The sequence below is a fragment of the Carcharhinus amblyrhynchos genome, chromosome 19 (assembly GCF_965287045.1).
Source record: "Carcharhinus amblyrhynchos chromosome 19, sCarAmb.v2.hapA, whole genome shotgun sequence".
In the NCBI taxonomy this organism is placed as follows: Eukaryota; Metazoa; Chordata; class Chondrichthyes; order Carcharhiniformes; family Carcharhinidae; genus Carcharhinus; species Carcharhinus amblyrhynchos.
Window position 1 is genome coordinate 19,176,506 of NC_137342.1, and position 144,179 is coordinate 19,320,684.

General features: G+C 41.8%; 1 protein-coding gene across 6 annotated transcripts; it reads left to right on the forward strand.

The window, feature by feature from the left end:
* Positions 1 to 521: 521 nt before the first annotated feature.
* slc26a4 (solute carrier family 26 member 4) lies at positions 522 to 64,117 on the forward strand. Of its 6 annotated transcripts, XM_080207340.1 has the most exons (22): positions 522 to 697; positions 979 to 1,055; positions 11,679 to 11,862; positions 17,746 to 17,885; positions 22,619 to 22,729; positions 23,417 to 23,598; positions 23,962 to 24,126; positions 28,825 to 28,977; positions 32,958 to 33,040; positions 33,192 to 33,339; positions 38,626 to 38,739; positions 40,491 to 40,568; positions 42,196 to 42,291; positions 43,142 to 43,248; positions 43,348 to 43,417; positions 43,515 to 43,607; positions 44,756 to 44,851; positions 46,858 to 47,088; positions 49,640 to 49,694; positions 55,592 to 55,737; positions 57,855 to 57,938; positions 62,187 to 64,117. In XM_080207340.1, the coding sequence occupies exons 2-22, from the start codon at positions 1,004 to 1,006 to the stop codon at positions 62,208 to 62,210; spliced, it is 2,412 nt and encodes an 803-aa protein (XP_080063466.1). In that variant the 5' UTR covers positions 522 to 697; positions 979 to 1,003; the 3' UTR covers positions 62,211 to 64,117. The 6 variants fall into 6 exon arrangements, with proteins under 6 accessions (XP_080063466.1, XP_080063469.1, XP_080063472.1 ...); XM_080207343.1 differs by lacking the exons at positions 522 to 697; positions 979 to 1,055 and adding an exon at positions 5,876 to 6,058; XM_080207346.1 differs by lacking the exons at positions 522 to 697; positions 979 to 1,055 and adding an exon at positions 6,653 to 6,683.
* Positions 64,118 to 144,179: the final 80,062 nt, after the last annotated feature.

The following is a 144,179-nucleotide window of genomic DNA, read 5'->3' on the forward strand; positions in this document are numbered from 1 at the left end:
CAGATTGATCCTTGATTACCAGAATCGGGAAACAAGGAGGGATACTTAACTTGGGATGTGTCAACCAGAAAGGCAATGATTTTGAGGCTAATATACTCTCTTCTATTAAAGAAGAAATAATTCAAGATTTTCATACTTGGTTAAATATGTTTTAAAGAAATTAGTCTGCTTAGACTGGATATTAGAAACAGTCTTTGAAAACTTGTGGGTTTTGTCCAAAAGAAATGGGCAACTCAGCCTTAACTCTTATTTCTGGAACTCAGAAATCCATTCTTCTTATTCATCACCAATAGCAAGCACAATCCATTGAATAGATTTGTCATCTATGTTGTTATCCAAAATTGCCTTCTCACAAGCTACTTTTATCCATCCACACATTTTGGTGAGAGACAAAAGGAGGTTCTCATACTTGTGGAAGAGTTAATGGCCCAAAGAGGTTCAAGCCAAAGAATGTTGCTGAACCAGTTTAGGATATAGTGACTGCACCACTGGAATTCCTAAAAATAGATCCACCCCTTCTTGAAAAAGTAAGATTCTGTTGTCTTCCTCAACTTTACAAAGATATGGTGTTACAAGCTCCTTATTCTTCTGACTTGGCTTACTAAAGAAAGAGTTGGAGTAGATGAAGCACCAAGGTATCTGTATGTTACGTCAACCCCGGAACAACTGAATTCAGCAAGTCTAACATCAGTTTAAGGTACAATATTCTATCCTTTTGTAACTCTGTTCCCTCCCCTCTACTTCCATGGTTGACTGAAGAGCATCACTAAGCATCAAAACTGAAATTTGAGGACAGCGTTTGTGTGTATATATATTACACATATTTGGAGGTCACATAATAATGTGTTATTTTTCAAGACTCTCTTGCACTCCTGATTTGCAGTGATGTAGGTTATGAGTGGAAACTACCTGTGTGCTGCAAATCAACAGACCCTGTGTTTGTTTTTGCTAAATTTTATTCTATTCATTTGATTTCAGAGCAAATAAATACTCTGAAATTTATATGGACCAGACAGTCGTTGCATTACATTACGGTGACTCCACAGACAGTCAAGGTACAGTCATGTTATTTATACGGTTTGATAACGGGGTTTGTGCTTTTATTGTCACTTTACCTGCCATGTCAGCAACTGAAATAAAACTGACCACTACTCTTGGATTATCTAAATATTGTGCTGAAAATTAATTTAATGTAAACAAGATAGATAATTTTGAAATTATTTGCTATTATTTATTGTGCCCTGTTTTAAAAAAAGCACATTAAAGATAATACACATGTATAGACATATGCTCGTCAATTGTTTTGATACTTTACTTGCACAGATACACATAATGCTGTAAAGTGAGAAATTGAGAATATTTGATGCTCTAAATTAAGAATGTTTTAATGTTTTGTATTGAAGGGTGAATTGTTAAGACAATACATCATGTCCCTCCATCTGTAAGACAAAAACATGATTTTTTAAAACTTTGGTTTTCCAAACTTCTTCTTTCTACTGGAGCTGCTAATTCTAGGTTAAATAACTTCCAATGTGTCACCGCAGCTATTTGAGTTTAGGCAATAAATTTGACAGGCAAATTCTGAGATCCTCTTTTCACCTGACAACTACACGGCTCAGTAAAGGTTACTGAATTGCAATCAGGATTGGGAAGTTGCCGGTTAACTTTCTTCTCTTCCCTGGTCTTTTGTCGCTGCATGAAGCAACTTGTTTTGAATCAACTGCTGCCCTTGCCTGCTGAAATCATTAAATGCTGCACATGACAAGGATTCAGGTTCGGAGCTTCTCAAATGGGCTAATGCTGCATGTGGAGAGGCTTAAAGGCAGATTAAGGCACTGCGCCAAGGACCCGTAGGACCCCCTACCAAATATGCAATTATGTCTAATTTTATCCAAAAATATTGTGACATACTTTGTTTTATTATTAATGCAGCGCACAATCATTCCAGTGGCCTACTTGTGCATTTTACTCTACATTTATGTTTTAATGGGTTGGGAGACAGATTTGTTTGGGGACATATGGAAGGGCCCCAAATATTCTTGGTGCCCAGGACTCCAAGAATTCTTAATCTGCCTCTGTAAATGCCCTTACCTATGAGCCAATGGGGGAATTTGTTTTGTTTTAACTTATGTATATTTCTGGCAATCAGTATTGTACCCAGTCTAGGTCAGAACAGGTACACCATACTTTCAAGATGCAAACACAAATTATTTGCATTGTAAGATCTATAGCATGGAATTTAAGAAAGTATACAATCATACAACAACAATGTACATTTATAGTGCACTTCATTTATGCAGAGGTTCTCAGAGCATTTTATAATAAGGCCAAGTAAGAATATAGAGAATAGGTGAGGAAAATGGAGAGGCTAGGAGTTCTTGAAAGCAAAGCGAGGGGGGAGTTGATGGTCTAGAGGTATTACTGCTAGACTGTTAATCCAGAAACACAGCTAATGTTTGGGGGACCCGGGTTTGAATCCCACCGTGGCAGATGGTGGAAAAAAAATCTGGAATTAGGAATCTACTGATGACATAAAACCACTGTTGATTGTTGGAAAAACCCATTAGTTTCACTAATGTCCTTTAGGGAAGAAAATCTGCTGTTCTTACCCAGTCTAGCCCACATGTGACTCCAGACCCACAGCAATGTGATTGACTCTCAATTGACCTCCAAGGGCAACTAGAGATGGGCAATAAATGCTGGCCAGACAGTGATGCCCATATCCCATGAATGAATAAAACAAAAGTGGACAGAAGCGGCTGGGTAGAAAATCCCATGTAGCATCAGCATAATAGGTGAACAAATTTCAACCCCAGATCTCCACTTTGGTGTCTCACATATTGTGATAAAATATGATTTAACATGAGGAGTTATTAAAGCATAAAATTCAGCAGCACTCTCATTTTGCTTTGAAACAAGCCTTTTAAGAACTTCCCCTTGCTTTCCCTCCCTGAAGAACAAAAGAGAGCAATGTAACCATGCTGATTGCTGGTAACTGGCATTGGCAACTTTAACCCAATCATTTATTTCAAATGTCCTAGTCAATTATATTTTCTCATAAAAATAGGAAGCAGTAAATATTGCACCAGTTCACAAGAGGAAATCTTGAAGTCAAACTGGCATTAGCCAGTCCAGATACCAATATCTATAACAACATGTATATTCCAAGCCTGTTAGAATTGTTGCAACATCTCAGTCATAACTGCTGGACATCGGATAGTCAATTTAGTTTTAGAATAAATCGTTCAACCTTTGACACTTTCAAACTCATGCCCTTTTGTGAAGTAATTCTTTTAATGCCCAGCATGAACTGGGTAACAATGACTTGCATTTTCACAGCAAGTTTTTAAGACAGAAAATTAACCTACACTGAGCAATAAAGCTTACCATGCTTTCATTTCACATCTCATTCAAAAGGTGGCACCTCCCACAGCATAATACTTCCTCAGTTCTGCACTGATTTTTTCACCTAACTATGTGCTCAAGTCCTTGTTGGAATTGGGTTTGGCCTGAGAGTTGTGATAACCCCTGGATTTGGATGGGGAAATCACTGACAGACCTTCTCCTAGAATGCAAATTCCTTGGTGATTACTAAGGACCTTACCAGGTGGACCTTGTATACCAGCCCTCTATAAAGCAAGCCCCTCATTAGGTCCATTGTTGTATTGGTTGGGATCTGTTTTTGTTCACCACAGGCTTGTGGTTACTTTATTTTGTGCAATAAAGCACGATTCCTTTACAGCTGACCCCTGAAGTTATTGCAAGAGTAAAAATGCTGGAAATGATCAGCAGGCAGTGGAAAGATTGACCACAAATGAAGCTCTTCCTGCTTCCTAAAACCTGACAGCACTGATATGAAAATTCATTATCTTTCCTCTAATTATTTTCATATTTAGTTGGGTTGACATTACTACAACTTTCTCCCTTTTACTTTGTCTTCCCTGTTGTTCTTTTCAGTCACTTTGGACCTTCTTCTCTCAAATGAAAGAAAACAACGCCAATAAGAATCCAAAAAATATTTTTAGCTATAATAAACCAGATAGATTTTTCAGGAAAATGTCTTGGGAAACGAGACAACTCAAGATCAAAATTTATTTGATGTGTTAAATATATATCTACTCATCAGCCTTCACAAATGGCCACATTACATTTCCAGTTAATCATATGGTCTCAGAAATTTCTTAACAAGAAGACACCATTAGAAAATTTATGAAGAGATTTGTGAATAAAGTGTCCACAAGTCATGAAAAGATTTACTTTTGAATTTACAAGAAAGTAACAAGGAAACACAGACCTTTGCTGCACCAAGAATACTCAAGCCATACGAGAGGACGAGTGAATATTAACTTGATAGTCAAAGGGAGATATAAAAGTGCTTGATTTATATGACATGACTATAAAGCCATACGGAATAGTTGGCTTGGCTTTAGAAGGATAGTTAATTCCTCACAAATTTATGAGTCCTGCCACAGACACAGTGGCTGGATGGCCTCCTCTTGTACCATAAATCATTCTATGTTTCTATGATAGCTATGCAATCAGTCTAATTTACTTTAGGTTTCAGGGAGCACGGATAACAATTCCACATTATAAAGGCTATGATTCCTAAATTAATTGCAAATTAGCTAGTCAGATTGGAAACTCTATTGGTAGTAGAAAATGAATAAAGCTCTTTCTCACTAGTGTGCGGACTTGCTCCAGAGTTTGGTTATGACAGTTGCATCAGTTGTTGAGCAGAGTATTCCTAATTGTATAACCTTTATCAGTGACACTCAATATGTAATAGGTGACAAATATAAAGGAAATAATGATCTTGTACTTCAGCATTTGACAGAGTTGAATCTTGACTCATTAAGGACTGGATTTATTGGGAATTATTAATAAGAATAGTATTTAAAGTTTAAAAATTTTTTAAAGTTTATTTATTAGTGTCACAAGTAGGCTTACATTAACACTGCAAAGAAGTTACTCTGAAAATCTTCTAGTCACCACACTCCGATGCCTGTTTGGGTATACTGAGGGAGAATTTAGCATGGCCAAGGCACATAACCACCATGTCTTTCAGACGGTGGGAGGAAATCAGAGCACCCAAAGGAAACTCACACAGACACGGAGAGAATACAGGCTCTGCACAAGGTTGAATGAGACTGGAAAATCTCATCCGAGGTTAACAGACCTTTCCATTGTCTGCCCCACGCCCATTCCAATTCCATGGCAGGCAGGGTAGTAGAATTCCAATGAGTGACACAAAGTGGGAATTGAACCCGGGTCCCTGGCATTGTGAGGCAACCAAGCTAACCACTGTGTCGCCTTGTGTGTAGTATTGTGGAGTTCTGCAGTTTACATTCCTAAAGACTCCTCTAAAAATTCACTTAGTCATTTTTACCCAGCTTTGTATGGAACACTGGACATGATGAAAGAAAACAAGGCTATTTGTGGATAAGGACAGATTAAATTACACCATACAGGGTGCAGTGGCAGGCAGGACTTACTAAGCACATCAAATAAAGACATTTTTACAATAATTGTGAACTGCATGATTGTCCTCCTGTTGATGACACCTATAAATATAAAGCAAATAATCTCTGAAATTCCAACAGTATGAAATGTATATTTTTAGGAGTCTTGTGATCTGCCTTGGATTAGGATCCTCTGCACTTGGACATTGCCTATCTTGGGCACCTGCAAGTAATATATCATGATGTCATTTCACAAGCATACATACAGACAAACCAGTTTCACATCAGTTCAAGGGCCACCTACCTTAGGAAATGCACAGAGTCTATTTTGGGCATTTGCATGCATACATTAAGGTGTCATGATACAAACAGACATACAGACAAAACCAGTTCCACATCAATTCAAGAGTCACCTACCTTACAATTATGATGATATGGTTCACAATTACTTCATGTTGCCCGATGTCTCTCCGTATGCCATCTTCATAGAGATGGAATGAAAGAACTCCATTTGAAGGAAGTGTGGTCATAATACAAGTTGTTGTGGCTCAGCAAGGAGAATCATTTGATTGGTGTACCTCACGGACCTGATCAAAAAGGTAAAAAGGTCTTAAAATATACATTTAACTGTTCAATCATTTCAAAGGCAAGGGTAATTGTAAGGGAAGTAACAGAAATCTTCAAATCCCAGTGACAGCAGCTGAGAAGGCCCCTTTTGGACTGTCCCTATTGTATTTATATAGTGTACTGCTTGCAGATAAACTGAATTTTACAAATCTATGGTCAAAGTTCTTAATTCAAGAAACAAAAAGTGAGTGTTGGCAAACCGTTGATACAATCTGAACCTAAACAGATTACAAAGAATGCAAGTAGAACATAAACTAATGTTGTTATTGCACAATGAAATAATTCCCTTCCTTGTCGCCATATGAATCTTTATTCATGGAGGCTTCTCATTTTGTTTCTACAATGTGACCCCTAATTTGTGGAAGAAATGGAGCGGGCTGCAGATTGAAATTTAGCACAATCTCTTCAAGAACTTAAAATAATTAACTTTGATCTCTTCTTTTGAGCAAATGAAAGTGTTGAAAGTTATTTTTGTGGAATTTCTTGGGAGGGGCGGTGCTGCAGAATAATGTGAGTATAAAATATCAGCAAGGGTTTGCTGTGGGAGCAGTTGTTCTTGAACAGAGGAGTGGAAGTTAATTGACCATTGGTTGATTGGTAAGAGTCTCCTGGAATCTTGGGCTGTGGAGGGGGTTCACAGGCCACTAAGATAGCACATCGTGAAGGTGAGGTGACGGCCTAGTGATATTATTGCTAGACTATTAATCCAGAAATTCAGCTATGTTCTAGGGCTCATCTGGGTTCAAATCCTGCCACGGCAGATGGTGGAATTTGAATTCAATAAAAACAATCTGGAGGAGGTTTTGGTAGGTCGCGGGAACTGTGGTGCACGAAGGTTGTGATGAACCTAGTTAGGAATAAAAGAAAGGCATACAAAAGATTCAGAGAGCTAGGAGATGTTAAGGATCTAGAGGAGTATAATGCTTGTAGAAAGGAGCTTAAAAAGGAAATTAGGAGAGCCAGAAGGGGTCATGAGAAGGCCTTGGCGGGTAAGATTAGGGAGAATCCCAAGGCGTTCTACAAATATGTGAAGAGTAAAAGGATGAGAAGTGAAGGGATAGGGCCTATAAAAGATGACGGGGGAAAAGTCTGTGTGGAACCGGAAGAAATGGCAGAGGTGCTTAATGAGTACTTTGCCTCGGTATTCACAGTGGAAAGTGATCTGGGAGGTTGTACTACAGGTTTGCGGCGGACTGAAAAGATTGAGTATGTGGACGTTAAGAAAAAGGATGTGTTGGAACTTTTAAATTCTATCAAGATAGATAAGTCGCCGGGACCGGATGGGATGTACCCCAGGTTACTGTGGGAGGTGAGGGAAGGGATTGCAGAGCCCCTGGCAATGATCTTTGTATCATCGATGGAGACGGGAGAGGTTCCGGAGGATTGGAGGATTGCGGATGTGGTTCCTATTTTCAAGAAAGGGAACAGGGATAGCCCGGGAAATTACCAACCGGTGAGTCTGAGCTCAGTGATTGGTAAGTTGATGGAGAGGATTCTGAGGGACAGGATTTATGAGCATTTAGAGAAGTTTAGAATGATCAGAAATAGTCAGCATGGCTTTGTCAAGGGCAGGTCATGCCTTACGAGCCTAGTTGAGTTCTTTGAAAATGTGACTGAACACATTGACAAAGGAAGAGCGGTGGATGTGGTTTACATGGACTTCAACAAGACGTTTGATAAGGTCCCCCATGCAAGACTTCTTGAGAAGGTGAGAGGGCATGGGATCCAAGGGGCTTTGGCCTTGTGGATCCAGAACTGGCTTGCCTGCAGAAGGCAGAGAGTGGTTGTGGATGGGTCTTTTTCTGCGTGGAGGTCGGTCACCAGTGGAGTGCCCCAGGGATCTGTTCTAGGACCCTTGCTGTTTGTCATTTTCATAAATGACCTGGATGAGGAAGTGGAGGGATGGGTTAGTAAGTTCGCCGACGATACGAAGGTTAGTGGTGTTGTGGATAGTCTGGAGGGATGTCAGAAGTTGCAGCGTGACACAGATAGGATGCAAGACTGGGCAGAGAAGTGGCAGATGGACTTCAATGCAGATAAATGTGTAGTGGTCCATTTTGGCAGGACCAATGTGATGAAGGAGTACAATATCAAGGGTAGGAGTCTTAGCAGTGTTGAGGAGCAGAAGGATCTTGGGGTCCAGGTCCGTAGGACGCTCATATCGGCCTCGCAGGTGGAGGACGTGGTCAAGAAGGCGTATGGTGTACTGGCCTTCATTAATCGAGGGATTGAGTTTAGGAGTCGGAGGTAATGCTGCAACTTTATAAGACCCTTGTCAGACCCCACTTGGAGTACTGTGTGCAGTTCTGGTCGCTTCACTACAGGAAGGTTGTGGAAGCTATTGAGAGAGTGCAGAGGAGATTTACAAGGATGTTGCCTGGATTGGGAGGTGTGCCTTATGAAGATAGGTTGAGGGAGCTAGGTCTCTTCTCCCTGGAGAGACAAACGTTGAGAGGCGACCTGATAGAGGTTTATAAAATGTTGAGAGGAATAGATAGGGTGGATTCTCGGAGGTTATTTCCCAGGGCTGAAATGGTCGCTATGAGAGGACACCAGTTTAAGGTGCTGGGAAGCAAGTACGGAGGAAATGTTAGGGGTAAGTTTTTCACTCAGAGGGTGGTGAGTGAGTGGAATCGGCTGCCGTTGGTGGTGGTAGAGGTGCACTCACTGGAGTCATTTAAAAGACTTCTGGATGAGTATATGGGATTTAATGGGATAGGGAGTTACAGAGGGCTTGGTAGGTATGGATGCGATCGGTGCAACTTGTGGGCCGAAGGGCCTGTTTGTGCTGTGGTGTTCTATGTTCTAATAAAGAATTTACTTATTACTATGAAGCTATTGTCAAATATAGGAAAAACCCACCTGCTTCACTAATGTCCTTTAGGGTGGGAAATCTGCTATCCTGATCTTATTTGGCCTGCATGTGACTCTGGAGTCACAGCAATGTGGTTGACTCTCAACTGCCCTCTGAAATGACCTAGCAAACCACTCAGTTCAAGGGTAACTAGGGATGGGCAATAAATGCTGGCCAGCCAGTGACAACCATTTCCCATGAATGAATTAAAAAAAACAAGGACAATGAATTCTCATAACAGCAAAGACCTGAAGCTACTACCCAAACAGCCAAGGCAGATTCAGTGAAGACACTCCCTCCAAAAACTAAATCAAATTGGGTAAAGGTCTTTTCACAGGTCAACATTTGCAGATTCTACCTGCAATACAATCATGTTACCTTGGCAGCAATAAACTTCAGATATGTTGAAACCGATTTACATGGAAATGGTTTCAATGTATAAATTAGTATTAATGATCCTCTCAATATCTTTCATAAAACTCTTTACTATGATCGTCAACAATATTCCACTGCTACCTATAATTTATAAATGATTAATAAGTGCAAGATCTGATATAAAAAAGCAGAAAATGCTGGATAAACTCAGCAAATCTGGCAGCATCTGTGGAGAGATAAACAAAAGGTAAATTTTTGAGTCCACGTGACCCTCGGACAGAACTCGTTCTCTGTACAAGAGTCATGTGGACTTGAAACGTTAGCTTTGTTTCTTCAGAGATGCTGCCGGATCTGCTCTCTTTATCCGGCATTTTCTGTTTATAACGACCATCTGTTTCCTACCACCAAAATGTTACATTTACTCAATTTTAATCCTGTTATGTTTTGTAACTGAGGTATTTTGCCCGTGTGCCCCCCTGTTCCATTGTATGTTCCTATGTGCACATTGGCCTGTGTGATCTTGACAAACTGTGTGGCCGTTGAGGATTTAAAACCTTTCAAAACGAGGGTTAAAAACATGTAAGTGCCCAAACAAACCTCAGTTATCGAAGCATCTGCAAAGAGGAGAAACAAGGTGAATCACGCTAACGCTTCATTTGAAGAAAGGTCATCCATCGACCTGAAATGTTAATCACCTTTCTTTCCCCACGGATGCTGCCTGACCTGTTCAGTATTTCCGGCCTGGTTTTGTTTTTATTCCACTTTTCCGGCATCCTGGTTTGATTTCATTATTTTTTTATTTGGGTGGGTCCAGATTTTTAAGCAACATTAACAGTTAGAATGAGATTATTTGACTTCAGTCCGCGGTTTTGAGTAGGTATCTGTTGACCGCCCTGCGTTTATTTGCCAGTGAGCAGTCGTTTCAGAGCCGAGGCAATCCCGATCCGGAGCAGGCTGCCCTGTGTGTGCGGTCTAAACAAAATCTAGAATATATAAACCTGCAGTAAAATTCTACCCTCAATGAAAGCACGCAACACCCAGGGAGATTCCAGATCGCAGCGGTAAAGTTGTTAGTTTATGGACGTACGTTGATTACGAACGCCGACCGTGAAACATTCGGATATTTACTACACACAGCAAGTTTCCAACTCTGTTCTATCGAAAAGAAAGTTAGAACTCTTTCACTTGGTGTACGGTGGATTTCTGAAACTGCATCTTATTTGACTGGCATTTCCACTTATCGTTTGCTTGTGTGTTTTTTTTAAATCATTAACTACATTTTTAGCTGTGCACCCTCGGAGTGAATTGGGTCGATAATTATTGTCAAAATTAGGATTTAAAGAAAAAGTTTTTCAAACACGAAAAAAAATCTGTCCGGAAAAAAGTGCTGTGCAGGGATAAGTTGAACTAATTTTGAAAGGGTTTTTTTATGGGGTCGGGAAGTCACGGGGGCGGGGGGGCGGCTGGCATCCACGTGTTCAGTTTTTTTTGGAAGGTAAGGGTTTTCTGTAATCGTTAGACTGTTCTGTTTATTTTTTTTAAAATGGGTTTCATCCATAAGAGTATGGGACGGGAGATTCTATGAATGGAACTGGGATGACACAGTGTCAGTCTATATTGTGGGTGAGTGGCTTTTCTGAGTGTCTATAGATGTGAGTCGAGTTGTGAAAAGTCTTAACAAACCTCCCACTATTACGCGCTCTCTCGGGTTATTGCAGACTTTCAGATAGTTTTCGTCTGTGTTGTTTTATCCGGAAGAACCACTTTTTTTTTGGTAAACTGCTGGAAGGTGGCCGTTCAAATGATCCGACTTTTGAGAGTTTAAAATCGCCGCCCCTTCTCCCTCTCCAGTGGACGGGCAATGCTTTGGTGAATGAAATCCGGAGGGACATGGGAGTGTTTTCCAGTTTAGCAAGTCTGAATATCTTTTACTAATAGTAGAAAATGTCTCGAAATTTTGCAGTGGAGTGTGAGATGCCCTGGGCGGCGGGGGGGGGGGGGGGGGGGTGCGGGGAGTGGGGAGTGTGAGATGCCCTGGGGGAGAGGGTGTGTGAGAGGAGGGTGAGATGCCCTGGGGGAGAGGGTGTGTGAGAGGAGGGTGAGATGCCCTGGGGGAGAGGGCGTGTGAGAGGAGGGTGAGATGCCCTGGGGGAGAGGGTGTGTGAGAGGAGGGTGAGATGCCCTGGGGGAGAGGGTGTGTGAGAGGAGGGTGAGATGCCCTGGGGGAGAGGGTGTGTGAGAGGAGGGTGAGATGCCCTGGGGGAGAGGGTGTGTGAGAGGAGTGTGAGATGCCCTGGGTGAGCACCCCTCCTCGAGATGACCAAACTCATGGTTTGTTTTAACTGGGGATCATTCTCTTTCAGTGTCCAGCCGTCTGTTCGCTGAGCAGGACAGCCTTGGAGTAGCCGAAATGCCAACGACAGACAGTGTCAACCACAACTACTTTGTGGCCCGTTCGGTTTACTCTGAAAATAGCTTCCTGGAAGAAAATGAGAAAAAGGAAAAAGTCCCCAAAACCATACGTGACCGAGTGGCCAAGAGGTGCAGGTGAGTGAAAGTCCAGACATATCCAGTAAGCGCCCCCCCGGTTCCCCGCGTTGTAAATCTCTCTCCCTTTTGCTATTGCGATGCATCTAAAAGGTAGCGGGTTCCTAAGTGTCAGTATGTCATCAATATTTGCCAGCCATGAGGTGAAACTATTTAAAATATATATCATGGCCAATTGAGAAGAATATCCGAATGAATAATTTCTTTTGAGAGGACATTTTTCAAAAGGTGCAACATTGTAAAACAAACCTCTTTGAAAAAACAGACTTTTAGATACATCACTTCGTTTTGATGTAACTTTATAACAAGTACTGGATGGAGTAAAGACAACTGACATTGCTGCTACTGCTCACCTGGTTAGAATGTAGGATAGGAATCAGAAAAGAACCCCCGTTCATCAAGTTATCTGGTGTCGTTCTATCTAACTAGCATTGTCAAATGTTCCAATACCCATCTTCTATTTTGCACCAATGTGCACTTATACATTGTTGGTGTAGAAAAAAAATCCCATGGCTCTTCATAGAGGTATAATGTAATGGATATCCAGCCAAAAAAAGGTAAAAACAAATTGCTGTGGATGCTTGAATCTGAAATAAACTCTGACCAAGTGTCATCCAGACATGAAACGTCGGCTCTATTCTCGCTCCTCAGATGCTGTCAGACCTACTGAGGCTTTCCAGTATTTTCTGCTTTTGTTGTGGATGTTGACCACAAACTTTAATGGATGAGGTGGGTGTTTAAGGAGAACAGGGAGGTAGGGAGAGGTCTTGGGAGGGGAGGGGAGGGGATTCTATAACAGAAATCTCAGACAGCTGAAAGCACATGCGAGGAGTGGGGCACGGGGTCAACTAAGAGGAATTAGATAATAAGTACAGAGCATGGGATGAATATAATCATGGGATAGAGAGCAGGTGGAAAAAGTTACAGGCAGACCAATGGGTCTTTCTTCCATTCTATGTAAATCATTATGATATCAGCAATGTTTTCTTCATTGAATACAGATACAAAGTACTGATTTTGTATCTAAGCCATGCCCTTTGCCTCCATCAGGTCTCTCTTTAATTGCCTTAATTGATCCCACCTGTCTAGTGACTGTTCTTCTGTTATTTGTTTATAAAATTATTTTATTAATCTATTTTCATACACTCTAACCTTTTTGTTTTCTTTACTTTCTGTATTCATTTTGCTTCATGACCGTATTTTGAGCCTAATGTTTATTATAAGCCTCTTTTATTTCCTGTTTTATTTTTAATCTATATCTTTAGTCATCCCAAGAACTCTAGTTTTGACTTCTGTCTGTTCTTCCTCTTGGAAATGTGTCCAGGGTTTGTATCTGATCTAACTCCTCTTTGCCTTTCTTTGGTCACCTCTGGTTTTACCTGTTTCTATATGGGGCAAAAGCAGTTTCAACTCGCTGAAGTTAGCCCTCCTTCAGTTGAGTGCTTTTATGTTTGAATGTAGCTTGTCCTCCTCCAGGAAAAAACTTCAGACCTGTGACCAGTTTTCCAAATGCTTTCCCATGGAAATTGCTTCACTTTCCCCAGTACCTGGAATTATATTCCACACTGTTTCCTCCCTCCATTGGGCTGAAACCTGCTGAGCAAGGAAGTTCTTTTTCTTTTATATGTACACACGTTTCAGGAATTCTCCCCCTCTGTTTTGCTAGCAATTCATAAGAACATAAGAAATAGGAGCAGGAGTAGGCCATCTAGCCCTTTGAGCCTGCCCCGCCATTCAATAAGATCATGGCTGATCTGTCGTGGCTCAGTTCCACTTTCCCGCCCTCTCCCCATAACCCTTAATCCCCTCACTTATCAAAAACCCATCAACCCGCGTCTTAAAAATATTTAGCGAGGCAGCCTCCACCACTTCAACGGGCAGAGAATTCCAGAGATTCACCACCCTTTGAGTGAAGAAGTTCCTCCTCAACTCTGTTCTAAACCGCCCCCCCTTTATCTTGAGGCTGTGCCCCCTAGTCCTAATTCACCAAGAAAAATAAAATGCTCCCTTCATCATCTTGAAAATCGACTAAGTGATAATGAAATGGTATCAAGCACCCTCCAAAACAGTGTTATGGTGTTGAGCACAGCTCGAGAGAATCTTGATCAGAAGATATCAGCGGTTGTTTCACATTTAGCACTTATAGATCTTGAGGGTTGCCAGCTTTGATCTGGATATAGACCTCTGGGACTATGCAGTGAATAGCCAAAGATCACTTTGGTCTGCCTTTACTTGTTGCGATGCCAGCAAAGTCCCTATGAAGCCCAACCGATGACAAATAATATTTATCTCTGATCCATGTGCAAAACCTCTAGTAGACTGAGCTAGATCTGTTGTGAAATGGAGAAGCAGTTGACAGAGTACTGAACTGTAATGAATCCCTCAATTGGATTAAGGAGTTGATGTATACGTCTGGTCCCTGACATTGGACTTTGAGACACGGCATATTAGAGTGATTGGCAAATGGAGGTTCTTTCACCATGCTGAACACAAAAACCTGTTGAGATAACTTTAAGGGCGCTTGCCGGATTTGGTAGTTTTGTAAGCAAATGCATCTTAGCAGACTTGATACCTGGACCTTGTTGTTCTGCAGTGATCCAGTGCTCTTTAAAGACTGACAAGCTAGTGTGGCTGACAGATGGAATCGGGAGAGGTCCCTCCTTGGGATATGAATTTTTCTGACTCGGCTCCTGCAAACCAATATCCTAACAGATACCCTTCCTTGAGTAAGGAGAACAGAACTGTACACAGTACAGTGGATGCAGTCTTACTAAAACCCTATCCTTACTCAAGGAAGGATGTTCTTGGAGGAAGCCTAATGAAGAAAATTTTCTTATGAGGAGATTGAGTTGGTGATCTAATTGAAACACTTGGCAGTCTTAAGGGGCTTGACAGGATGGATGCCGGAAGCATGTTTCTCCAAGTAAAGTTGTCTCCAACAAAAGGCCCCACAGTCTCAGACATTTAGGACTGATGAGGAGGAGAAATTTCTACACCCAAGGTGGTGTGAATCTTTGAAATGATCCGGCCCAGAAGATTGTGGATTATATAGGGTCTTAGACTGTATCTGGTGTACTGTGTAAGAGTTCTGTACTCTTGCACTCCAATTTCTTTGTTATGAAGAAGAACGTACCTTCAGCTTTTCTAATTGCTTCCTGTAGGATAGCATTCAGTGTTTAGTATAATAGGACACCCAAATTCCTCTGACCATCAACATTTCCAGCCTCTTGTCATTTTTCTAATTTTTTTTCTGCAAAAGGAGGTAACTCCACTATATTCCATCCGGCACATTCTTATCCACTTGCTCCGCCTGTTGATATCCCTTTGCAACCTCTATGCATCCTCCTCACAGGTTGCTTTTCCACCTAACTTTGAATCCTCAGCTAATTTAAATAAATTACACCCAATCCATATATTACACTTAATCCTTAAATCATTGATATAGATTCTAAATAACTGGGGTCCAAATATTGATCCTTGCATTACTGCACCTGTTACAACCTGTCAACGGAAATTGACCAGTTTATTCCTAACGTCTAATCAATCCTCAATCTAATATTACCCCATCCCATGAGCAAAAACTTATTTTGTTCAAACATCTTTTCTGGCTTCTTATCAAATTTTTGAAAATCCAATTACACTACATGTGCTGATTCTTCTTTAGCTATTCTGTTGGTTACACCCTTAAAACAGTTTGTTTAACAGGGCTTCCCTTTTGGAAATCCACATCAACTCTGTGCAATAACATTATGCTTTTCTAAGTGCCCCATTACCACATTGCCAAAAACAGATTTTAACATTTTCCCGGATATTGATGTCAGGCTGACATCAAACTTGTAGTCGCCTGTTTACACTCTTCATTCTGTTATGTGGGTGAAACAGTGGTTAGCACTGTTGCCTCACAGCACCAGGGCCCCAGTTTCAAGCCCTGGCTTGGGTCACTGTCCGTGCGGAGTTTGCACATTCTCCCCGTATCTGCACAGATTTCTTCCCACAGTCCGAAAGATGTGCTGGTTAGGGCATTGGCTACACTAAAATTCTCTCTCCGTGTACCCGAACAAGCACTGGAGCATGGTGACTAGAGGATTTTCAGAGTAACTTCATTACAGTGTTAATGTAAGCCCACTTGTGACACTAGTAAATAAAATAAAACTAAAACCACTTTTACTACCTAAAAACTTGTGGTGACCTTTCAAAAATTTAGCCAGTTCTAGAAGATCAAAACCATTGCATCTATTATCTCTGCTACTAACTCTTTTGAAATCCTAAGATTTAGGCCATCAGGATCAGGGGATTTGTCAGCTTTTAGTCCCATTGATTTCTCAGTGATATTTCTCAGTACTGATTTCCTGAAGCTCCTCATTCTTGTTAGTCCCTTAGTTTCCGAACGTATCCGGAATTTCTATTGTATTTTCTACAGTTTTTATCTAATAATGTTTCTGTAATTTATCTGTAATGCCGATAGATGTTTTTATAATCTAATTTTAATGTCTTTTTACTCTTAACTCTCATTTATTAATTTCTTGATCATTCTTCACTGAATTTTAAAACTTTGAATCTTCAGGTTTACTACTCTTTTTAGTCGCATTATAAGCTTCTAATACTAATGAATGCCTCTTAATAGCCATGGTTGGACAGCTGTTCCTGTGGGGTTTTTTATTCCTTTATTCCTTTCTTGAGTGTGAATTCTGAATTAATTCCTTAATTGTTTGCCATTGCTTGTTTACCATCATATATGTATTTTTATCCAGTTTTTCAATCTGTCTTAGCCCTATTGCCCCTCCTACTTACATAGTTTGCTTTGTTCTGATTTTAAGACCCTAGTTTAGGACTAACTGCCTGTCAAACTCAATATAAATGTCCATTGTAAGTAGGTTGGGAAAGCAGAATGTTCTATTGAAAAATATAAAATTCAAAGGCACTCATGGGTACACCTGCTCAAATAAATTAAAAGAAAAGACCTGTATGAGCCAAACATTTTAATCCGTCGCATAAACAAAATTATGTGGATGCTAGAAATTTGAGATTAAAACCAGAAAATGTTCAAAATACTTCTGATGAAAGATCATCAACTTGAAACGTGAACTCTTCTGTGTGCATACTGTCCTTCTCAATAGTTCCAGCATTTCTGTTTTTGTGAACTGTGTACACTAACTGTTGAAAGAAAAATAAAATCTGTATAATAGGAACTATAATTTTGGAGTGCTGTAAAAAAAAATCAAGGAGACACTATTGGAATGAATCAACTTTTCGGAAGGATTTAGACGGTCTGCAAAGTGCATCGAATTCAGAGCATTAAACTATGGAAAGATGTTACACGTATTCTCACTGGATGCAAGAGTATCTTTGGGAGCAAAGCACAAGTTTTCTAAGTAAGAAAGATGCCAAGGAACCAGTTATGTGGAAATGGGAGGCATGTTGTGTAAAAGTGGGTTTATATTGTCAGTTAAAGAAGCCAAAAGCTAAACTTACCCTTGTGGAGTAAATTGCTTACTGATACATTTATAGCATTTAGAATTGAGTCAGGTGAATCTCTCGTTCACCAAAGAATGGAACAAGGTACAGTTTGAATAGGGAAACTAATAGGCAAAAGAGTCAAGTTAGACTCAAACCAGATTTAAATAAGATCTTACTTTAATTAACAGAAAAGGTGAACATATGTTTTTTTAATATGTGATATCTTATTGAAATCTCTCCATTTTGTGTTTTGTTATAACATACCGATAGACATTCTTGTTTAGTTTTGGTCTGGTTTTTATTATGAAGGGCACTGCATGGTTTGACCGCACGTTGAGATTGCTCCATATGAACTGAATTGAAATGATTTTGATTTTGCTGCATGTATTAAGAGGTTATAAATTATAGTTTTCTTTTTCTTCTCAGTTGCTCAGCTAAAAGGGTCTTGAGTATAATTAAAGGCTTCTTTCCCATATTGGATTGGTTACCCAAGTACAAGTTGAAGGAATGGTTGCCTGGTGACATTGTTTCTGGAATCAGCACTGGACTAGTAGCAACATTACAAGGTAAGTTTCTTTGCAGAATACATATTTTCTATTTAACTTTATGCCTTTCTGTTAAGGAAATAATAGCTCTCCTGGTCAACGCAGCTGTAGTTTCTGCAATTATTGGTTGTTCTTCATTTAAAAGTTTGCCCCTCTTCATTGTTTAAGAATCACAATTTAAATCTTGTGAATTAAGACCAAATTTCTTTGCATTACTTTCTTTAATTGAGACTTTAGTTTTGTTCCATTCCATACATGACACAGTTAATTTCATTTAGTTGTGTAAGAACTTTTCCCATAACTTTAAAATAAATAAAATACATTTTTCTCTCTTTATAATGTCATTGTAGGTCTATAATCTGTACTGAAGAGTAGGATCAACATTTATAAATTGCATTAATCATTACTAGTGCCAGGAACATTTTATTTTTTGCCTAGAAGGACAATTTACCAAGGAGCACATTTGAGCCAATGAAATGAAGCTGATCATCTTATTTTTAAATTGCTGTGGTCCCAAAAAATTAGTGTAATTCTCACCAAATAGCTGGTACAGTGAATAACACTTGTGACTTGTTGGAGTACCTTTGTGCATTTTTACCTCTTAAAATTGAGATGAAAGGTGACTTAAAACCTTATTGAGAACTTGTTAACATTATGGTCATAATCATAGCAGCTTTAAATTTAAATTCTTGTTAATAAAAAGATATGAATAAAGTGTGCTCACATTTGGGGGACGGTTTTTGTGTTTGAATAGTTTAAATACTACATTGTGATCACAATAGCCTTTCTCCATCAAGTGTCTGGTCTAATAAAGTTACACACCTTGAATGCAGTGTGGCTTATAATAGTATCATAGGAGATGTTGCTCTCTGTTCTAGTGCACATTAAAGAGTTAAATGTTACTCACCATAAGTTCGTCGTGAACAATTGCCTGCTGGTTAGGCTAGTTGCACAACTATATTTGCATAATCTGCAATTGGGTCTTGAGAATTCTCAGAAGGAGGATGTAGTTTGCCGTTATAAATTAAGTCAAAGTAAACCAGTATGTTCCTCTGGATCCTACTTCCCTCTTCACTTTTCTGATTACTTTGTTCTTCTAACATAATCTGTAGTGTTTCATTATGCCCACTAACCTTTTCTTTTACATTCTGACCTCTCCACTGACACCTACCCTAAAGATCAGCCCCCACTAAAGACATCAGCTTTATCCTATTTCACCTCACTTTAGTTAATGTTGAGCTTGATACAATGCTGAACTCCTCTTCCTTCTTTCCTGGAGTAACATCTTTGGCTAAATATCTGTTCATCATCATCCATCCCCCACTCCTGCAGTGACAAATGAACCCTTCCTCCTATCGTCAGAATTCTTGTTCTACCTGGACCTCATCTGCTGCCACCCTGTCTTCTCTTGGTCTTTCCATTTGAAATTGCTGCTTCGCTTTCTTGAGCTCCCTCACTTTTTAACCTACGGCTCTCTGAACCTTTAACACTCCATCCTCTTGGGTACAACAGTAATGCTATCATTAAACCTTTATCTTGCAGAGGCTGAGTGTGAATGCTTTGACACCAGCTTCAACCTTCCCTAGGCTATAACCCCATATCAAGCCACTAATTCATTTCCTCTGGGCATTTTCCTCCACTGTTTCCACCTCCTAGCTGGCAACTCTGCTACTTCTACTTCCTCCCCAAAACCACATGACTTGTTTTGGCATACCCATTGTTTCAGTCTGTTCTTGCCCCAGGAAACATGTCATTCAATCTGAACTCATTTTCTCTTTCGTCTTGTCCAGCCACCTACTCCATACATCTATGATGTTTACAATACCTTTGTCATCTCAACAGTTAGGTTCTGGTTTCCTGGTCCCAACCATCTCCTCTTTGCTATGGATGTCCAGTTCCTCTTCTCCCCCACCCCCTCCATCCCTTACCAGGCAAATCTACAGCTCTTCTTTCTCCTTCAATGGAAACCGAGCTACACCTCGTCCGCATTGAACAGCTTCTCTTTTTGATTCCCTTATCTCTCCCTAATAAGCTTTTCCACAGCAGCAACTTTTGTGTCCTTTTTGTTTCAGTCCTACTCCAATCTCAACCACCACAACTATTTTTCAAGTACATTGAATTGATAGTTTCCTGCTTTCACCCTGAATTGGATTTTTAAAAATAAGTCAAATTTGCTTCCAAATTCTAAGTCTTCCTTGGCTTCACATGGTTCATCTCCAGCTCTTCTTTCCCCTTTCTCAACATCTCTATCTTCACTTCTGGATGTAGGCTGTCGATCAGTATCATCTGTAAGCTGAATGACAGCCATGGCTACCTTGATTGCACTTCTTTCCACCCCTTTTTCCTGGCAAGATTCTATTCTATTTTCCCAGTTTCTTACTCTATTTGCATCTGTTTAGACAATGCCACCTTCCAATTTAGCACACTATATTCACTGCTCACAATGTTGCCGCCATACGTTTTCCTTTTCCTCAACCGAGGATTCCCCTCTACCATGGTGGACAGGACTCTTGACCAAGTCCACCTCATTTCCCACACATCTCCTGTCATCTTGCCCTCCCTTGAGGAATTACAACAACCTTCCTTTTGTCCTCAAAATCATTCCATTCCTGACACCTGGTTCAGTAAGTGGTCATCCCAAACACCAGATCTCCTTTCCCTGTAACCTTTCTCTTCTTCCACTTCCAATGCTCAAGGCCTCAATAATTCTCTCCAGTTGAAACGGTTTGATATATTCTACTGGCTGCTCACAATGCAATTTCTTCTACATTGGGGAGTACAAACACCGTTTGGGTGATCATCTCCAAAAACCTCCATTCATTCTATGAGCATAATCTTGATCTTTTGGTCAATTGCTGTTTTAGTTCTCCACCCTACTCCCACTCTGACTCCCCTGCCTTTCGCTTCCAATGTTATCCTAATGAATGCTTACAGGTAGCTTGAGGAACAGAGTGTCACCTTTCAGTGGTGCACCTTATTCCAGACTCAACATTTGAGTTCAATAATTTCAAATCATAAATCACTGCTTGCATTTTTTTTCAGACAGTAAGTTCTGGTAATGATTCTACTACTGTCATTTATAATTTCTCTGGACCCATCTTTTGTTATTTGTCTCATAACCACCTCTTTTACCTTGTACATAATTCCTTTTGTCATTTAGTCACACCTCAGATGAAATAGTCTGTGTCCATATGCAGTGCTACCTGGACAATATGCAGTTTTGGGCTGATGTGTGGCAATGAATGGTTACTTTCCACATAAATGCTAAGCAATGGCCAACTCCGATAACTTTGAATCTCCCTTTGATGTTCAATGGGATTATCCTTGCAGAAACTCCCACTATCAATATCCTAGGGGTTACCATTAACCAAAAACTGAACTGGACTAGCCATAAGAATACTGTGGCTACAAGAGCAGGTCAGAAGCTGGGAATTCTGCAGAGAGTAACTCCCCTCCTGATTCCCCAATGTCTGTCCACCATCTACAAGGCACAAGTGATGGAATACTCTCCACTTGCCTTAAAGTGCAACTCCACCAACACTCTAAAAGCTCAATACCAACCAGAAAAGCAACCTGCTTGATTGGCACCCATCCACCTCCTTCAACGTTCACTCTTTCCACACTGATGCATAGAGATAACAAGTATTTCCATCTGCAAGATGCACTGCAAAAACTCACCAAGACTGCTTTTGACAGCACCTTCCAAACCCATGACCTCTACCCACTGGGAAGACAAGGGAAGCAGATGCATGGGGACACCACCACCAAATTCCTCTTCAAGCCGCACACAGTCCTGACTTAGAATTATATTGCCATTCCTTCACTATTGCTGGGTCACAATTCTGGAACTGTGAATGTTTGCATAAAACATGGTCTGCAGTGGTTCAAGGAGACAGCACACCACTACCTTCGAGGGCAATTGGAGAGAGGCAATAAATGCTGGTCTTGAGACTGATGCCCACATGCCATGGATGAATAAATAATAAACAACAGCTGCCTGACATCCACCTATCACAGACCCTTTGTTCTTTCGTCCACTTCTTTCTTACCCTTGTACTTCCTTAAAACCTATTATATCTCTAACTTTGCTTGCACCAAGGAGAAGGTTAGCAACTTGAAACACTATCTCAATTTCTCTTTCCAAAGCTGCTGCGTGACTTGCTGAGGAATTCTAGCATTTTTGTTTTTATTAAAACTGTGACAAATGGAACAACCAGTCGGGAATGTCCATTATTACCTTTGCTTCTGCAGGGAATTTTAGTTCCAAGGTACACCAGACAAGAGCTGAAGAATGGTGTCCGGTGGATTCATGTGATGTGGTAGCTATGCAAGAACTCAGCCTGGGAAGCAAATCGTGTTTTGCAATGCTCTTCGGTCACACACTATTCATTTTTCACTGGTTGTACCAGCAGCTAACATTTCTTAATTAAGAGAGAGAATAGTAAAACTGATGCTAAACCTTCACTGTGAAATAACCATGAAGATAAAAACTAAATATGAGGTGTGATTATTTATCTAGACTTTACCCAGTCCAGGACTTGGATATTGTCACAAGATAGCACCACAGCTTTCCATGACAAAATTTTTCACTAGTCAGGTCAAAAATGTCATGAAGCTACAGTAGCCTCAAACAACATGTCAACGTGATGGATTTTTGATTGGAACTATTTTTGTTGCTTGCTGTGAGATTATAATACATAGTAAGATGGTGAAAACTAGTGTTACAGCAGATATTTCATTTCTCTTTGATTTAGGTCTTGCATTTGCTCTCTTGGCTGAAGTCCCTGTTGGCTATGGTCTCTACTCTGCATTTTTCCCCATCCTACCTTATTTTTTCTTGGGAACCTCAAAGCATTTAGCTGTTGGTGAGTACGCTTTGTCTGAATCTTTGAGCCCTGGTACGGTTATGTTGAAAATAAAATGTAACTGTTCTCTACATTTTCTGAAATGGGAAATTATTAACTCACACTCACTGTAAGAATACTTGATGTAATATCTGCATTATAGGTGTTGCCTGTGCTTTCTCCTTTAAACATATTGTGTAGGCAATACTACAATTGAACATCTATTGGATTAGCAACAATATTTTGATTTTATCTGATCGCGTGGAACTCAGTAGGTCAGTTTTAGACTTGTACAGAATGAGCGTATCCTTAATACAAACCTACCTTTTAGAGTTAGGTTGTACACCTGCAGAAGTATTGTTAATCAAATCAACACATTTCCTATACAAAAATAGAAACTATAATTTGAACATTGGGATAAGAATTGGATGACACTCCACTGTGGAGTCCCCCAATGCAGACACTTGTCATCTAGATGGGTTTGTGTAAAAAGAATGGATAAGTTACAGGATGGCATCTGGCAGGTGTACCCCAGGATGAGTTTACACTATAGAGAAAAGTAGACCAAATTATGTGGGGAAAAGAACTGGTTTACAAATGATTGGAACATCCCTATCTGAAAGTTCCCATTGTATCTTAACCGTTACGATGATATGTAATGGTTGAGATCTGCTTCTGACATAGATATATTTGCTTGATTTTGCACAGGACCCTTTCCAATTACCAGCTTGATGATAGGGTCTTTAATTCTACAAATGGCACCTGATGAAAATTTTGTGATTTCAAGTAACACGACAGATCTCAATGATACAGTTGTGGATATCGTTGCCAGAGATAGCCAGAGAGTCATAATTGCATCTACGGTCACAGTTCTTGCTGGCATTATTCAGGTAATAAACTTTTTAATTGTCTCCCTATTTCTGGTCTTCAGTCAAAATCATGAAAGGTTTGGACAGAGTGGATAGAAACAGTTCCAGTTGGCAGGATCAGAGAGTTTGTGCTGACAGCAAATGAGAGAGAAGGTTTTACAGTTAGGAACTGGAGTTCACTACCTGAGAGTGCAGTGAAAAATTCACCATTTTTTTTCCGAAAGAAAATAGCATAGTTAGCTGAAGAAAAAATATTTTTGGGGCTAGCTGAGTTGTACTTTAAGAGATCCAGTATGGACACTGTGGGTCAAATGGTGTGTCTCTGTGTTGTAACCATTCATCATTTCAATAGCATTTGTAACCACTGTTTCCTTAACATTTCAGCTTGTGCTTGGGCTCCTGCAAGTTGGTTTCATTGTTCGATACCTCTCCGTCCCATTAGTGGGAGGATTTACGACAGCTGCTGCGTTTCATGTTTTCGTCTCTCAATTGAAAATATGTTTAAGCGTCCCAACAAAGAGTTACACAGGCGTCCTCTCGGTCATATACGTGAGTATCGTCTTGCGCTTGTTAAAAAACAAAGTCTCGTTTTATGTGAAGCAGTTTGTTTGCAATATCAATTTCAATTGTGACTAAGTTTTTAGTTAAAATATGTATAGGAATTGTAAGGTAAGCCTTGTTTTATTTCTTAAACTACTGAAATTGAAACCATAATCCTTTTTTTATAACATCATTGCAATTAAGGAGCAAATTTTGAGGTAATTGGATCTAACTAGCAGGCTAATAATCCTCACTCCATATAAAGACGTGAAAAGCCATAACAGACCATAATACATAGGAGCAGAATTAGGCTACACAGCCCATCAAGTCTGCTCTGTCATTCAATCATGGGTGATACTTTTCTCGTCCCCATTCTTCTGCCTTTTCCCCATAACTGCTGATCCCCTTATTAATCAAGAATAGTGAGACACTATTAAGAAAGAAATATAAATTCATGCTATAAGCAACAATAAAGCCAGCAGTTAATCATGACTTGTTTCTTGGCAGCTCCGTTTAAGTACCATTTAACTTCCTATGAATTTCTAAAGGTTCTAGCTTTTCTGTGTTAACAAATGGTGGAAAACTTGCCCAGAGGAGCAAATTGAAATCATTTTCAGCAAGGAGACTCTATAATGTTGTTCATTGGGGAAAATAGCACAATTTTGTTTGGAAAGGGCATCCTTCTAACATGCAGACTGTATGCCAAGCTTGACGATGTGTTACTGATGGCATCAATGCTGTTTTCTGCAGCCAGTTGTAGAACATGGTTCAAGTGAAGCTGCACACAGTACAAAGCAGAACACATATGAACTGAATGTTGCGCACCTGCGCAAGGATATTTTGGCCCTGGAGGGAGTGCAGAGGAGGTTTACTAGGCTGATACTGGAGTTGAGGGGATTGAGCTATGAGGAGAGGCTGAATAAACTAGGCTTGTACTCGTTAGAGTTTAGAAGAATGAGGGGAGATCTCATTGAGACGTATAAGATGATGAATGGGATGGATAGGATAGAGGTGGAGAGACTCTTCCCGCTCAAAAAAGACAGTAGGACTAGGGGGCACAGCCTCAAGATAAAGGGGAGGCGGTTTAGAACGGAGTTGAGGAGGAACTTCTTCACTCAAAGGGTGGTGAATCTCTGGAATTCTCTGCCCGTTGAAGTGGTGGAGGCTGCCTCGCTAAATATTTTTAAGAAGCGGGTTGATGGGTTCTTGATAAGAGAGGGGATTAAGGGTTATGGGGAGAGGGCGGGAAAGTGGAACTGAGCCACAACAGATCAGCCATGATCTTATTGAATGGCGGGGCAGGCTCGAAGGGCTAGATGGCCTACTCCTGCTCCTATTTCTTATGTTCTTATGTTCTTATGTTATAAAGTTAGAGAACAGAACATGTGCACACGAGTAATTGTAACCAATGAGCAAAAAAAATTATACTCAAGAACTGACAGGAATGTAACATCATGTCTCAGAGCAAAGATGATAGATGTACACACTGCAACACTAAGGCATGTACAGCTTTGAGCAATTTCTATGGGCCAAATATAGCAGTATAAACCAAGATTGCTTTGTCATCTGCTGGCAGCTAGTGAAAGATTGTTGGTTGTTTGTTATACGTTGGACATGTTTCCTGTGTGGCAGTGAGACACAGGCAGAGGACAATGAGGCATAAGAGGCTAGAGCCAAAGCAAGCATTGGGCAACTTTCCCAGGGGGACAAAGGGCAAAGGTCCTTAGGTCAACTTCTCTTAAGACGTCTTCATTACCCTCACCTTGTACCCTTGAGACCTCATTCCCTACCTCTCCTGGATTCCCCCTGCTGCACTAACTGACGGTCACAAACTTCCTTTTTGGCACTTGCACTTTCAGTAAAAGTTTGATTCTGCACCAAACTATCCAGAGTAGTTTCTTCCCCTGTGTTAATGTCTTGTAAGCTGCATCCAGCTCATGATCCTGAGTCAGAGGGCAAAAAAATTGTTTTGTCCCCTTTTTTTTGTATGTGGGATTTGCAAGCTCTGGATGCTGGTTCTGTTGGAGTTGTCCAGCACCCAAACTTGGTGGTTCAGCCTCATTTACCTGGCAGAAGGTGGTACCAAGTAGGTTCCTGGCTGCTAGTGTAATCCTCATGCTGCTGCCTGCCTCTGCCCAGCAGAGGGCAGAACAGTGTTGTGCTAAGATCACATGGTGCAACCAGCCTACTCCGAAAGAAAAATGGTATCCCCAAAATGAAAGCTGCACAATAATTTTGGCGGAATTTGAAAGAAAAGATAAAGGGAACACCAGGACAGAAGGGAGTCCTAGGTGATGGATACAGTTCTGGAGATACTAATGGTGCAGGTGGGCTGAAGGAGAGATGCAACTGTTCTGTAGGGAGCCAGAAGGCCCTCAAGGATCACTATCTGAAGAGAGTAGGAGCAACTCCGAGCCATAGAGTTTTACAGCACAGTGAGGTCCTTCAGCCCACTGTGTCAATTCCAGCCATCAAGCACCTATCTGCTCTAGTCCCATTTTCCAGCACTTGGTCCTTGGCTTTGTATGCTATGGCATTTCAAGTGCTCATCTAAATACTTCTTAACTGTTGAGGGTCTGGACCAGAGGACCTGGCAGCAGTGCCACAAGAAGTCTAATACATTCGCTGACTTTGACCAATTTTGTGAAGTTATCGTCAGGTGACAACAGCTAATCACCATACCAACAACCTTTGATGTTCCTCAGTGCACCATACCACTTTTACCCAGCAGCAGTCCTTGGCACAGGGGAATCAGACAGACCATCCAGATAATTGGCCTACTAACAAGGTCATTTTTAAGCTGTCAGCGTTTTTGAAGCCAAAATGTTGATTTTTTTTTGCTATATGTTGAGATACTTATCACTAAACTCTATCACAGACAATCAGATACAAACAAAAGGTTTTGGCAACAAGATGGGTTTGCTCAAGTAAGACCCATCTTAACATAGCTGTGTTTTCAATTCAGTATAAGATTGGAACAGTTGTCATATTGTTTGCTTCTATAGTCTGTATAACTTGAGTTCCACTCACTTTGCAATCAACACCAGCACAGACACATTGGGACATTTCAAATCTCTTGGAGAAGGGAGGAGAACAGTATAATAAAATCGATTTACCACAGGGTTCACGTTTTTACTCTACAATTTAATTCAATATTTTATTCCTTCCATCCATTCCTGTAGGCATTGACTCCATTATGATACAGTTCCATGCCAATAATCACCAAGTGGGACCATGCTTAACTCACCATTAATCATGTAATGATGCTGATGACTGTTTGATTTTGGAGAAACTCCTACCCAAATCTGATTTGTCATTATGTGGTCTCTGTAATCAAAGCTATAAAGTTGAGAAGGTATGCAATGCATAATTAGCTATTTGGCATGATTGTTATTCAGCCAAATCAGTTTCTGCACAACAGGATTTCACATGCAGAAGATTAAATGAAATGTTGGTTTATTTGAGGGAGTCAGAGATTACAAGGCAAGGGTGATGTTAGGGATCAGATCTGAAATGCCAAGGTATATTCTGAAGTTAGTCTGGATCCCAACTTTATTTTGGCACTAATGCGAGCATCAGGTGTTTTGCTCCAAGTGTGATTCTATTGATCCAATAGGAAACTCTTACTAAAACAAATTTTATTTAAGAACACAGAATATAAGAAAAAGAATTATCATAACCATTACCAGTTAAAATACTTAAACATGACCAACTATAATTTTTAACAGCTAGCTATCTCTATTGTTCCAATTTATGCAATATTTCCATAGACATAAATCTTTCTTCAGAACCAATTAGCACCAAAAATACACATGCTTACGTGGATACTAGATTTCCAGTCCTTTAACTCCTCTGGACAGAAACAGAAATACAGCTGCCTTCTGACTCCCATACAGCAGTTTTCAGAGAAAAATCTACCTTTCAAGTAGCAGACCTTCAGAGAGACACCTGGTTTCTAGCAGATCCAGTCTCCAAATTTCAGAGAGAGAAAGAGCAACTCCTTTATGTGGCTGCCAAACAACAACTGAACTGGAGTTCTTTCTGTGAGCTGAGCCCCATCCAGTCACATGACTTTGTCAAAACCTAATCAAGCCCCCTCTGAAAAACCCCAGGAGAAAACACTAACCCAGCATTAGTCCGAATTACAACAAACATTTCATCATTTAAGATCAATTATGCTACTGAATTAATGATGGGGCTTCCATATCCAGACAAAATGGCACAATAATAAAACAAGCTGCTAAAGAAAATCCTGCACAAGAAACAGGATACAAATATATTCCTTAAAGGCACAGTATCGTCACAGTGGAAACCAAATCAGGGGAGGAAAGGAGTGTTTAACCACAATATTATACCCATTGTGGTGTAGGCTTGATGGAGAAGCTGCACTTTTCCCTGTCCAAATATATATGTCAAAAAGTGCCATGGAATCTTGCATAGCCAGCTCAACAAGTTATTAGACTGTAGATTTAAAATCTTAAAAACAACACTTCCAATAATGCAGCACACCCTTAGTACTGCAGCAAATATGTATTTGAGTCCCTGATGTGGTTAGATTCCAGAAATTGCTATGCAAGAAAAAATGCTACGAGCTGAATCAGCTGGTTTAGTCATGAGAACCTAATCAATGTACCTTTTTTCTAACCCATGTGTAAGGGTCAAACTGCAACATTTGTTAGAACCTCTGCTTTTGAATTTATTTTGTAGACTCTGATTGACATACTCCGGAACATTCCACAAACCAATATTGCAGACTTCGTTGCTGGCTTGATTACCTTTGTGGTGTGTATTATTGTCAAAGAAATCAACAATCGTTTCAAAGATAAGATTAAAGTACCTATTCCTATCGAAGTAATTGTGGTAAGTAAGTTATGTGGTAACACCAGACTAATAGTTTAAGTCAACTTCGTAGGAAAGGGTAGAGGATCAGTGCTTTATTTTCTCTCCTTTATCCTCTTGTTTTTCTAAAGATGTTGGTTTCATTGCAAGAGGCAGCTCACTAGTACTGTTGTTTATAGAAGAGTCAACACTGAGTATTCAACAATGAAAGGGTTAATTGGGTTACCTAATGCTGTCATATGATGACCACCCTGGGGCAGTTGGATCACAATCAAGAACAGGAATCGGGCCTGATTTTTACTTCCTCTAACCCTCGGGACTGTCATACCTATTCTGGCAAGCCACCTGTTGCTCTGTCAAATTGATTTAAGTCCTTCAGATTCAATTTGGCTTGTGAAGTGTTTGGCTTAGTACCACACAATGCCAGGGGAGAAAAGGTCCATTTTCTAAACCGTTTGTTACGCAACTGAATTCAGTTTTTGTACCTACTTCGAGACAGGACAAACATAGTGTTAAGACCCACCCTGTTTGTTTATAAGACAGATTTGATTCCACCATGTAGATAGATAAACCATCTGCCCATTCATAAACATGTTTAAAAGTTGTGTTTCATCTTTTTACTTTTTGGTTGAAACATTCTTTTTTTGAACGATTGTGCAAGGTTCATTCGAAGCATTCAAGAGTGGATTAGATAACTAATGGAAATAATGTGCAGAGCAAGGGCAGTAAGCTATGATGCTCATGTGGAGAGCTGGTGCAAAAATCATGGGCCAAATGTGTTTGAGCCTCTCAGTTGCAATCCAGAAAAGGAAACGCAAGTACATCGTAAACACTATTTTCTGATTTAACTCAACATACACGTCCAACACCCAGTGCCACCTGTACACTCTTTATATGTCCCAATGTCTTCTACTAAATAATTAAAATACAATTTAGGGCTTAAGTGGAAGGTAACTGTTAACCTCCGGTTCCATAAAAGTTCTGTGAAGGCCCATACAGACACCTGCATAGTGGTTATTTTCACTGAAGACATAATTGCTTGGCATCTACACAATTCAAACACAGTAATGTACTACATTTGCCTTGAAGTATTGTCATCATGGTTGGGGCTGCCACCAGCAGCTGCTGAATAAGTTGCACAGGCTCTAAGATTTCCCACTGAGGAGCTGGACTGAAGCTTTTGATTTTGATCTCGAGGGAGTGAGAAAGGACATGTTGCTTTATTTATTGCTGCCTACAGCTTTTCAGTTACATAGGATTCCTTACACAAATGAAGAGAGGGATGGCTCAGAACATTCAACTATTTTAAATACAGATAATGAAACGCAGCAAGTTCTGATGGAAAAGGACAAAGTGTGCCCACATTTTCTTTCACAGTTTACCAGATTCCTACCACAATTCCTGGATCGGTGCGGTGAAATTATTTTGGGGGAGGGGGAAGGAAACCCAGACCTGCTTTTGCTGGGTGGGGAGAGGGCGGGAATGTGGAACTGAGACACGACAGATCAGCCATGATCTTATTGAATGGCGGGGCAGGCTCAAAGGGCTAGATGGCCTACTCCTGCTCCTATTTCTTATGTTCTTACTAAGCCAGTCATACCAAGTCGTCATGGCCTCCCAACACTAGGGATCCTGCTTCCTGCTGATGAGACACGATAATATTCGGGGTCAGTAAGCCATGTTGGAGGAAGTGCTCCCATTGGGATGAACTGTTCCAAACTAGGAAAGCATCCTGGAATCCTAAAGATGGGGATTTTTTTTTTTACCCAGTATTACTCCATAAGAAGAAAGCAGGTAGCCACAATATGCCTACAGTAGGGAGGGTGGTCACATGTCATGCTAATTAAGTGACTTCCTGGCAACCACATTGCAGAGACAGCACTGGTTGAATTTTTTTTCCTTTTTATTCTTTCGTAGAATGTTGACATCTTTGACAGGGTTGGCATTGGTTGCCCATTGCTAAATGCCCTTCAACTGAATGGCTTGCTGAGCCATTTCAGAGAGTAGTTCATAACCATATTGCTGTGGGCTGGAATCATGTAGGAAAGGCTAGGTAAGGAACCTGATGGGTTTCTACAATAATTAATGATATTTACCATTAGTGGCTTGCTATTATACATTTTATTAGTTCAGCTTCTGGTAGTAGGATTTGAACAGAACATGAGCCTGAGTCTCTGAATTTCTCATCCAATTGCATCATTTAATCCTGATGAGTGTGAGGTGATGCACTTTGGAAGAAAAAACAAGACAAGGGAGTATTTAATGAATGGCAGGACACTGGGAAGCTCAAAGGAGTAGATGGAGCAGATCCCTGACACTGGCAGAGTATTTGAATAGGGTAGTTAAGGAGGCACATAGGACACTTGCTTTTATCCATCATGGCATAGAGTATAAGAGCAACGAGGTCATGTTGGAGCTGTACAGAACATTGGTTAGGCCACAGCTAGAGTACTGTGTGCAGTTCTGGTCACCTTACTATAAGAAGGATGTGATAGCACTAGAGGGGACGCAGAGGAGTTTCACCAGGACATTGCCTGGGATGGAATATCTGAACTCTAAGGAGAGACTAGATAGGCTTGAATTGTTTTCTTTATAGAGCAGCGAAGACTGAGGGGGTCATGATTGAATTATATAAGTTTATGAGGGGTTTGGATAAGTGAATAGGGAGCAGTTAAGGGATCAATCATGAGGCAGCCTATATATAGGATAAGGGACAGGAGATTCAGAGGGGATTTGAGGGGAAAAAAAAATCACCTGAGGGAATCTGCAAAGTGTTGCCCAGGAAGGTAGTGGAAACTTTACAACCTTTAAAACATATTTGGATGATCACTTGAAATATCATAACATTCAAAGACATGCGATTAGCGTGTATTTAATTATAACTGAAATAATTAATTAAATTGACCTATAGATGGTTATTTTATGACCCTGGTTGGATTTTGCTGCCATCCAACCTCCCCCTATCCCTGTCCTGTGGGGAATCTTCCAGCTAAGTTGAGACAGCCACCCAGTTATTGTTGGTGCAGACGTGGTGGGCCAAAGGGCCTTTCTGCGCTGTATGACTTTATTATCATCTCCACATAAATCTTGGCATAACCATCATGATCAGGGTTTTTAACCTCACGTATCTTTATCAAGACATGATCACAACGCGCTAATGAACTTTTTTTAAAAATGTAAGAGATTTGCTAAAATACCAAGTTATGGTTAAAATTGGTTTTTAATTGTGTAGAAGATGTAGCAGGGTCATTGGAGCTAGAATTTTACTAGCATGCTACTGGGATGTATGGTAATCCTGACCCTATACAAGTGTCCACTGGCGTCACGGGCCTTATTACCACCACTTAAGTGCCTGCCCCACTGGGATTGCCATCCAGTCAAAGATGGCAGGCTGCCACTCCATGCCAGCCTGATCAGTGGGCCAGCAACAGTCTCAGCAGCGTCACTCATAGAGAAGCACCTCACTATTGAGAGGCTCTCACAGTTATGTGAAAAATATCTTGAAAGATCTGCAGCTGGGATGTCAGGTCCCAACTTTTGGATGGGTGAATCCAGAGTTAGGGCCTTCAGTGCCACTGGTGGGTCCTCTGTGGGCTATGGGGCCACTAGAGACATAGAGTCATCTTAGGGAACCTCTGGGTGGCTGTGTCAATTTAGCTGGAGGGCTTGTTTGGATGGCAGCAAAAATCCAAGCAGGGTCATAAAATAACCATCTGCAGGCCAATTTAATTAATTATTTCAGTTGCCTGCCCATTCCAGTTAATGGATAGATGACCTACCAAAGTATTCTGGCCTTTGATAATATCCCACGGCAGCAGAAACGTGTTGGGCTGTCCTCTTGACACCTTTCCCTCACCACTTTATCCTTCTGAAGGCTGGTAAAACACAGCGCCAGGAGTTCCACAGACTTGAGATCCTGGTTTCAAATGGGTTAGTCAGATTCTGATTGGTGAAGACGCCAATGTGATTGATATTTAAATACAGATGTTTGCTTGTTCCAGACAATAATTGCTACGGGGATCTCCTATGGTGCTAACTTGGAACAGAAGTATAATGCTGGAATTATTAAAAGAATTCCAACTGGGTAAGAAGATAAGATTGCTGCATTGGTTTTGAACAGTCTCAATTTTTGTCTTAAATTTTAATTATGCCCTTTGTAGTCTTCGTTACAGACATTAAAACTCTTGTCAGATTGAGTTCAGAAATCCATGAATTTTTTTTGCACTTGTCCACAGATTTTTACCACCAGTCTCACCAGATGTGGGCATCTTCTCTCAAGTGGGAGCATCTGCATTTTCCATTGCTATAGTGGGATATGCGGTGGCTGTTTCAGTTGCTAAAGTATTTGGCACCAAACACGACTATCCTGTTGATGGAAATCAGGTAAGAGAAGGTTTGATTGCAATATCAATTAATATTTGATGTCTTAATTGTATTATAGGGACCTTGTAACACAGTGGTTAACATCCCTACCTCGGAGCCAGAAGCTCCAGGTTCAAGTCCTACTCGGGACTCGATTGCCACTGAAGACATGTTAATAACATGGTCAAATCAACCTGTAAATTCATCCAGTGTGGTAATAGTGGGAGCATCTCCATGGTCAAACATGCATCATGCAGAGTGATAACCCCCAAACTATGGCTTCTGGGGACAGGCTGGACACTAGACAAGGGAATGCTCTAAATCCAAGTTATATTAGAAGATAAAATGGCAGTAGCTTAAATAGCTATCATATAAACACTTCACTTGATGCCAAAATTAGTCAACAAGATTTTATTGTTGTGTTCCTATAGGTCGAAATTTTTTTTGTTAAAGCTTGTGTTTGCCCCCCTTGTCTATCTTTACTGGTCAAAAATTGAATCCATCATAATGTTAAATTTTACATTACTGGAGTTTTGTGGAGATAAACCAATCTCCTTCATGTTGGGAAGAAAATTTGGAAATCAAATGTTTCCTAACAGTGGTTTGTGAGTTGACAAGCCATGTTAAGATGATACATGATTCCTGTTGGATTGTGAGGTTACATTGGGTGAATTATGACTTTGGCAAGGTTGCAAAATTGGCATCCTGTTGTGTGTCTTTCCTGATTTGTGTTTTCCGGTCTATATGGGTGTGGCACATAAACAAATGGCAGATCTTTCTGTTTAGCACCTCCATGACCCCCATTCACATTCTACCCATACTGCTTTCATCTTGGAAAAATAGAGGGTGAGATTTTCCCAAACAAAATTTAACTGTTGAATTTGTGTAAAAACTGGAGTAAATCTCTTTCAGCAGGAGTTAAAAAATGAATCTTCTACACTCAGTGCACCTGCATAAATCACACTAAAAATCAGTGGGTGGGGCCTATTCCCACCTGGAGAGGCTGGCAATATACTGCTGAGCGGGCCACGGCATGCATGCAGATCTGTTGGTGCGGAGATTGGTTACTATCCAACTCGATCGCTGGCCTCCCCCACTGATCCTGACTGCAGAGTGGCAGCCGGAGCACCCATCAGACCCTGCCTTCTTTGGCACTGCCCATCAGCCTAATATGCCCCCTGGGCATTGGCACTTTGCCCCTTGGGCAGTGCCAGGGGGGCCAGACTGGCACTGCCAAGGTACAATGCCCAGGTGACACCCTTTGGGGGGGGGCCTCAATTTGCACCCCGCCCCCCCCCAGCCTTCATTTCCAGTGAGGTTGGGCTGCCATTCCCCTGCAAATGGAAAGCTGTAATAATCCCTGTTAGAGTGAACCACTCCTGGCTTGGGGCTGGGGGGAAGGCTAGCGGGCTCAGAGATTCCAGTCCTGGCCAGCTAATTATATTGAAATTAAGGTCCCATAACTTATGTGGCTCCATGCCGATTTCCAGCACAAAAGCTGACAGTTCTGGAAATCTTGCACTGGGCGCCCAACAGGGAGTCTGCAAAATGACCCCCATGAGTGTCTCGTGGTTTGCTGCCCTAAAAACGCAGTGGGATGAGAAAATTGCTCTCGGACTGCGGGTTTGTGTGATGATTGCAAATTTAGTAAGAAGATGAGTTCATTCCAGAATGTAATTCTACAGTTTCTGTTGCAATAAGCCCAACAGGAAACAAGTGAAACTCCCATAGACTATTAGAATCATAGAGTTCCAAGTGCAGAAGGAGACCATTTGGCCCATCAAGCTTGTACTGAAAACAGTCCCACTCAGGCCCTATAACTACAATTCCACGTATTTACCCTGCTAATCTCCCGACACTAAACAGCAATTTAGCATGGCCAGTGCACCTAACCCGCACATCTTTGGAGTGTGGGAGGAAACTGGACACTTGGAGGAAACCCATGCAGACACTGGAACAACATGCAAACTCCACACAGACAGTCACCCAAGACTGGAATTGAACCCGAGTTCCTGGTGCTCTGCAGCAGCAATCCTAACACCCATAATTAATTAATTAGTCCCTACATCTTTGAGTCAGTTAGGCATTGAGAATCTATTAACATTATGGGGGGAATTTTCGCGTTTGCCCACTATAGGAATTATGGTGAGCGGATACTGCAGAGGTCTGTTGATCTCAGGCGGGATTTTCCAGTTTTGGGGCAAACACAGGTGGAAAATCTCGCTCTATGTCTGCTACAATATCCTGATTTTTTTAAAATTCATTTTTAGATTGTTCAAATTAACATGGAAGTTTGGAGCCAATTTTACTTTGTAAGGCTAGGCTAGGGATGCCCACGGAGCAGTTCCTAATTGGTGCTGTGTCTATATCTACTGCCTCATTGCAACATTCAGTTAGCCTCACCTTGGGACACTTGCAGGGCCTGGGTGTTTCATAAGAACATAAGAAATAGGAGCAGGAGTATGCCATCTAGCCCTTTGAGCCTGCCCCGCCATTCAATAAGATCATGGCTGATCTGTCGTGGCTCAGTTCCACTTTCCCGCCCCCTCCCCATAACCCTTAATCCCCTCACTTATCAAAAACCCATCAACCCACGTCTTAAAAATATTTAGCGAGGCAGCCTCCACCACTTCAACGGGCAGAGAATTCCAGAGATTCACCACCCTTTGAGTGAAGAAGTTCCTCCTCAACTCTGTTCTAAACCGCCCCCCCTTTATCTTGAGGCTGTGCCCCCTAGTCCTAATTCACCAAGAAAAATAAAATGCTCCCTTCATCATCTTGAAAATCGACTAAGTGATAATGAAATGGTATCAAGCACCCTCCAAAACAGTGTTATGGTGTTGAGCACAGCTCGAGAGAATCTTGATCAGAAGATATCAGCGGTTGTTTCACATTTAGCACTTATAGATCTTGAGGGTTGCCAGCTTTGATCTGGATATAGACCTCTGGGACTATGCAGTGAATAGCCAAAGATCACTTTGGTCTGCCTTGTTGCGATGCCAACAAAGTCCCTATGAAGCCCAACCGATGACAAATAATATATATCTCTGATCCATGTGCAAAACCTCTAGTAGACTGAGCTAGATCTGTTGTGAAATGGAGAAGCAGTTGACAGAGTACTGAATCTCTCAATTGGATTAAGGAGTTGATGTATGTGTCTGGTCCCTGACATTGGACTTTGAGACACGGCGTATTAGAGTGATTGGCAAATGGAGGTTCTTTCACCATGCTGAACACAAAAACCTGTTGAGATAACTTTAAGGGCGCTTGCCGGATTTGGTAGTTTGGTAAGCAAATGCATCTTAGCAGACTTGATACCTGGACCTTGTTGTTCTGCAGTGATCCAGTGCTCTTTAAAGACTGACAAGCTAGTGTGGCTGACAGATGGAATCGGGAGAGGTCCCTCCTTGGGATATGAATTTTTCTGACTCGGCTCCTGCAAACCAATATCCTAACAGATACCCTTCCTTGAGTAAGGAGAACAGAACTGTACACAGTACAGTGGATGCAGTCTTACTAAAACCCTATCCTTACTCAAGGAAGGATGTTCTTGGAGGAAGCCTAATGAAGAAAATTTTCTTATGAGGAGATTGAGTTGGTGATCTAATTGAAACACTTAGCAGTCTTAAGGGGCTTGACAGGATGGATGCCGGAAGCATGTTTCTCCAAGTAAAGTTGTCTCCAACAAAAGGCCCCACAGTCTCAGACATTTAGGACTGATGAGGAGGAGAAATTTCTACACCCAAGGTGGTGTGAATCTTTGAAATGATCCGGCCCAGAAGATTGTGGATTATATAGGGTCTTAGACTGTATCTGGTGTACTGTGTAAGAGTTCTGTACTCTTGCACTCCAATTTCTTTGTTATGAAGAAGAACGTACCTTCAGCTTTTCTAATTGCTTCCTGTAGGATAGCATTCAGTGTTTAGTATAATAGGACACCCAAATTCCTCTGACCATCAACATTTCCAGCCTCTTGTCATTTTTCTAATTTTTTTTCTGCAAAAGGAGGTAACTCCACTATATTCCATCCGGCACATTCTTATCCACTTGCTCCGCCTGTTGATATCCCTTTGCAACCTCTATGCATCCTCCTCACAGGTTGCTTTTCCACCTAACTTTGAATCCTCAGCTAATTTAAATAAATTACACCCAATCCATATATTACACTTAATCCTTAAATCATTGATATAGATTCTAAATAACTGGGGTCCAAATATTGATCCTTGCATTACTGCACCTGTTACAACCTGTCAATGGAAATTGACCAGTTTATTCCTAACGTCTAATCAATCCTCAATCTAATATTACCCCATCCCATGAGCAAAAACTTATTTTGTTCAAACATCTTTTCTGGCTTCTTATCAAATTTTTTGAAAATCCAATTACACTACATGTGCTGATTCTTCTTTAGCTATTCTGTTGGTTACACCCTTAAAACAGTTTGTTTAACAGGGCTTCCCTTTTGGAAATCCACATCAACTCTGTCCAATAACATTATGCCTCCACCACTTCAACGGGCAGAGAATTCCGGAGATTCACCACCCTTTGAGTGAAGAAGTTCCTCCTCAACTCTGTTCTAAACCGCCCCCCTTTATCTTGAGGCTGTGCCCCCTAGTCCTACTGTCCTTTCTGAGCGGGAAGAGTCTTTCCACCTCTATCCTATCCATCCCATTCATCATCTTATACGTCTCAGCCTGTATCCACTGTGCTAACTGCCTGCAAATACACCTTGTGGTTTCTGCTGGGGGCAGTGGGATATAAGTTGCATTGTCTTTGTTCATCTTTGGGCTATTCTTAGACCTCTGCAGACTCTCCAGTCCCTTGAGCATCTTGGCACAGACAACAGAAAAAGCATCTTTAGGTATATCTCCATTGGGAAACTTTTGTTTGGAAAGTGTTCTGCAAATAAGGCAGTTGACAAGAATACCTGTCACCTTATTGCCCAGTTACTCTTGCCTATTTGCCCTGACTGGGCCCTTTTACATGTGTTTAGATGTATTCCTTATATGTATTGTAATGTTGTGGAACTAGAGGCCTTGTACCTATCAACAGGTGTCAGTTATTATACAAGTGACAGTAGTAGGTTTGAAAATAATTTAAGAATATTTCAAACTGAATACAATAACTGAACAATTATCTACTGTGTGCATTGATGAAATATGTTCTGAGGAGAAAAACATGTCTGACAACATTTAAAACGTCACCGAGTTGTATCAAAGTGGTAAGAAGGATGATTGTTGGTATTAATAACAGCAGCAAGGGAACTGTCATTTAGATGTGTATTTATATAATTGTGCAATCTTCCAGGAATTCATTGCTCTAGGAATTTCCAACATCTTTTGCGGCTGTTTCTCAAGCTTTTTGGCAGGCACAGCTCTGTCCCGGACGGCTGTACAGGAAAGCACAGGCGGCAAAACTCAGGTAAATTAAACTTGGATTGCGTGTGTGTTTATACTTTGTCAGAGAATCTCACGGCAACATTACCCTTGCATCAATTGAATGACTTGCTTGGCCAGTTCATAGGGCACTGACACAGGCTGGAGTGAATAAAGAAGTAACATAGCAAGTAAAAGTAGTGGGTTTGATGTATTGTCTGGACTTGTAAAAGGCATTTGATAATATACCAGATAATAGACTTGTTAGCAAAATTGAACCTCGATGAATTAAAGGGATAGTGGTAGCGTGAATATGGACTTAGCTAAGAGAAAATGGGGAGTAGTCATGAATGTTTTTTTCCTTTGGACTGGAGGGAAGTGTATAATGGTAACCACCCAACCCCAGGTTGCCGACTGGGTCCACTGCTCTTTGTGATATATATTAATAACTGGGACTTGGGTATACAAGGCATTATTTAAAAATTTGCAGAAAGCTCAGAAATAATGATGAAGGTGATAGTAGCAGTTGCTAGGAGAACATAAACAGATTGGTGCAATGGACTGACAAATGGCAAGTCCAAATTAATTCAGTGAAATGTGAAGTGATACATTTTGGCCAGAAGAATGAGGAAAGGCCATATAAAAGTAAGCAATTTTAAAGCAAGTGCAAGAGAAAGGAGATCTAAGGGTATACCTTCAAAAATATTTGAAGGTGGCAGGACAAATGGAGATGGTAGCTACAAATACATATTAGATCCTTGGTTTTATAAGCTATGACAACAGAGTATAAAAGCAAGAAAGTTAAGCTCAGCTTTAGAAAACCCTGGTTTGAGTTCAGCTGGACAATTGTTCCAACTTTCAACGCCATATTTTAGTCAGAGGTCATGGCCTTTGAGAAGCTGCAGAAAAGAATTACTAAAATGGAACCAGAGATGTAAGACTTCATTTACATGGTGAATAGAGAAGTGAGGCTTGTCCTCTATTGGAGGAGAGAAGTTGAAGAGGAGATTTAATAGAGGTGTTCAAAAACATGGAGCATTTTGATAGAGTAAGCAAGGAGAAAATGGTTTCCAGTGGCTGAATGGTTGGTAATCAGAGGCCAAATTAATTGAAAAACCTGAGGTGAGAATGGGAGAAGTTATTTTCTACAATATATTTTGATTTGAAATGCTGTAGCTGAAAGGTGCTGAAAATAGATTAAATACTAACTTGTAAAATAAAACTGGATAGACAATTTGGGCAGCACAGTGGTCGGCACAGCTGCCTGACAGCAGTGCGGACTCGATTTTGCTTCCCAGCTTGTGTCAGTGTGTCTGTGTAGAGTCTGCATGTTCTCCTCGTGTCAGCGTGGGTTTCCTCCAGGTGCTCCGTTTTCCTCCCACAATCCAAAGATATGGAGGTTATGTGCATTGACCATGCTAAATTCTCCCCCCATGTATCCCAACATGCACTGGAGTGTGGTGACAAGGGGATTTTCACAGTAACTTCATTGCAGTGTTAATGTAAGCCTATTTGTGACAATAAACTTAAAAATAAATTGAGGGAAAATTCATGGGTGGATAATACCGTCAAAGAGACAGCACACGAAACTAGTTGTCCATTCTGCATCATTTCGGTGACAGCTCTGTTGGTAACGATGTAACGAATATTTGTGATTGTGTGTCAAAGCTTGTGGACACATTGGGATGTTCTTACCTGTGTTTTTGCAAGCCCTTTTGATATATGCTATATTGCAACAGCAATTTTACCTGCAGACTTTGATAATTCTATAATATCTCACACCTACATTTGTTACAGATTGCAGGGCTTTTAAGTGCGGTGATTGTGATGATTGCCATCCTGATAGTCGGAAAACTACTTGAACCCCTGCAGAAGGTAACCTGTTATTGTTTCATGTCCAGAAGAATGGGGCTGATTCATGCTAACATCCCAAAATCACTAGACAATTGCTGCCTGGTTCAAAATTTTGTTGTCCGGAGTGATGCAATCAAGAGGCATTGATAGGATCAGGTGGCAGTTTGGGAGGAGGAAACGACTGATGGCATTTTGTAATCAGGAATTTGAATAAATTTTGAATCTATTCCTGCATGTGTGCTCCTACCATGTTGAGCTTAATATGATTGCCTGTCAACATACCCATTAACTAAACCTGCTCTTCTCAATGTATATTTTGGATTACAATGAAATAAAGGGCAAGCAATTTATTTCCATACGTGTGTTCTGTCTACTGTATGTAGACAGAACACTGTGTTTTCCCATTAATTTTTATTAGCGATTATGTTTTGGTGTATCCTTTACGATTTAATTTACTGCTCTTATGGAGCACTGTCTCAGTGGGAGGAGTATGAGGTGACGATCTTGTGTGATGACTCTATCTCTATCCAGCATTGGAACTGCTCTAGCCCTCCAGCTAGCACACCCTGAATTTTTTTGAGCAGGTTGGCTGGGTGTGGTGCTGTGGTTACTCTGTACCTCCTTTCCTCTGTCATCTCTTGCCATGTCTTGGCCAGCATGCAATTCTTCAGGATGACCAAGGAGCTACACATGGCAATAAAATAATGATCATCGTGAGGACCGTGAAGATGGTCATCAGGTTTCTCTCACACTGATAACCTACACTGTCATATACCAAAAGGAAAGCCCTATACATTGGAGCCTCTGTTCTGAACAGTCACATTCACAGCTTTAGACCGCTTATCCTGATATACTCCACAAAGACCTACAAAATTGCCGTCTATTTCCCAGCGTACCATAGCATTCTAAATCCTGAATGGAATTCTGAAGAATTTATGATGCATCATGCAGAACATTTTCAAAGACAAAATACTGCCCTTTAATGAATTCCTTTTCATAAAGTCCCTGTTAGCTATAAAATCCTAAGCTTAGACAGCTGGAAAGCAGGGTGGGATCCCATTCAGTTTTTTCTCCTTCACTTGCTGTTCCTCTGTTTATGCTGTATCCGTCAGGTGATTCCTCCTGGAGTCTTGATCCAAATCTCCGAAGATGAACTGCTAGCTGTATGCCTGGTTATATGTGATGGGATGTGCCAACTTCACAATTGTCTCCTCCTTCTGTAAAGAGAATCCCTATAAAACAGAAAAGGAACTTCTGCCTCCCTGCAAATCATTTGCCCCATGCAGTTGGGACAAATACACTTGGTTCAAATTCTAGTCTTGAACTAATTATTTGCAAAATCTGCAAAGTCAGTTGGCCAGTTGCATTGTACAGGTCTCAGAATCCCAGCACCAGTTTAGCCAAGATCGCTGAAATTGGCATTTATATTTCAGATTACTGAGAATTAATGAACTCTCAATATAAAAATCTAATTCAAGCTATTTCATGATTTATTTGAGCGTGAATACCCCAACTCTAGTTACGCCATACCATTCTAGAAAGGTGTGGCTAAAAATCTAAACAATGACCATAGTTCAGTTTGATGCATTTGTTTTTTGAAATGCACAAGCATAATACATTTAATGTGTTTTCTTAACTAATTTCTCAGGCAGTATTGGGAGCAATTGTCATTGCCAATTTGAAAGGAATGTTCTGGCAAACCTTTGACGTTCCAGTGTTGTGGAAACAAAACAAAGTTGATTGTGTAAGTATTTAATGAACAATACTATTCTTGTAAAATATACCAGGTCATTCAAAAATGTAGTGTACAACCTTCATGTTAAGTTAAAGAAATGTGATGATATTCTGTTATGTGGGATATAATTTACTTATTTCATCAGAGCAAACACTTGGCATAGAATTCTCCTTGTTGTGACATCATGAACAAGGAATATTACACACCCCTCAATTTGTGACATTCCTGCAATAGTTTTAGAAAATCATACGAATAGGAGTTGCACGCGATATTTTCTGCACCCAGGTAGCTTCCCAACAGCAATAACTAAATTTGCAATAACACTTGGGAATGATGATGAAGCTTAACAAAATATATTTTTTCGTTAGCCAAGTATTGTGCTGCAGAGTACATCTTAATGTTTATTTAGTAGTGTCACAAATAGGCTTACATTAACACTGCAGTGAAGTTACTGTAAAAATCCCCTAGTCGCCACACTCTGGTGCCTGTTCAGGTACATGGAGGGAGAATTTAGCATGGCCAATGCACCTAACCAGCACGTCTTTCGGATGTATGGGAGGAAACTGAAGCACTAGGGGGAAACCCGCATAGACACTGAGAGAACATGCAGACTCCATACAGACTGTTACCCAAGCCAGGAATCGAACCTGAGTCCTTGGCGCTGTGAGACAGCAGTGCTAAGCACTGTGCCACCGTGCCGCCCACTGTGCATTATTTTTGTTGTGTATGCATTACTGCAATGGTAAAAATGTCTGCAGGATTTGAGCCATACGATTGGCAAATGAAGCAATGTTTCAAATGCCATGGTTGTAATTCATTAAAAGAACATGGTCTAACTCATTATCTTGTTTTTCTGTAGCTAATCTGGGTGGTGACATGGATTGCATCTATCCTTTTGGGGCTAGATCTGGGGCTTTTAGTTGGTGTGTGCTTTGAACTTTTCACTGTTGTGCTTCGAACCCAGTTGTAAGTATCTGAATAACATTTTACCAGAATGATGTTCTATTTAGTTCATCACTTACCACATGGAATATTCATCCATTTAATTCAATGTTAATTTTCTAGTCCTTTTTCAGCTGCTTTAGGGAATGTGCCGAACACTGATATTTACAAGAACATGAAGAAATACAAAAATGTAAGAACATTTAAATCAGATTTTATTGTGATACTCTGAAATAAAATTTATCCTTTTCTCATCGAGTGGAAAATATATTTTTCTGGCTTTTCCACAGCTCGTTGAACCATCAGGAGTGAGAATCTTCAAATTTTCTTCCCCTCTATATTTTGGGAGTATGGATTATTTTAAAGAGAAAGTCAATGGTGCAGTGAGTAAATTCACAAGTCTAATACAGAATAATTTGAATATTCATTTTGGCTTTGATTCTCCCATCTTGCTGCGTTAATTTTTCAGCGCAGTTGGCTGGGAGATCCTTGCATTAGCCGATTCATGGGGTTCATGTGAGCTTTTGCACCTGGCTTGTGTCTCCCAGCGCCGGATTTCTGGCGGCATCTGCTCTGCACCAGAAATTGGCAGGGCGGGTGCAAAGACCATTTTTGGTCATTCTAATATGGTTTAAATATGATCAGCTGGCTCAGAATTGAAGTCTCTGGGCCCGCTAGCATCTCCCACTCCACCAGAGTATTTCACTCTGGGGGATTACAGTAGTTCCCCACTTTCAGGGAATTAGCAGCCCAACCCTGCTGGAGTGAAGGGCAGAGCAATCGTGGGGTCCCCCAGAGGGTCGGGCAGTGGGGGGGGGGGGAGGTGCCCCGTGGGTATTGGCACCCTGAAAAGGTTGGCACTGTGCTCCCAACATTGCCCAAGGGGCAAAGTGTCAATGCCCAGGGGCATCTTGGTATTCCTGGGTGGGGGGCCTGATGGGGGCATGGCCTAAGGGTGGGGTCTGCTGGGACAGGGCCTGGGTGGGGGCAATCAGTGGGGTGGGGGTCCTGCTGCCACTCTGCATAGGGGTCAGAGGGGGGAAGCAAGGAGGCCAACAATCGGGGCAGGTTGAGGCTGTAGAGTCAGCCTGCTGGAGGTGGGGGGTCGGCACTGCAGGTGCAAGGGAGTTGCTGTTGGTGGAGTGTGGAATGTGGGTGGGGGAGTGGCGGGGGTGGGATCAGGGCTGGGCCCGGGAATGGTCAAGGGGGCAGTGATTGGACCATTAGGGGGCTAGAAAGAGAGCTCTCATTGCAGGGCTGGCCAGCAATTGGGAGGCCACTGCACGTGCGCCCATCTCAGTGCTGACAGATCAGTGCATGTGCACTAGTTCACTCAACGTGTTGATTTCAGCCTATCCCCTGAAATTTAATGATATTCACACTGGTGATCCCTGCAGCGCACAGAGTATGGGAGATTCTTCTTTGAACCCCGGACTGAAAAGAACAGCATGAATTACTCCAGTTTTCACCCAAGTTCGACACTTTCTGCTTTTATTTGTGTTGAGTATTATTCTGAATGGAATTGTTGCAGGTTGGATTTAATCCAGTTCGAGTGTTTAATAAGCGAGGCAAAGCATTGAAGAAGATTCAAGCGCTTATAAAGAAGGGTCAATTAAAAGCAACAAAGGTAAAGTCTGTTGACGTTACACTGTTATTATCCATATATAAAGCAAGGGTCCAGCATAATTCCAGACGTAGCTTTCTGTCTCTCTTTATTTTTCTCTATTTGGCCATTCCTCTGGCTATTCCATCCCTTTTTATTTCCTGTCCTTTGCAATCAATTTCTGTGACATATTGTTTTCATCTGGTTTTGTTCTTTGCTGCAATAATGTGGGCATTGTATTGCCAAGAGTAGCTTCTCATCTTCTTCAATCACATATGTACTAAGCATGCCCATTTCTGAATCCTAACAGCATTCGCTACTCTCTCTGAATAAGTCAAACGTTTCATCCTGACTCCATCAACACCTGGAAGTATGGAATCTTAGTACTGCTTAAGCCAAGTTCAAGTGTCTCTTCCAATTCTATTCCATCATTTCTTCCACTTCCACACAGCCATGCCTACTACAAAGGAACCCACCCACTCTTCACCTTCTCTACTTCATCTTATCATCTTCATTCATGTCTTCATCACCTTATCTTTTAGCACCCTTCATGCTGACCTATCAATCTGAATCCTCAAAAGTGTCAACTCATTCAAACATCTACAGCCTATTGTCTCCACCGCACAAAAGTTCACACTGGCTTCACACTAAAAGTTCTCTATTGCTTGCAAATCTCTTCATAGCCTCTCACTGCTCTGTCTCTGAATACCACCTGCTTTATGTAGCACATGCACCCTCAACAAACACTGGGCTTCACCATGCGTTCTGCTTCTTGTCTCCCACAATAAGTGGACACTTTTTGAATTTGTTCATACAATGTGGGTACCACATTTGTTGCTTAATTAATTCTCAATTCCAGATTTTATTAATTGAATTCATATTGCCATGGTGGGATTTTGACACAGGTCATGCTTGGCCTCTATTACTAGTCCAAGGACATTGCCACTACACCGCTGTCTTCCCTTGATTCAGTCACTACGGTCCTACCCTCCTGTTTTTAGCAACCTCCTTAAAACTCTTATCCAACTGTGCCATTGATTCACCATCTCTTCTTGAGCTTTCTATATTGACAACAAGATCCATGCAATAATTGCCAAAGCAAGCATAGCCTTCAGCAGGCTTCGAACATCAGTCTGAGAGCAAAGAGGAGTAAGTCTGTCTATCAAACTGGAAGTCCATAAAGCAATAATCATACCCATTCTGCTCCATGCATGTGATGCCAAGTGTCATGCCAAGAAATGTAATCACATTCACTTTAACTGCCTTTGAAAGTTTTGATGACCAAATGTTTGAAACTGAGATGCTCACCTAAGCTGACATGCCACACATCCACACCACATTGAGGCTGGCTACGTGACCAGCTCAACTCCATTGTGACAGAGTGCCTGACACACACTCACCAAAATAATCTTCTATGAGGAGCTTGAATCTGGTGAATGGGGTGTGTGCTCATGGTGCTCAAAGCAAACGTTACAAGGGCACTCTGAAGGCTTCATGTAGGAGTTTTGATGTCAACTTCAAGTCCTGGAAAGTCCAAATTCGCTGTACCTGGCTCAATGAAGAAACAGTGTGGCGTCCTTTTGAAAGTAAGCACGTATCAAAATCATAGTTGTCTGTGGTATCCTGTCCTTTTGGCAGCAGAGCCTTCTTGTCACGGATCAGCCTTAGCAGTCATCTGTGTACCCACAGGAACCTATCAGATGTCAACATGGTCACCTTCACCCCAAAAGGGTGAAGAAGATCTAATTTCCCCCCATTCTTTGACATCCACTTTCTGTTTTGCTCTTGGTCTTGAGCATTTTTTTTTAGATGCCCTCTTAATAAGTTAGGAATGCAAGTTATTGATGAATAAAAATGTATCCTTTATTTATGTTTGTAATAGAAAAAGTTTTATTCCAATTTGAGCACACTCTTTAAAAAAAAGTCATGTTTAAAAAAATAGTTATTCCACGTTTTTATTTACTTGTTGAATTTCATGATGAGTCATTAGTTGTCCAGATACATTTTATAATTTGATTATGCATCTTTAGGATGGCATTGTAACTGATGGAAGTGTCTCTAATGAGGCATTTGAAGATGACGAGGAGGCTTTAGAAGAACCAGAACAGGATGTTCCAACGAAAGAAGTGGAAATTCAAGTTGACTGGAATTCTGATCTCCCCATCAAAGTCCTGGTTCCCAAAGTTACCATTCATAGTCTTATTTTTGATTTAAGTGCGGTATCTTTCATCGATCTTGTAGGAGTCAGAATACTTAAAATGGTGAGTAAACGTTTACTGATATAGAAATGGAAACTGGAAATGCTGCATAGTTCAGTCAGCGTCCTGTAAAGGAAAATACAATGTTTAGGGTAGGATCCATCATCTTGGGAAGAATGTATCCCAAAACATAAAAATTAACATTTGAGGGGAAAGAATTTAATTTTTTTTTAAATAATCATTTGGCTATGCAGAACCTGAGTATTGTTGGAAAAAGAGACATGCCATCAAATCTTTTTGTCTTGTAGTCATCAGGATAGCTCACAAGAAATCAACAATGTAAAGGGAACATTAATTAATGCTGCATGAGAAGAAAGTGGCATTTACTGGCAATTGGACTCTGGTAGAGGCATTGCCGTGGAGAATGCAGTATAAGTTAATGTTGCCCCTTTAATGTTGGTAATTTTTTGTGAGCTACCCTGATGAGTGCAAGCTGAAAAGCTTTGATAACATGTCACTTTTTATTCAGCAATTGTTTTCTTTTTAGTTCAGGTTTCCAATGTTTGCTTTTTTTAACCATATTATTATTAGAATAGCACACTGGATTAAATAGATGTTATTGATAGATCACTGCATTTTCAGGTTAGAATCATTGGTTGCTCCCTGACCTCTTCCCTTCTTCCAGTTTGGGTAGTTTAATGAAAAGTATTTGAGTGATGGCTTCTTACTTGCAACGTGTTGTCTTGGGCACCTAAATTTCACAACTTTTCAATATCTGCTGCCAGCAGGTGAGTTTTACCACTAGAAGTAAGAAGCCGTTGGTGTATTTCTTCACCAATCCAAAGTGCACATTGTTGAGTTGTTCTGGAGTGGAGCGTGACTCAGTGTTGAGGCTACAGCATTGAAACTTAACTCTGTGACCCAAATCCATTCAAGCACAACTGAGACTATCCTATCCATTTCACCTCAGCATCTGGCACTAAGATATTTATAATAGCAGTGATCGTTATCATGGAGTGCTCATGTTCTTGAATCAGTCAGAATATAAACCCATAAATAAATAGGTTATTCAGTTTATTGGGTGGAATTCTATAAATCCAATAGGGAATTCTAAGAGAGTGGTCACCATATGGAACTTGCTACCACGTGGAATAGTTGAGGGAAAGAAATATATTTAATAGGAAACTATATAAGCACGTGGGAAACTATTCAAACACATGAGAGTGAAAGGAATAGATAGGATGGGAGGAAGCCTTGTGGATGATGGAACATAGTTTAAAATGATTGTCTCTTAACTTTCTCATTTGCATAGGTTTTAAGCCAAAAACTCACTCCTTTTAGTCCCAGGTATAGCTCCAGAAGTATTCATTGTTGTTGTTCTTGCAAAAACAAGAAGGCACATTACTACCTCAATGGCTATAAATTGGGAGAGAGGAGTGTGCAGCGGGATCTGGGTGGCCTTGTAAACCAGTCACTGAAGCACGCAGGTGCAGCAGGCGATAAAGAAGGCAAATGATGTGTTGGCCTTCATTGCAAGAGGTTTTGAGTACAGGAGCAGGGATGTGCTGTTGCAATTATACAGGGCCTTGGTGAGGCCACACCTAGAGTATTGTATGCAGTTTTGTCCTTTTTCTGAGGAAGGATGTTCTTGCTCTCGAGGGAGTGCAGCAAAGGTTTACCAGGCTGATTCCGGGGATGACAGGATGATGTATGAGGAGAGATTGACAAAGTTAGGATTGTTTTTGCTGAAGCTGAGATGTATGAGGGGGGATCTCAGAGACTTATAAAATTCTGACAGGTCGAGGCAAGATAGATGCAGGAAGGATGTTCCTGATGGTTTGAGAGTCCAGAAACAGGGGTCGCAGCCTGAGGTTTCAGCTTAGTCCATTTAGGACAGGGATGAAGAGACATTTCTCCATCCAAAGAGCAGCAAGCTCAATTCATTACGACAGGGAGTAGTTGATACCACAAACATTGAATTTATTCAAGAGGTGGTTTGATATAGCACTTGGGGTGAATGGGATCAAAGGTTATGGGGAGAAAGCAGGATTAAGCTATTGAGTTGGATGATCAGCCATAATGTAATGAAGGGCAGAGCAGGTTTGAAGGGCAAAATGACCTCCCCCGTTCCTATGTTCGATATTTCTACCCACCCCCATGCCTAAAACCTTCCCTGAACATAATCATCCGAGCACTGTGTGTAATTAGATTCTGTAATTTTTGTGATGAAGCTTAGCATCTCAACTTTTTTTGGTTTAAATTTTAAAGCCTTATATACTTGATGTTTTCCCTATTTGCGCTGTATTCTCATATTCCACTCTTACATACAAAACGTACTCTCTTTCTTTCTCTTTTTTTCTCTCTCCCTCTCTTAAAGATAACAGATGCAACTTAATATCCATTAAGTGTAAATTCCTGCAGTTATTCCTTGGCAGATTATCATTAACTGCCTTTGTGTGCTGGTATTAAAAAAAAACGAGCTATATAAGTTTGACTGTTTACAATTTGTTCTTCTGGTCATTGTGTAATTTTTTTTTTATCTCAGCAATATTTATATGATCTGGTGTGCAGATTCAGCCCTTGCTGACATGTTGCTGATTATTGTTTATTGCAGGTTATCAGACAATTTGAACGAATAGGTGTTAAGGTGTATTTGACAGCCTATGATGGTAATTGTTTTCATTATTACGTTTTTAAAATGTTCAGCGAAAACAATGGAGAATGATATTGAAAAAAGAGTACTTGATAGAATAAAGCTTGAGATGTGCAAAGCAACCTCCATAAATTATTTCCTTTTTCAAAGAATTAGGTTTCTTTATTCTCTCCAAGTTGGTGGCCACTTGAAATGCGTAATAAAAAGAGTAAAAGGATTGTGCCAATCTGAAGCTGTTTTGGTTCAACTGATTGCATTCAAAATAGAATGAAAGCTCTAAATGATCTCAATACAGTGAACCCTCACTTAAAGTTGTGGTTTTGTGTTCCTGAAAAGCACAACTTTAAGTTAAACAACTTAAAGCGAATCCTAGGTCCCCAATGTTAATACTCAAGTTAGGTTGCTTTGAATGTCATTCAATGTGAAAACTGAAATAACATAATGTAGATGTATAATACTATGCATTTCTAGCTGAAAGAGCTTGCAAAATAAAATAAATCACTAAATAGAGAAGCAATATTGTATAAATTCAAGTTGGATAATATTCACTGATCTCTCTCTTCTTGGCAGTCCCTTTCATTCAGTTTTGACTTGTTTTCATTCTGGTTCTGCTGATGGGTCCAATGGGTAATTGTAGACTTTGCCAAATCTGGAACTTGTGTTTCTTGGAGGGTCAGTTAGATAAATTGGTTACAGGTTTGCACTCTGCCTCCTTGACTTCCTGTTTGCATGTTCCTGGCAGTTGGCTCTGTGGTTGGTGTCTTTCTAAATGAAGCTTCTCCGACTTTGATGAATCACCATGAGGTTAGTGGAGATGCTTGACCTCTTCACCGATGTTTTGGGGACACACCTAAGGCTCGCAGTGGAGGTGTTATTGAGTGATTAACGCCTTGATGCTGGGCTCTCTCACTGCCTTTAAGATAGATCCTCTGCCTCGCTTGCTGCAAAGCTGAACAAGGGCAAGAAAGTAATCAGGAAATTGCAGAGTCAGCCTTCTGAAGAGTAAGTACTGGATGCTGTATTTTTCATCCAAATAAGTGCTGAGACAGGGGAAACAATTTTACCTGTGTGCTGCAGCAAATGCCCCCCTCTTGGATTTTAAAACAGTCTCTCTGCCTCACCAAATGTAAAGCTCCTCAGTGTGCACACCCGGGGTTCCAGAATTAAAATCTGCTTATAAAATCAAGAAACTGACTTTCTGCACAACAAGAGCAGCCCAGGTTTCAACCTCTTCCTTGTGAAGAAAGAATAACCTGATGATTTGGTACTGTTTGTTGAGAATTTTACTTCAGGGTTTTTTTGTAAAAGAATACGCTTCCTTCCAGTGCAAGCAAACACCCCCAGTCGCACTCACTTCAGAATGATGCCGATCAAGTTATGGGACCTGACATCATATCGACGCGCAATGATGATGCTAAATGACTTACAGCGTGACAGTGCAAAATGACATTAAATCAAAATTGAAGACGCAAATGATGAAGACTGGCCTTAAAAATTGCACGACTTTAATGCAAAATGACTTAAAACAGAGCAACTTATAATGGGGACTTACTAGACGGCTTTGCGGTGATCACTATGGAAAGTGCATGTGTGGATATGAGGACAGTATTGTGCCTAATTATGATGTCCTCCACAGGTGGACAGCCTGAGGTTGAGGCTAACACATAAATAACACCTATTTGGATGAAGTGCCAGATAGTAATTACCAGCCATGAAAGAATGGCTCACTAAGAGAATCTAACCTCTCAGGAGCAGCAGGGAGATTTTGTTTGAATTATTTTTGTAAACCAGTGCAGTCCCCATAGCATAGGTGCACCCTGTCTGGTGTTAGGGAGAGAACGATGCTGAAGTAACAGAAAATATTGTTCCAGATCAATTTAGTGATTGATTTGGAGGATACTTTATAGGATGTGGTATTCCCATGTCATTGCTGCCCTTCTTCAAGTTGACAGAGTTTGTGGGTTTGGAGGATGCTGTCAAAGGAGCCTTAGTGGGTCCTGAGCAGAAAAATATACACAGGTATATTTTTCAAGTGAAAGACCTAGTAGGTTAAATTTGTATATATATCCGCATGTGAGATCTTGCCCAACACTCCTTTCAGAGAACTTAGTCATTCATTCCACATTTGAATTGGAGGAATGGAATATCTTTGCATTCTGTGCTACAGCCTTCCTATTTGGAGAGCAAGTGCATTATATCCTGGAATACAGAACACGTTATTCTGCTGTTGAAGTATAAATGTGTTCACTGCAGTCCATCACTTACATCAGTTAGAACTAATCAGCCGTCATGGAGTCTCAGGTCATTTAGAAGATTGGACTACTTTCAAGAGGGATAATTTCACCTCACCCTACCCTTCCACCAGAATTCAGAACACCAGCCCCCACCACAATGCCAATGCTAGTGCTTTTTGGCAAAACTACTTGGAGTAACAATCTTCTGGGATGAAAGCGCTTTATCTGAATGCACGAAGCATTCGGAATAAAGTGGATGAGCTGGTGGCGCAGATCGACACAAATGGATAAGATCTGGTGGCCATTACAGAGACATGGCTGCAAGGTGACAGGGACTGGGAGATGAATGTACAGGGCTATCAAGTGTTTAGGAAGGATAGGCAGGAGGAAAGAGGGGGTGGCGTAGCTCTGCTGATTAAGGATAGTGTCAAGGTGGTAGCAAGGGATGATATCGGAGCCAAAGAGCAGAAAGTGGAATCGTTGTGGGTGGAGATTAGGAACAGCAAAGGGAGGAAGACGCTGGTGGGTGTCGTCTATAGGCCCCCGAATAATGATCTGGAGGTGGGGCGGGCTGTTAACGCGCAAATAAGTGCGGCGTGCAGGAATGGGACGGCCGTAGTTATGGGGGATTTCAATCTGCATATTGATTGTTCGACCCATGTTGGACGAGGTGGGCTCGAGGAGGAGTTCTTGGAATGCTGCCGGGATAATTTCCTTGAACAGTGTGTGTTGGAGCCGACGAGGGAGCGAGCTATCTTGGATCTGGTGCTATGTAATGAGGCAGGTAGAATTAGGGACCTTGCGGTGAAGGATCCTCTTGGAGAGAGTGATCATTGTATGGTGGAGTTTCTGGTGCAGATGGAGGAGGAGAAAGTGGGTTCCCGGACACGCGTCCTTTGTTTGAATAGAGGGGAGTATGGTAGGATGAGAGAAGAATTGGCGAATGTGGACTGGGGGAGCGCGTTGGAAGGTAGGTCTGCTGAGGAGCAGTGGAGGATCTTTAAGGAGATCTTTCTTAGTGCTCAGCAGAAATTTATTCCGATGGTCAAAAAGGACCGTAGGAGGAGAGGTAATAAGCTGTGGATAACGAAGGAGGTGAAGGAAAGTGTTAAATTAAAAGCGGAGGAATTTAGAGTAGCTAAGAGTAGTGGGTGAGAAGAGGATTGGGAAAGGTTTAAATGTCAACAAAGATTGACAAAGAAGTTGATAAAGGAGGGTAGGAGAAGCTATGAAGCTGGGCTAGCACTTAATATAAAAAAGGATAGCAAGAGTTTTTATAAATATATAAAAAGGAAGAGGCTGGCTAGGGTGAACGTTGGTCCTTTAGAGGATGAGAAAGGGGACCTAGTGGTAGGGGATGGGGATATGGCTAAGGTCTTGAATAACTTTTTTGTTTCTGTCTTCACGGAGGAGGACGTGAATAATTTGCCGGGTGTTAGCGATGGAAAGGTGGTAGGACTGGAGGGTCTTAATGACATTACTGTTACTAGAGAGGTGGTGCTCGACAGACTGGAGGGGCTGATTGTGGACAAGTCCCCAGGACCGGATGGAATGCATCCGAGGGTTCTGAAAGAAATGGCGGAGGTGATAGTGGATGCCTTGGTGGTTATTTTCCAGACGTCGCTGGATTCTGGGGAAGTGCCGGAAGATTGGAAAACAGCTAATGTTACGCCGTTGTTTAAGAAGGGTGCCAGGCAAAAGGCGGGGAATTATAGGCCGGTTAGTTTAACGTCTGTGGTAGGTAAAATGTTAGAATCCGTCATTAAGGAGGAAATTGCGAGGCATCTTGAAGGGAATTGCTTGATAGGGCAGACGCAACACGGTTTCATTAAAGGGAAGTCGTGTCTGACAAATTTACTGGAGTTCTATGAGGATGTGTCTAGGGCAGTGGATAGAGGAGAGCCGGTGGATGTGGTCTTTCTGGATTTTCAGAAGGCGTTTGACAAGGTACCTCACAAGAGGTTATTGCAGAAGGTCAGGGGACATGGAGTTGGGGGTAGGGTGTTAGCGTGGATAGAGGATTGGTTGTCAAATAGGAGACAGAGAGTGGGGGTCAATGGGTGCTATTCGGATTGGCGGTTGGTGACTAGTGGGGTGCCCCAGGGGTCGGTGCTGGGGCCTCAGCTATTTACCATTTATATAGATGATCTGGAGGAGGGAACCGAGTGTAGGGTGTCGAAATTTGCTGATGACACCAAGATTGGGGGAAAGGCAAATTGTGCGGAGGGTGTGGAGAGTCTGCAGAAGGATCTAGATAGGCTGGGCGAATGGGCCAGGAAATGGCAAATGGAATTTAATGTTGGCAAGTGTGAGGTGGTCCACTTTGGTAGGAAGAATGGTAGGAAGGACTATTACTTACGTGGCGAAAAACTGCAGCAGGCGACGGTGCAGAGGGACCTCGGGGTCCTTGTGCATGAGTCGCAAAAACCCAGCTTGCAGGTGCAGCAGGTGGTCAGGAAGGCGAATGGGATGCTGGCCTTCATAGCGAGGGGGATTGAATATAAAAGTAGGGAGGTCTTGCTGCAGCTGTATAGGGCATTGGTGAGGCCGCAGCTGGAGTACTGTGTGCAGTTTTGGGCGCCGCACCTGCGCAAGGATATTTTGGCCTTGGAGGGAGTGCAGAGGAGGTTTACTAGGCTGATACCGGAGTTGAGGGGGTTGAGCTATGAGGAGAGGCTGAATAAACTAGGCTTGTACTCGTTAGAGTTTAGAAGAATGAGGGGAGATCTCATTGAGACGTATAAGATGATGAATGGGATGGATAGGATAGAGGTGGAGAGACTCTTCCCGCTCAAAAAAGACAGTAGGACTAGGGGGCACAGCCTCAAGATAAAGGGGGGGGTGCGGTTTAGAACGGAGTTGAGGAGGAACTTCTTCACTCAAAGGGTGGTGAATCTCTGGAATTCTCTGCCCGTTGAAGTGGTGGAGGCTGCCTCGCTAAATATTTTTAAGACGCGGGTTGATGGGTTCTTGATAAGAGAGGGGATTAAGGGTTATGGGGAGAGGGCGGGAAAGTGGAACTGAGCCACGACAGATCAGCCATGATCTTATTGAATGGCGGGGCAGGCTCGAAGGGCTAGATGGCCTACTCCTGCTCCTATTTCTTATGTTCTTATGTTCTTATCTTCTTAATCTCATATAAAACCCACCATTCAATGTGAACATTGTCAAAGAAGGGCTATGAGTGCATATCTGTCAGCTTCACTATTCAAGATAACATACTTTGCGAGAGATCAAAAATAATCCTTTTGTTTGAAAATAAGGCAAACGGTCTTTAACTCATTGTAAATGTCAAGCTCCAGATGAATTATGCGGCATCCTGACCTCCACTTTTACAGCAGTCATAGTTACCTGGATTTGCTTGATGGGTCAAGTAGGTACTCCAGGTTGGTGATCCATGCTTTAGAAGACTGGCTCGTAGTCCTTAATTTTAATCCTCAAACTTCATGCAGATCTTTCAGGCACTAATATCACCTATCTATAGGCTACGTTATAAGATTCAATTCTTGATGTAAATTTTATTTCCCAATTTATACAGAAAGAAAAGGATGTTGATAGCCTCACTATTTTTACCAGTATATTTACTGGCATGACATACTCTGCAAAAAAACAACAATGGATTGTACTTAAAATCATGAAGCTGGGAGTGAGTTTAATATTTTTATCATTCTGATTTCAGACCACATTGTGAAGAAAATGGAGAGCTGTGGCTTTTTTGATGACAATATTAAAAAAGACATCTTGTACCTCACAGTTCATGATGCTGTTGTTTACATACATACTCAGACTATGTATAAAGACATACAAGATCCTATTTTTGAGAAGGTAGGAGAACATTGCAATGTTCACTAATGGATCTCTGGTTCTATTGATAGGAAATCTTGTAACACGGTGTTGTACATTACAAGCTGTTTACTTGCAAAACATGGCAGTTACAATTCATAAGATACGGGAATAGGAGCAGGCAATTCACCCATCAATCCTGCTCCACTACCTAACAAGACCATGGCCAATCTGATTGCGGCCTCAACTCCACTCAGTGTTACATTTTTTATATTCATTCATGGGACATGGGTGTTGCTGGCGAACCAGCGTTTATTGCCTTGGAGGATAGCTGACAGTCAACCACATTGCTGTGGCTCTGGAGTCACATGTAGGCCAGACCAGGTAAGGACAGCAGATTTCCTTCCCTAAAGGACATTAGTGAACCAAATGGGTTTTTCCGACAATCAACAATGGTTTCCTGGTCATCAGGAGATTCTTAATTCCAGATATTTATTATTGAACTCAAATTCCATCAGTTGCCATGGCGGGATTCGAACCCGTGTCCCCAGAACATTAGCTGAGTTGTAGGATTAATAGTCTAGTGATAATAACATCAAACCATTGTCTCCCAGTTGTAGCTACAGTTCAGGGGCCTACAAACTATTTCAACCAGTGACTTCCATCCTTTGCTATTTATCTCCACCCAAACTGATTCTACAATTTGACCCTCCAAACCACTACTGTTTCTCACTCCTGTTTTGATCTCATCCTTTATTAACAGAGCCAACCCCCCACTTCCTTTTCCTTTCTTTCTGTCCTCCTGATTTGATATTCAGGCCCTGGCTATGGTCAGTTTGCAATTATGTCTCTGTGGCTGTCATATCACACAAATAGAAATAATTGAGTTTAGAAATTAACCCACCTTGTTGCAAAATCCTAGTCAGATCCTCCCTGAAGATTTCAGTTTCTCCGCAGCCTTTCCTGAAGTGTGAGGACAGTCAATGCTGACTATCTTCACCTCCAAAGGGATTGCATTAATATTATTTTACTGCTCAGTGGACATTTACGGAGACTGAGGCAACAAAGAGTTAGGTTGTGAGACAGACAGGGATATGTATTGGACCAGAATTCTGCATTTCTTTTGTGCTTTCTCATCATCCTTGTTCTGTTGTCTATTTTGAACTAAATCCTGTAAAATATAGACGTTTCTGTTAGGATGGGAGCACTGTCGAGGAAAGAAAGAATGAAACACAGTTGATAATATCCATTAAAATTGATAGTGTCTTGTAGAACAGGGACAAGTGACACCTGAGTAAGCCAATATGAGAAAGCCAAAAGAAAGAAAGGGCTTCTATGTAATGAAACTTAACGTGTATCTTTTGGGCTAAAATGCACAAGCTTACAGGCAAGATTTTTTGGCTGTTCATGCTGGCGGTGCAACCCCGCCCTGTACACAGCAGTGTGGGGTAGAGTCAATGGGAAATCCCATTGACAGTGGCAGGACCAGACATTCCCAATGGCTGGCTCCTCTAGCCACCGAGAAACATATCACAAGAAGGCCAGGGAATCTTGCGCAATGTTTCTGCAATGTGTGTGCTATACCTTGGCATGTCGAACATGGAGGCAAAAATAATAAATATATCATAATTCATAATGCATGTCACTTCTGATTAATCAGGACCCCTTATCCAGCCCTCTGAAGCTTCCTCAACAAGTGGACAGATTGATGCTGTCCATTTAAGAATTCTGTCCTGATCACACCACACCTTACACTGTGTGAGACAATTTGTAAGAATATTTTGATGGCACGGGGGTATTTGCTCTGATAAGATGGCCTTTCCACTTTTATTATCACATTAAATTGCCGATGGTATTCCGCAGGCCTTACAGATGGCACTCCCTTAATAGTGCTGTAGATGTGGATGTGTATGTGACATAGTTTGTGTTCCAGCAACTAATAATCATCATGAGCACAATGAATGATATAAATACACTTGCTTTGTTGAGAATGATATAGTGAAAAAGCACAATAGTGCTAAATATATTGTGCAGTGTTAAAATTACCCTTGTCCTTTCTGTCAGATGTATTAAATCTTTGTTGCGTCATAGTTATCTATATATACTCCCCTTTGTTATTTTGCAACAATACTAATCTGTTAACTTATTTTCCTTTTTAGATATCACTCATGCAAGAATCAAAAGAACCAATTCCAGTGTCAGAACTGGAAGATGATGTGGAAGAATTAGAAGATCAGAATCAGGTAAACGCTTTTGTGTTCAACCATCTAATATATGATAACCTAAAATAGAGTTCTCTCACCTGAACAACTCATTTTCCAAGGGCACAATCTCCTTGGATGGTATAATTAGGTTTTTCTCATCCTTGCGCTTCAGTTTCAAAGGTAAATGAATTGGTTCACTGAGAAACTGCAATGGCAGCAGCTTAATGCATAGTGCAGTCTGAAATGCAAATGATACAGCATCTGTTTAACTCTAGTATACGAGAAACAATTTTACAGTATGTGGTACGAACAGCCAACTTGTGCATCATGAACTTCAACTTGTCTCTTGTAACTGGCTTCTATTGAACTGCTTCTTTTGGTTTTTTGAATGCGTCGCCCTATCAGGAGTCCAGCCGGGCCTGCAGTAAACATTTGAATTTTAAAGAAAGTAGCCACTAAGCAAGTAAGGTGCAGTATTAAAACTGCCATGAGCACTGGCCTGTACCTGTGATAATCAAGTTCAATTGGGATTTTCAAAATGGAGATAATAAGGGCATTGAGGGATATGGAGCAGAGGTTGGTAAGTGAAGCTGAAGTGCAGATCAGCCATGATTTAACAAAATAGCAGAACCGACTTGAGGGCCTGCGTGGCTGATCTTGCTACTGTGGAAAATTAGCCAGATGCTGTTACTTGGATTATAGATGCTGCACTGTTTGTTTATTGTCACAAGTAGGCTTACATTAACACTGCAGTGAAGTTACTATGAACATCTCCTAGTTGCCACACTCTGGTAGCTGTTCGGGTTCACTGAGGGTCAATTTAGCACAGTCAATGCACTGAACCAGTATCTCTTTGGGGAACTGGAGCACCTGAAGGAAACCCACACAGACACAGGGAAAATGTGCAGACTTCACAGTCACCCAAGCCGAGAATCGAACCTGGGTCCCTGGCTAACCACTATGCTGCTGTGTAGTAATATAAGAGTGAATAACTGCGTAAGAGAGCAGGTTATAAGGGGCAGAGTGAAAGACAAAAGGGAATAAGCAAGCGATATGAGAGCCAGAAGGGAAATTCAGAAAGACCGATTTAAAAGAGGGTAAATGGTGAATATGTGACAGGGAATGAGAGGAGAGAAAATAAAGAAATGAGTAAAGAAGGATAGAGAGTTAGGGAAAGAAAAGTACAAAGTACAATTTCAAGGAAGAGTTTGGAAAAATCATGCCAGAAATCATTGCTGTGCAAGGTTTGACCAACTATTTCATGGTCTGTGGATCTTGATTGTCATTGCAATGAGAATATTGACTACAGTATTTATAACACCTGTCAGGATAAATAGTGGTCATTTTCCACTTTTGGTTTTGCTGCCAGAGGATGCACTTTGGAAATTAAGCCATGCATGAAACATGATTTTCTGACCATTTAATCAGAAGTTTATATGCTTGAATTTCCAATACTTTCTCTTGACTGGCAATGCTTCCTGCTGGAGCACCAAGTCAGAAAATTGTGTCCGATAGATATCCTTTTCTGTCTCTTAAACATGGAAAAGTTGGCTTGACCTGATATACGAATCCAGCCCATTTAAGCAAGGCCATTTGAATCCAACAAACACTTTTGTTTCATGAAAGCTCAGTATTATAATAGCCAACTTTCTCCTTGGCAGTCACCTGGGGCTGCACTCAGTCATGGATGGTTGAAAGCTGCAGGGCTAAACTTGATTCGTGGGTGATTGAAAGCTGGAGCTGTATCTTTGTTATTACTTGGCTGAAGTAAAAGTAACAAGCTATGGCTCATTTATTATCAGTTCTTAACCCAGATAGCTCTCTACTGCATTACCATTCAGGATAATCTCTTTCTTGTTGTTTTTTCTCCCCCCAGCATTTTATCCATCATTTCAGTAGCAGTAGGGATTGAATACAGAAGGACCCATTGCTGCTACCAGACATCTTGCTCAGAGTTCTCTGAAATTCCCCAATAGCTAGCTTTAGAAAGGCAACATTTATCAGCCACATGGAGGTTTCTGATTAGATTCCTAACCTATGATTGAGTTATCTGCCATCAGCCAAGGTGATATTGGGCCTGAGCACCCTGAGTAAGGAGTGGAAAATCATTCCTGATTCCTGTTATTGATATTGTTAAGGCTCTGATAAGTGATTATAGTTGGGCATTGAGTGAAGAGTCATAAGATGAAATTTTCTTGCCTGCCTGCCCTGGATATCATAGTGGGTGGCGGCAGAACATGGACCATGCAAAGGTCCATTGACCGTGAGTGGAATTTTCCAGCCTTGGGACAAGTGTGGCCAGAATATCCCACCCATAGAATTTTACAGCATAGAAAGAGGCCACTCAGACATAAGCAACTGTCTATTCTAATCCCATTTTCCCAACACTTGGTCCATAACCTTGTAAGTAATGGCGTTCCAAGTGCCCATTTAAGACATGACTAGGTTTGACTGTGTTGCCCTCACAATTGAACTGTATGGTTCTACATCTGAAGAATGGCTTACTCACTCATCTGTATTAGATCAGATGGTACCTATTGAACCATATCTATTGTGGATCAACTTGTTGTCAATAAAATGAGACAATTTTCTTTTCCAGCACTTAAATGTGTCAAAGAATCTTTGCCAGATGCACCGGATTTGCAAATTTATCCGATAGTATCCTGAGCAGGACTTTGGCAGCTGTTACTGAACAATAAACTACATCAAGTGCCAGAATTCCACTGTCCCACCCACCATGGGAATCAGAGCAGGCAGATCGGGCAGACAATGGGAAGGTCCGTTGACCTCAGGTGGAATTTTCCGGTCTTGGATCAAGCAAAGCCGTAAAATCCCACCCTAAATGTCTGCTTCAGCTGCTTATCCAGCCTTGCCTGCAGTAAGGGTCGAATGTTGGAATCAGGCTTGCGTGTTGCCCTCCATAGTGGAATAGCCAACATTCACTAAGAATTACATCTGAAGAGCAACCACCTGAAAGTCTTCAGTCTACCTCTGAAAGAAATGAAATCAGTGAAATGGCCAACTAAACTCCCAAGGTACTTTCCAATTAATGCACTAAAGACCTTTGGTAAAATCAAAAATGGTTTAATAAATTTGGCTTTCTTTCTTTGACAATATTGTCCAATAGAATATGTGACCAGCTACTGGTGCGGCTGTAGTCTTTTATCCACATCAATTAATTTTAATTGAAAATTCCTTACCCATTGTACAAATAAATGTACTTCACATTTAAGTTGACTAAGTTTGAACCTCTGATGCAAACTTATCCAACAAAACCCATATTAATGCAGCTTCTAAGCTTTTTTCCAATAGTCGCAAGTGGTACTTGAAGTTCCTTGGAGTGATTTACTGTGAAAGTTGACTCATGCAGCAAGACACTCACGACCTGTGTTTTGATGCTATTTGCCCTGTTATATGACGTGTCCTGATTAGCTGCTTGTTATTGGTTGGCCTTTCATTTGCTGACTGGGAACAGTTATTCCAATTAGTTAAGCTGACCTTAACAACAGCTCTTGTCTCCAGACAATGCAGTTTGTATTTCCACAGCGTTGAAGTCAAGTGTTTTTAGTACTTTTCTCATGCTATTTTAACAGATAACCAATAAGCAGGAACCAAGGAAATAGAGCACACACGCACATTAAAAATTGCTTGCGTGCACATTATTGTCTTACCACTTTAATAACAACAACTGCAAGAGTGGCACAGTGGTTAGAACTGCTGTGTCACAGTGCCCGGGTTCAATTCCAGCCTCGGTGGCTGTCTGTGAGGCATTTACACGTTCTCCCCTATCTGCATGAGTTTCCTTCAGGTGCTCCAGTTTCCTCCCCAGTCCAAAGACATGCGGGTTAATGGGATTGACCGCTCTAAATTGCTCCTTGGTTTTAGGGGGTTAGTAAATACATGGGGTTACAGGGATAGGACCTGTGTGCGATTGTTGTCGATGCAAACTTGATGCACTGTAGGGATTCTTTGGTGAACGTACACATGCTTACACTGTGTGAACATGACTTGAAATCACACACCGATCGATGTGCCTATTACTTGTATTTTGTTTGCAAATGAAAAATACATCCGGATTCTCAATTAGCCACATATTCCTAGTGGTTTAATTGTTAGATAAAACTATTTCAGGAAAGCAATTTGTAGCTATTAACATCTTAAGATCATTGATGTTATTTCTGTTCCACTTCAGCAAGCGTTAATATTTGCCTTTTTTTAGCTATTACAGTTCAATTTACTGCTCTGGAAAAAGACTTATAATGATTAATTTCAAATATTTCTTTACAGGGCCACCGTGGATTCAGCTACTAAAGCACATCCATGCAGATGTTCCTGAACAATGCAAATTTCCTGGCCATATATACGTGATTATTCAACATACTGTGGTTACACATTGCAGCTTCAGGCTATCTCTTATACCATACAGCTATTATACGGTTAGAACATGAATGATATTTGGTAATATATAATCTCAGAATCTATTTTTATGTGTATAAAATGTACAGCAATCTTGCCTTATTATTCCTGCAGTGGTGACTGTAACTTTTTTTTATCTGGGAGTTAAAATTATTCATTGTTTCATCAAATAATGTGCACCATATTGTATGGATACTAGTGATGTTATGACATTGACAAGCAAGGTGTGGTGTTGCACCATAGAATAGCTTAAATTAACCTGTAGTAGGATCTCCCCCATCAGTTAAATCTATATCATGCAGGCCATTCACCATTGCAAGTGTTTGATTGCACTGTTTATTTTCTCCCCACAGCATAATAATTGCATTTTTTTTTAATGTTCTGAATTTTTAAAAAATTTTTTTGTGATGATCTACTTTTTTTTCCATGTTTCCTACTATGTCATGGAGGCTAAGTACTTGTAGTAGTAGTTGTAGACCCTTTTAGGTCACACTGACAAAATGTCAAAATGAACCTTGTACAGTGGCACTGAACCAACATTAACCCTGTGTGACATTTAGCCAACCATATCCCACCAGGGTCTGAATGTTTATCTTCCGAAAATGTTGTTATCTCTCTGTTTTTGGTTTACTTTATAAACACTAAGTGAAATTTTCCGAATCCCACAGATATGGATTTGGAGGCAGGGCTGGAAGCGTAATGAGAGAATATCGCATTGGAGCCGTTTGCCAGCACAACCCTGCCTCCGCATAATCTTGAATGTAGAGGCTAACCAGCTGCAGTGGGTAGTTAATAGGCTCAATTATGTGCCCACTCGGGGCCAAATTAGTGGCCCTACTGGAATCTTCCTGACAGCAGTTGGGGCCCCTGGCTGAGCCTCAAGTCTGGTCAGTTGCTGGAGGTGGCTTGCCACTCACAGGTCGATGAAGTCTCCTTTTACTTTCACCCCCAGTTGCCAGAGGACCTCTGCTGTGGCCACAGGCTATCCCATGGGGTTGATCACCCTCCACAATGAAAACTGTGGCCAACCATTTTTTTGTTGCACATTTTATAATTCTTTAGAGCTCATGGTCTCCTGCCTACTTCAGCAGTGTCCAACTATCCCTGTGGGGTAGCCAGTTAGAAATCACCACAGGCCCTTAGGTCTCTGGGTTCCCTGGTCATCTTGTTCTGAGTTGGATGAGGTTTCGTGACAAGGCTTCTTAGTTGGCTGGCTCCTGGAAGATCACTACAGATGTTCCAACACATCCAGGTTCCTGATGGTTAGGGGAAACCATTTATCCCTGTAAAAATCCAATGTTAAGTGCCTGGTTTTATAAAAAGAATTCCACAGCCAAATGCTTTTCTGCACAGCATGTTCATTGAACTGTTCACAATTCAGATATTATCTATCATAACTGAATTCATAGCGCAAGAGTATAATGCAAATCATACACGTGGAACATTGCTGAGTATTAGAAAACAAAATTATGGAATTATTGAATCTTAACTATATATCTATGATATTTTCTGATTCTTGTTAGAATTTTCAAAAAATGCTTAGTAGCCCTTGCAGGGTTAACATGATTCTTTGTTAGATGATGTTTGTAGTTTTCGATCTTTCTTAAAATTAAAATTTTAATCATGCTGCAGGGAAAAATATGATAAAGACCTTGCGGAAATATTTTTGGAAATAAAGTTGTTAATTTAGGAAAAAATTTCTTTGTTGACATCAACTGGTAATAATGATTTTAGAGTGCAGCGGTGATGGCTAGATTTCTTTGTGATTGTAAAGTATAAATATTGTAAACTAGTTAAAATCGGACTGTCTCTATTGTGTTTGGTGTCTGTTTACCCACAAGGCGCCTGGAACTTTCAGGAGCATCACGAACAGACTTATCTTAACCAGAATCTGAGAGAAATCTTGTAAACTCGTTTTGGAGCATAAGCATCTAATTGGCTGCTGTCAAAGACATTGTACATCATCTTGTTGGTATAAAAGAGTAATGTTCCAAGATAGCTATCAAGAACTTTATTTCATGTGCACAGTTTGGAACTTAGAAGTGACAGCAATATAATCCAATCTAAATACTACAACCAAAATGCATCTGTCACAATTGTTGTCCAGTTTACATTTGATTTACTGTTCATGAGCTCCTAAACTTGAAACATTGAAAAGATAAAGAATGAGACTTTTCAATCTTGGCATGAAGTGCTCCAGTCCAGTCAGTCTTGAGTCTTATCAGCAGGTATGTCGGTACATATAAAACAGCCTGATTCAAACCTACAGTAACCCATTGTCAAGATGTGATTTATAACATTGTATACAATTCCAAGCCAACCAAAGAACACTGAAGAGACTTCAAAGAACATAATTTAGGCTTTATTTTAGGACCTAAAATCATAATGCCGAATGAGAAATTCAGGGAGCTGAACTTACTTTCATTAGAGATAAGGAAATTGAGAGGACATATAACTTGACATTTTAAAACGAATGGAACTGGAAGCAAGGCTCTGTTTGCACAATTGAAAGATAGGAGTACAACATAATAAGTCTCGAACAAAAACTAGAGATTAGAGTTTTATTTGTTGTTTAGTGGGTAGGCTGACTAAGCTCCATTAAAACCAGTTTGTACTCTACTTATTAAGTTATTTAAGATGCTGATATGTACAGTGGAAAACAATGGCTTACATATGCTGATTGGGTCACCTTTGGGGGAGTTGCAAGTGTAAGTTTTAAGACTGGACTAATAATCCACAAATTTTCTTGATTTTCCTTGCTGCTTGGGAGAAGTGTTAGTGTTACCCACTCAGAAGTTTCTTCATCTATGATTGGCTGGCTGGGTAGAGTCCATTGATTGTACACAGTGATTTTTAACAGCTGAAAATCGTTTACCACTTTGCTTTCTTTTGTGTTTTTGAACTTGGCAAAGTGGTTGGTATGATTCATGTTTTCATGTGACTGAAATCAAGGGGAAAAACTCAATAAGATTATTCCTTCCAGCTTAACCTTTTGGTTTTGAGTTCTTTTATAAATTGACTTGCAGAGTGAAGCAATAACATTTACTGTCAAATCTTCTTTTAATATGCTCTTGTGAAAAAACATTCAGTTCCTGAATCAGGATGCAAAATTAATATCTTAATCATTTTGCAACAAGTTAAATAAAATAAATATTGAATATTTGTAATATTTCAATTTTACTTATTTTAAACAATTTTATTCTGACAACATCCGAGTGCTGTTACTGAGGTTTCAGCATGGGGATCAGACAATTATAAATGATTTTTGCATTTGGAGTTGGTATTTTTTAGAAACATTGGTTGATTATTACTTAACATGCTCATTATACACCTGTTCACCTTTCTTGGTGAAAGTGTTAATCTTTTTAAAATTAATGCTGATGTTAAAAGGCACCAGTAAGTTACAAAGTGAGAGGGTAGATGAAGCAGTGTCATAGTTTCAGACTGGGCTCAGTGGCCACTCTGACCCTGGTGTTGAGGTGATATAAATACGTTGATGGATAGTGCGTCTCTGTTCCAATGGAATCAGCGACTGCTGAAGAGTTATTCTTTAAATCATTGCCTGTGGCAGGGGAATGGTCAGTTAGGACATAGGACTCAAACTTGCAGATAGAATGAGGGAGAGAATGTGGTCTGCATGGTCTCTGCATCTCTTTGACCTTTGTTCTTTTGTGGCCTGCAGAAAATCAGTTTTTTTCAAAGAAACAGGTTAATTGACTTGTCACCTCATTCTGTCTCTCTCTCTCTCGCCAATCGACCGGTGACTCAGATAGAGTCATGACCAGTGGATTCCACATGAATGGTTTCAACCCGATTAAATTATGGATGTGTGAATTCCTTTCTCAGCCAGTGTTCATTGTCTTGAGGTGATTAGTTCTATTGTGTAAGCAGCCTGGTGATTACCTGGATGTTCTGTGAGTGGCTCAGGGGATGTTCCCATTCACCCTCCTTCAAGGTTATGGTCCCCGCTGGAATTTTTCTAAAGTTGACTCGTGATTTTGCGATGTACAAGGTGCAATTATGCAATGGTTCAGCCATCTTCGAATCATTGAAATGCAGTTTCAGTCTTTTAAACTCAAACAGTGGTTTCCAGCCAGTAAATCTGTAACTTCATTTTTAATACAAAGCATACTTTAACATTAACAGGCACATAAAATTAAGAACTGCAAAATCTACAGAGCTAACAGGATGTTTTTATAGTTCTTTCTTTCACTCCGACATCCTATTGATCTGAAACAAAATAGCATCCTCACACAAATGGACTTTCCTGAGTTTGCATTGCTAGTGGGGGGAGCTTTCAATACCTTGCTTATCAGACACATGGGGCAAGAAATCAGACTTGTTACTGCCCATTTTGTTTAGCTACAGCGAGTGATGTTGGTGTCTAGTGTTGTTGGTGTCTTGTGTTTGTTCATACAGTTCAACTAGTGTCTGCAAGCTTAAGACAGCTGCAGCAAATGCCATTGTAAAAGAAAAATACTGCAAATACTGGAAATTTGAAATAAAAACAAGCAAATAGTGTGCCAGTATGGAGAGTAAAATAGGCTGGATTTTACTGCCCTGCCCGCCACAGGAATTGGAATGGGGGAGGGGCAGACAATGGAAAGGTCCGTTGACCTCAGGTAGGATTTTACGGTTTTGGCACAAGCAAGGCTATAAGATCCCGCCCTTGATGTTTCAGCTAAATTACCCTTCATGTGAAAGGTCATCACCATAAAGCACCAAATAATGTTGACAGGATGTGGTGTGTGGGTGCTGATGGACGTTTTGCTGACTTCAAGACTTTGCATAAAGCTATTGCTCCTGGCCATGGCTGTATTTGGTAGTAAATTCACAAGCTTTCGGGGTTTGCCCCTTCATCAGGTGAATGGAGACGAAGGGGCAAACACCAAAAACTTGTGAGTTTACTATCAAATAAATTGATTGGACTTAAACCTGGTGTTGTCAGACTTATTGTGTTTACCCCAGTCCAACGCCGGCATCTCCACATCATGGTTGTATTGGCAGGTGAACTCCTTTGAAAAGGAACATGACTGGGAGAAGAAGCAAAGGCAGCACAAAGCAGTATAAGCAGCTAAGACAAGGAAGAGGGAGAGCAGGGCCTTCAGCAGAAGGCCATATTTAGCCATGGTGTTCTGGGAACAATTCACGTTTCTGAGCTTCAGTGAGAAATGGCTACAAGATGTTTGTGCTTCAGTTTGCCCTCACTGAAATCTGCCATAGCTACAGCCTCCACGCAGGGCAAAGAATACATTGGCAGCAGCTGTAATGGTGGCTGTGGCAATGAAGCTTTATGCATTTGGCTCCTGGGCCAGAGCTGAAGTATTTGCAATGTTTCACAGTGTTATCTATTGTGTGAGGGATTCACCATCATACAATTAATTCTCTCTTGCCAGAAAGCAGCAAATGGAGTGAGAGCAGGTAAATTGCTGGGGTAGCAGGCTTCTCCACAGTGCAGTGTGCCACTGATGGCACACACATCACTTTGCAGACATCAAGGGCGGGATTTTCAGGCTGCACTCACCGCAAAACCAAAAAATCCCACGCATGGTCAGCGGACCTTTCTGTGGTGCACCCCTCGCCTGCTGCAATTCCCATGGCAGACTGAAGAAGAAAATTCACCCCCAAATGTCAAGCCATGTACTGACAACAAAAGGGATTTCACTTCCTCAAAGTCTTGATGGTATGACACCATAAGCAACAAATAATTTTATCACAAGCTTGGAGGACCAAAAGGCCTGCTCCTGTGCTGTTCTTAGTTCATACAGGCCCATGCTGGTATCATGCAATACTTGTGAAGCCTTTATTTTGTGCCAACTGCATTTCAGCCACTATGGCAAATCAAGGGGTGATTACTGTGTAACAAGGGCTATCCGTTGATTCCAGTGTGCAACCCATGCAACTGTGCAGATTCTCTCTGCTATTCCCCCCCTAAGGTTTCCTTACTTATTTCTACAGGATCCTCCATTGGAAGATTGCTCAGAAACGTAATCAAAACATAATAGATGTGTGTTTCCTTTGTCTGTTAATGCAGACTACCGCAGATATTGAAGATAAGACTCCAGGACATCCTATCTTACCAAAATGAAATTGACATCCACCAAAAAGACTCTCATTAACTGTACATATGTAAATAATTAAACTTGGTAATGTAACCTATGTTCATAGTGGGTGAGTGTTAATGTTTAGTGTCTGAAGTTTGTTCTTGTACAATTGAAGTAAAGAGGGAGGGATCTTATGTATTGTAAACCAATCTCTGATTAATCACATGACATTTAGTGATAACATCAGAGACATTCACGGGTTATTCCCTCTGTTCCATCCTGGACTGTTCAACAAACAACTTCTATCTAATAAAGCTCAGCTTATTGGGTATGAAACCCACTGTGCGGCAACCCTTTCATCCCTTTATCTTGCTGTACAAATGAGCTGACCATAATACATAATGGAATTTGGAAAGTTGCGTGGGAAGATGTGTGTTGGAACATGAATTGCTTGTTTACAGCATCTACAATTTATAAATCCAAAGAAAATGCAGGATGTGCACAGATAATTTACAGGCAGACCACTCATAATTTTTCACCTCTATTTAGGATGTTAGATTGAATGCAGCATTCCCAGGTTTCCTGACATGTACAGGTGGAATTTTTGTGGATGAGCTTTCTCAGTGAGGTGTTTTCTCATAGTCATTGAGGAGGTAGAGGGGCCAGTAACCATTTTAAACAATAGGTGATCTGTTGCTGGCTGAACAGCTCCCCCAGTGTTATTTAAAAACACTCAGGTTATATGATGAACTTCCTGTAGATCTTCCATGATGTTGTCTGGTGTCTTCACTGCATTTTTGACCCTCTGTGCAAACCCATTTTGAGCCTGGGAACTGAACACAGGGGAAGGGGATGAGTTGCACAGTGGGAAGATGGAGCAGAGGGTGAAAAGGATGTAGGAATATTAAAATATGATGACTGGACTTGAATAAGCGTTTGCCAATTTACCAATGTCTTATGGGAGGGTGGGTGCAGTGAACTGTGTTGGCCTGGGGTGATTTTCCTTTAGATGATACTTCTAATTAATAAATCAGATCACAGTAACAGGGAATTTCACAGTAACTTCATTGCAGTGTTAATGTAAGCCTTAATTATGACTAATAAATAATCTTTAATTGGATCAGAGACCAACTTTTGTTCGCTCAATCCAGGTGTGTCAAAGAATAAGAATGTTTTATGACTCATCGGACAGATATTTTTTGAATTGCTTCTAGGAATTTGGGCGAGGCTGACAAGGCCAGAACTTATTGCTCCTCAAGTTTATCAGAGGGCAGCTAAAAAAATCAAACTTGTTTTTATTCTTTCGTGGATGTGGATTGTTGCCAGTAAGGCCAACATTTGTTGCCTATCCCTAATTGTATTTAAGTGGGTTGCTAGGCCATTGTAGAGGGATGGTAAGTGTCAATTGCTGAGAGTCTGGAGTCGTAAGTGGGCCAGACCAGGTAAGGATGGCAGATTTCCTTCCCTAAAGGACATTAGTGAAGCAGATAGGTTTACAACAATCAACAGTGGTTTCATGATCACCATTACACTAGCTTTTCAGTTCTAGCTTACTAATTGAGTTTAAATTCCACCAAGTTCCCATGTTCCCCACATTAGCTTGGGTCTCAGGATTACTAGTCCACTGACATTATCACTATGCCACCATCTCCCCTTAGTCATGTTGACGATAGTGGTTAGATATGGCAGACTTCTGAAAGGACATTAGTGTGCCAGTTGGATTTTTACGATTGCATTATAGCTTCATGGTCACTTTTATTAATGCTAGCTTTTTATTTCCAGACCTTTATAATAAACTGATTTTAAATTTTTAGATTTCCATGCTGGGATTTGAATTTACACTCTCTGGATTACTAGTTAGACTTCATGATTATGAATCATTAATGTGACCACTACACTATTATGCCTGTGCTAATTTGTAAGTATGTTAAACTACAGTTGTCCATGTGACATGCAGTATTAGTTATGATCAGCACAATCCATCCAACACAAACAAGATGTGAATTTCTCACTTTTATGCATTCCATGGTGACTGTCTTCTGGGCATCTTTGCCTGTTCTAGTTCTCCTGTGCAGTACTGTCCCAAAGAGTATGAGTGGCTTCTGACTTTCAATGGAGGAGCCAGCATATGACCTTACAGGTCAGCCTTGAACAGCTCTGGGTTTTGTGGGCAGGCTTCAGGCTGCGCTCACCTCAGCCTGATTGACAGCAGCCTGGGTTGTCTGGATAAGAGGCAGCAGCAGGAGCACTGTCTGAGTGGCAATGGTGGAAGCATGGATGCTGTCAGCCTGAGAAAAAAGCAGCAGGTTCATGCTCCATGTGGCCATTGGTACCCCACCAGGACGGCATTTCAGCAACCCTAGTAATCCGTTGAAAGGATTAGGATTACTGGACTGCTCTGAAAGCCTGCAGTCTCCTCTGAACATTGAGACTCACGTATACAATTACAGCAGTCTGAGTCAGCATAGCAGAAACGTGGCTCTCGTGATTTCCATCTGAACTTGTGTGGCATCACCTAAGAGTTGAGAAAATTTCACTTATACTCCAGAAGAAGCTGAGACAGTGGCCAAAGGTGGTCAGTCTATTGGTGGTATGGAGTTGACCACCACTTCCACTGTGGAAAGGATGAGCTCTGTCTCATGTCCCCTGTCTCCTGCCAAGTTGGAGCCTCTTTACCCGAATGACAGTGATTGGCAGATCTGCTAGATTGTTTCCTATGTCTTGAGTATCTCATTCTGCATCATTATCATCGCAGCATTCTCTGCAGGTCACCTACCTGAGTTCCCTGTAGTAGAACATATGCATCAACTCCCCATTTGGGCATATGGTTCACATGCCAATCTTTCTCCTGGCCTGACTGCAAACTACTCATGCTCAATAACTCACAATGTGTTGACTATATACCACTCCCTAAGGTCCTTGCAGTCCCAAAATCTGAGCTGGTAAATGCAAGTCTTTGTTCGTTCTCATCACTTTTTGTTCTCACTCATCCTTTGCCACCTGCCTTTGTTGAGGTTGTCCAGATAACAGTGCTTCAGTATCTGAGAGCATACAAACAGTAGATGGGGCCTGGGGGTTGGTACTGAGTTATGGAATGGGTATAGGGAGGAAAGCAGCATTGCCATTGTCAGCTTGCATTTGCAACAACTCAGGTGGGGGATGAGGAGGGAGTTGAATGAGATCATCAGGTTGTTACTCATCATCTTCCTGGACAATCTCTGCTGCACTGTCTCCTGTAGGGCCATTTCCTCCCTGGCACTTGGGGGATGGATTCCTTCAGCTCATTGCCTGCAACATCCCCCCCCACCACCCACTGATCTCCTATCTGATGATATAGGCAACATTGTCGGTAAGGAAGCGGGCACAGTGGTGATTGTGTGGCACTGTATTTGCGTGCTTTGCCTGCAATAGTTGAATAGCTGCATGTATGTGGAGGCGGGGGAGGTGGATATGATGCTGGCAGCATTGATTGATATGTGTGTGTGAGGTGAAATATTTGAATGTTAGTCTTGAATGCCAAGGTGTGCCACTCAATGAATGATGATGGTGTGGTATAATGATCAGGAAGAGGGTTTGTTGATCTGGTGGGCATGTGATGTGCTGTAAGAATACAGTCACCCATCTGGATCACTCAAGTGTTCATTGTATTTCTTCCTGCCACGCTGCTATTTCCGAATCTCTGGGCATTCATCTCTGAGGTAATGTACTCCCATTCGCCCTTCAAACTGTGTCCTAAGAGTTTCTCTCCCATTCCGGGAAACATTTCCTCCCTCCTGCAGTCCACCTCGCTGACCAGAGCCTTCAGTTTGGGGGTCACTAAAGTGGGGAGATCAGTCCCTTGTCTGCTGAGGCATTCTTTCACGGCAACACAGTGGCATAGTATTTAGCAGTACTGCCTCACAGTGCCAGGGACCTGGGTTCAATTCCAGCCTCAGGTGACAGTGTGGAGTTTACAAGTTCTCTTTATGTCTGCGTGGATTTCCTCTGGGTGCTCTGGTTTCTTTCCACAGTTCAAAGATGTGTGGATTAGGTGGGTTGGCCATGCTAAATTGCCCAAGTGTCAGGTGGATTAGTACAGGTTACAGGGATAAGGTGTGGGTGGAATTGTTGTTGGTGCAGGCTTGATGGGCTGAATGGCCTCCTTCTGCACTGTTGGGATTTTTTGATTCAAAATGATTTTCCATCAGTTATGATTACAGGTCTGCAACACCCTGCACACAGCACTGAGAACAGAGGAGCATTGCGAGAGAGTCTCAGCCTCATGCTTCTATTAGGCAGCTAGGTGAGTATTGAGTTTGTCCACCTTGATTTGATTGTGAAATGCAATCCTCAGACTCAAAAAACAGAATAGATTCTAATGCTTGACACTCAACACAATTATTTAGTCTATAGAGTTGTAATGTGACAGATGATTTTAAAGAGGGTTAATGTTATTCGGTTCATTGACTAGTAGATTTGACTATTCCTCATCTATTCCTGGTACAGGTCAGAGAGAATCTCACATTCCTGAATTTGGTCTGAGATTCATACTATGTGTGGTCACTTTGAGGGTCTTTTCACACTGAAACATCTAGCCTTCATCTAATGCTGCACCCATCCTTTTATTAGACCAGAGCTATAACCAAATGGCAGTCTTTTACTGCTTCACTGGTACAGGCAGCACTATCCATGTCATTGTTGGTATGAAACGAGACTGATTTTTCACTCCTAATGAGATTCCTATCTGAGATAACATCTACCTGCTTGACACTGACTCAATCATCCCTGTCAAACCTGCAAAGAAGTGCTTAGCTTTCCTTTCTTAATATCAACAAAGAGGTCATGTAGAGTGTTTATCCGATGTGCCGGGGGCAAAATTGGACAGTGCCTGAAAACAGGCTGCGGCATTGTGATATGCTATTATGTCACACCCATTCATTGCTAATTTCATTCTGCCTCTTGATTTGAACGATTTCATCATCAATCCAGGATTAAACACATCATTAATTGGTATCAGACATCAACAGGAAGCCAGCATCATGCATGAGTGCCTAGCAACACGAAGTGGTGTGTTATGGGAGCTGGAGGCACTGGTAGTTGTTTAGGAAGTGAATCTAGCCTGGGAAACATTGAAGTTAGGCATAGTATGGGAGCGGGCGTGCTCCAAAGTTCTTGGCTTTTGCATCAGAGGTGAACTCCAAATTTTGAGATGTGGAAGCTCTAAGAATATGTGTTGGCCATGTCATTTAGAAATGACATTTTCTTATGTATTATGTGACATTTTCTTATGTTTTAATCATTTGAGGCCTCAAACTTCCATCAAATTATACTTTTTAAGTGAAGTATATTACTGCCTGTAAGTATTTTATATTGAACCATGTCATTAGTCTTTAGCATAACTGGTATTTCATTATGCAACAGTTTACTTAATTGAAAACTATTAAAATCATGAATTATGAAACACTCTGTACGTCTGACGAGGGAATGGTATATAGACAAAACACTGCTTTTTTTGATTTTCTAATAGTAACCTAGACCTGGGTGTCCCTCGATCCCAAACTATCTGTGTGGAGTTCGCATGTTCTCCCTGTGTCTGTGTGGGTTTCCTCTGGATGCTCTGGTTTCCTCCCACACTCCAAAGATGTGAGGGTTAGCTGGATTGGCCATGCTAAACTGTCCCTTAGTGTCAGGGTGATTAGTAGCGTAAATATGTGGGGTTACGAGGCTAGAACCCGGGTGGAATTGTTATCAATGCAGGCTCGATGGGCCGAATGGTCTCTTCCTGCATCATAGGGATTCCATGTGGATAGTCTTGACTATATGCTGTGATCATAGTCCTTGATGCCAGCCCTCTTAAGGCAGGGTGATAAGCTGATGACCTAAATTGCTTTATCCCCAGGCTGTTCATTACTTCTTTAAACAGCTGTGACATGAAATTCAAGCCCTGATCTGACTATTATTTTGGTAATCTATATCTTGTGAAGAATTTGGTTAACTCTTTCACGATTACCTTTTCTGTAATTTTCCTTAAAGGAATTGCCTCTGGAAATCTCGTAGACACATCCATGATTGTCAGTAAATACTGATTTCCACTTTCAGTCTCAATCAAGACCCCATTAAAAGGTTCCTCAAATGTTGGAATTGGAATTAAAGGTGTAAGTTTAATTACTGCTTGAGGTTCTCCTTGCACCTGACATGTGATGTTTGACAGAATTCTAGTACATGTTTGACAGAATTTGATTACATAGATCATAGAATCTCTACAGTGCCATTCGGCCTATCGAGTGTGCACTGACCTCAATCCCACTCAGGCATTATTCCTGTAACCCTACATATTTACCCTGCTAATCCCCCGATATTAGGGTCAATTTAGCATGGCCAACGTAACCCACATATCTTTGGACTACATCTTTATGTAGTGCAGGTCAATGTGAATATTTTTGTATATTAATGTGTATGTTGCTAAGTCCCAAATGTCCAGCCATTGGGACTTCATGAGCCATTCTCAGAATTTCATTCCACTACCCAGATGGTAAGATTAGTTGCTGCACTACTGCCCACTTTTCATCTGCTGGGACATGAGGCAGTCTCCATTTCCTCATTAACACGTTGTTCTTAATAAAATAACATCCTGGAATGTACTCTGCCTCTGTTTCAATATAAGCTGTTTGATATAATATTAATTCTGAATTCTGCTGCTGAACTAAACACCTTAGTCTGTTTCTTCAACCTTCTTCTCCTGGGTAACTTCTGCAAAAATAAATCCAGCCAGCTGAATTTCAGCAGCCTTCCCCTTCCTGTTTGAATTTGTGTGTCTGTAACTTCTTCACCAGACAATCTGGAAACAATCCAGAATGCTAATTCTGTAAAATCTCTGCTGGCTGTGACTCTACAGGCTGTTCTAATGCAGTGGACACAGTCAATATCTGAGATCCAACTATATTATTCCCTTGAATGAACTGAACCACTGCAATGGGCAATTTCTCTACTATCCCAATCACTTCAATTCCATCTGCCATAGGCACTAATTCTTAATTAATTCAAATTAAGAGATCAAAATCACCACATTTCCCTTCATTTATTTAAGTTTGACTTTAGACAGTTAACTATTTAGCTTCTTTGTCTCGCTGAAGATCTCTATCTCTTTCCCCATCCTTTTCCTCAATTGCTAACCTGTCTATCTGAACAAGCTTTCATATTTGTATTTTTTCTCCTCCTCTTCCTACTTTTCTTTTCCCCATGAAAGCTTTTTTTATTTTCTCTTTCTTAAATCACCTTTTCTCTTCTCGTCTTGCTTTTTTTTTCTCTCTTTTTTCCAATTGAAGTCTTTTCAGTTCTGGCAAAGTGGCACAGTGGTTAGCACTGCTGCGTCACAGCGCCAGGGACCCAGGTTTGTTTACTGGCTTGGGTCACTGTCTGTGCAGAGTCAGCATGTTGTCCCCATGTCTGCATGGGTTTTCCCTGGTGCTTCAATTTCCTCCCACAGTACAAAAGATATGCTGGTTATGTGCATTGGCCATGCTAAATTCTCCCTCTGTGTACCTGAACAGGTGCCAGATTGTGGCGACTAGGGGATTTTCACAGTAACTTCATTGCAGTATTAATATAAGCCCACTTGTGACACTAATAATTAAACTTTTTCAAGTTCAAGCTGTCTCATTTGCAACTTAGGTCTTACTACCTTTAGATGTGAGACAAATGTTGTGGATCTCTCCCAAGTACTTTAATTTTATCAGCCTTACGAAAACTCCACTTTTATTTCCACCCGCACTTTATCTGCTAACTCTCTCAATTTTGTTTCAGTCAGAGATTTCAAATACTCCATAAACACATCCTAGCAATTGCCAAAGCCATTTTGCTGTCCAGCCATTATTAAATACTTGAATACGAAACTCAGCAGTTTCATTTTGTCCTTGTACTAGTATCCAATGGATGCACAAATTCCAATCCATGGAATTGTAATAATCCCACAGAGTCCCCACATTTGTTATGACCATAGCAGATGTTAATTTCCGAGCAAACTAAATCACAGAGGGAAACTTGGCTTCTAAAAACCAAGAAGAAAACATAATGATCTCAATAGCAGAAGTCCAGTCACACTTTGGGGAGATAAAAGTTAAAAGTAAAAGGTTTATTAACAAGAAGAAAAGAAAACTTAAGCACCCAAGATTACAGTTGCACGGGTAGAATTAGTCTTACGAAACATTCCCCCAAAAGACTCCTTACTTAGTCAGACCCATTAGTAAACACCTTCCAGGCAATGCTCCCTGATAAATGTTTAACTGTATGAATCCAGTACTTTTACCCAAAATAAAACTATTGTTGCATTGATAAAAAATATACTGCATGACTTTTCAAAGTCTCTTTTGATCTGTTGTGGAAATCCAAGAACTTCAGAACAAGACTCCTTTTTGCAGCCCAAGATTGTGCTGGTTTGACTGGCTGACTACTCAAACTTCATCTTCTCCCAGCCCAGAGCTGTGTCCTTAATATCATCCCCATATTGCCAACCCCAAACCCCCTTAACATCTCTCCTTACATATCCTTTTTTCCTGTCATCTTCAATTTGATTTGATTCGATTTGATTTGATTTATTATTGTCGCATGTATTAGCATACAGTGAAAAGTATTGTTTCTTGCATGCTATACAGACAAAGCATACTGTTCATTGAGAAGGAAATGAGAGGGTGCAGAATGTAGTGTTACAGTCATAGCTAGGGTGTAGAGAAAGATCAACTTAGTGCGAGGTAAGTCCATTCAAAAGTCTGACAGCAGCAGGGACGAAGCTGTTCTTGACTTTTGTATCTTTTTCCCGAAGGAAGAAGGTGGAAGAGAGAATGTCCAGAGTGCATGGTGTCCTTAATTATGCTGGCTGCTTTGCTGAGATAGCGGGAAGTGCAGACAGAGTCAATGGATGGGAGGCTGGTTTATATGATGGATTGGGCTACATTCAGAACATTTAGTTGTTTCTTGCAGTCTTGGGCAGAGCGGAAGGTATACCAAGCTGTGATACAACCAGAAAGAATGCTTTCCATGGTGCATCTGTAAAAGTTGGTGAGAGTGATAGCTGACTTGTCAAATTTCCTTAATCTTCTGAGAAAGTAGAAGCGTTGGTGGACTTTCTGAACTATAGTGTCGGCATGGGGGGAACCAGGACAGGTTGTTGATGATTTGGACACCTAAAAACTTGAAGCTCTCAACCCTTTCTACTTCAGTTGATGTAGACAGGGGCATGTTCTCTTTTAAGCTTCTTGAAGTCGATGACAATCTCCTTCGTTTTGTTGACATCGAGGGAGAGATTATTGTTGCCAGACCAGTTTATCAGATTCTCTATCTCAGTCCTGTATTCATGTCTCATCATTGTTTGTGATCTCTGACACACTATGGTGGTGTTGTCAGCAAACTTGAAAATCGAGTTGGAGGGGAATTTGGCCACACAGTTTTAGGTGTATAAGGAGTATAGTAAGGGGCTGAGAACACAGCCTTACGGGGCAACGGTGTTGACGGTGATGGAGGACGGTTCCGTTGTTCTCAGCACTTCTTTGATCTTAGCTTCTCCAAAATGTAACAATCTTTCATGTGTTCCCTAATGCCTCATTTTTAGGACCAAATACAATTTAATACCCTTCCCTTGTTTATGAAACATTTACAGACTGTAAAAGCCTTTTACTCCCCTTAGACATTTAGCAGCTGAGAGAAACAGGTTCACATCTATCTCCTAATGCAAAATTCCTAAATGTTATTTACTTACTCACAAAGCTATCTGATCTTGGCTTCATTGAAAATGCATACATTTAGCACTTTTATTCCTTTTTCTCTTAATGCTTCCAAACAAATAGTCTCCATTGACCTCTCCACAGCTTAATTGAATAATTTGTACACAGACACACAATCTTCTCTGTAGAATAATACAATATTCCTCCAAAAATAGAATCCATACAATCCCTATAATCCCATCGAATCTGCACCAACTCCCTGAAAGAGCATCTTACTCAGGCCACCTCTACACACTAGCCCCCCCCCCCCCACCCCATCCCACCCTATCCCCATAATGATGTGGAGATACCGGCGTTGGACTAGGGTGGGCACAGTAAGAAGTCCCACAACACCAGGTTAAAATCCAACATGTTTATTTGGAATCAGGAGCTTTTGGAGTGCTGCTCCTTCATCAGGTGACTGGACAGGTAGGTTCACAAACCTTGCCTGTATATGCCGAGTCTGTGAATCTATTTCTCCACTCACCTAATGAAGGAGCAGCACTCCAAAAGCTCCTGATTCCAAATAAACATGTTGGATTTTAACCTGGTGTTGAGAGACCTCTTACTATCCCCATAATGATCAATAATGATTCAGAAGGAGATGATCAGACTGGGGATCTGGGAGTGAACCTTCAATACTGATACTCTGCAATGTTCTGACGTCAATAAATAACAATGAAGAGGCGTGGGGTCGCTGCCTCTTCTGCATCCTTGGCATAAATTTGGAGTTCCGATGTAAACGCTGGGAAGTCCTGTGGTCCTCCATCAGCCAGAGTTACTTAAAGGACCAATAACTGAGTGGCAACTCTGAAGGTGGCAGGGTGGTCTGTAAAATAGGTATCCATGTATCACTGATGTATGTGGTTTTGGACAGCCCTGAGACCAAGAGAAAGAAATGTACTTCTGTTGCAGGCTGGTAAACATGATGGTGATGCAGCTTTCGAAGGAAGTGAGAAAACATTTCAGGAAAAGATGGATCTAAAATTAAATTTCTTTCCCTAGCGCTAAGTTTCATGAAGAGAAAAATGGGATTGTGCTAACCAAATGTGCACCTTGGATTTCCTATGGTTCTCCACTGAGATGGGTCTGGTTCAGGACACAAATCAGGCACAGAGGCAGACCATTCATAACACTGAGGCAGGGAGACATGTCTATGGCCCTCTAAGGTCTATTTTTCTGAAACTGCATCTAAGGGATGATTGGGGCAAGGAGAGAAGGCATTGTGGGGGCTTGCATTATGAATTCCTCTCACGTTGGAGAGTTCACAAATTGAAGCAACAAAGAAAGGGAGGCAAAAGAACGTACTCTTACAGTGTAGCTGTACCAGATTTTTTACTCCAGAGGCCTCTTGACATTGTTCTCCAACAGGAGAATAGGAGTCCCAAAGCAAGTGTCTGATCTGGCAGTAATAGGCCTTTTGGACTTGCATCCAAGTTCTGTTCATTTCTCAATGCAAGGCCTTGCCGGAAAGAAACCAGTGCGAGGTGTTTGACGGGACCATCCTAATGATCCAATCCACCAAGCTCAGGCTTGGGAGCACCATGTCTGTTCCTCTATGCCAGGATAATGAGTGAGGGAATTCTGGAGCCTTGCTCATTCAACAGTCCTGTTACTTTCATAAGGAGGCAAATGTCTCTAATTGTACCAAATTTTTGGCAACTTGGATGATGGAAATAGTTTTCATAAATTTGCATTTGTCATTTGGTAGTACAGAACTTGACTATTGCTGAAAAAGGAGAGTTTCTTTGTCAAAGTTTTCCATCTTGCACTCATCAGAACTATTTGCTAGAATCCCAAATGCAAAGAGAACAACAATTTACACTTCATGAGAAGAAAGTGCTGATTAGTTGGCAATTGGACTCTGGTTAGGAGAGACTCTGCCATAGAGAATGCACCAGTTAACTAATGACTGACAGTTAACTGCCAAGCTTTGTTTCAATTGAAACCAGTCAGGTTGAATCTGATTGGCCAAAGCATTGCCCTGGGGCATGAACCAGAGAATGGCTGTCACCTTTGATATGAGTCTTGTTTCAGCAATGCGCAAATTTGTGTTAGTTCTTGGAACCATCAAGAAATCTCACTATGTGGAACCGATCTCAGATTTATACTTAGAATAAAAGTGTTTTCATATTAGTATTTAACACAAAGGTACCCTTTTGATAAGCAGTTTCTCCACTGCTGAAGCACATCTGGCTTTTGCCCAATGCTCTTGTGCTTCCTGTAAACTATAACTGCATGACAGTGCATTACCACTTCTGTGGGCTGTACAGCAGTCGATACAATTTCTTTCACATGAAATAAGGCAAGGTTCTACCTGGGACTCGATGTGGATCCAAATTTGCAACTTCCTGCTTGATAACATTCCAAATGTTCCAGGCAGAGAACTAAGTTTGTGTTTGTCTTTCTATTCAAGATGCTCATATTCCAATTAAAGGTGGATAGCCTGCTTTGGTATTACATTGGTCAAAAATATCTTACGATGAGTTATTGATTGTTTCTGTGTGATATGGGGAGCTGTCTAATTGCAATATGATGTCATTTTGTTGAGTGGTATTGCTAAATGTTAGTGATCTTTTTAAATGCTTCTGCAAAGAGGAAATAGTAAAGTGAATAGAAATGGAGAGGATGATTTGCCCCATGTTGGTTGACTATCCAAAAAACTAAAAGATACTGCAGTGCAGCCCCCTCCCGAGCTCCACTGTCCCCACCCCCATTATGATTTTCTTGACATTGTAAAGGACTAATGTCGGACCAAATTTAAAATCATGTCCCCATGCCCAGTTGTGGTTTACTTTGAAATGATGTCCTGAATATGAGCAGCATGCTGGCAGGGTGGGAAGCACTGCTGCTTCACAGCACCAGGGACTCGGGTTCAATTCTGACCTCGGGTCACTGTCTGTGGGGAGTTTGCATGTTCTCCCTGTGTCTGCATGGGTTTCCTCTGGTGCTCCAGTTTCCCGCCACACTCCAAAGATGTGTGGGCGATGTGGATTGGCCATGCTAAATTGCCCCTTAGTGTCAAGGGGATTAGTAGAGTGTATGTTTGTGGGGTTATGAGTTTAGGATCTGGGTGGGCCAAATGGCCTCCTTCTGCACTGTAGGGATTCTATCATCTATGAATTCCGCACTGTTTATTAACTTCTCTGTAAAAGTGGTGTCATCTCATAAAGCAAACAATCCCCAGTTCCTCCACTCCTGATTCTTTTCGGTCAGTTTTACTTGTTCCTTTTCAGCGTTGGTCTTGAATTCCGATTGAACACAAGAAATAGCAGCAGGAGTAGGCCACCAGGCCCTTCAAGCCTGTCCCACCATCCAACACAGTCATGGCTGATCTATGCCGGCCTCAACTCCATTGCAGGGCCATTTCCCCATTGCTCTCGAGTACAAGAACACATTGCTCAGTTTTGTAGCAACCCTTCATGAGAAATTTTGCCAAAGGTGCTTTGGAAGTCTGAATACATTCCACTGGAAAATTAATTGCAAAGGCAAGTGCAGCAAAGCCATCATTTACAAGTTTACTTTCAAGTCATACACCAATCTGACTTAGATATTTATCACTGCTCTTTTGTTGGTGTTATGTTAAAGGCTGAGAATTCCCCACTTGCCAGCAGTGGGGGGGACACCAACAGTCGCAAGCGAGGATCCAGTTTGCAAATCCTTCCCCCTTTTTCGTCTTTTTTGTTTCTCTTTAAATGCCGTTTACCTGTGTTATTTTCCAGTTCTGATGAAGGATCCTTACCTATAATACCAACTCTTTTCTAATCACTGGTTTACCTGAGAGCGTTCTGTAAGTCAAATAGTGAGCTAACAGTGACCTCTGTAGGCTTGAGCTGGTATTGCAGTGTTCTCTGACAGAGAAATGAAAACAGAAAATGCTGAGGGGGAAAGCCTCATTGTGGAAAATGTAAATACTCTGAGAATCATGGATATTTACAACACAACAGTCACTCGATCCACATGTCTGAGTGAAAGAGAGCTGGCTAATCCAACGCCACTTTCCAGCTCTGGGTCTGTAATGCCTTGTTGGTTAACAAGTGCACACCCAAGTATTTTTTAAGTGCTGCAAGGATTTCTCCCTCTTCCACCCTCTCAGCAGTGAATCCCCAACGCCCTCTGGGTGAAAGACTTTCTCCTTAAGTACCTTCAGATCATCCTGTCAGAGTATCATCAAATAGATGAACTCGTGTGCAGAGTTGAATTATCTAATTTCAAGCAAACGTATAATTATTTATTTAATTTTGAATGACAAATAGAAGAAAATCAAGCTGACAACAGGGATTTAAAATGATATCCTGAATGATTGCAACTATTATCACCAGGGGCCCAGGCCACTTCTAACAGCTGGGAGCCTAAAATGGCCCTCCTCTTACTCAATGTACCGGACACCTGGAAGACCACAGGCTGAGCAAAGGGAAACTTTTCACTTGGGAATCTCCGCGCAACCATTTGCCCATCTCATGACCACTGACCGACCGCCCCCCCCCCCCCCCCCCCGCCCCACCCCCCCCCCCCCCCACCCCAGGCACCACGCCAATGCCCCATAGAGCAGGGAAATTGATAGAAGTTCTCGCTGATAAAGGATCTCATAGAACCGTAGAAACCCTACATTGCAGAAGGAGGCTATTCAGCCAATTGAGTCTGCACTGACAACAATCCCACCCAGGCCCTACCCCCGTAACACCACGTATTTACTCATCCCCCTGATGCTAGTGGTCAATTTAGCATGGCCAATCCACCTAACCTGCACATCCTTGGACCACAGAGGAAACTGGCATCAGAAGAAACAGGGAGAACGTGCAAACTCTACACAGACATTGTGACCTGAGGTCGAAATTGAACCTGGGTCCCTGGCACTGTGGGGGAAGCAGCGCTAACCACTGTGCCACCGTGGCGTCTCATGAACATTCACAGTACAGGTTTAGTATCTGAATTCTGGTTTAATGTACAGTCCCACCTACCACACATTTGCCTGGCTCATGGCATGAGTCTATTGGAAAGCCTGCAGTTTTCTACGTACTTCTATCAAAAACAAATAGAAATGTCCAACACCACTCAGGGGTCTGCTGTGGCTCAGCCTGTCCCTCTTGTCACTGATATTGGTGATGTTCTTGTTTTGTTTGGCAGAGTGGACTGGATTGGGATGTAGTGGTGATTGTGTAAGGTGGCACAGCACTGTCCCAATTATAGTAATGTCTGGGCAGAACCAGGTAAAGAACAAGCAGTGGAGGAGCCAGGTCCAGGCTTTTAGCCAGAACCTGTTGCAGAAAGCTGTACAGAAGGAGCGTTTTCCGCACTGGGGCTCGAAAGCGCAGTGGTATTTTTCTAACAGTGGCTGGGATTAATAGGTGAAGACAGTTTGGAAGTGGGGGGTTTAATTAGAGCAGGATAAGAAATGAAGGGAAATTATTTTAAATTCCAGCAAAGGTTGAAACCTGCCAAATTTATATTCCGGCTTAAGGTGTGGTTAATTTTCTTTTAAACTTTTAAAACCTGTAACTTGAAGGCATGAGTCTTAGTAATGGCGCGTTGGAGTCGAAAATGGCCTAACAAGCCACTCAGCTCAAGGGCAGTTAGGGATGGCAGTCAGTGCAGGTCCAGCCAGTGACCCGCACATCCCATGAAATCATAAAAAAATATATATTTAGGTTGAAATTATGAGTGGAATTTTATGGCCTTCCTTGAGTGAGATTGGAAAATCCCGCCCGCAGTCAATGGACATTTCTGTTGTCTGCCCCTCACCCACTCTGATTCCGTGTTGGAATTTACCTTCCATTGTTCAATGTTGATGTCATGGTGAGGGGTGGGGGATCTTTGCTGATTTTTATGGTCTGTGCGAAGGATCAGATCCACCACCGTTTATTCTACTTGCTTGGGCTAATTCTCTCTTGGAGGTTCAGCGGCACTGCAACCAGGCATTGTATGTATGTTTTCAATGCCTCACATTTCAACACAAGCATTTGCTACCCAGACTGGTAGCTGGTTGACTCAGCCACACTCACTCTGACAGACCACAGGGTGATGCTAGGTTTGAGATTTAATTTAACTGGACAATTTGGCTGTGCGCAAACTGATATTTCCACGCTCTTTTAATTAGAATAACTTCCTCAGGGAGATGGGAAAATTCTTTTTGGTCCTTATCGGATGAGTTCATAACTGATTGTTTCTGGGATGCCGACAAGAATTTATCTTTACTAACCAGGTTCTGTGCATGGATTGGAACATAAGAACTCAGAGCAGGAGTAGGCAATTCAACCCCTCCAGCCTGCAGTATCCTTCAATATGATCATGGCTGATCTTGTCTCGGTCTCGACTCCACTTTCCTGCCTGTTCTCCATAACCCTTCAACCCATTGCTAATTAAAAATCTGTCCATCCCTTCCTTAAATTTACTCAATTTGCCACCGCTCCCTGGGGTCGTGATTCGCAATCTTTGAGAGAACTGGTTAGCATTGCTATCTCACAGTGCCAGGGATCCGGGTTCAATTCCCGGCTTGGACCTGTGTGGAGTTTGTGCATTCTCCCAGCGTCTGTGTGGGTTTCCTCCGGGTGCTCTGGTTTCCTCCCACAATCCAAAGACATGTGGTTTAGGTGGATTGGCCATATTAAATTGCCCCTTATTATAAGGGAGACAAACTAGGAAATGCATGGGGCTTGAGTGGGAGTGTTGGGGGGGATGCAGACTTGATGGGCTGAAGTCTATTACGGTTTTTTTATTAAGTAGTTGCTCCTCATCTCTGTTTTAAATCTGCTGCCCTTCATCTTAAAATTATGACCTTCCATTACAACAGAGACTATGCTTCAAGAAGTATTTCTTTGGCTGCAAAGTGCCAGGGGATGTCACAGGGAGGAAAAAGGCACCATATAAATGCAGGTCCTTTACATGTTTGCCATTCTTCTGGGAAAGTAATAGTGCAGCATCACCTGGTGGTCAAAACTGGTATTTGCTCTGAGATGTCACAGGGATGGTTTAGGATTAGTCGGCTGATGTTTTGGCCACACACAACTTTTTGTATGTAGTAGATTTATTTCCTAATCTAGTTGGTAGTAATAATTACTAGTAATATACGAGTACATTCATTCAGTTCCAATTAATTAGGTAAAGATTTTCAACTGCACATTTCCGCTGTAAGCGTGGACAATATTTTGTTTATTAAGTATTCCTTAATATTATGGAAGTCTGAGGAACCATATCCTGTACATAGGAGAAAGAACAGGAGAAGTGTTCACTATTTTAAAAATAAATGGACCACTTCTTTATCTGGATATGATATGGTTAAAAATGTCAAAACATAATGAAACATATCTGATGTTCAATATATTTCAACAGTGGCTAAGCTTCAAAAACTACTTAATTAATTGTGAAATGCTTTTGGACAATTGGATTTGAATGACGCTATCTAAATACAACTTCTTTGTTGTATCTTATATTCCTATATATTTATATTCTGAGATGGCACAGTGGTTAGTACTGTGGAGCCAGGTTCAATTTCTGGCTTGGCTCACTGTCTGTGTAGAGACTGCACATTCTCCCCTTGTCTGCATGGGTTTCCTCTGGGTGAAGCAGTTTTCTCTCACAATCTGAAAGGCATGCTGGTTAGGTGCATTGGCCATGCTAAATTTTCCCTCTATGAACCCAAACAGGTGCTGGAGTGTGGCAACTAGGGGGTTTTCACAGTAACTTCATTGCAGTGTTAATGTGAGCCTACTTGTGACATTAATAGAATCCATAGAATCCCTACAGTGCAGAAAGAAGCCATTGGGTCCATCAAGTCTGCACCGACCACAATCCCACCCAAGCCCTAAGCACTTAACCCCATGTATTTACTCTGCTAATCCCCCTGACACTAGGGTCAATTTTGCATGGCAAATCAACCTAACCCACACATCTTTGTGAGCAAACCGGAGCATCTGGAGGAAACCCCTGCAGACATGGGGAGAATGTGCAAACTCCAAGCAGGCAGTGACCCAAGGCCAGAATTGAACCCTGGTCCACGGCACTGTGAGACAGCAGTGCTAACCACTGTGCCACCTTGCCATTTAAAGATTCCATAACGTTATAAAGACAAAAAGTTCAGTATGATCTTTTTAAAAACTTCACGATGGAAAATCATAGGTTCATAAATTAATACAGCAAATTGTAAATAACATTTAAAACACAGAAACGGGTTACTTGCTGGCATTTCGGCTTTACGTGTGAATCCTGCTCGACTTACTTCAACTCACCCTACTGACTTATCATATCTTTACAGATGTTTTATCTAAAATTGGAAGCGTGCACTGCCAATCTGCCTTAATGGCACAAATGCCTGGTCCCAAAAAAATAGTCTGAATTGGTCACTGGATAGATTTGTAATATCAGTCAGAGCCAACATGGTGTAGATAAGAATTGCTGAATTAATTTTGAGCACTAGGTGCCACTATTAAACAGTATTAAAGAGACAATCTCACACACTGAGGTTATATTCACCAAAACAAAGGAGTTGATTTTATAAGTATTGACTGGTCACTAGTGAAGTAAAACAAAATGGTGTCTACCCCCTTGGTCAGTCCCAACCCTTGGAAAAATGAAACCCAGAAGAAAGGCCTTTGAAAAACGCAGCCCCTTTAGTAGACCAGATTCAGGGTTAGCCCGTGCTCTCAGTAAACCAGTGCTCTTGGAAGCCTTTGAAAAAACTTATGCTCTCGCAAAACCCACACTCTCAGAAAACAAGCGCCCCTGGGACACCTGCAATTTTTTCCCACTGGGATTCCTATTGGGATTTAGGAACCTTGGGTGAAATCTTACCCAAAAAAAGTCAGACTGTTGATTCCGGTGTGAAAATGGAATTCTCTGGTTGTCCAGGCCCCGCTGCCACTACCAGCGAGAATTTGGCGCTCAGCCAAATTTCCATTCACAGCAGCGCGATAGGAGAATCCCATCCACGAATGGGGTTGGAGAATCCGGCCCAATGTGTTTTCCGCCAATGGGGCTGGTGTGTTCGCGGGCTGCATCTTATGCCTCATTAGTAATAATGTTTATGTCCATGAGAATTATGGCGTGTTCCCTTTGATTCGCCCACTGTGTAATGACTTAACTGCTGCAAACACTGGGAAGCTCCATGTAAATGGCTCCCCAGCACTTGTTCCACAACGACTGTAAGAGATGGCAGGCAAGAAAGCAGCATTGGAGGGAGCCCTCACCAGGATGCTGGATGGAGTGGAGCAGAGGTGGAACACACTCTACCCCTGCTCCAAGAGACAACCTTCCAGCAGGGTCACCACCCCCAACTGGGATGCATCAGCAGCCCTGGTCAGTGCCAGCATACTCCAGGAAAGGACTGTGAGAAGAAAATTAATGATCTTCTTTGCTCAGCCAGGATAAGTGAACAACTCCCACCTCCCCTGCACACCCTTATCCCTTTCTCTCAGTCAGTCACTTTGGTCTTTGCCAACACCAGGTTCCCCCCCCCCTTCCCATACTCACCATATTCTCCCCAATAGCTGCTATTGCTTCTTACGGTCCAGCTCCCACCCAAGCCTCATGCCTACCACACTTTTGAAATATAAACACTCCCACTTACAAGCTCCCTATCTGTGTTATTGCAGGACAAATTAAACTATAATAGGCGTAAGTGGGTGCAGCCAGCTGGAGTCATAAGAACATAAGAAGTAGGAGCAGGAGAAGGCCAACTGGCCCTTCGAGCCTGCTCCGCCATTCAATAAGATCATGGCTGATCTTTTCGTGGACTCAGCTCCACTTGCTCACTCACCATAATCCTTAATTCCTGTACTGTTCAAAAATCTATCTATCCTTACCGTAAAAACATTCAATGAGGCATCCTCAACTACTTCACTGGGCAGGGAATTCCACCGGTTTACAACCCTTTGAGTAAAGAAGTTTCTCCTCAACTCAGTCCTAAATCTGATCCCCTTTATTCTGAGGCTATGCCCCTAGTTCTAATTTCACCTGCCAGTGGAAACAACTTCCCTGCTTCTATCTTATCTATTCCCTTCATATATGTTTCTGTTAAATCCTCCCTCATGCTTCTAAATTCATGCCAAGCTGAGAACCCTCAGGTGTTTTGAGGAGCGTGCCCTCAAGCTGGCCAGGGATGGGGAAGGGTGTGCCTGTGCTGCTGTTGAGGATGTTCACATTTCTCTGCTATCCCCAATTCACCAAATATGCTGTCATTCCTCAAATCTCAAGTGAGTAGTCAATGTTCCCTCCATAGCCCTTTGATGCCATTTCCCTTCTCTCGCTGGTCATCCAGCGGAACAGGCCAAACCATCGTCACCCCCCGGAGACCCACTGGACTCCAGCAGCTCAGAGGGAGATTTCTCCACACACATCATTGAAGGGGCATCACAGGCGTCACCAGTGCAGATACTCACACCTCGGTGGGATCACAAAGTAAACGGGCTTCTGGGTCACCAACGGGTGAGCACCTCATAGCTGAAGATCCACAGCAGTCAGTGGCAAGGATTCCCCAAGGAACCAGCTCACGGAGGGATGCCAGAGCCCAGGACTCTGCTGAACCCCTTGCTGATGATGTTCCCCTGGGCCCTGTCATCCCACAGCTGCTGGAACTGCAAAGGCAAAGTCACAAGTATCAGGAAGGGGTGACAGCAAGGCCAATTGGATGAGTCCAATCGCCTTCTATCTGAGGAGACGGTGCCATCACTGCAGTGCACTGAGGCCAATACTGCGAGAATGGCGTCCACAGTGGAGACCTTGGTGCAGGACGTGCACTCCGTAGCAGGAGGTGTCTGCACCATGGCTTAGCACATGAGCTCCACAGTGCAGGACTTCGACTGTATTGTGCAGGCACTGGGCACTGAATGTGACTGCCAGAGGATGGCAGAACTTCTGGATCTCACTCAGCTGCCCCATCATCCCATGGAGGAGCACAGGGTCCCCTGGGAATCTGAAGGGAAGAGGATTGGCAGGAGTACAGCTACTTCAACCAATTTCTTGTAAAACTACAAGCTTTACCTTGAATCCCTATAGCTTTGGGTGATTTCACTCACTCCCTTTCCACAGAAAATCGTAAAACACTATTTGGAAGATTTGACAAAACAGACAATTTTTAATAGTGTTCATGGAATCATAGAAACCCTACAGTGCAGAAGAAGGCCATTCGGTCCATCAAGTCTGCACCGGCCACAATCCCACCCAGGCCCTACCCCCATATCCCTACATATTTACCCGCTAATCCCTCTAACCTACGAATCTCACGACTCTAAGGGGCAATTTTTAGCATGGGCGATCAACCTGACCTGCACATCTTTGGACTGTGGGAGGAAACCGGAGCACCCGGAAGAAACCCACGCAGACATCAGGAGAATGTGCAAACTCCACACAGACGTTGACCCAAGCTGGGAATTGAACCCGGGTCCCTGGCCTGTTAAGGCAGTAGTGCTAACCACTGTGCTACTGTGCCGCCTGTGTACAGTGAGTGACAAACGAATTTCAAAATAAGGTTAGATGAATACCTCTTTAGCATCAATTTTGCATTTTTAAAGGGACCTTTTTTGGGGGCAGCAAGGCAAGCAGCTCACTGCTTTCTTGAGATACCTCTTCAATGCAGAAATAGGAATCTGCTACTGCACTTGGGGTCTCACCTGCAATTTTAAAGGGCACGGATAAATGAAATGTGTGCACACACTCTGTCCATGAATCCTGGTGCTGAGTGGTCTTAATGGGACTACTAATTGCCACTCCAAATATAACCCCAGTACATTTTCCACCTTTCATTTTTGTGGAGTCAGGAGCAGCAGGGGTGTACTTCCTGGGTCCACAAAAATCCTGCCAACTGATACCATCCTGAGCTCTTTCTCTTCAGTACTTACCTGTAGGCTGCACAACACCTAAGGTGTGCTCTGGCCTAAGCGCTGTGTAAGTTTAACATAACTTCTTTTCTTTAGAATTCTATTTTTCTAGAAATGAATGCCAGTGCCTTGTTTGCAGATTTTACGGTTTATTAACCGGTAATGCTACACTTAATGATTTGTCACTCTGCACCCTTTTGTTCCTCCTTCCCATTTAGACCACTTCCTGCATAGCAGCTATATCCACCAACTTCGTGTTATTCATAAATGTTGATATTTCATTTCTCTTTTCCGGTGTCCAAATCATTTATGTAAATTGTGAACAGCAGTGGCCCCAACACTGATCCTTGTTGAGCACCGCTTCACACCTTCTGGCAGTTTGATGAACTGAAATTGCTGTTTATTGCAAATACCACAAACACAATTTTCAATAAAATTAGAAGAAAATCACCATCTGCTTATCCTGATGTTTTGTCTGACTTTAACCCTCTAATCTTTTTCACAAGATTAGATAATGCTTAAGCCATTCTTTACGTTGCAACTTTTAAAGAATTGACACAGGTACCTCGATGCTTCATGGTTAAAGGTCATTCTGGCAATCATTTTGTTTGAGATATTATGATATATTGCACAACAGTTCTCAATTTTGCACTGATATCTGCTCATGGGCTCCTTTGTTTAAAAAAAACTCAACATTTCTCGAACACAGCTTGTAGACAAATTGAGGATTTGTTGAAGTGTTTGAACTGCTGCTGGGTTTACACTGGATTATTAGAAGTGAGACTGTAACAATATTTACACCTGCAACAAATTGTATGAAAACTGACATGATTATTTCATTAACATTAGCACTCCAACTGTGAATTGTGTCATTTTTCACATCAATAGACCCTAATTAGATTTAGACACACTGAATAATTCCTCTGCTTCTAGACTGAATGTGGTTTACCCTGGTGAAGCGTTCAACATTTTAAATTTGCCATTGCGTGCATTTTTTTGCAAACACCTTTAAACATTTGAATTTGATAAGTAAATCCAAGAAGGAAAAGGAAATGATGTTACCTTTGCATCCCTGGATTCTATTACTCTGACTTGTGCTGTGTCATTACTATGACATCTTGCGTCCACATCGTCCACAATCATGGTAAATATGTGACACACAAACCGAAACCTCGACTCTGTTCTCTCTCCACAGATGCTGTCAGACTTGCTGAGATTTTCCAGCATTTTCTGTTTTTGTTTCAGATTTCAGCATGATGGTAAATATATATTTTGGATCGTTCTCTAAAAAGCACAGCTGATTAATTCTGAGCAAAGTGATGATTAATTTAGTTAGCTGTAAAGCTGAGTGCAATATTTATAATGTGCTGTATACAGTTAAAATAAAATACATCTCAGCCCCAGCAAAACATTTATCAATCAAATGTGGAGGAAGAAAAGATACAGGAAGATGCATGTTGCACGACATTGCATCCAATCTCCAGCATTGACCTTATTTAAAACATTGAGGTTTCTAATTTGACTCAAGTTAGTTACAGGCATAGAATAGACACTACAATGATGTATAAATAAGAATATAAGAAATAGGAGGAGGCCATTCAGCCCTTCTAGTCCACTCCATCATTCAGTGAGATAATGGCTGATCCACAACAATGCAATTTTGGGTTGCAATCCCCATACCCCTCGCTGTTTTTAACTTGTAGAAATCTATTGATCTCAGTCTTGAATATACTCAATGACTGAGCCTCCACAACCCACTGGGAGAGGGAATTCCAAAGATTCATTACTCTGTGTGTGAAGAAATTTCTCCTCATCTCAGAGTGCAATGACTGACCCCTTATTCAGAGACTGTGTCCCCTGATTCTAGACTTCCTACCCAAGGGAAACATCTGTCAGAATTCTCCAGCCATTCACACCCCGCTGCTGCTGCCAGTGAGAATGGAAAATTTGGCATTTAGCCAAATTTCGGTTCACTGTAGTGGGACTGGAGAATCCCAGCTGTGGGCGAGGTTGGAGAATTCAGCCCATTGGTCCTGTATGTAACTCATAGATGATTGCGCTATGTTTACATATAACTAAATATGTCAATATTTACACAACATATTTACATATAAATATTTGCATTATTTTGTTTTATCATATTCATTTCTAAAGCAGTAACTATGCAATATAGAAATAATTACACAAGATATGTTTATTATATCAAGGTTTGTGATATGTACGTTTATATTCATCAAAGTAAAATACTAAATGTATTACATTTAATATTTTGCAAGACTTAAGTTTCCACAATAGAAGAAAACTTAAACAACTGCTTTCCACAATTAACTGGGTATTTCCTGAACAAAGACATATGCCAAGCTGATTTCCAACTGTCAGAGGATTATTGCCAGCTGTTAATGTGGAAATGTTTGGAGTTGCTATCAAAGTTGAATGGAAAATATTCAGGATTTTACATGTCACCGTGTAAATGATCTGCATGCTTTTGTTTTGGTTGCTGCTTCAAAGGATGTGAACATAGAATATGGTTAATTTGATGAGGAGACTAAAGAGGATTAGTTCTGTATGCCTGAAGCAGACAGATTGGTTTTGCAGAACGAAAGGACAACAACAGGGAAGAGTGACGTGAGTTGAGGTTTGCTTTAAGCTTCCTATATTGTGCTGTATGGGAGGTAGACAGACAGCAGGCATATAAGTCTGATTGGATTAAGCATGCCTGTAACTCTGAAGTGGCTGTACAAGTCTCTGCTGAGCTGGTGTTGGATGTCCTGTGAACCTGCTGAGGTGCTGATCCGCGCCATCTAGATGTTTCAGTGTCAATGAACAGAAAACTCCTGCTCTTAATCAGCAGACCTCTAACCTATCCCCCCCAAAAAGTGGGATTTTTTTTCTCTCTACCATCTGTTTGCATGACACACAGAACAGGAAATGGACATGCCATTGTCACGTGTAAACTGAGCAGCAGTCGAAACTATTTTGCCCTAAGGAGCCCCTGATTGTTGTTCATGGTTGATGTACAATGAAGTGTCTTTTTGAAACACTTTACCTTATCCAGGCACGTTTTACTAGCCACAAGCACAGAGTATCAAAGTCAATGTTCATCAGCTTGTAAAATGCTGAATGAAGCAAAGATAGAGTAAAACACCTTGAAATCAGTTTGCAGATCCAATATCATAGAATCCTGCAATGCAGAAGGAGGCCATTTGGCACATTGATTCTGCACTGACCACAATCCCATTCAGGACCTATCCGCACAACCCCATGCATTTACCCTACCTGGTTCCCTGATGCTAAGGGGCAATTTAGCATGGCCAATCCACCTTAACCGCACATCTTAGGACAGTGGGAGGAAACTAGAGCACCTGGAGGAAATCCATGCAGACACAGCGAGAATGTGCTGACTCCGCACAGACAGTGACCCACGATCAGAATTGAGTCCCTGGGACTGTGAGGCAGCAGTGCTAACCACTGGACCACCATGTCACCCACTGTGCTAATATTTCTTTGAAAAATGTCACCACAGGGTTAGTATACTGAATGCTTAAATATTTGCTGATTTTTGGGGAGGTGGTGGTGAAGTGGTATTGTGATGGGAATTGTAATCCAGAGACCCCGGGACAAGATCTGAGTCCTGGGTTCAAATGCCGCCATGAAAGGTGGTGAAATTTGAATTGAATGAAAATGTGGAATTAAATGTCTAATGAGGACCACAAATTAATTGTCGTTAAAACACATCAGGTTCACTAATGCCCTCTATGGTAGGAAATCTGCCATCCTCATCTGGTCTGGGCATACATGTGACTCCAGATCCAATGTGGTTGAGTCTCAACTGCGCTCCAAAACGGAGGCCAATTAGGGATGGGCAATAAGTGCTGACCCAGGCAGTGATGTCCACATCCCATAAATGAATAAAAAGAGAACATCTACATACGCATCATATCTGTAGTCTTGTGAGATTTTATGATTAGAATGTAGCATTGCTGGATTTAGAATAGATAATGCTCTGAACTGAATTCTCCCCCCAGGTTTTGGGACTCTGAAGATGGGATTGAGTAGAAGTCCCGAACCCACACTTTCCAGTAATTCTTGGATTTGTCCTCCTAGCTGAGCTCCTGATGCAGCCGGCCCAATCAGAGGACCAGTAGATAGTAGCAAAATACCGCAGATGCTGGAATTTGAAACAAAAGTAGAAAATGCTGGAAAAATCTCAGCAGGTCTGACAGCATCTGTGGAGAGAGAATAGAGTCAATGTTTTGAGTCTAGGTGACCCTTCAGCAGGACCAGCAGCCCTACCGGGAGAGGTAGGTGCCCCTGAGAGAGGTGGGAACCATGAGAACACCTCAACGTGGAGGTACCCCGCTGCTCATGCAGAAGATGAAGACTCCTACAGTCAGCAGGAATGTTAGGCAAGATTGGACTCAGCTGTGAGTATGGCTATTCATCCATTGGGGCTGCAGCTATGATGGACCTTACCTGCCACAAGAAGGCAGCTTTCATTAAGCATGCAGCTGCCATGGGGCTTTCTGTGATGGCACAAGTTGCCCCTACTTGAAGTCTTAACTAGCATATTTGGCTGTCCACCTCCATGGAGTGGGAAGTCTATCCCATTACAAGCCCAACCCTAGTGAGGGGTTGACCTCCTGATCAGACACTCAGATCAAAGCATCCAAGAGTATATTAGATGATTACTTGAACAAAAACAATACACAGGAGTATGGGGAAAAGGCAGTGGAATGGCAATAAGCCATGCTTGTTTGGAAAGCTGGTGTAGAATGGGCCAAATGGCCTCCTCTGGCATCACAACCAATGGAGAGCCTTCCAGCAGCAAGGGTGCACCCCATGTATTGCTGGGGCCTACCTGCAGACCTGGCAATCCCTTCCTCCCTTATCTTGGTACCAGGGTGTTGTCCATGAGGCTGCTCCAGGCCAGGTGCAATCCCAGTCACCACCACTCCCAGTGGAGCTATTGGAGCAGAAGATCTCTCTGGTTGGCTAGTAGCTCTTGGAGGCAGGACCTTATCCCTTAAAGGGGCTGGAGACCCGGCACCAGGCAGCTTGATGGCCATAGAATCTGTTCAGGGGCTTGGAAACAGTCGTGAAAGGGATGCTTATAGTTTCCTGGCCAGCCAGTGAGGCCCTGACGAAAGCCAGCCCTTTGTTTATTTTACTCTTGATATCTTAGACTGTTTTGTCTTAGTAGTTCTCCTGCCAGGGTGACATGGTGGAACAGTGCTTAGCACTGCTGCCTCACAGCGCCAGGGACCCAGGTTCAATTCCCAGTTTGGGTCACTGTCTGTGCCGAGTCTGCATGTTCTTCCCGTGTCTGCATAGGTTTCCTCCTAGTGCTTTGGTTTCCTCCCGCAGTCCAAAAGACATGCTGGTTAGGTATATTGGCCATGCTAAATCCTCCCCTGGTGTACCTGAACAGGCACTGGAGTGTGGTGACTGGGGGATTTTCACAGTAACTTCAGTGTAGTATTAATGTAAGCCTACTTGTGACACTAATAAATAAACTTTAAAATAATGCTGCTGAAGAGTAGAGTCGGAACAGTGTTTTAAAGAAGCGGCACAAAAACATCCTGATAATCCAGCCACTATTCCCAAATTGCATGTGTCTAACACCAATGGGTGAGCAAATGAGAGAAATCTGTGTGTAACCCTTTCTGCTGGCCACCAATTTGGTGGGCAGAAAGTTTCTTTTCATGTGGCTCAATATTTGTTGAACAAACAATATTTGTTGTTGTTTTTAGATCTAGGCAGGAGATCCTCTTTCAGCATTTCACCTCTACTCTAGCAGTGAACGTCGGATGATATAAAGAGAGAAATGATGTGCATCTCCTCTTTGTGAATATCATGTCTTTTTTCAGAAAGAGATGGGTAAAATGTACCCCAAAGTTATCCGGAATTGGGGCAGCACACAGTGGCACGACGATTAGCACTGCTGCCTCACAGCGCCAGGGAACCGGATTCAATTCCAGCCACGTGTCACTATCTGTGTGGAGTCTGTATGTTCTCCCTGTGTCTGTGTGGGTTTTCTCTGGATGCTCTGGTTTCCTCCCACAGTCTGAAAAATGTGCGGGTTAGGTTAATTGGCCATGATAAATTAGCCGTTAGTATCAGGGAGATTGGCAGGGTAAAAAGTCGGGTTACAGGGATAGGGCCTGGGTGGGATTGTGGTCAGTGCAGGCTCGATGGGCCAAATGACCTCCTGCTGCACGGTAGAGATTCTAAGCATTGAATAAAAGTTAGGCATTTGTAAAGTAACCCAAAACTATCTGGTTTGGATCATTCCGAGTTTTTAATTTGGATTGTTTATATTTCCTTTTCGCCTGGTCTGAGTGCATGTTTCAATTTCTAACAATATGAAGGTTTATAAATAAACCTATTTTCTGAATTGATTGCCATTTTAATTATAGTTATGTTGGAATGTGTTCTTTTACTAAAAGAAAAGGAAGAGCAACAAACATTTGCAGAACATTTTTCATGCCCTGGGGGTGTCTTGAAGCACTTTGCAGCCAGTGAATTACTTTTGAAGTACTGAATGCAAGTGTGGGAGCCAATTTGGGCCCAGGAAAGGTAAAAGAAAAGGAGGGCATCGATGCCAGCGGTGTGATTGCAACCCAACTCATTGGCTTTATCCTGAATTCTGGGCATGGGGGATATAAACAATGATAGTGGCTGGGAGCCCACATCAGGAGTGGTACCACAGAGGTGTCCATCCAACAACACACTCAGAACTGTTAACACACAGACAGATTGGCGAAATAATTTATGCTTCTTTATTCACTGAGGAATCAAATGGTATTTAATTACTCTTTCCTGTTGGGGTCCACGTGCACCCCAGGAAAGCATCTATTCCTGCTTTGTGCAGCCATCAATACCATTCTTTGGAATTCTTTACCACAGAGGGTTATGGATGCTCCATCGCTAAATACGTTTAAAGGTGGGAAAGACAGATTTTTGGTCTCTCAGGGCATTAAGGAATACTGAGAGCAAGTGGGAGCATGGAGTTGAAACCCAAGATCAGCCATGATTGCTTTCAATGGCGGAGCAGGTTTGATGGTCTAGTCCTGCTCCTATGTCTTATGTTCATTGGGGCTTGTGAAAACATATACTATCTAATAGCTGCTACATTTCAAAAGTGCTTTGGGACACCATAAAGTTGTGTAAGACATTATATAAATGCAAGTCTTTCTTTTTCTTTGGATTCCTGGAACATCCCACACGCTCAGTTGGACGGAGGTAGCACCATGGGTAATGGGAAGATTGGCCGAATTTTGCCTAGTCAGAAACTTCTCTCATTGTCAGTCTGAGGAAAAACCTGGAACTTCCGCCAAATCTAAGCCTGAATTCCAGCTCAAGGAGGAGCTGATGCTTTGGCTTAAGAAATCTGGATTGCACAGGATTCCAGAGAAGAGTATTTGACTGGACTTAAAATATTGGGGCTATTCTCCCAGCCCGTTGCGCTGTTAGAATAGCCCAGTGGGCCGGGAGACATCAGTGGAGGCTGTTTGTGGGTTTCCTGCTGGCATCACGACCTCCGTGTGTCTCCGCAACCATGATTTTCAGCATAATCAGCTCCACAACGGAAATCAGTGCAAGCTGATTTCAATTATGAAGTTCACATCTACACCTGATTAGTGGGCCTGGGATTAATGCCTCCCGGGGAGATCCAGGAGGCTAGTGATCGGGCTGGGAAGGGTCAGAAGGCCAGCGATGGGGTGTTGCAGGCCTGGCCAGTGATCCGGAGGCCAGCGATCGAGAAGCAGGTAACGCGGGGCCACTGCACATGCACTGATCTCCGCTCTGACAAATCGATGCATGCACAGTGGCCCACTTATTGCAAAGCTGTCAGCCTGTTGGACTGGAATGGGACTCACCCACAGATTTTCAGAGTGATTCCTGCTGAGGCAGTCGGTGATGCGCAGCTGTCAGAGATTCATTCAGGAAATCACACTGAAAAGACCAAAGAGATTTACTCCCATGTTGGGGACTTAGAACTTTTGGGGGGAATCCCGGTTGTTAACTGTGTTTCTCTCTGCAGTGATGCTATCAGACCTGCTGAATCTTGCTGGCACTTTCTGTTTTTATTTCAGATATGTGGCATCTATAGTATTTTACTCTAATTTGGGTTACACATCCCTCCATTCGCTGAGCTGAAAATAAACCACTTCCTCGTTACATTTGGAACCAAATCAGGAATTTAATATGACTGAAAAATACTTAACACAGGCATTGTGTGTGTCATCTTAATCTTACTTTGCTCACATCCGAGCACATTTCAATTCGGGTTTAATTTCAAACCTTTTCCAAAATAAGATAAGTAAGTAAGATGGCAAGTTTTAATTTGGAGCAATTTCAATTTTAGTGTTAATAAAACTTCAGGGTATTATGCTGATAGGGAAGCAGCTGACAGATTGGTATTACAACACAAGTCACATTCTGGCTTGCTGCTCTGAACAGTGTATTTGTACTGTCTCCAGCCTAGAAATAGTGTGTCCTTGTTGCTTCATAAACTGCACAGCTCCTGATAAGCCTAATTCCTGAGATAGCTACTGTGCTTTTAAGCTTGCTTCAAAATATGCGGCTTCCTTTTATGTGACTTGCCCAGCCAAGGACAGACTGACCATTCAGCTGACTGGCTAATCAGTAATAGGTAACAATGCTGGATCTGACCGCACTTCACAGAAGCTGAGCTCTTCCCCACATGTTCACAAAATTACGCACAGAATATAAGTGGCATGAAAGAAGAAACCAAAATTATAACTGGCACCCTGTGCATTGGATATGTCCATCAGCTAGCCACTTCACCACCAATTTTACTTGAAACCAAAGTTTATTTTTACTCCTTTAAGTCAAAACATGGTGAATATAAATCAGACTTTTTTTTGCATTATTTAAAAACTTTCCTCAATGATGGAAATGAAAAATCCGTGAAAACCCTTTTGTTTAGAATCAGCATTTTTGCTGTGTTGGTGTGATTCCATGTGTCCAGGATTGATTTTCTCAGTCCCAATCTGCTCCTGTGCTGCATCAAGGTAATGAATCTGAAATGCACTACGCCTTTCTATTTTGAGCTATTAACATGGCCTGTGAATGCCACTTCTGAAGGCCTACTTGCCAGTAAACAGGATTGCTGTGTAGCTGCGAGCCAACACTCTCCTGGTCTTCTGACTGCTGCCAGGACCGAGAGATCATCCTAAAGAGTGGCAATAAGAGTTTCACTGGCTTTCCTGACCCTCAACCCCAGGAGTGTCCCCCACAGGCACTCTGATTCACGCTAGTCCCCAGCATCTGGTCCAGTGTTCAGGTGATGGCCAACTGCTTCTATTGCTAGACTGTTAATCCAGAAACTCAGCTAATGTTCTGAGATCCCAGGTTTGAATCACGGGCAGGTGGTGGGATTTGAATTCAATAAAAATAATCTGGAATTAAGAATTTACTGATGACCATGAAACCATTGCCAATTGTCAGAATAAACGTATCTAGTTCCCTAATGTCTTTTAGGAAAGGGGATCTGCCATCCTTATCTGGTCTGGTCTACACGTGACTCCAGAGCCGCAGTAATGTGATTGACTCTCAACTGCCCTCTGAAAAAGGGCAACTAGGGATGGGCAATAAATGCTGGCCAGCCAGCATTTCTCACAAATGAATAGAAAACTGCAACCAACAGGGGAAGAGTCATGAGGCTGGGAATGTGCGTCCACTTCATTGCATTGGGATTATCTAGTCTTCCTCTAATGCAAATGCTGTTCTGCGTTCCCACCTCCAGGAAGCACTAGAAATCTGGGGATTATCAATAATGTCAGAACCTGTCTTTACTCATTTTAGCTTTTCCCTGAAGAATTGGAGTACGTGGGGCAAAGGTCAACTGAATTGGTCCTTATAAACTTTCAAGAAAATCCCAAACCATTAATATAGTGAAAGGTATACAACTGCAACCTGTGTAGCACCTTTACCATAATAAAAGTCCCAAAACAGTTCTTTGTGAAAAAAAACCATGATTTTGAATCATTTGGACCTGAAGTCTGACAACCCAGCTTCTCCCTTTACAGATGCTAATGGACGTGCTCTGTATTTCCACACATTTTCTGTTTTTATTTCATATTTCCAAAACCTTCTGTTTTCCTTTTATTCATTAATCATTTGTTGGTCTGAGAGCCTTTGCTTTGCTCCTGCTGCCTACATCTGAACAAACAGCTGCTCTCCCATCGGCAACTTTCAAAGATTACTTTTAAAAACTCACATCTAAGCTTCATGCTGGCACTCACAAATATGTTCACATGAGAGTTGCTGATTTATGAGGCAGCAAAAAGCACTGGAACCAATTTATCTCGATAAGAGCTTTCTTCCATCAGGATCTAATTGGTGTTGATCTTAAAGAGGAGAGTTAAAAGGTAAAGGATAAATATTTCTGTGCCCTTTCTTACTGTGTGTCTCTGTCCTGTACTGAAACCACACTACTGAACTTTATTCAACACTGATGTATCTAGAATTTCCAAACTACTTTACACAGCAACTCTGTTGTTCAAGAGTTTCCTCCAACACCTCAAGCCTCATAGACCTGAGTTGTCTTACAATGCAGTATTCCCACAAGTAAGCATCAGAGTTGGACTTCACTCCTGGCTACAATTCTGGTCTGAGTCTTAAGATGGGACCCACTTCAACTGGTTGTAGTTGTTAGCGGGTCAATCATCTCAGCGCCAGGACATCACAGTAGAGGTTCTTCAGGATAGTGTTCTAGGTCCAACCATCTTCAGCTGCTTCTTTCCATCATAAAGTCAGAAGTGGGGATGTTCACTGATGACTGCACAATGTTCAGTACATCTCATGACTGCTCAGATATTGAAGCCATCCATGTCCAAATGCAGCAAGACCTGGACAATACCCAGGCTTGGGCAGGCAATTGGGAAGGAACATTCATGGCACACAAGTGACGATCTCCAATAAGAGAGAATCTAACCATCTTCCCTTGATATTCAATGATTTACCATGGCTGAATCCCCCATGATCAATATCCTGGAGGATAGCAATTGATGAGAAATTTAACTGGACTAGCCATATAAATACTGTGGCTTTAAGAGCGGGTCGGAGGCTAGGAATCTATCGCAAGTAACTCACCTCCTGACACTTCAAGGCCCATCCACAATCTACAAAGCACAAATCACAAGTCTTTCCTTGCCTGGATGAGTTCGGCTCCAACAACACTCACACCATCCAAGACAAAGCAACCCACTTGACTGGCACCCAAACAATAAATATTCACTCCCTACATCACGGACATACAGTAACAGCAACATGTACCCCATACAAGATAACTGCAGAAATTCACCCAAAGCTCCTTAGATATCACCTTCCAAAATCATGACCATGACCATCAAGAAGGACTGGGCAGCAGATATATGGGAACATCACCATCTAGGAGTTCTCCTCCAAGCCACTCATCATCCTGTCGTGGAAATATATTGTTGTAACTTCACTGTCACCAGGTCAAAATCCTGGAATTCTCTCCTTAAAAGCACTGTGAGTGTACTTCGACACATGGACTGCTGCGGTTCTAGACCACCAGTCTCTCAACAGCAATTAGGGATGGGCAATAAATGCTGTCCTAGTCAGTGAAGCACACATCCCTTGAATGAATTATAAAGAAAACAATTGTTCACTTGATCCCAATAGATGTATCTTTTCTGAATTTACACCAAATCCCGTTATGGCCCAAGAAAATGGGAACTTTCAAGTTACCTACAACCTACCAGAAAGGCCGTTTATTTTCTGAGTCATTATGTATTATCTTCTATTGGAACAAAACTCAAGAATCAGTTGGGATTATAATAGTTACTTTTGTTTTGATACTTAAAATAACCATTCCTATTTATTTTTAGCTTAGGGGAGGATCAATTTACTTCAAAATGTTGGAAAATGCACCAACAAATGTAAAACAAAAACAAATTTCTTGTGAGTCCATTGCCAGATTGGATTAACCAAAAACCATGCTCACAAAAAATCAGAAATAATTTGAAGAGAGCATGAAATCAAATGCTCTCAACTAATAAATCACCTTTAAGAAGTCTCACAACACCAGGTTAATGTCCAACAGGTTTATTTAGAACCACAAGCTTTCAGAGCGCTACTCCTTCATCGCTCACCTGATGAAGGAGCAGCACTCCGAAAGCTCGTGATTCCAAATGAAACTGTTGGACTTTAACCTGATATGGTGAGACTTCTTACTGTGCCCGCACTAGTCCAACACACCTCCAAGTCATAAATCACCTTTAACAATGGGTAGTTCAAAGGGAGAAAAGACAGGAATTGGACATTTGACATCAATGCACCATTTAAACATTATTTACATATGCTGGCCAGTAGTTGGATGGATGTTACCGGCCACTAACCTCAAACCCAAAGGAAAATGTATGTTTGGAGTGGAGGTTTGACGTATGGGAGTTGGTTAGCTTAGTGAGTTAGATGGCACTAGTGTAGTGCTGAAAAACACCAACAGCATAGGTTCAGTCCTTGATACAGCTTCTTACCTTGTTCCATATTTGATGTGGAGTTGTGCCCCACAAGCTATAAAATGATTCATCTCACTCTGACCCAAGGGAGATGACGGTGAACAATTCCCAATTACTTTTGATGGAAGGCTTCTCATAAGAACATAAGAACATAAGAAATAGGAGCAGGAGTAGGCCATCTGGCCCTTCGAGCCTGCCCCGCCATTCAATAAGATCATGGCTGCTCTGTCGTGGCTCAGTTCCACTTTCCCGCCCTCTCCCCATAACCCTTAATCCCCTCTCTTATCAAAAACCCATCAACCCGCTTCTTAAAAATATTTAGCGAGGCAGCCTCCACCACTTCAACGGGCAGAGAATTCCAGAGATTCACCACCCTTTGAGTGAAGAAGTTCCTCCTCAACTCCGTTCTGAACCGCCCCCCCTTTATCTTGAGGCTGTGCCCCCTAGTCCTACTGTCTTTTTTGAGCGGGAAGAGTCTTTCCACCTCTATCCTATCCATCCCAGTCATCATCTTATACGTCTCAATGAGATCTCCCCTCATTCTTCTAAACTCTAACGAGTACAAGCCTAGTTTATTCAGCCTCTCCTCATAGCTCAACCCCCTCAACTCCGGTATCAGCCTAGTAAACCTCCTCTGCACTCCCTCCAAGGCCAAAATATCCTTGCGCAGGTGCGGCGCCCAAAACTGCACACAGTACTCCAGCTGCGGCCTCACCAATGCCCTATACAGCTGCAGCAAGACCTCCCTACTTTTATATTCAATCCCCCTCGCTATGAAGGCCAGCATCCCATTCGCCTTCCTGACCACCTGCTGCACCTGCAGGCTGGGTTTTTGCGACTCATGCACAAGGACCCCGAGGTCCCTCTGCACCGTCGCCTTCTCAAGCCTTCTGAAACAACCCAAAACCAGCGGAGGAGGACCCAGCCCTTTTTTTTCTCTCTGGAGGTTAAGTCTGCCCTGGAAGGCTGATCTGGCCTGACTTTTCACCACTAGGCTGAACTTTTGGCAGGCTAAAGCTGCTATCAGACTGACAACAGAGTTCCTCATGCCAGTGCTATTTACTCAGTGAGAATGATCAAGGCAATAGCTGTCGCTTTCATGTGAGACAGCTTTAGAGAGTCGCCAGGTAATCAATAATAGAAAACATGGTTTGTGTTTCCACTCGCCGTTGATCCAGGTTTTCAAGGATATTCCAGTTATACAGTAAAGTACTTTTAAGTTCATTATTTTCCATGTGGGTTTTTATTGATGAAAACACTACATTTTTGTGTAGAATTGTTAGCTTCATGCAACAAATGCATTTCCAGTCTTTGCATATTAGCAGCACTGTTACTGAGTTATCAATTTAGCATCATAGAGTCATAGAGATATACAGCACAGAAACAGGCCCTTCGGCCCAACCTGTCCATGCTGACCACATTTCCTAAACTGAACTAATACCATTTGCCTGTGTTTGACCCATTTCCCTCCAACCCTTTTTCATCCATGTACTTGTCCAAATGTCTTTAACTGTTGTAATTGTACCTGCCTCTACTACCTCCTCTGGCTGCTCATTTCATATGCACACCGCCTGTGAAAAAGTTGCCCCTCAGGCCCCTTTTAAATCTTTCCCCTCTCACCTTAAACTTATACCTCCTTGTTTTGGATTCCCCTACTCTGGGGAAAAGACCTTGGCTATTCACTTTATCTATGCCCCTCGTGATTTTATAAACCTCTGTAAAGTCACTCTTTACACTCCAGGGGAAAGAAGTCCCAGCCTATTCAGCCTCTCCTTATAATTCAAACCTTCCAGTCCCGGCAGCATCCTTGTAAATTTCCTTATTTTTGTATCGTTTTCTGTTATAAATAATGTGGCACATCATGATCATTTTGAAGATGTGATACTATGAACGTGTGCACACTTCGGCTCATGTACCTATGCACCCTTGGGCCCCATGTCCTTGTGTGGCCATATACCGGTATTTGGGTACCCTTGAGCCTCATGTCTATTTGTGGCCATGTACTAATAGTATCTGTATACCCTTGGGCCCCATGTCCTTGTGTGGCCATGTACTGTTATTTGTGCACCCTTGAGCTTGTGTGTGCATGTAAACACGTCTGCCTGTACAGAAATAAGATTTCCTACAATTGTTTTATTAAGGCAAACAAATTAAGAGGAGCATCCTGTGTAACAGTGCAATCATTAATAAATATCATAATAGGTTACATTTTTAGAGTTTGTATATTAAATGTCAAATAACTTATTAACAAAGAGTATTTTTTTCTTCTGAATAATTGGTTCATATGTGAATAGCTTAATCCTTATTTTTAAACTGTAGCTCATTTAATGCATTACCACATACTCTTGATAAAATAAGAAAATGAAAAAGGCTTAATTAACCTTAAAATTTGATCTTCCAGGGACATACAGGAGGGGGTTTAAAGAGGCAAGAACAAATGGACTGAGTTGGAGTTGGGTGCATACTTACAATTGAAGAAATAGGGAGCATGGCCTGAAGCTCGGTTTCCCTGACCTCTCAGAAGAGAAGTTCTTCTGCAGGTTGGGATCCTTACGTCAGGTGGTCGCACACATCTGAAGCTCTCTGGAAGATGGCCTGCTACCTGTTTGACCTGGCAGCCACAACGTTATATATTGTAAACCAATGCATCACTGTGTGGTGTGCCACATGATTACGTGGTGTCATGATCAGAGGCATTTGGGAGATCTTTCCTCTCTTCCACCCGGAACTGTAAGCAAGCAACAACTATCGAATAAAGCTCCGCTAACTGGTCAAGTGATCCATTGTGTGGAAACATTTTCATTCTTTTACCTTTGCTATTAAAGTGAGTTGAGTACTTTAATATAATACTGTAAAAAATAAAACTAGTGATGAGGAAGAATACTGTAATATGACAACTTTAACTCTTACCCACTGTGAACAAAACTTAGTTTACCCAGTACCATTATATACAACTTTATATTATACATTAATCTTTTAGTTGGATGTCAGTACCGCTTAGGCAGAATCCATCATTCTGGAGTTTTTGCTTTCATGCTCTCAGTAGTATGTTTACCACTTGACTCAGACACATCGGCCATGGCCCATACACCGGGGGTGGGTGGGGAGGCTCAGAGAATAGCATTCTCCATTGACCTTGAGCAGGATTGTATGAAACTCGGGCGGACGTGCCAGTAAAATTCCACCCATCATCTGTTAAACTTGGATCTTCTTCAGCTTCATATGAAAATAATCACCGCTCTCAATTTATTTGCTAGTGGTTTCTTTCAGGGTCTAAGTGTGGACGGAATGAGGGCCTTGCAGTCTGCTGTACATAAATGCATTAGGCAGGTGATGGATGGATTGGTTGCCAGGCTGGGAATTACATAAACTTCCCCTGTGATGACAGTAACCAGAGCGAGCAGAGACGTTGCATTCACCTCTCTGGCTGGATTCCACGTAGGATGGGGAATGGCGGGGATGGCTTCCGGCAGGAATGTTCAGTTAGTCACTCCGACTGCAGCAAATACCAAATGAAAGCCAACACCAGCACCAGCTCTGCAGCCGCGTTCCCCTACAGCACCAAGCCACCATGTACACTCAGTGTACATCTGTACACGAGATCCGTATTGCATTGACGTTAAGTGAAAGGGCAAACTGACACTCAAAATGCAACTGTGAGTAAGAATATTTTATAAAGTGCTATAAAAAAAAACATAATACCCTGCCGACTCTTGGCGAATTACCATTACTTTAACTTATGCTTCCTATTGCTGCTATGTGATGCATGCTCTGTAGCATCCCTGCCCTAAGTACTGGGATGCTTTTGGCCCACAGCCTCTGGCTTTGCAGCCCTCGAGGTCCCTCCAAGATTGTTGACTCTGTACTTGTTCAGGGGCTGACTAGTCCATCGGAATTCCCACTTCCACATCCCCTTCCACAAATGTCATTATCATGGAAAAGTGACACATCACTCCTATCATTCTACTGCTTGGTGGAGGTCAGTCACTGATTTTCAGGCCATGGATAAGGTGCCTGTCATCCTATTCAAAGTGGCAGACATGTTGGTATCCAGCCTGCACTTGGTCTTGGTCGTGGCCTGCATGGACTCAATAGACAGCTGTGCTTGAAGCACTGTGAAGGCAGTTATTTTGTCCATGGTATGTTCCTGAGGGACCGCCAGTCTAATAATGGACAATCAATGTTAATAGTTCTGGGACTACCATTTTTTAGCTGGTGCAGTCTCTACCCCCTTCCTCACCCCATAGACCTTTTAGCCAGGTGGCTAAGAACTACAGTGTCTGTAGAATCCAGCCACAGAAATGGGGAGATTTAGGCATTCAAAGTTTAAGATCTTGGCAGCTATAGTTAGAACCACTAATGGTAATTTAAAATTGGGCATGCACAAGAAGTCAAAATTGGAGGAGCTGGATATTTTGAAGGGATATCAGGATGGAAGATATGTACAAGATGGGAAGGGATGAGGTCTTGTGGGATTTGAAAGCAAGAATGAGGAGTTTAAACCCAATGCACTTCTTAACCACAAAACCAATGCAGGTAAACTAGAACTGTAGTGATGGGTGAAGTGAATTTGGTGTGTGTTAAGGAATGGACTGCACTTGGAAAATCTTATGCTTATGGAGGGTTGAAGATGTGAGACCAGCTAGGCATGCATTGAACTGTCAAGTCTCAAGGTAACAAAGGCATGGATGAGAGTTTCAGCGTCAGCTGAGGCATGGGTAAATTTGGTGACGTTATAGCAGTAGAAGTAGATGGTCTTAGTGATGGTATTCATTTGTGGTCAGATGCCCATCTTGGAATCAAATATGATACCAAGTTTGTGCAAAGTCAGACAATTGGCAGGGAGAAAGTTGCCTTTGGTGGCAAGGGAATGAAGTTTAAAGAAGATCTGAAAACAATTGTTTCAGTCTTCCCAATATTTAATAGGAGTACAGGATGTCAAACAGGCAGTCTGATAATTGAAACAATGGAGAAGTTTAGAGAAGTGATGATGAAACAGAGCTGGGTGCCTTCAGTGTAAATATGGAGCCTGATGCTATGTTTTCAGGTGATGTTGCCAAGGTAAAGCATGCAGATGAGAAATAAGAGAGGGCCAAAGGATCAAGCCTGGAGGGACAGCAGAGGTGATGGTTGGGAGCAGGGGAATGAGTATGCAAAAACCACAAATATTGTCAGCTGGTCAGATTCTTGATTTCCAGGATTGCAGTCTCCAGCTGCTCAGTGGGTGTGATTTGCACTCACAGGGTGTGATCTGTCTGTTGACATGTTTTCATCATTCACTACCTCTGTTATTCCAACATCAGGCTTGTGTTCACCTCCCTCTCTCTCCATGCTCCAAAAACTCTTTCATCATTGCATTCTGTTCACATCTTTATCTTGTCTCTTGCTCTCTCAGAGTTCTCTGCGCCTCTCACTCCCTTTCTTATCTTACATAGAAACATAGAACATTACAGCACAGTACAGGCCCTTTGGCCCTCAATGTTGTGCTGAGCTATGTCCAATCCCAAGATCAAGCTATCCCACTCCCTATAATTCTGGTGTGCTCCATGTGCCTATCCATACCCGAAAGACCCCCCCGCCACATGTGCCTATCCAATAACCACTTGAAAGTTCCTAAAGTGTCCGACTCCGACTCTTATTGACGTTTAACATTTTGTTACTCAATATTTACTAATCTTCTCTAATGTAACAATAGCATTTATTTTAATATTTTCATTGATGGTGAAGGGATATCCTCTATCATCTCTTTATTTAACTTGCGTATCCAGTTTGATTTGTTACCGTGGTTTTCTTTTCTCTCTCTGTTGTTAGTGTTAGTTTTCTAGGTCTTTGCTGTTTTCCTGGTTGCACGTTGTGGTGTGTTCGTTGAATGTTTGCTTGCTGCTATGGTAGCAGTTGGAGGAAGCTCTCTGTGTGGCACACTGAGTTTTAATGCTTTGTGTAGACTGCATGTCTGCCAAGTGGGTTTAATGTCTCTTGTTGCAGTGGTTCCCAAATATGGTATCAAGTAGTGCCAGGAAAACAATCATATCCAACGCTTATTGTCCAATAAGCGCAATTCCACTCTGTAAAGAGCACTTTCATCCACCTGTCAAAAGGAGACTTGATGCCAGATCCAGTCTCTGTAAGTAAAAAGTTGTCATCACATTGGGGGAATCCAATGTTGTAATTGTTTAATGTAAGTTCTGAATAAAAGCAAAAATAAAAACCAATATCTGTAAAATACTTTTTACTGATTTAATTGTGATTCAATTATAGATTTTTGCTATTCATCTGTTGAATGCTTCACTTTTTAATGTTTAAAAATATAGTTTATTTATTAATATCACAAGCAGGCTTGTATTAACACTGAAGCAATGGAATTACTGTTAAACGTCCCTAGTCACCACACTCCAGCACCTGTTCAGGTACACAAAGGGAAAATTTAGCATGGCCAACGGGCCTAGCCAGTATGTCTTTTGGGCTGTGGAAGGAAACCAGAACACCCAGAGGAAACCCACACAGACAGAGGGAGAATGTGCAGAGTCCGTACAGACAGTGACACAAACCAGGAATCGAACCTGGGTCCCTGACGCTGAGAGACAGCAGTGCTAATCACTGTGCCACCAAGCTGCTTATGTTACCTTTTAAATGCAGTGTTAGCAAATTCAATAACTGCTCATTTCAAATAATAATTTAATTGATTTACTAATTGACATGAATAATGACCTTTTAAACTGTTAGTAATGCTGCACACAAATGCTTTGTATGTTTATAGAATACATTAACAGAATTCTTTTTAATGATCTGATGTAAAAACTGCATACATTCCATGTGTATCACCACAGAATGTGGCATCCTCTGTTTTACGAGCAATTGTAATCAGAAAAGGGAGGGAATCGTTTTGGTATGAATGTACTTTATTTTTCAATTTTTTTCTTCAAATTTGATTTTTACCTCCTTGACTTTTGATGGATCCATGGGAACATCCAGGACGTCAGTTTCACACAGCCAGGTGAATTTCAGTCACTGAACACTGCGCTGTTAAGCTGCTGCTGCAGGATTTGCGATAGCACATAAGCCTCTTCTCTCTCAATGGTAGTGTGTCCATTCACAGGCACTGCATAGGCCCAGTGCATGGCCACATCTTACTAGACATTTTGTGGGCAGATTTTTGGATCAGAGATGTTGCCACTAAAGCCGAATACCCTCCTGGGACCAGCTGCTTCCATCATGGCCCATGTACCGCACCATCTCAGGGCAGGTATTCGTGTGGGCATGCCTGTGAGCACCCAAAGCAACTGAATGCCACTGTGGCATCATGCAACCTAGCCAGCAGATGGTGATGCCTGTTTACCAAATTAATTTACATACTACTCGCAAAAGATCAAGGATTCAGCTGCAAGAAGGAGCCCGCACCCCGTTACTTAAAGGGCCAGGCATCCAACTTGCAGGTATTTAGAACTGGAGCTCCAGTTTCCAGTGGAGTGTGATTGAAATACTGCACCTAGTGACAGAGATGGGAATGCTGGCATTCTGATAAAGATTCACAGCTTTACAGCAATGACTACACTTCAAAAACACTTCCTTTACCATGCAGAAATTTGGGATATCCTGAGGATATGAAAGGTCTTAATTAAGTACAAGACAACTTTCTATTTTCCAAAATAATTTTAAACGCAAGGGAGCTGTTTCTAAGTGGTGAAAATTCAATGGGCTGAATTTTACCTGCAGACAATAGCCCCACCCCATCTTAAAAGGCAGGGACAAGCCTGCCTCCATATGGACAGATTGGCCGGGCTTATTTTAAGGCTGGTTAGGCTGTTAATTGGCTCACGCTGGGGCTTCTGGGCCCTTGTGGGAGCAATTCACACCAATCAAGAGCTAATGAGAGTGGTGATCAATGCTGGGATTGTAAGCTGGGGAGGCTTGGTTCAAAGGTGAGTGGGAGTTTCTTCAGACCCTGTCTGGTCGATCCAAATGAGGTGGGGTAGTGAATGGCCAGGTTTGGGAGGGCAGAATGGGGGCGAAGTGGGAGAATACCTTGGGGGGAATGTGAAATAAATCAGCAAAGGTCAGTGTCCCATCAGCAGATTCCCTTTTAGTTACAAGCTCTATTAAAGTTCATAGAGTGTTACAATTCTGAGTCAGCATCCAGAGTGCCAGGGGAGCTGACACTCCCAGTTCTATACACAACAAAGGCTCCCGACTGGACAAGCGATACAGAGCTCAATCAGGGATTTCATAGTCTAAGAAGCCAACCTTAATGGCCTCTTTGAAGTCATCACAGAAGGCCTCCTCCATCACTAAGTGCAATGTGGTTTGCTCATGAGCCACCACTGATAACAAGGAAACGTTGACAAGATCATGGCTTCAATTGGCCCAAAATCTCCCCAGGTAGGTGACACCAATGCCATAGCACCTAATTTCACACACCGCTGCTGGACTGGTCCCAGGCCAGGGGCACTGAATTCCACCCAATGGTTATTGCCTAAGCCAATTATAGTTTGTATCTTAAACCAGCATTCCTGAATGCAAATAACAGCTGGAATGCAGATTACATTTTATAGCAGCATGGTGGAACTTGCTGCAAATTGAATAGGAGGAAAATAAAACACGCCACCCATGGTTAAATAGCTTGTCTCATTCACAAAGAAAATCCAGGTTAATTTGTTCACTGCACAGATTGCTGAGGCCGACTATCTTTCTGCTGAGCTAAAATTAGAAGCGATGACTCAATTAAAAAAAAACTAGAGCTGTGCATTACTTATATTTTCCCTTTAGTTTTTCCAAACATTCTGTTATGATGCTAGTTTACAGAAACATTTCTACACAGTGGACAAAGCACTCGCTTGCACATGTTTAAATACTTCCTCTTGCCACAAAGTTTCTTTTTCTTGATGGAAATCGTTCCCTTTTTAAACTTCAGGGTAACAGAGGAAAAGGGCTGCCTAATTCCAACAGTTAGTAGGGTCTTCAAGATAACGTTTAATTTATCCATAATCGGTTGCTGAATAAAGGAAACATCTGTTCTTGTGTTCTCGGATTGAGAGCCTGAAAGGGGGGAAAAAAAGCTTCTCATGTGTAAATGAGTAACTGCAGCCGTGAACTACCAGCTGCTCTTAGAGTCTGTCTTCTGGGCTCGCTATAACTGGCTGTGGTTATATATTGCTTAACTTCACTACAGCGTTAAAACACAAAGCGGCAGGCTCGGCATTTTAAACTACTGTGAATCAATTTAAATGATACTTGGTCTGGTCTACGGCCGACCGGTTCAGCGAAATTAATTTGCTATCTAACTTGCATCACTAGCATTCGCATCTAAAGAGCTCCACTGTGAAGTTTTAAAGGTTCCTGCATTCTACAGCTTTCTGTGAATAGGTGGTGAGCGCGAATGAATGGCCGAGTGTTCATAGTACAACCATATGTAAGCCCTACACATGTATGGCTAGTTTCCCCTGGATAAGAGTTAAATTTGCAAAAAAAAAACTAACCGAATACAGCACCGAGACATTATGTGATGAATACCAGTTTAAAACATTGCAAAGTTGGTATTTTCTCCCTACACGAATTCAAACCCTCTTTTAACATGACCACATTCCTGAACACTATGGCAGTTATACCTATGCATTTATAGGCATATTATTTGTTTGCCATTTTACTGTTCCTTACTTTATCCTACACTCTTCTTTCATGTAATACTAATGTCTGCTGACTGTAAATGCTGCTTTGAAAGTTAATCACATCAGAATATATATAGCTTGTTGCATTTCATTGTAGAAGACTTATTTTTGCAAATGTTGTAAATATTTATTTAGTTGTGAGACTTTAAATCTGGACAAATTCAAATGTTAACTTATTAATTCCTGTAGACTGGAGGGGGGCGGGGGGAAATGGTGGGCTATTGTAAAGTTTAAATGTTTGGTCAATTACTGGACAAAATCAACTGGGTAACCAAATGCTACTAAGTTGTACTGATGATTGTCAGCAGTGTTCTGTGCATTTTGCAATCGGAGCTCATTGATATTAGATGCCCGCTTCCTGGTTTCACACTTCGATTGTACAGTGCACTTTATCACTGCAGTGGTGTGTGTGTGGTCTCCAGTCCCCTCACAGGAAAACACAAAGGACGCAGCATTCTGGGACAGAGAAAAAGTTTTTGTCGCTCATGAATGTACTTGATGGAACTTGGTTTAACATTTGTCTTTGCAGAACATCCTTCCGCATCATTGCGTTAATATGTGTTGGGGAGTGGGGGAGGGGCTGCTCATTTGATGAAGTGCATGTTACATTTTGTCAGTGGCTGTGCCAATAAAAGTGATTCTGCTTTCTTTTGTCAGAAATTGAAATTACCTTTCTAATATGATATTCAAAATTAACAGAATTTTTTAAAAAAGTATTGGAGTCCCAAAAATGATACAGTGCAGAAGAGGGCCATTTGGCCCAATTTGTCCATGCTGATCCAAAGACACCCAGGTGACCTTTCTAATCCCACCTTCCTGCACATGGCCTATTGCCTTGCAACCCGCAGCACTTAAAGTTCAGATCCAGGTATTTTTAAACAAGTTTAGTATCTCTGCCTCCACACCAATTCAGGCAGTGAATGCCAGATACCCATCACCCTATGCAGAAAAACATTTTTCCTCATGTCTCCCCCAATCCTTCTGCCACTTAGCTTGAATCTATGACCCTTGATTTTTGAACTCTGCCAAGGGAAACTGGTTCCTCCTGCCTATCTCTCCACCCTCATAATTTTGTGTACCGCAATCATGTCATTCCTCAACCTTCTTTGTTTTAAGGAAAACAACCCCATTCTCTCCAATCTCTCCTCATTGCTACAATTCTCCAGCCCTGGCAACAATCCAGTAAATCTTCTCTGCACACTCACCAGACCAATTATGTCCTTCCTGTAATGACCAGGACAGCACACAATACTCCAGTCGTGGCCTCGCCATTGTCTTACATAGTTTCATCATTATATCCCTACTTTTACTTTCCATATCTCTGCCAATGAAGAAAAGCATTCCACATTGCTTCTTCGCAACCATATCTACCTCTACCGCTACCTTTAGGGATCTGAGCATTCGTGTGCCAAGATTTCTCCATTCACCTACCCTCTCAGTGTATTCCTGTTTATTGTGTATTTCCTTTTACTGTTTGACCTCCCTAAATGCATTACCTCACACATCAGAATTGAAGTCTATCTGCCACTTTATTGCCAACTCCACCAACCTATCTATATCATTTTGGAGCTTTGGACTATCCTTGACTACTCCGTGCCTTCTAAATGACAGTTTATCCAATCTCTCAGGATTAAATTCTAACAATTTTCCTACCACCAAAGTAAGACTAACTGGCCTATAATTGTTTGGGAATTCCTTTGTATCTTCTTTAAACAATGAAACTGTATTTGCAATCGTCCGGCACCTCATCTGTGTCTAGTGAAGATTGGAAAATAATCCTCAGAGTATCTGCTATTTCCTTCCTGACATACTTCAACATCCTAGGGAAGAATCCACTTGGCGACTTATCCATTTTCAAGGATTCCTCAAATACTTCCTCTCTTGTTTTGATTATTTTATCCAATATTTCACACTACTCCTCTCAGATTATTATGCCCACACTATCCGCTTCCTCTGTGAATATGGAGACAAAAAAATTCATTTAAAACTCTTCCCATATCCTCTGCATCTTCACACAAGTTCCCTTCTTCATCTCTGCAAGATTTGGTAATGTAGAGCATTGCAGAGCAAAACAACATGTACTTCAAGAGAGGGGATTAAGGGTTATGGGGAGAGGGCGGGAATGTGGAACTGAGCCACGACAGATCAGCCATGATCTTATTGAATGGCGGGGCAGGCTCGAAGGGCTAGATGGCCTACTCCTGCTCCTATTTCTTATGTTCTTATGTTCTTATGGTTGACCACATTACCCACACTATGACAGTGATTACATTTCAAAAGTACTTCATTGGCTGTAAAGAGCCCTGGGGCACCATGATGCTATGGGATGAAAGATACAAAAGTCTGAGGTCATGTACCAACCAACTCAAGAACTGTTTCTTCCCTGTTGCCAACAGACTTTTGAATGGACCTCCCTCTCATTAAGTTGATCTTTCTCTACACCCTAGCTATGATTGTAACACTACATTCTGCACTCTCTCCTTTCCTTCTCTATGTACTGTGTGCTTTGTCTCTACAGCCCACAAGAAACAATACTTTTCACTGTATACTAATACATGTGACAATAATAAATCAAATCAAATCAAAAAGTGTCTTCTCTAAGTAAGTCATTAATTTGAGCAGCTACACTATAAACACACCACTGGATTGGTAGCTTACCTTTACGGCTGAAATATGTCTGATCAACTGTGCGACAATATTGTCCATAATGAAACAAAAGTCTGTCCCATTTTAATCAATAAGCACATGAGTACTAAAACTGTAACAGTGTTAAAGAAAATAGTCATGTTGAAAGAGACTTTAAGTCAGTGTAGAAAGAAAATGAGAAAGTTTGACACTGAGAAAATATCTTCACAGATGTGTTTTATTCTATCACAGAATTCCAATGCAATTACTGACTCAAATCCCAACAAAAAAAAACATTCAAACAAAAGATTTTCTTTTGGTAATCCATATTTTCCAAGCTGTGTAGTTAATCAGGTTAGACTAATATTTTCACATTCATTCCCTCACTTCCCTCCTTTGATACAATTGGCTGGCATTATCACACATATTAGTGACAGGTAAGGCATACTTTTTAATTGTTGCATTTATTTTCAGTGAATCTTTCTTAAATATAAAAAAGAAAGTACTCGAAGTACTCAGGAGGTCTGGCAGCATGTGTGAAGAGAGGTTTTGAATTGAATATGACCTCTTCAGAACATAATCTTTTGAGTCATATTCAACTCAAATGTTAATTCTGTTTCTGTCTCCACAGATGCTGCCAGGTCTACTGAATACTTTTTAAAAATTTATTCATTTATGGGATGTGGATTTCATTGGCTGGACCAGCATTTATTGCTTATCCCTGAGGGTATAGAGTCAACCATATTGTTGTGTGTCTGGAGTCACGTGTAGCCCAGACCAGGTAAGGATGGCAGATTTCCTTCCCTAAAGGGCATTAGCAAACCTGATGGTTTTTTTAATGACAATCAACAATGTTTTATGGTCATCATTAGACTTTTAGTTCCAGATCTTTACTGAATTCACATTTCACCATCTGCAGTGGTGGGAATCAAACACTCGTCCCCAGTGCATTACCCTGGGTCTCTGGATTATTAGTCCAGTGGCAATATCACTGCGCCACCGCCTCTCCATTTCTAGCACCTTCAGGTTTTATTTCAGATTTCCAGCATCCACGGTATTTTCTTCTTATTTTGAGTGATTATTTTTTTCTTTTTCATTTGTTCTTCCCATTGAACTGTCAGTTAGCAATCAATTATTCTTCCCTGTCATTCATACAGCAGCTGGCTGCCGGAAGCCAGTGTCTCGCTGGGCTGCAGCCATCGGATTATTCCAGCTGTCCTGTGCTTTTTTTAAAATCATAATGTGCCTGGCGCTGTACAAGTTCCTCTTAGTGCTTAATGGGGCCTTGTTAGATATTCTTTCCCCCCCTTTCATTGTTGTGGCTCGACTCCGCTGTGAGCTTATATGAATCAATCTAGTGACTCTCATGTCAGCAGTTACTGCATTCTTAATCGCCATGTTTACTGCCTAAGAATGCCATGTGAGGAAGTATTCATTTATGTACATGTCTGCTGGCTGCAAACTTTTCTCACAGGTCAAAGATTAATCACAAAATAAGTTGAAAAACATGGAAAAACATCAATCATGCCACCTCTAAGCCATCGGGGAGAAGGTTGGTATTAGTTATGTTCCAAATGGTTATCTATACAGTTCTGCAGCAATTCCTTGTTAACAGTAATGGCTTATGGGAACCACAACGTGTACTGTTTGTTCAGACTGCAATTTGCATTTTAACATTTTTAATTCATAAAATAGAATCAAACACTCCATTTTCCCTATTTTGCATTGATTGAGAGCATTTATTCTAATAAGCAGGCACAGCAGTCTCATCTGTTAGTGTAATTAAGCATTCACTGCAGAAGGCTCTTTGACCCAAGTGCACAGCACTTCCTCTACTTTCATGCACAGCACTGTATCCACACTCTGAGGCAGCAACATTGTTACAAGACATCTTCGCTGCATTAGCACACAACTCTATAGTAGTTCACCACCAATAAAACATTATCTCAACATTAATGCAGGCTGTCACCAAAAACACATTCAATTAAGGGCCTTCTCCAAACAAGGTTCAAGTAGACAACTTGACACGTACCCAATACATGGAACATGGTGACATACCATCACCCTCTGTTTATATCAAGTAACGTTCCTCTCTGACTATCTTAAGCTATCTCATCCAAAATGAACCAGATTTGAAATACAGTTAGCCCTAAGGGGAGGCAGTGGCATAGAGGCATTGTCACCTGCCTAGTAATTGAGAGATTTAGGATTTGAAGATCTGGGGACTCAGGTTCAAATCCCACCACAGCAGATGATGAAATTTGAATTGAATAAAAAATCTGCAATTAAAAGTCTAAAGATGATCATGAAACAATTTTTGAAAAAACCCATCTGGTTCACTAATGCCTCTTTAGGGAAGGAAATCTGCTGTCCTTACCTGGTCTAGCCTACATGTGATTTGAGACCCATAGCAATGTGGTTGACTCTTAAGTGTCCTCTGAAATGAAAGGCAGTTAGGGATGGGAAGAAATGCTGACCCAGCATTTGTAAATAAATTTAAAAAAATACTTTCCATACCTATGCATGCTGTATTCCCAATTACTTTATCTTTTCTTAGTACAAAACTAAAACTAGAAAAGACTTTGTCCTGGGTATGTGCTATCATTCAATATCAATCTCTTGGGTTCACCCTGCAGCATTCACGCCAAATCCAATGATAAAATGGCTTGCTTGATATCTGGAATATTGAATGGCTCAGACAATATAGCTTTGCACAGAGAAGCAACTATGTCAACTACTGCCATTTCTCTGATATCAGGCAATCCCTTAATATGGTCAATGTTCATCGATCATTGAAGTTGACCGTTGATATGTTAAGAGGTCACTGAGGACTTGAGAAAGGGCTCTATCAATTTGATTCCTCCTCATATTGAATCAGTACAAGTCAGACTGCTTCAGACTGTCTCATACTGGTGATATCTGCAAACTCAACTAGAGGTTTTAATAGTACGATACTGGTACTTAAAGACATAATTTCCTGGAGTGGAGTCTATTTGAACAAGTTTGTGGAGAAAATTTCTGCTTATTGAGATCAGTTTGTTGAATTGGGTCCATCACAATGCTTATAATGTGGGAGATAAAGCTCGTCTCAGTAACGGGACTGTGAAACTATCATCGATTGTTGTTAAAAACCCATCAGGTTAATTAAAATCCTGTAGGGAAGGAAATTTGCCATGCTTACCTGATCTGGCCTCCATGTGAGTCCAGACCCACATCGATGTGGTTGACTCTTAACTGTCCTCTGAACTGGCCGAACAAGCCACTCAGTTCAAGGGCAATCAAGAATGGGCAACAAAGTACTGATCTTGCCAGTGACTTCCACACCACATGAAAGAATAAAGAAAAAGAAGGGGCCAAAGGTGAGTCCAAAAATAACATGGATACATTTTTAAACTTGAGATATTGTAGAAAGAAAAGCTTTTTTTAATTGTTGTCTCCAAATAAGAAAACCTGATTTTATATTGTAGCCATTTTAGTGGTCTGCTCTATCTATAGTCATTTTTATTATGTCTTAGCCATACCATAGATATGTTAAGGAGTAAACTTTTGTGGCAATCTAAGTCCTTTTATTATGTTACTCACTTCCTTCAAAATTCAATGAATGATTCCCAGCTGATTCTTATTTTAGAGCTAATAACATTTTGTGGTCACTTATTCAGGCTGCCTGGGTTGCCTTGACTTTTTTGTTGTGGGGATTGATGTCCCTGTGGATTCACAGTTCCTATGAAAATCCGTCCTCTGTGAAATCGTTCTCATTTGAGCACTGAACTACTATACAGCTTTCCAAATATTTGCATGTTTATTTATAAGACTTATTGTACGTCTCTGATTCAGACTATCATTGTGACAAATCATAAATCATTTCAGTTTAATGTCTTATGGATCATTTATGAATTTTTTAAAAATTATGTATTTATGTATTTTTTAAAATTAAGATTTATGAGGATACTACTTTGGATTGATTGCTGAAGACTTATTTGGAGTGGCACAGTGGCACAATAGTTAGCACTGTTGACTCACAGCTCCAAGGACCTGGGTTCACTTCCAGCCTTGGGTGATCTTCTATGCGGAGACTGCACGTTCTCCCCGTGCCTGTATGCGTTTCCTACAGACTCGCCAGTTTCCTCCCACAGTCCAAAGATCTGCATGTTGGGTTGGTCGTGGTAAATTGCCCCTTAGTGACCCAAGCTGTATAGCTTATGGGGATTAGCTGGATGAATGCGTGGGGTTACAGGTATATGACAGGGAGGTGGGCCTGGGTAAGATGCGCTGTCAGTGAGTCAGTGCAACCTCAATGGGCCAAATGGCCTCCTTCTGCACTTTTGGGATTCTATGATTCTACTCTGTGTTGAAAGGAGTTTACATTCATATGTGTGCTCAGAGTTTAAAGACATTCTTTGGAAAAGTTGGATAGTGCAGTGGATTAATCACTGACTCTATGACTTCACTTTGGAACCTGAATTTAAATCCTTTCCACATTGATGCGATTAACATCTCCTCTGTCCTTTGTGACGTGCCTTTGCGCGGCATCAATCCAGTTCTGCATGGCCAGGAGGCTATAGTACCCTGCCTTAAATTAGCAGAAGTTAGCAATCTCATTCAAAAAAGCCATAGGATTGTTGGTGTGGGAGATGAGAATAAATTGCTTTGGAGCAGTGGAGGGTTGTTGGAGTAGAGGAAGCATTTGCCTGTGGAATACCAAACCTAGGAGTGCTTGCTGTATTGTGTCAGGATCACTTTTCTGTGAAAGATGGCTGGCCCCAACTGTACAAACAAATGGCTTTGAGAGGTTAGTGTTCAATGATGCAAATATCATCAGATGACGTCAATGACCTTTTTACATCCTCAGTTAAGAAGTTGTTACTGTTTGAGATGCTATTTACTGAAGTTGTGAAAAGAAGCAAGTGCTCATTCCTGACCCATGAGAAGGAGGTGGTGGAGACCCTGTTATATTTGACATGCCGACCAGCTCTTTTAATAGTGTTGATTGACAGCTCTAGTTCATCAGTTTCTCCTGTTTTACTGTACTGCAATCTGTGTGGAGGTGAGTATGTGAGGGCTTTGTGAGGCTTCCATTTCATGTGTAAGCTATGTGCTCTCAGCATGGTCCTTCATGTTCAGGGTTATTAGAGGAGATTGAAATGTTGCACCATTTATTTTCTGAACCAAGGAAGTATAAGTTAGATGTTGCAATCCAAAGTCAGACTTTGTTTCTTTGATTTGATTTTTATTGTCACATGTATTAACATACAGTGAAAAGTATTGCTTTTTGCGTGCTATACAGACAAAACATACTGTTCATAGAAATGAGAGAGTGCAGAATGTAGTGTTGCAGTCATAGCTAGCATTTAGAGAAAGATCAAGTTAATGCAAGGTAAGTCCATTCAAAAGTCTGACAGCGGCAGGGAAGAAGCTGTCCTTGAGTCGGTTGGTATGTGACCTCAGACTTTTGTATCTTTTTCCTGAAGGAAGAAGGTGGAAGAGAGAATGTCTGGGGTGCGTGGGGATCTTAATTATACTGGCTGCTTTGCTGAGGCAGCGAGAAGTGTAGACAGAATCAATGGATGGGAGTCTGGTTTGCCTGATGGATTGGGCCACAAAATTTGATTTTGTTAAAGGTGCTGTATAAGTAAGAGTTGTTGTCATTGTGTAATCTGCTGATCATTCGTCCAATTTCATTCTGACTTTTAATAAAAGCTGGTAAATAAAATGCAGCCATGGCTCCGTGGCTAGAAAAAGACTGAAACATCAACCACATTACAGCAACAGGGAAGTTCTGTTGAACCCCGGGGCACTCTACAATGTCAGATGTTGTACAAATAATCATAGAATCCCTACAGTGTGGAAGGAGGCCATTTGGCCTATCGTGTCTGCACTAACCACAATCCCATGCAGGTTCTAAGCATGGATTAATATCACGCTTTAATGTGTCGGAACTTAGCTCACTTTGCAGGAGTCGTCTTTTATGCTTTGCATGTAAGAAATATTTGGTGGCAAGAAATGTACACAGTGGCACAGTGGATAGCACTGCTGCCTCACAGTGCCAGGGTCCGGGTTCAATTCTAGCCTCGGGTGACTGTAAATTTTCCCCGTGTCTGTGTGGGTTCCCTCCCACAGTCCAAAGAAGTGCAAGTTAGGTAGATTCTTAGTGTCAGGGGGATTAGCAGGGTGAATGCGTGGGGTTATGGGTGTAGGGCTTATTGGTGGGATTGTTGTCAGTGCAGACTTGATGGGCTGAGTGGCCTTCTCCTGCACTATGGGGATTCTATGATTCCATTAAGTCTTGTGTTGGCAGTGAGGCTCAAATAAGGATAGCAAATGATGACCAAAAGTAGTCTGTTCAAATTTTACAAATGAAAGGAGAGTGTCATTGGCCATGTCAAGGATGGGTGCAGAATGCTCTGATTATGAACCAAAGTTCACCCAGCTAGCGGTGGAGAAGTATTTAAACTGACTGCTCCAAACATTGTGAACTGGAGGAGGGGAGAAAACTGGAAGGAGGAAATGGTGCATGAGAGCAGATTCAAAGCAAGAGGAAGGACAAACAGTGGCAGCATGAACTTGCAATGACTGGACAATGAGCAACCAAATAGGAGTAAAGCTGCAATAAATGAGTTCATGCCATGGCACATGACAGTCTCAGCAAATCTAAAAGAGGTTAAGTGTTTAAATCTGACAGAAATAAAATTGTAAAGGCTGTCATTTCTCAAGCATCAGCACTTAAATCCAGGAATAAGGTTTTTACAGGCAAAACAACTTTAACCTGTTTTGTCCCTTTAACTTGCGCCTTTTCTTGGCAGCTAATCCTGGCAGGCGGACATTAAACAGGCGGACATTATATTCAATGCAAATGAAGCAGAAAATGACAGGAAATTGGATGCATGATGTCATGCACCATTACTACATCATTTGCATACATCTGCACATAAGTCAGCAGGCATTTTTCTTACAGTGACAATCCTGACAAATAGAAATGGCTCAGGACTTGGTTTAACTGGCCCTCATTCTATTAGAGTCAGCACAAAGACCTTCGGACCCATCATGTCTACGCCAGCTATTACGGAGGCACAGTGGTTAGCATTGCTGCCTTATAGCTCCAGCGATCTGGGTTCGATTCCCGGCTTAGGTCACTATCTGTGTAGAGTCTGCATGATTTCCCCATGTCTGCGTGGGTTTCCTCCTGGCGCTCCGGTTTCCTCCCATAGTCCAAAGATGTGCAGGTTAGGTGCACAGGCCATGCTAAATTGCCCCTTTGTGTCCTGGGATATGTAGGTTAGCAACTTAAGTATGTGGGGTTAATGAAATGAGGCCTCGGTGGGATTGTTGTCGGCGTGGACCTGATGGGTCAAATGGCCTCCTTCTGTGCTGCAGTGTTTCTGTGATCCTATCTATTCTAATCCTATTTTCCAGCACTTGGTCCGCAGCCTTGTCTTCTATGGCATTTCAAGCAATCATCTAAATCTTCTTAAATGTTGTGAAGGTTCCCACCTCTACCACCCTTTTAGGTAATGAATTCCAGATTCCCACTACTCTCTGGGTGAAATGGTTTTTCCCCAAACCCCTTTAAATCTCCCAATTCTTACTGTAAATCTACGTCCTCTGGTTATTGACTCCTTTACCAAGGGGAAACGTACCTTCCTATCTACCCGATCTATGTCCCTCGTGTATCTGCCCTTCTAGGTTACACTGGTGCAACAGAAGAAAATCAGCCCTGAGACAGAATGACTTGCATTTATGTAACACCTTTCACAACATCCCTGAACACTTTCCATGTAGTCACTGTTGTATTGTAGATGATACAGGAGTCAATTTATGCACAGCAATCTCCCACAATACAGTAACGACGAGATAATTTGTTCCGGTGATGTTGATTGAGGGATAAACACTGACCAGAACATCAGGAATAATTCACCTTTTTGTTCCAGAAAATGCCATCTCCCACATCCAGAGGAAATCCAAAGGACTTCAGTTTAACATCTCATCTGAAAACTGGCACCTCTGACAGTGCAGAACTGAGTGTCTAGATCTTTACACTGGAATGGGGCCAGAGCCTACAACCTTCAGAGACAAGAGTGGTACCAGCATAGCCATGCTGGCACTGTTGCAACTACATCTGGTAAAAAATAACTGGTAATAAAAAATCAGAATTGCTCACACTCATATGTTTTCATGGGACTATAACAGATGTTGGGCCAGTGGTTAAGAGGATTACCCAACCAGGGAATGTCCATAAGACTCAGAAGCAGATAGTGAAGGCTTTGGAACCACATTGAGTGATAGTGCGCATGAGGTTAACAATGCGGGAAGAAATAGAATTTGGACCTTGAAAGGCTTATACTCACATAGGGCGGAATTCTCCCAGGCCCAAGTTGGTGGGCTCAGTGGTGGGGTGGAAGAAGAATATGACAACATCCTCCGCTTATGTCTGCCATGGCTGCTTGGCAAACTCGCTGGAGGCCAGTGTAAAACTGATTTGCATCCCAACAACGAAGCAAAGAATTGGCATAAATGGGTCTTTTTCTGATTGGCAGTCAGTGACAAGTGGGGTTCTGCAGGGATTTGTGCTAGGACCCCAATTGTTTACATTATATATTAATGATTTGGAAGAGGGACTGAATGTATTATCTCCAGATTTGCAGGTGATACAAAGTTGGACAGGAAAGTGAGCTGTGAGGAGGATACAGGGGTGCTTCATGTTGATTTGGACAGGATGAGTGTGTGGGCATATGCATGGCAGATGCAGTACAATGTGGATAAATGTGAGGTTATCCACTTTGGCAGCAATAATAGGAAGACAGATTATTACTTGAATTGATGTAAATTGAGAGAATGGATACCCAGCAAGACATTGGTGTCCTTGTGCATCTGTTGCTGAAAGTACAGGTACAGCAGGGAGTAAAGATGGCAAATGGTATGTTGGCCTTCAGAGCAAGAAGATTTGAGTATAGGGAAAGGGATGTTTTGTTACAATTGTATAGGGCATTGGTGAGGCCACATCTGGAGTATTGTGTACAGTTTTGGTATCCTTATCTGAGGAAGGATGTCCTTGCTATAGAGGGAATACAGTGAAGGTTTACAAGGTTGATTCCTGGGATGGCAGGTCTGTCATAAGAGGAGAAACTAAATTGGTAAAGATTATATTAACAGAAGATTATATCAGAAGAGTGAGAGAGGAAATTTAGAAATTTATTAATTTCTAATAGTATCAGACAGGGTAGATTCAGAAAGAGTGTTCCCAATGGTGGAGGAGTCCAGAACTAGGAGTCATAGAGTCATAGAGGTTTACAACATGGAAACAGGCCCTTCACTTGTCCATGCCACCTTTTTTTAAAACTCCTAAGCTAATCCCAAATGCCTGTGTTTGGCCCATATGCCTCTATATCCATCTTACCCCTGTAACTGTCTAAATGCTTTTTAAAAGACAAAATTGTACCTGCCTCCACTACTACTCTGGCAGTTTGTTCCAGACACTCAGCACCCTCTGTGTGAAAAAATTGCCCCTCTGGACACTTGTATCTCTCCTCTCTCACCTTAAACCTATGCCTCCCCTATGTTTGCGAAAAGATATTGACTATTTAGCTGATCTGTGCCCTTCATTATTTTATAGACTTCTATAAGAGCATCCCTCAGCCTTATACGCTCCAGAAAAAAAAGTCCCAGTCTAACTAGTCTCTCCTTATAACTCGAACCACCAAGTCCCAGTAGCGTCCTAATAAATCTTTTCTGCACTTTTCCTAGTTTAACAATTTACGTTCTATAATGGGGTGACCAGAACTGTGCACAGTATTCCAAGTGTGGCCTTATCAATGCCTTGTACAACTTCAACAAGACATCCTAACTCATGTATTCAATGTTATGATCAGTGAAACCAAGCTTGCTGAATGCCTTCTTCACCACTCTGTGCACCTGTGACTTCACTTTTAAGGAGCTATGAATTTGTACCCCTAGATCTCTTTGTTCTGTAACTCTCCAGTGCCCTACCATTAACTGAGTAAGCCCTGCCCTGGTTCAATCCACCAAAATGCATCACCTCATACTTATCTAAATTAAACTCCATTTGCCATTTGTCAGCCCACTGGCCCAATTGGTCAAGATGCTGTTGCAATCCGAAATAATTTCACACCAATCTTGGTGTCATCTGCAAACTTACTAACCACGTCTCCTAAATTCTCATCCAAATCATTAATATAAATGATAAATAACAGTGGACCCAGCACTGATCCCTGAGGCACATCGCTGGTTACGGGCTTCCAATTTGAAAAACAACCCTCTACAATTACCCTCTGGCTTCTGTCATCCAGCCTACTTTGTATCCATTTAGCTACCTCTCCCTGGGTCCCATGAAATTTAACCTTATGCAACAACCTACCATGCGGTCCCTTGTCAAAGGCCTTGCTAAAATCTATGTAGACAACATCAACTGCACTGCCTTCATCTACCTTCTTGGTTACCCCTTCAAAAAACTCAATCAAATTTGCGAGACATGATCTTCCACTCACAAAGCCATGCTGACTGTCCCTAATCAGTCCTTGTATCTCTAAATGCCTGTAGATCCTGTCTCTCAAAATATCTTCCAACAACTTATCCACCACATATGTGAGGCTCACTGGCATGTAGTTCCCAAGCTTTTCCCTGCAGCCCTTTTTAATCAAAGGCAAAACATTTGCCACTCTCCAATCTTCAGGCACCTCACCCATGACTATCGATGATTCAAATATCTTTGCTGGGGAACCTGCTATTTCCTTCCTAGCCTACCGCAATGTCCTGGGATAGACTTCATCAGGTCCTGGGGATTTATCTACCTTGATGCGCTTTAAGACTTCCAGCACCTTTTTCTCTATGATATGTACACTCCTCAAGACATCACTATTTATTTCCCCAAGTTCCCTAACATCCATGCTTTTCCCAACAGTAAATACTGGTGAGAAATATTCATTTAGGGTCTTACCCATCGCTTGTAGATCCGCACATAGATGACCTTGTTGATCCTTAAGAGGCCCTACTCTGTCCCTTGTTTCTCTTCTGCCCTTTATGTATTTGTAGAAGCTCTTTGGATTCTCCTTTGCCTTATCTGCCAAAACAATCTTGTGTCCCTTTTTTGTCCTCCTGATTTCTCTCTTAACTCTACTCCTACACCCCCTATATCTTCAAGGGATTCACTTGATCCAGCTGCCTATGCATGTCATGTGCCTTCCCTTCACTCTGAGGAATGTGCTTACCCTGTACACTGGTTAACACACTTTTGAAAGCATCCCACTTACCAGACGTCCCTTTGCCTTCCCTCAATTAACTTTTGAAAGTTCTTGCCTGATACCATCAAAATTGGCCTTGCCGCAATTTAGAATTTTGATTTTTAGGCCAGACCCATCATTCTCCATAGCTATCTTATAACTAATAGAATTATGGCCACTGGTCCCAAAGTGATCCCTCACCAATACTTCTGTCACCTGCCCTTCCTTATTCCCCGAGAGGAGGTCAAGTTTTGCCCCCTCTCTAGTCAGGCCATCCACATACTGAATGAGAAATTCCTCCTGAATACACTCAACAAATTTCTCTTCATCCAACCCTCTAATACTATGTTTGTCCCAGTCAATGTTGGGAAAGTTAAAATCCCCTATTATTACCACCCTATTTTTCTTGGAGTTATCTGTAATCTGCTGACATATTTGCTCCTCAAATTTCCACTGACTATTTGGGGGCCTATAGTACAACATATCAAAGTGATTTCCCCCTTCTTATTTCTCAGTTTTACCTATATAGATTCAGCGGCCAAACCCTCGGACATATCCCCTTTCAGTACTGCTATGATGTTTTCCCCAATCAAAAGTGCAACTCCCTCTTCTCTCTTACCTCCTGTTCTATCTTTCCTATTGCATCTGTACCCTGGAACATTGAGCTGCCAATCCTGTCCCTCCCTTAGCCATGTTTCAGTAATTGCTGTAATATCCCAGTCCCATGTACCTATCCATGCTCTGAGTTCATCTGCTTTGCCCATCAGCTCTCTTGCATTGAAATAAATGCAGTTTAATCTGGACTTCCCTTTGAGAATAAGGGGCAAACCTTTTAGAGCTGAAGTGAGGAGGAATTTCTTCACCCAGAGGGTGGTGAATGTGTGGAACTCACTATCACAGATAGTAGTTGAGGCCAAAACGTTGTCTGATTTCAAGAAGAAATTACATATAGCTCTTGGGGCTAAAGGGATCAAGATATATGTTGGAGAAGAGGGGATCAAGATACTGAATTTATTGATCAACCATAATCAAAATGAATGGCAGAGCAGACTCAAAAGGCCAAATGGCCTATTCCTGCTTCTGGTTTCTATGTTTCTGTGTGTCTATGCAGATGAGGGCCAAACTAGAGTCTTTCCCCCCAGGTCCAAGCCTCAGCAGTGGGATAATACACCAGCCCATTACACGTCAGGACTTGCCTGAAGAATGCCCGGGGCTACCTTCAGATTGCAGAATGGAAGCCACCAGCCACTGTGGAAAACCACGATAGAGAGCATCTATCAGGTGCATCTTCAATCCTCAGTATCATCATGGCGGCCCATATTCCAGCTTCAAAATGTTGCTGGAGATCCATTTGCTTTCTCAGGAGGCCCACATCTTTTCTTCTGTCATGGGTCAGTGATATTGGGCACCTTTTAAATATACACCCAGATATGATCACACAATCAAACCCATGCCATCATGGAATACAGTGCTAAACTTCAGGGTGCATAACTAATGCCTTTGTAGCTGGAAGATATGTCATGGTTTCCTGTCAGCCTCTACAAGTGGATACATCCTTTAACCCTGTCCCTGCCATGAAACTCAGTCTCAGATGGGAGAATTGCACTGTTTGACCCTGAAGACTTAAACTCACTGGGCAGAATTCTCCATTTTTGAGACTAAGTGTCTCACAGACAGACAGTTCTGGTGGTGTCTTTCCCTTTGGCTAGAATGGTAGGGCCCTATGCCAGATTCTGTACTTGGAACCTCATTCATTGTCCTCTCCAAATCTCTCAGCAGACCAGCAACTGATTTGTCAGCATATCTTCAGCTGGCAGGTTCAAAGGTCCCAGTGCCATATTTAAATACCAGTCCAGCACACTCATTTCACTCTCTCCAGGCCACCAGTTTTCACCAGACTGTACAGGATGTCAACAACCCAGAGAGAAAAGGTTGACAACTGCAAAGGGAGTTGTTCCTCGATTCACAACCCTTCCTCTCAGCCCATCACTTGTAAGGCATCTGGAGTCTTTGTGCATCCCCTTCCAGTAAGTGAGGTAGTATTCATTTGACTCCCTTGTTTGTGATGTTTTCGTGCAGCCTTGTCAGATCTAATTTCCCTCCCATTGATCTTCTCTCAGCCTTCCATTGTTCACCATTATCATCCACCTCCTTGCCCTTCTGCATGCCATCATGAGGTCTTGTCGCTCCCCCCCTGCCACCTTCCTTCTTCTTCCCCCCTGCCCTCCTTCTGTGTGGCACCAGAGGCAAGGAGTGCCCAACCCCATGCATAGTACTGATCAGATTCAGTGCGTCAGGAAGCTCCATGGATCTAGCAGCATGGTGCTGTCCCTGAGGCCAGCTCAGTATAGAGATGAAGGGCAGGAATTGGTCTACCCTGGGAGAGTGGTGTACAGTGCATCAGGAGCAGTGCAGCACTGTAGCAGAAAGACTTTGTTACATTCATCTTAAAGTCTCTTGCGAACTGAGGATCACCTTGTGCATGCCACTCTTTATCAATCAGATTTTAGACTGACATCATGTCATGTTCATGTCAGAGTTCTCTGGGTAACAGCAATCTGAAAGCACTCAGTCAATTCTAACACAAACAGTGCTGGACACCATACATCCAATGCAAGGCCTTTAATTACTTATGCACAAGGAGAACTCCCTCTGAGCAACATGGGATGGCCGGAGCAGTCCTGAGGTTACAGAGAAACAGCTCAGCAGTTATAGTCAATTACAGCAAATCAGGAACAAGAGATTTTTCACATCTTTTATTGACATACATATTTGCCAATTAAATCTGGCTTTTTACCCTTCCATATTCGATGAAAAATTGACTACTGCTAATCCTTCATTTGCACAGCAAATCCTCATATCTTGCCTTTGGTAATTGTTATGGAAAAAATCTGGTCTTGCTCACCCTCTGGCAATGGCCGATAAAGGAAAATGTAATGGGGCCTGTGGAAAAAAAAAAAGCAGAAAATGACTCCTTTTGAAGGTCAGTCAGCTGATAAACATTTTCCACTACTGTACAGGGAAATCTTAACTTGAACACTTTAACTTGCGCACAATTTACCTTTTCAAACTATGAAATCTCAATCTGAACATTCTAACTTCCACACTCGTGTGATACAAAATTGCCAAGATACAGGTGGCCAGCTGTATTCATGAGAAGCAAATGAACACAAATGGAGTTTACACCACCAGCCAGTTTCCCCCATAAACCCACCAGTGGGAGTATTGCAACATGGCTTAATGCTGCAGGTTTCCGGCTTTTTGGCTCCCACTAGATTCTCCGCTCCTGCCCGTCACCTAGCAGGGCGAGATGTGAGAATTTTACCCATAGAATGGAAAATAGAATTCTGTGGTATTACTGAACGAAAGAGACAGGCTGTTAAAGCTTTTTGTCAGGCCCCATAACATTTTCCTTTATTGGCCATGACCAGAGGGAGCAAGATCAGATTTTTTTCCATAACAATTACCAAAGGCAAGGTATGAGGGTTTGCTGTGCAAATGAAGGATTAGCAGAAGTCAATTTTTCATTGAATCAAGAAGGGTAAAACTGAATTCTTAATCTCAAAGGGTAAAACAATTTGTATTGCATGTGAAGAGAGTGCTGATTGGTTTGCAAGTGGACTCTGATAAAGGCATTGCCATGAAGAATGCACCAGGGAAACAAACTTTCGAGGTGGAATATCACTGTTCACGCCGGCAGGATTTTCCCATCTGGCTGCAGTGAACAGAGATTTGGCTGGCTGCCAAATTCTCTGACCTTGCGGCAGAGGGAGTGTGGCATGAATGGCAGGTAAGATCATTCCTTCAGTGTCTACCCTGTCAAGCTCCCTCCAAATCTTGCATGTTTAAATGAGACCAAGTCTCATTTTTCTGAACTCCAGAGAATATAAAAACAATATGGCCTCTTATCATAGGACAAATCCTTTATTCCAGGGACCAATGAGTGAATCTTCACTGTCATGTCTCTAATGCAAATATATCCTTCCTTGAAGATGGAAACCATAGGTGTACACAGTATTCTGGGCGTGGTTATAACAAAGCTGTGTACAATTGTAGTAAGACCTCACATATTCCAATTCTTTTGCACTAAAGGCAATCATGCTGTCTGCCTTCCTAATTACTTGCTGTACTTGCAGGTTAATTTTCTGTTTGCCTTCTACGAGTATGTCCAGGTTCATGTGAGTATCAATATTTACTACATTCTAAAAATATTCAGCTTTCTATTTTTGTGAATAAGCTCAGGCTTCTCCACGTTATACTCTATCTCTCACCATGTTGTCCACACACTTAACCTACTAATATTCCATTGATGCCTCTTTGCACTGTATTTTCGGCCTAAATTCAGGAGCTGTGAGTCAGATCATTTTCCAACATCGTGGCCCCAAAACCTAAAAGTTAACCAGCTCACCCAGCATTTTGACCTCTGGGTGTTCGGTGCAAGCTGGAGGTAGGGTGGGAATGGAGATGGGTAGATGGTGAAGCTGGCAAGTTAAAGGGCCCGCCTCCATTTACTGGCACATTTGGCCTATTCCATTCAGGGTTTTATGGCCTTTTGCCCTCATATCTCTCCCCCTCCACCCACCCCTTCATTCCTCTCCATGGCCCCTTACCGCTCCCCCCCACCCCCCTCCCCTCATGCTCCTTCCATTCTCATTTTCCCAGTATCCATCTCATTTTCCCAGTATCCATCTCATTTTCCCAGTATCCATCTCATTTTCCCAGTATCCACCTCATTTTCCCAGTATCCACTATGTAGAGACACAATGAGCCATTGGCAGGTCTGGCAAGTCTTTGAAATGTCACTGAAACTGACACAATAAGCAAAGAGGCTTTGGAAATACTCCGAGAAAAACTGCCCAGCAAACAACCTCACAACATTGTCAATGAAGCAACCTAGCATCACTGACAAAAACTTGAATTGACTTCACACCAACTAATCTTGCCTAAATAAACAAACAAGCATTAAAAAACAGGAAATACTAACTTTCAAGACAAAGACGTGATTCAAACAAAATGATGGATTTTCAAAGTTTCTTTGCTTATTGTGTCAGTTTCAAAAGCATTTCAAAGATTTGTTAGACTTTCCAATGACTCATTTGTCCTGTACATAGTGGTTACTGGTAGAATGGATACTGAGGATGCATAGACTGGGCATGGGGGTATGGAGAGAATATGAGGTAGTGTTGAGGAAATGTTGAAAATATGAGTGGGCATAGAGGATGTATGCAGTATATGAGAGGGCATTAACAAGACCTTTTAAATTTATCAGTGAAAACATTCCTGACTCCATAGGTTTCCCCTAAGGATCGCGCATTAACTTAACAATGGGTTTCTGACAGCCTTCAGGTAACCTCACATCTACAGAAAAATACCAAAAGCTGAGAAATTTGAATTTCCGGCAGGGATTTAAAGTGCAAACAACAATGTCACTTTAAATGAGCACTGAGTCACAGCCTGCCATGATTCCAGACCCAACAAAAATGGTGAGCAGTCAGAATCAATGGGGAAATTCCAAACTGCAGCCCCACAGGCCTCCACATTGGTTCACCTAACTCACATTTACTCTGAGTCGCTAGACAAAAATTGTCCTCCATATAGTTTGCATTCGCAGGCGGCTTTGTGTCATTGGGATAGAATTGGCTCACTGCTGGCACTGGAACCCATTAGCTGAAAATGGGTGGGAAATCTACTGAACCAGTAATGAGCACATAAAGGAAGAGGCAAACCCTCCAGGGGCTGTTGGGTGAAGGTGGATGTGTGGGATTAAAGAGGGACCAACAGCAGGTTGGAGGCTTTTTGTGAGTTGAGCAGAAACTTTTGTGGAAGATAGAGAAAGCAAGCAATTACATTTTTTGAATAAGCAATAGATAATTGAAACTTGGAAAGTACATAAAATACTTTTGTACAAATATTTCATATATTGGGACTGAAAAACTACCACGGGCCTCAACCATGATGCCATAACTGAGTACCATGTACTCAGTTTTCTGGCAGTGGGATTGATTCGCTCAATCAGCTGAAGTTATCCATGAGTGTCCCACCTTGTCTGAGGTGTGGTGACTCTCAGGTTAAATTGCCACCAGTCTCTCTCTCTCTCTCTCTCTCTCAAAGTGGGGAAGGCAACTTATGGTCCTCTGGGACTTTGGCAACTTTAATTTCTAACAATAAAAATGCCATAGCAACCCAGGTGGTCTGAAGGAATAAGCACAGGATTTGAAAAACCGTCAGTAATTAACACAGAATTTGCAAGGGAAGAAATAAATGACATCAGTCCTGCAATGTAAGCATCTTTCATACTTGTATTATGTCATGTCTGACTTGTATGAGCTGGAGGATTCCACTTTTGGTAGAGTTTGTTTGTGCTTGGAATCTTGGTTTGCACCAGTTAAACCAAATGACATGAAGTATGATTCACAAGTTGGAACTCACAGGTAATTTGAGATGACCGTTCATTTTGGGGCTACATGATACTTCAAAAATCTGTCCAAACATGAATGACTTGACAGTTGTGAATTCTGCTGAATATAAATGCGTAATCCTTCAGAAATTTCATGTGGAGTCGAAGTGAACCCTCCATGTAATTATATTTGCTTTACTAGGTTCAAGTTGTCCCCATGAGTAACTTTCAGTTCAGATTCCTGGGGAATGTGCGAGAAAAGAGAGAAAAAGAATCCAGTCCACAGTGTTTTGCAGGAAATCATCTGCCTTACTGAAAGTTGCGTATTAGCCTCGAACTGATTTCTCCTGCGTAACTTATTTTCAATCTCTCTTAGAAAGTAGGCCCCCAACATTTTTCTCTATTTTAATGCCTAAGTCATGTGTCAAAACTTTAATCTTTTGCAATCTTCAGCTGCTCACTTGTGTTTTTGTTAATGGCAAGACAAGCTGAATGAAGCAGTATCCCACAGTACTCTGGGATGCCATCAAATCTGCTTAGCTGGATTCCTATGATGCCTCATGCAATGAAATGATAAGATATCCCTTTGTAGTGTCTCAATAACATTTTGTTTAAACTACAAGCATGCTACATTCCAACTATAGGTTCCCTTAAGACCTACTTGAGCTGAGGACAATGCAGTCATCCAGAGCTTGGGGCTGGCCTCCTTCTCTCAGTCAGTACTTCATTGTTCTCCACTGCCAAGGAGACATCTCTCTGTCCGATTTGTCACATTTTCTAGGAGAATTCCAGCTGCTTGCTGTAAGGAATGTAAGCTGGGAGAAGCAATTGCTTCCCCCGCAACCTCTCCCCACCCCCACACCACCCCAGCCCTCTGGTGAAAGCTTTCATCTAGAAGGCCTTGTCTCTGAGAAGACTGAATTTTGTAATGTGGCAAATGAGCCTGTGTCATTCAGCTCACAGTTCTACACTCTTAGTTCATAGTGGATATCTTTATATAATTTAAGTGGATGATGATAAAATGTTCCTCTTGTTAGGAAAGAAGATATGATCTCATTTGTGAACCATTTGATTCAGTGTGTCCTTCTCTCAAGAATCAACTCTTTTCTACTGTACCCCTCTTTAAAGTCGGAAAATATCAAGTAAAATACAGTTTCCTTAAGAATAATCAGCCAATAAAGCAGGACAGGCCCAAATACTGAAAAATAAACTTGGTTCCATAACTCTTCTCAAGTAGCAACATTGAAAAATATTTTCACTAATAGGTGTTCACTCTAATACTCTAATGCAGACTGCAAAATAAAAACTCAACAACCGTCTCAGATTTTGTGAATCTTAACTGTCCAATGGATTTAAGAGCAGCATTCAACTTCATTGCCAGCCAGCAGCTGTAATTCCTTCAGTCAATATCAGGGAGTTTAGCACTGATCGTGAATGTTTGTCATGCTGCGTTGAAATGTATTTAGTGCTTTTATTAAAATATAGCATGGATTAAGACCATAAGATATTGGGGCAGAATTACACCATTTAACCCATTGAGTCTGCTCCACCATTCAAACACATTGATAAGTTTCTCAATCTCATTCTGCCATCTTTTCCCCATAACCTTTGATCCCCTTACCAATCAAGAACCTCTATCTCTCTGTTTTAAATACACTCAATGACCTGGCCTCCACAGCCTTCTGTGGCAATGAATTCCACAGATGGTTGAAGAAGTTCCTCCTCATCTCGGTTCTAAAGAGTTGTCCCTTTACTCTGAGGCTGGGCCCTCAGATCCTAGCCTCTCCTACTAATGGAAACATTTTCCCTACATCCACACTGTCCAGGCTCTTCAATATTCTGCAAGTTTCAATGAGATCACCCCTCATCCTTCTAAACTCTATTGAATATAGACCCAGATTCCTCAAACGCTTGTCATAGGTCAAACTTTTCATTCCCCGGATATTCTCACGAACCTCATTAAGGTTCTTGGCTCTAAAATGGTAAATATAGCCTGGAATCACAACTTATCAAGTTCATATCCCTGTGCAGCCAGTAATAAAAACCATTAAAGATGACTTTTATTTGGTGTGTTTATCTTTCAACAGGAGCACCCTTGTGGCATTCGGATTACCAGTACTTCTAATATGTCCAAGGAATGCCAAAAATAATGTAAGTGTTTATTCTGCCCCCCACCCCAATAGTATCTAAGGTAAGCGAAACTTTATTTTCAAAGTTTGTTTACCCTTCATTTACACAAGTGTGTAAAGCAGTATCATTGCTGAGAAGCTCAGATACATAAATACAACAGCTATAGAAACCCTTTATCAATTCATTAGGTAGAGCTGTAAAAGCAGACAAGTTTACTTTTAAAAAGTGAAGTTAACACTTGAAGATGTGTATTAATATTCATTAAATAACTTGAAGTTAGTGATTTTGTAATGTTGTAATTAAAGTTTATTTTGCATCTGATTAGCATAAACACCAAAACACATTACGTTTCAGTGAAATTGTTGGCTCAAGAGTTGCAATTTAACATCAAATGGCTGTATAATAGGAATGTTCCCATCTGGTTGTTCCCCTATGGTGGATTAGATCAGTTAAAGCTATAGTTAGACCCTGAAAATCAATAAAGAAAACAGAAGCTAAACGGGGTAAGTTTAGATTTCACTGAGAGGCCCATTGCCAAGTCTAGTTGACTAATAGGTTTCACTTGATTATCATTGCATTGATGGTAAAGTTGAGATTTTTTTTATTAACGTCACAGGTAGGCTAATATTAATACTGCAACGAAGTTACTGTGAAAATCCCCTAGACGCCATACTCCAATGCCTGTTCAGGTACATAGAATCATGCAGTGCAGAAGGAGGCCATTTGGCCCATTGGGTCTGCACCAACCACAATCCCACCCAGATCCTATCTCCATAACCCCATGCATTAACCCTAGCTAGACCCCTGACACTAAGGGGCAAATTAGTACGCTGAGGGAGAATTTAGCATGCCCAATGCACCTAACCAGCATGTCTTTCAGACTGTGGGAGGTAACTCGTGCACCCAGAGGAAACCCACGCAGACATAGGGAGAACATACAGATTCTGCACAGACAGTGATCCAAGCCGGGAATCGAACCCAACGCAGTGTGGCAGCAGTGCTAACCATTGTGCCACTGTGCCCCCCTGTAGTCCACCAGGAATAAACTGGTCATTTATTGTTGTTCCATTCTGCACAATTCTGTGTGTCAGCTGGGAATCAGATGGTAGCACTTTAGCCTGAGTCAAAAAGTTGTGGGTTAAAGTTCCCATTCCAGGGAGTAAGGACAAAAACCTAGGGTAGAATTCTTCCATCAGACCCAAAAAATATTTCCAGGTAGACAACATGTAAATATCAGCAACTACCTGATTATTCAGCCCATGTCTCGAGACAACCAGTGTCTGAGTGTCAAACACAATTGTTGGTAGGAAGTAATCCTCATAGTATGTGCAATTGTAATTCCGTTCCCTGTTTAAATTGTTCTACATTCCGTCCTTATTTTTATATATAATTTTGATTTTATTAATTTATACTTACATACAGAAACATGCAACAGTATGAGAAGGTGCAAAATATGATCCTGGGCCTGAATCAATTTCCCCAGTGAGGTATCGGGAAACTGAAGTAAAAGCTTAATTTCTTGTTGAATTGATAGACGTAGAATAGAAAGTGGGTGAGTGGGGCAGAGGGCAGATGACTAGCTGGCTGACAAGTCCCTTGACCATAATGGGTTGCGGAGCGGCTAAATGAGGGCCAAATGGGGCTCCCCTGCCCCCTCCACTGGGGAGGAAGCCCTGCCTCTGGAGCTGCTGGACATCTGAATAGCTAGCAGCTGTATCATTCCCAGCAGCACCAAGTGCACGTTAGTGGCTGCTGCTGGGACTGCAGGAAAAGAAGGAGAAGGCCCATGGATACCCAGAACAGGTAAGCCTGGGAAACTCCTTACCTTTAAACAGTGACCCCTAGTTCTGGATTGAAACATATAACAGGAAATGTCCTGTTATATGTTTCAATCAAGTTGCCTCTTAGTCTTCTAAACTCCGGTTGATATATGACAAGCCTGTTTAACCTTTTTTCATATGACAACCCAACAATTCTAGACACTGGTCTGGTAAACCTTCTCTGAACTGCTCCCAATGTATATACATTGTTCCTTGAATAAGGTGACAAATACTGTACACAATATTCCACATGGTCTCATTACTGCCCTGTACAACAGAAACATAACCTACTTACTTTTTTATTCAATTTCCCTCATAATAAAGCATAACATTCTATTAGCTTTCCTAATTGCTATACCTGTGTACTAACCTTTTGTGATTCATGAACTAGGACACCCAGATCCCACTGCACTCAGAGCTCTGCAATTTCTCATTTAGATAATATGCTTCCTTTTTATTCAAAGGATGGACGACATGAGATCTGGAACACCTCAGCCAGGTTAGGTAATCAAGATGGAATCAGTTGTACTCCCAAAGTGCCAGAAGGCAATGCAATTTGCTATATTTATACCCAAAGTATACCACTCCTGACGATTTCCATTTACGCTAATGAGTTACATGAATCCCACTCTTATCTGTACTCGCAAGGTCATTTTCCTTACACTGTTCATGTGAACGCATCTCTCTTTCTGCTCCATTATCCTTAAACAAGTTTACCTCCTGTTAATTATTAATTCTTGCACTATTAACATCAATAATTACATGATAAACTCAATCTAATCTATACTCCTGTTCATTCTCAATTTAGTCTATGTTGTGATCAACTGTAAATTATTTTAACTGCACTTCTTCCACTTTCCATTTGATTTCACTCTGATTGTTTGCTTTGCTTAAAGTTGTCCATTCCTTTTCGGCCCTTAAGTGTTCCTTATTGCACATTTTAACGTATGCTAACAACCCAATCATTCATTATGAGCCATTTAAGTTGTCAAAGCATCTGACCTAATATAAAAATACATTTAGCAAGACAGCATAATGTATTGTAAAGTTTCAAACAACTTTCCCCACTTCGGAACGCTATATCAGCATGCAACTTGGGAAAAGCAACACTAGCAGTGACGACAGCCTGTCCCTATGCATTCAAAGATCTCAGCAGCCATCAGCTGACCCATTTCTTTAGTGTTTCCATCTATTCTGTAATAAACTAGCCATTAGGTGATTTTCTATCCAACTTAATCTTCTACTAAATTGTTTAGCCAATCTTTGGAGATAATACCCTAGCATGAGCAATACAGATGTCTAGGCTATCAGAAATTGCAATAATATAATGTGGACCAGCATGCTGGTCATCATTAGAAGCTGTTTCCCATTGTTTGTGGACACCCAGTATTGTTACATGATGAGACAGTGCAGTTCGAATTCAAAATTAAGGCAGGATCAGATTAGCGAGATTGGTCAAAGCACCACAGAGACTAACCCTGTGAAATCTCAGACTTTGGGGGAAGATGGAGAGTAAAGAGTTAACATTGGGAACACCTGATACTGATTTAACTACTGATATAACTGTAATAATCTTACCGAGGTTAGTTCTCCATCACCAATTACCCTTTATTTACAGTGAGTTCGGAATGCCGTTTAGCGGTGAGAGGCACAGATCAGTTCCGAATCTTTTGACTGCCAACCTGAGTGGAGCCAGCTGGTTTTAACCCCCCTGCTCCTTCCCTATTTGGCAAGCCTATACTCACCCATTAGGGGAGTTTGTATTCCATGAGGCCCAGGAGGAGATCTATTGACGATCCCCCACGGCCATCGTAACAGTGACCATGATGCAGTGTCAGATGACTAAGACACAGATCTGGTGGGATCCAGAAAAATACAACCTTGTGTAGAGCCTGGGATGTATTTAGATCTGTAAATGAACAAGAATGCTCTTTATGCAAAGCAGTCTATGGTGGCATTCTTAGGGTGACTGGCAAACCCATCTGGACCCTGAATTCAAGAAACACTCAACATTTAGGACTCCAGTCAGTGCAGCATCACTCTCAGCTGTATGGCTAAGATCAAGTGTCAGATCAAGTCCAAGATGAGATGCAATGCCTTACCTTGTCAGCTTGGATCTTGCTTGTCTCTCTTGGGGAGGACCATGAATTGGGTTCAATTGAATTTTGAATTTGTTTTGTGGAGCAAGCATGGAATGGGTTTGGGTTTGTAATTTTAAGAGTTAAAAAAATGTTTTAAAAGTATAAAGAAAGCTGAATATCACACACTTCATGTAAAATATTGGTAATTAATACCACTTAGGCTCCACAAGTTTTTTTGTGCTTTAAAAGGAACATTTTGTTCATTCCTATTTTTCTTAAAATGACAGCAATAAACCCAGTAACTGGGTGGTTTGGGTGGTGGGTGGTCTATTGGTTACTGTCCTGTTCTTTTACCTCGATGACATCTGGGTTCCACTGCAGATCAGACAGATGGGATGAAAGTCCACTGTCTCTGATGGCTATTTGTATCCTAATTAAGATAGGTTTTGGCAGTCTCAGTACAAGTCCCACTGACAAAGTTAGGCCACAATGCAAATCTGGCCTCACAGCAGTTCAAAAATGCAAAAAAAAGCTAAACAGTAAAAATGCATCAGAAGATTAGATAGTTATTCTAACTTTGAAGTTGAATATTAACATTTATTATTCAGCTAATGATACCAAACTCCCTTATAGGATAACTGCAATGCAACACTTAATCAGTAATGTTCCTAACTGCTGTGCATGTGAATAACATGGCTAGATACTGAGATTGCTTCACGATAGGCATTCTGACATACTTTCCACTGTATTACGGAGGGAGTTTCAGCAACTGGTTTAAAAGAATGGGAACAGATGCCGCTGACAGAAGGAGGCCTGTGACAGCCAGCAGTTTCCTTCATCCCTTGCGGAATGTGGTCAGGCACGATTCAGATGGGAAAAATCCTCCGAAGTTTCAAATTTGTACGGAAGGAAATATTTTGTCATTTTTTAAAATTTATCTTGCAGTGCTGGGTCATGGTGCACAGATCAGGCAGCAGGGAGTGACCCTGAATAATCCTACTTTGCAATTCTTTTAAGGTCAGCAGCCACAGAGAGCCATATTTTCCCAGGTCCTCCCAGTTGTGGCTGGCCTGCATGGCTACAGTGAGTGCATTGTTCTGGGATAAACTGCAACTCCCACCTACGATGCTATGATATCAGCACATGGATGAACATGTCTGGCCGCACAGCTAGCAACATGTCAAACCGCGTCTCAGCCTATCAGCGTTGTGGGCTTTAATAACTCCAGTCTTAATCATTGAGCCATAATCAGTCTGTGCGTTTACTCCACTGGTAAACAAAATCATGTGCTCCAAAAAGTAAATTCACAGAAACATTCTGGCTGTACTATAGCAATACGAACAAATTAATTAGGAGCTGTAAAATAGGCCACTCAGCCCCTCAAACCTCCTTGGAATCTGAACATCCACCATTCAATAAGATCATGGCTGACAACCTCCCCTGGCTGGGATTCACCCACCTTCAGCATGCAAAACTATGCATAACAAGAGGCATGCTGGCTGGCCCACCCTCACCGAGATCAGGGTGCAGTTTTTAAAGGGCATCCCAACCTCCATGTTAGAGAATCCCTCCACCATGAAAATGGTGACCACCAACCCTGGCCCTCCCCCACCCCCAACGGGAACACTAACAACTTTTTGGGAAATAGGGGTAAACTCCCTCCTCCCCACACAATGCAAGCATACAATCCATAGAAGCATAGAATCCTACAGTGCAGAATGAGGCCATTCAGCCCATTAAGTCTGCACTGACCATAATCCCACCTATGCTCTATCCCCATAACCCCATGCACTTACCCTAACTAGTCCCCTTGACACTAAGGGGCAATTTAGCATGGCCAATTCACCCAACCCGCACATCTTTAGACTGTGGGAGAAAACCATGCAGACAAGGGAAGAATGTGTACAAGCTCCACACAGACAATGACCCAAGTCGGGAATCGAACCCAGGTCCCTGGGTCTATGAGGCAGCAGTGCTAACCACTGTACCACTGTGCCACCCATATAAGGGCCCCTGGCTCTGTGACTTCAGCCCCATATTACTGCTTACTTCCAATAACCTTTCATCCCCTTGTTAATCAAGAATCTATCCAGGTCTGCCTTAAAAATAGTCAAGCACCTCTGCTTCCACTGCCTTTTGAGACTCACGAGTCTCTGTGGGAAAGTATTTCTCCTCATCTTAATCCTAAATGGGTGATCTCTTATTTTTAAACAGTGACCCCTAGATTCTCCAACAAGAGGAAACATCCTCTCCACATCCACCCTGTCAATACCCCTCAGGATCTTGAGTCGCCTCTTACTCTTACTCTCATATGGGTGGCACGGTAGCACAGTGGTTAGCACTGCTGCCTCACAGTGCTAGGGACCCGGGTTCAATTCCCAACTTGAGTCACTGTCTGTCTGGAGCTTGTACACATCCTTCCCTTGTCTGCATGGGTTTCCTCCGGTTCCCTCCCACAGTCCAAAGATGTGCAGGTTAGGTGAATTGGCCATGCTAAATTGTCCTTAGTGTCAAGGGGATTAGCTAGGGTAAGTGCATGGGGTTGTGGGGATAGAGCATAGATGAGATTATGGTCGGTACAGATTTGATGGGCTGGATGGCCTCCTTCTGCACTGTAGGATTCTATGCTTCTGTGGATTGTATGCTTGCATTGTGTGGGGGAGGGGGGGTGGCCTCATTATTTTAATGATGTGGGAGGATGCCCCTATTTCCTGAAAAGTTGTTAGTGTTCCTGTTATCAGCAGGGGCTGGGGGAGGACAAGAGTTTGTGGTCACCATTTTCATGGTGGAGGGGTTCTCTAACATGGAGGTTGGGATACCCTTTAAAAACTGCACCCTGATCTCAGTGAGGGTGGACCAGCCAGCATGGCTCTTGTTATGCATAATTTTACATATTGAAGGTGGGTGAATCCCAGCTGGGGGAGGTTGCCAGCACCAATAGGAATGCCACCAATTTTCCCATTGGAGTGGGCACTTCCTTTTTTTCCAGAGAATCACGGCCATAATTTATTGCAAAAGCAAGATAGTGAGGATGCTGCAAGTCTGAAATAAGAATGAAAATGCAGGAAATACTCAGCAGCTTAGGAAAAAGGAACAGAGTTAACATTTCAGGCTTTAGCCTTTCATCAGAATTGGGAAAAGCTATAGATGTAAAAGCTTTCAACTGGGTGAGAAAGAACTAAAGGGATGGGGCAGAAGTTGGGGGACATTAAATGATGAAAGAGTTGCTGATGCTGGGAGTAATAATGAGACAAGTAAAGATGCAAAGGATGAGAGGTAACAGAATAAACAGCTGCCATCCAAAAGCAAAAACAAAGAGAAAAAGGAGAGTAATAGTGAAACCTGCAACGAAAAAGGAAACAAAATGAGGCCGAGGCTATGATCTGAAATAATTGAATGCAATGTTGAGTCCAGAAAGTTGTAAAGTGCCAAATCAAAAGATGATGTACTATTCCTCGAAATTGCATTGATCTTCACTGGGACACTGCAGTAGGCTGAGCACAATGGTCAGTGTGAGAGCAAGATGGAGAATCACAATAGCAAACCATTGGAAGTTCAGGATCGTGCTTATGGAATGGTCAGAAGAGTCACGGAGTCAAAGAGGTTTACAGCATGGAAACAGGCCCTTTGGCCCAATCTGTCCACACTATCCTTTTGTTTTAAAATCCCTAAACTAATCCCAATTGCCTGCATTTGGCTCTTATCCCTCTATACCTATCGTACCCATCTAACTATCTAAATTCTTTTCCAAAGATAAAATTGTACCCACATTTACTATTATCTCTGGCGGCTTGTTCCAGACACTCACCACCCTCTGTGTGAAAAAATTGTCCCTCTGGACACTTTTGTATCTCTCCCCTCGCACCTTAAACCTATGCCCTCGAGTTTATGCTCGCCTACCTTTGGGAAAAGATATTGACTATCTGTCTTGGCTACACCGCTCATTATTTTATAGACCTCTATAAGGTCACCCCTCAGCTTCCTACGCTCCAGAGATAAAGGTCCCAGTCTATTCAGCCTCTCCTTATAACTCAATCCATCACTAGGTGCCATCCTAGTAAATCTTTTCTGCACTCTTTCTCGTTTAATAATGTCCTAGTTTAACAATAGGTGTACTGAAAAGTTGTCACCCAATCAGAGCTTGTCATCCCAATATGTACTGTGTGATTGGTGATTATTAATTGTTGTGATGCACTGTGGGATCACAGTTTGCATTTGAGGTGTGAATTACACACGAAACAACTGTTCGTGCTAAAAATGGCCAGCACATTTAACACGCCATAGTCTTTCTAATTGATAGCAATGATAATCCTAAATGGTTTGCACTACTTGCAAAATGTATATGACTGCCTGATATGAGTTGGGGTGGGTGAGGCAGCACAGACTGGAGATTTATTGGGCCACCTGCTCGATGAGCAAGAATTTGTGCATTTCTGCAGCTGCTATCTTTTAAGATTTGTCATCATTATATCAGCATGTGTGTGCTTTGTGCATACCACAGCATTCACCAAAATGTGGTAGCTGAGTAGTGCCTGGAATATGGCGACTATAACTCTGATAGTGTGGCCCTTTTCAGGGGGCGATCCTTAAGGACCTATGGGAAGCAGTGCAGGAAGCTGAGTCAATTGGAAGCAAGGGTGCCCTTCCTGGATAAAAGAACAGCGTTCGCTGCAGTCAGGGAGGAGAAGAGAGTTGACATATATTGCACTTCTGCCAGATCATTTTTGGACATAAATAAATATTATTGATAACAAATCCTTCATGACTTGATGTCACAATGGGTGGGGGGTGGGGGCAAGCGACCGCTGCCATTTTGCAGCAACAATCAGTGGAGCAGGGACCACTGCCACTCCGCAACATTGACTGAGGACGGGTGGGGACTGCTGTACACTCTGCAACTGCGATCAACTGGTCCATGCGCATGGGGGGTGGGTGTGGTTTTGGCCTGCGATTGATCCTGGCTAGAGGGTGGGTCCGGGGGGTTCACAATTGACCGCAGAGCCCCAATGCAGGGGGCGGTGGGGATAACTGGGACAAAGGTTGGCTATAGCTGGGGTAGGCAGTGAGATCTCATAGAGCACAGAGATCTGCATATGTGCAATGGCACCCTCTGCTGCTATCAGCTGGCTTTTGGGTGAGGTAGCCCTGCCCAGTCCCCCGGCTGGCGAGAAAACTGTTTGGCCTCATTTTTTTGACAGAGCCAGGTTAGATTCAATTTTTAAGATGCCCCAAAAAAAGGTGTGAATATTTCTTATTTTCATGCTTGTTTGCCACTTAGAATTTTTTTTGCTTATTGCCCACATAGTCTTTTGACCAGATCATTGATTTGTTCAAAAATCATTTTAACCCCTGAGCTTCAGTCATTGTGTAGAGGTACAAATTTCATTCTGTAATTTGGGAGCCAGGGTACACTGTCCTCACTTCCGTGGCCACATTGAGAGGTTTAGCAGAGCACTGTGAATTTGGCCCAGATTTAGGGGGAGCTTTTAAGAGACCATTTGATCTGTGGAATAAACAGCATCATAACACAGAAGAAGTTACAGGCTGAGACCAAAATCTCAGTAGAAAAAGTTGTGGCGATGGCCCAGGCGACTGAATGTGCTGAACAGGACGTAAACGAATAACAAGTCATGTCCGTTTGTGCCAGAAAGCAGCTATTGCAAGGAATAGCCCAAGTGTGGGCACAGCAGAGCCCAAGAGGGGAGTACAGCGTTGGGGGTGGAAGCTTGTTTTCAACGTGGGGGAGGACACTCGCAAGAAACTTGTCGGTGCAGAAATTATATATGATACCGATGTAAAATCAAGGGCCATTTACAAA

Bases quoted from the DNA above. Each gene is read 5' to 3' on its own strand.
- slc26a4 (XM_080207340.1), top strand. From the start codon at position 1,004: ATGGACCAGACAGTCGTTGCATTACATTACGGTGACTCCACAGACAGT. The intron at 1,056-11,678 runs GTACAGTCATGT...ATTCTCTTTCAG, and splicing joins TGACTCCACAGACAGTCAAG to TGTCCAGCCGTCTGTTCGCT. The intron at 43,608-44,755 runs GTGAGTAAATTC...GAATTGTTGCAG, and splicing joins AAGAGAAAGTCAATGGTGCA to GTTGGATTTAATCCAGTTCG.